Source organism: Glycine soja, chromosome 6 (assembly GCF_004193775.1).
Source record: "Glycine soja cultivar W05 chromosome 6, ASM419377v2, whole genome shotgun sequence".
Classification (NCBI taxonomy): Eukaryota; Viridiplantae; Streptophyta; class Magnoliopsida; order Fabales; family Fabaceae; genus Glycine; species Glycine soja.
The window spans coordinates 4,609,580-4,713,443 of record NC_041007.1 but is presented as its reverse complement, the minus strand read 5'-3'; the positions used below and the strand labels follow the sequence as shown (position 1 = coordinate 4,713,443).

General features: G+C 33.0%; 17 protein-coding genes, 1 long non-coding RNA gene and 2 pseudogenes across 23 annotated transcripts; 11 read left to right on the top strand and 9 right to left on the bottom strand.

Annotated features, from left to right (window-relative positions):
* The first annotated feature begins 2,514 nt into the window (after positions 1-2,514).
* On the top strand, positions 2,515-4,115 carry LOC114414918 (probable WRKY transcription factor 40). The gene is made up of 4 exons (XM_028379369.1): positions 2,515-2,611; positions 2,706-2,954; positions 3,060-3,179; positions 3,483-4,115. The coding sequence occupies exons 1-4, from the start codon at positions 2,597-2,599 to the stop codon at positions 3,888-3,890; spliced, it is 792 nt and encodes a 263-aa protein (XP_028235170.1). The 5' UTR covers positions 2,515-2,596; the 3' UTR covers positions 3,891-4,115.
* A 2,397-nt stretch (positions 4,116-6,512) lies between these two features.
* Positions 6,513-9,455, top strand: LOC114414917 (protein POLAR LOCALIZATION DURING ASYMMETRIC DIVISION AND REDISTRIBUTION-like). The gene is made up of 3 exons (XM_028379368.1): positions 6,513-6,973; positions 7,590-8,050; positions 8,611-9,455. Exons 1-3 carry the CDS (start codon positions 6,655-6,657, stop codon positions 8,947-8,949), a joined length of 1,119 nt encoding a protein of 372 aa, XP_028235169.1. The 5' UTR covers positions 6,513-6,654; the 3' UTR covers positions 8,950-9,455.
* A 2,345-nt stretch (positions 9,456-11,800) lies between these two features.
* Positions 11,801-14,051, top strand: LOC114414916 (chorismate mutase 2-like). The gene is made up of 5 exons (XM_028379367.1): positions 11,801-12,173; positions 12,613-12,699; positions 12,781-12,924; positions 13,121-13,213; positions 13,714-14,051. Exons 1-5 carry the CDS (start codon positions 11,907-11,909, stop codon positions 13,942-13,944), a joined length of 822 nt encoding a protein of 273 aa, XP_028235168.1. The 5' UTR covers positions 11,801-11,906; the 3' UTR covers positions 13,945-14,051.
* A 2,072-nt stretch (positions 14,052-16,123) lies between these two features.
* On the top strand, positions 16,124-21,657 carry LOC114414915 (DNA-directed RNA polymerases IV and V subunit 2-like). Its single transcript, XM_028379366.1, has 7 exons — positions 16,124-16,826; positions 16,921-17,133; positions 17,440-18,323; positions 18,501-18,801; positions 19,350-20,306; positions 20,476-20,747; positions 21,024-21,657. The coding sequence occupies exons 1-7, from the start codon at positions 16,338-16,340 to the stop codon at positions 21,523-21,525; spliced, it is 3,618 nt and encodes a 1,205-aa protein (XP_028235167.1). The 5' UTR covers positions 16,124-16,337; the 3' UTR covers positions 21,526-21,657.
* A 996-nt stretch (positions 21,658-22,653) lies between these two features.
* LOC114414914 lies at positions 22,654-26,566 on the bottom strand (annotated as a pseudogene).
* A 674-nt stretch (positions 26,567-27,240) lies between these two features.
* Positions 27,241-31,933, bottom strand: LOC114414913 (BTB/POZ domain-containing protein NPY1-like). Its single transcript, XM_028379364.1, has 4 exons — positions 31,727-31,933; positions 30,072-30,141; positions 28,608-29,786; positions 27,241-27,979 (listed from the first exon to the last, which is right to left on the bottom strand). The coding sequence occupies exons 1-4, from the start codon at positions 31,786-31,788 to the stop codon at positions 27,455-27,457; spliced, it is 1,836 nt and encodes a 611-aa protein (XP_028235165.1). The 5' UTR covers positions 31,789-31,933; the 3' UTR covers positions 27,241-27,454.
* A 3,545-nt stretch (positions 31,934-35,478) lies between these two features.
* On the top strand, positions 35,479-39,653 carry LOC114414912 (transmembrane 9 superfamily member 8-like). The gene is made up of 7 exons (XM_028379363.1): positions 35,479-35,768; positions 36,723-36,887; positions 37,170-37,279; positions 37,377-37,482; positions 37,564-37,676; positions 37,824-37,977; positions 38,259-39,653. The coding sequence occupies exons 1-7, from the start codon at positions 35,661-35,663 to the stop codon at positions 39,414-39,416; spliced, it is 1,914 nt and encodes a 637-aa protein (XP_028235164.1). The 5' UTR covers positions 35,479-35,660; the 3' UTR covers positions 39,417-39,653.
* A 1,860-nt stretch (positions 39,654-41,513) lies between these two features.
* Positions 41,514-42,612, top strand: LOC114414911 (early nodulin-like protein 1). Its single transcript, XM_028379362.1, has 2 exons — positions 41,514-41,781; positions 42,066-42,612. The coding sequence occupies exons 1-2, from the start codon at positions 41,607-41,609 to the stop codon at positions 42,416-42,418; spliced, it is 528 nt and encodes a 175-aa protein (XP_028235163.1). The 5' UTR covers positions 41,514-41,606; the 3' UTR covers positions 42,419-42,612.
* A 1,455-nt stretch (positions 42,613-44,067) lies between these two features.
* On the bottom strand, positions 44,068-49,955 carry LOC114414910 (nuclear nucleic acid-binding protein C1D). Its single transcript, XM_028379361.1, has 6 exons — positions 49,634-49,955; positions 49,483-49,538; positions 49,358-49,412; positions 48,836-48,916; positions 48,286-48,539; positions 44,068-44,385 (listed from the first exon to the last, which is right to left on the bottom strand). Exons 1-5 carry the CDS (start codon positions 49,836-49,838, stop codon positions 48,301-48,303), a joined length of 636 nt encoding a protein of 211 aa, XP_028235162.1. The 5' UTR covers positions 49,839-49,955; the 3' UTR covers positions 44,068-44,385; positions 48,286-48,300.
* Positions 49,956-51,917: 1,962 nt separating this feature from the next.
* On the top strand, positions 51,918-56,591 carry LOC114414909 (pentatricopeptide repeat-containing protein At4g31850, chloroplastic-like). Its single transcript, XM_028379360.1, has 3 exons — positions 51,918-55,648; positions 56,065-56,253; positions 56,354-56,591. Exon 1 carries the CDS (start codon positions 52,243-52,245, stop codon positions 55,582-55,584), a length of 3,342 nt encoding a protein of 1,113 aa, XP_028235161.1. The 5' UTR covers positions 51,918-52,242; the 3' UTR covers positions 55,585-55,648; positions 56,065-56,253; positions 56,354-56,591.
* A 1,008-nt stretch (positions 56,592-57,599) lies between these two features.
* On the bottom strand, positions 57,600-63,681 carry LOC114414908 (probable protein phosphatase 2C 60). The gene is made up of 11 exons (XM_028379358.1): positions 63,527-63,681; positions 61,602-61,724; positions 61,413-61,476; positions 60,944-61,052; positions 60,231-60,384; positions 59,949-60,074; positions 59,536-59,659; positions 59,080-59,156; positions 58,882-58,934; positions 58,364-58,418; positions 57,600-57,986 (listed from the first exon to the last, which is right to left on the bottom strand). Exons 2-11 carry the CDS (start codon positions 61,716-61,718, stop codon positions 57,828-57,830), a joined length of 1,038 nt encoding a protein of 345 aa, XP_028235159.1. The 5' UTR covers positions 61,719-61,724; positions 63,527-63,681; the 3' UTR covers positions 57,600-57,827.
* Positions 63,682-68,127: 4,446 nt separating this feature from the next.
* LOC114414907 (enhancer of rudimentary homolog) lies at positions 68,128-70,594 on the top strand. Of its 3 annotated transcripts, XR_003667287.1 has the most exons (5): positions 68,128-68,327; positions 68,605-68,698; positions 69,703-69,823; positions 70,276-70,454; positions 70,487-70,594. XR_003667287.1 is itself a non-coding variant. In XM_028379357.1 (4 exons), exons 1-4 carry the CDS (start codon positions 68,325-68,327, stop codon positions 70,364-70,366), a joined length of 309 nt encoding a protein of 102 aa, XP_028235158.1. In that variant the 5' UTR covers positions 68,128-68,324; the 3' UTR covers positions 70,367-70,594. The 3 variants fall into 3 exon arrangements, 1 of the variants encoding a protein (XP_028235158.1); XM_028379357.1 differs by having other exon boundaries at positions 70,276-70,594; XR_003667288.1 differs by lacking the exon at positions 69,703-69,823 and having other exon boundaries at positions 70,276-70,594.
* A 203-nt stretch (positions 70,595-70,797) lies between these two features.
* LOC114414906 lies at positions 70,798-72,151 on the bottom strand. Its single transcript, XM_028379356.1, has 2 exons — positions 71,988-72,151; positions 70,798-71,862 (listed from the first exon to the last, which is right to left on the bottom strand). Exon 2 carries the CDS (start codon positions 71,842-71,844, stop codon positions 71,095-71,097), a length of 750 nt encoding a protein of 249 aa, XP_028235157.1. The 5' UTR covers positions 71,845-71,862; positions 71,988-72,151; the 3' UTR covers positions 70,798-71,094.
* LOC114414176 (L10-interacting MYB domain-containing protein-like) lies at positions 72,137-73,329 on the bottom strand. Its single transcript, XM_028378499.1, has 3 exons — positions 73,288-73,329; positions 73,061-73,211; positions 72,137-72,501 (listed from the first exon to the last, which is right to left on the bottom strand). Exons 1-3 carry the CDS (start codon positions 73,327-73,329, stop codon positions 72,137-72,139), a joined length of 558 nt encoding a protein of 185 aa, XP_028234300.1.
* Positions 72,158-77,271, bottom strand: LOC114414905 (L10-interacting MYB domain-containing protein-like). Of its 4 annotated transcripts, none has more exons than XM_028379355.1 (6): positions 75,398-77,266; positions 74,845-75,182; positions 74,602-74,749; positions 73,288-73,396; positions 73,061-73,211; positions 72,158-72,501 (listed from the first exon to the last, which is right to left on the bottom strand). In XM_028379355.1, exons 1-4 carry the CDS (start codon positions 75,786-75,788, stop codon positions 73,377-73,379), a joined length of 897 nt encoding a protein of 298 aa, XP_028235156.1. In that variant the 5' UTR covers positions 75,789-77,266; the 3' UTR covers positions 72,158-72,501; positions 73,061-73,211; positions 73,288-73,376. The 4 variants fall into 4 exon arrangements, with proteins under 4 accessions (XP_028235156.1, XP_028235153.1, XP_028235154.1 ...); XM_028379352.1 differs by having other exon boundaries at positions 73,288-73,628; positions 75,398-77,260; XM_028379353.1 differs by having other exon boundaries at positions 72,158-72,493; positions 73,288-73,628; positions 75,398-77,260.
* A 3,846-nt stretch (positions 77,272-81,117) lies between these two features.
* LOC114414904 (probable steroid-binding protein 3) lies at positions 81,118-81,713 on the bottom strand. The gene has a single exon (XM_028379350.1). The coding sequence runs from the start codon at positions 81,643-81,645 to the stop codon at positions 81,280-81,282; it is 366 nt and encodes a 121-aa protein (XP_028235151.1). The 5' UTR covers positions 81,646-81,713; the 3' UTR covers positions 81,118-81,279.
* A 464-nt stretch (positions 81,714-82,177) lies between these two features.
* On the top strand, positions 82,178-84,242 carry LOC114414903. The gene is made up of 3 exons (XM_028379349.1): positions 82,178-82,498; positions 83,630-83,779; positions 83,895-84,242. The coding sequence occupies exons 1-3, from the start codon at positions 82,292-82,294 to the stop codon at positions 83,904-83,906; spliced, it is 369 nt and encodes a 122-aa protein (XP_028235150.1). The 5' UTR covers positions 82,178-82,291; the 3' UTR covers positions 83,907-84,242.
* A 682-nt stretch (positions 84,243-84,924) lies between these two features.
* Positions 84,925-87,758, bottom strand: LOC114414902 (protein TIC 55, chloroplastic-like). Its single transcript, XM_028379348.1, has 3 exons — positions 87,241-87,758; positions 86,279-86,381; positions 84,925-86,174 (listed from the first exon to the last, which is right to left on the bottom strand). The coding sequence occupies exons 1-3, from the start codon at positions 87,639-87,641 to the stop codon at positions 85,056-85,058; spliced, it is 1,623 nt and encodes a 540-aa protein (XP_028235149.1). The 5' UTR covers positions 87,642-87,758; the 3' UTR covers positions 84,925-85,055.
* A 2,938-nt stretch (positions 87,759-90,696) lies between these two features.
* Positions 90,697-100,968, top strand: LOC114414173 (annotated as a pseudogene).
* On the top strand, positions 95,763-96,523 carry LOC114414901. The gene is made up of 2 exons (XR_003667286.1): positions 95,763-95,990; positions 96,224-96,523. It is a non-coding gene; the product is annotated as an uncharacterized LOC114414901 (long non-coding RNA).
* Positions 100,969-103,864: the final 2,896 nt, after the last annotated feature.

Sequence of the window (103,864 nt, the reverse complement as noted above, 5' to 3'; positions counted from 1 at the left end):
GCCCTCCTGGAGAACTAATTATGTTGCAGATCTCATTGCTTACATAATACGTGGAAAACAGTTTTGTTAGGGGTGTTTGGTTGGACTGTTTTTTGTTTTTATTTTCACTGAAAATAGAAAATGGTAATGGAAATGTATTTGGTTGGATTTTTAAAAACATTTTGAGTGAAAATATTTTCTCAAATGAACCAAAAATTAAAAACAATAAAATCTCATTTTCAGTTAAAATCAGTAACCTCATTTTAGATAAAATGAAAACATGGTGGCAAGTAATATAATTTTAAACAAATCTAAAAATACATTTTTTTTTAAATATATTTTCAGTATTTTTATTTCTTAAAAGCAGAAGTCAAAATAGTTTTCAAAAAATGAAAACAAAAAATGAAAACAAAAAATAAAAATACAAACCAAACATACCCTTAAAAATTCAACTTTGAATTCCAAGAAAATAAACGAGTAAAAAAAAGGTCTCACATAAAACGAATAATGGACAAGTAAAGTAAAGACTTTATAAAGTAAAAATCACTTGTGAAATATACGTCATGATGCATTTAAAAAAAAAATATGACTATCAAGTTTAAATTTAATTTTATTTGTTCAGAGAATCAGAGTTTTAAAAAAATAGCTTAAAATCATGTTTTTAACCCTAACGCATTTTGATTTCTGAGTAACGATGGAAAATAATCCCTTAAAAAATAATGCCCTGAAAAAACAATAAAAAAGTGGAAATTTACTATACAATTAATAGTTAATGATGCAAATGGAATTGAAGCTGTTACTTTTGCTTATCGCAAGAATATGACAATGCGTGTATGTTTTGTGTAGAAAGAAAATGTTCTCAGTGTTGAATATCATACTTATCTCGTTTTATAGGTTTCCCTGTGTTTAACGACCAAACAGTGCTAGGTCAGACATCAAACCTGTTTGCTCTTCCATCTTCATGAAACACATCAAATGAACTATATTACATGTAACTGATCGATGATGTAAGTAAGGTGATAAAATTAGAGGGAATATATAAAAATAAAATATGGATAGAAATTATGCATAGTAAAATATTGTCAACGTACTCTTTTTTTAAATATATATATATATATATATATATATATATATATATATATATATATATATATATATATATATATATATATATTATTAGTTGAGATTATTTGAAAATTATAAAATTGTATATGTTTCATTCTTTATTTAATAAGTTCTTACAAATAATTTTATATTTTTTAACTAATAATAAAAGATATATTGAAATGAATGTAATAAAAAAAAACCTGTTTTTAACCATCATCTCAAAGCACATGGCAAATTAATTTGTATTGTACATTTTATGGATTTAGTTTATCTTGGATGTCCCTAATGTTTGTATCCTTATTATATATGGGAGGAGAAAATGTAAGAGTTTTTAAACGAGCTAAAAAATAACTTCTAACTTGATTAAATGGACTCTTGTAAAGGTTAGAAATATATGTTGTAGATATTTTTCTTATTGAGTAAAAAAAAAAGGTACTTTTTCTTACACTGTGTTTGGAATCAATGAAACATAGCAAAAAAAAATCTTAGTGAAAAGAAAATATTACTAAGTTAAATCATTCTTTTCTTTATTTTAAATTTTTGTAAGAAAGAAACATAAAAAAAAAAGTGAGAGTCAATATTTTTTGGTAAGACTATTGAGGAGTTTATATACTCCTATAACTAGCTTATAATTTTATTTTTACCAAAAAAATTATTAAATACACAAACTTATTTTAGGAGATTATTTTAATAAATTTCTTAAAATACCTTATAAAAAATAAACTAGCACCTTAGAGGAGGCTACTTCAATGTGTAAACATTTCTTTCACGCCGCAAAAGGAATTTGGCCAGTAAGCAAAATGAAACAAGCACTCACTACTGCATAGGGTGGATTGTTCTCGTTTTAGCCTAATGCCTAACGGTATCTTTCTTCAATCTTCACATATGTCTTTTATACATTGGGTTGTGAATTGTGACTCTATGAGCTGAATTAAAATTAAAGTTACAAATTTATTGTAATAATGATTGTAATTATATTTTAGTAGCTTGATTTTGTAGACCGTTGAATACAATGTGTACGGTTAAGATTCTTGATAGGGCGAGGGAAATGTAGACAAATTACAAGTAATCAATTTTCTTCCAAAGAGGGGTACGTCACTGGGAATGACATCATGCATGCTGCAATACTTTGTAGAATTAGATTGAAAATGATTGTTCTCATATTCTATTTCTAATTGTACACGTGGAGTTGAATTGGACGGTTATTACCAAGAAGAACTAAGAAGTTAGTTCAACTCTGCTCCCTTTACACGTGGTTTTTCAAGGAGAAAGAAAAATTGAAGATACTTAACGGTACTAGACAAAAATTCGAGCATCCACACCACATATGGATAAGTTGAAATTCTTCAATCCACTTTTTCTCTAGTAACTCCCTTAATTATATTCCATTCTAATAACATATATAAGGTCCCCCACCCTTTTCAATTAATTCAGAATAAGTTGAAAGATTTGTTCTACTTCTGGTAACATATTGAAGCTTGTTCAACTTCAAAGTAGCTAGCTAGCTCCCATGATGGATCAAGAGGTAAAGCTAAACTAATTAACTGGGCTTCTCCTTTGCTTTTGACTCGTTTTTTTTATATATGTAAATATGAAGAGGTAAATTTTGATTTGCTTAGGTAGAAACGCTTGAAGCGAAGCTGCAACGTGTGAAGGAGGATAATCGTACCCTTAGAGAGATGCTGGAAACTCTGAGCAGCAAATGCGAGAAGCTTCAGTCTCATCTTCAAGAGATCAATAATGAAGAACAAGAAGTGAGCACAAAATCAGACCAAAGTGGATCAGTATTATTAGCTAGAGCCGAGTTTCCCATAGCACAAAAGCCATCACAAATCTTTGTTAAAACCCACCCCAAGGACAATAGTTTGGTATGCCGTATGCCTATTAATTAATTACTTGTGATTAATGCTCAAATACTGTCAGGAGCTTCATACATTTCACACAAATTTTAATTCCATTGGGAATATATATAGATGGTAAAAGATGGTTATCAGTGCAAGAAGTATGGACAGAAGAAGGTTACCAAAGACAATCCCTCGCCTAGAGCTTATTACAAGTGCTACCTGGCTCCTAGCTGCCCCGTCAAGAAAAGGGTATGTATATTTTCATTGATTATCATTTATCATGGTTCTCATTCAGCAAAATTGTCATAGACCAAGTTTTTTCATGAGTATGATTACAAGAAAGCATGCATTGCCATTGCCAGTAGGTTTTTAATATTTGTGATTTTTTTATCGGTCAATATTAATTATTAATTTATTAATTTTTGTTAGTCAGAAAATTTGAATCACCACATTCACTAAGATAACCTTATACCTCCTTTTAATATTTGTGATTAATTTGATGAGCTAAAATAGTGGTCTAACTTAAAACCATTATATAATTACATGTTTTAGGTGCAAAGAAGCTTACAGGATAAGTCTTTCCTTGTTGCAACTTATGAAGGAAAGCACAACCATGGTGTTTTTCGTGATTTACTTAAGCCATCATCTTCTATACCAGAAACCTCAATAATGGACAATTATTTACCTATGACAGTCATGCCAAATGACAAATTAGATACTATGAACATAGACCTTTGTCTATGCAATCGAGCTCAAACAGATATAAGACGTTGTGATGATATTAAAGAACAGAACGACCGTGGCAGCAACAGCAAAATTGAAGAATATGTAAGTTCTCCAGTCAAAGATCCTGACTTCATCATGCCATTAGCTGAAGCAGTTGTCCACTCCCTCAATAGCCAGAGTTATAAGCAAGTGGGTCTTAACCTGAGTTTGGGTCTTCCAGAACCCCACCACTAGTGAATGCACCTCAACAAAAGCATGTGTTTAAAGGAATCAAAGTACTAAAGCAAATAGAGTCTGGCTAAATGCATATGAATATAGCTAGAGGTTTCAATCTTGTGAGAAAGAATTAAGAATTAAGTAAATACTACTAGTAAAAAAACATGTTTATCCTCGAGAGTCCGTCATAGTTTTGTCATTATTAAAAAACACATCAATAAATTAAGAGAGAAGGATGTAAAATTATTCTTGACATTGACTCATGTAGGACTTTTTGATTACCGAAACACTACTTGGAAGTATATAATCGTTAAGTCACAGATGATCAGCTGAAACAAGTTGTGCACACAGTATTACAATTCAGGACGTGTAAAACACGAGTATATTAGGTGCCTCAGTCCTTCCAATAGGACAAGTTTGGTGATGATGTCCAAAGCAGATTTTTTTTTTTTTTAACAAAGAAATGTACTAATTGTAGTTCGAGCAAACTCTTTCATATGAAAGCAATCGCTCATACGTGAACAAAAAAATCGATCTTAGATGTTTTGAACTTTTGAAAGACCATATGATCATTATCTGCAATTATACTAAGTTGTCCACGTAGACCAACAGCACAAGCAAAGAGCAATCATTAGTTTTGTTTGGATTTTACCAGCGCACATATTTGCACCCAACAATAAATAATAGTCACGGGAATATTAATTACTCACGGCTGGTGAATTGGGCAGAATTTTATAATAATAATTATTCTTTTTAGGTTAAATTATAATTTTGCTCTTCCCATCATTTCAAATTTCAAATTTGTATCTTTATTTCTATTTTTTATTTATAGACAAAAGTAATAAATTATGTATCATTAATTAAGATTTTATTATTTTTTAAAAATTATCAAAATTTATAAATTTTAAAAATATTTAATATATAAATATTTTTATTTTATTTTATATCATTTTGTATTTATTTAATTTTTTAAATATTTAATATTATTCTGAATGTTAAATATTTAAAAATATTTATATATTAAATATTTTTTAATTTATAAATTTTGATCATTCGAAAAAAAAATTAATAACTCTTGATTAATGATCCATAGAAAATAATATTAATGTAGTTAGCTACAAAACAAGTGTGTTAGTAGTTTATTGTTTTTTTTATGAATAAATAAAGAATCATGAGTTCAATTCTTATTAAGATATTTTTTATTTTTTATTTCATTTAATTTTTTCACATAAGCATCCAAAATTATAATTTAATCTATTTTTTAAATAGAATAAAATTAGTGTTTAAACTTTTTAAAAAAACCTAGTGTTTAACCTAAAATGAAGAGGAAAAATAAATAAATAAAAACAACTGTGTCTTAGAAAGATAAACCTTGGCTAGAGTCCTTTTTTTTGCCACTAGAGTCAAACTTCAACATATTGGTAATGCTTTAGTCCAGATCCCGGGTCAATAATCGGACCTGGCCCATTTGGAGTTCGTAGGCATTGGGCTATGACCCAATGTTCTGGTTTGCTCCAATAACCCTCACTATATATTATTCTAATAATGTAATGTTCTTCCCTAAAAAAAATAATGTAATGTTCTTTATAAATTAATAATTAATAAATTATAAAAAATATAAAACCACTACATTCCAACAGCTATGAAACACCGATAAAACCACGAATCAAGCAAATTGCCTCATAATAATTGGTTTAACATATTTTCATTCGGCTATTTTATATTTCGTTCACTTGTTTTTTTAATACAATTATGCTTTGCCATTTTGAATGTTTGTAATGGCTATGACGTCATGAAAACACGTATTGTAAAGAGGTTTATGATATTATTATTATATTTATAATATTGTTTAAAAGAGTTTATCAGCTAACACAAATAGAAATGGCATAGAAATGTTTGTTTCACAAGATAAGGGTCCTCGCTTTGATTTATTTATCAATACTATACTATACACTACATTACTGGTACTAGCTAATCAAAATCACCAATACAATATTTTTTTTTTAACGAAACCTCTAATAATACCTAAACCAACATCCTCCCCCTTTATATACAGCATACCAGGAACATCTTGGATGGTAGGTAGAATATGCACTAAAATTATTGAGCCTTCTGAATTCTGATAACCACTAATCAAGTTGTTGAATGAACAATAAACAGTACATTAAATCTAAATATTTTTTTTTGGGTGATTGTCATTAAATCTAAATATTAACTACAAATCATGGAAGTCTTTTTTTCAGAAGAGGAGCTTCTGTTAGATATTTTTTATTTATTTAATTCATATATTTTATTTTCCTTTTTTTGGTTTGCTTTGTCAACATTTTTGCATGAAACACTTTGCTCTTGATCAATCAAGTTTTTTTCTTAATGGTTTCTTACGACATCCATTCACAAGTCTGCTTAAAAAATAAGTTTATTTCATTAATTTATATTATTTTCTAAAATACTATTTTAGCTGTGTTTAACAAGATTTTAAAATCAATTTTACTTATTTGATGAACTTAAAAATTAATCTGATCAAACAAATTGTGTTTGGTTAAAAAAAAAACTTTTAATACAATAAAAGAGAAAAATAGCAGAGTATAGAATAAGATGACTAATGAACTGAATAGTGAATACTAGTATAATCATCATCTTTGTCTTGATAGTTATTAATAATTAATACGGGAATGGAATTGAAGGAGAAGAACAGAAACTCAAGTTTTCCCTCCAAAATCCAAAAATAGGCTCCTCAGAGTGACCTTCGAAGTTGAATCGATCGTTATCACCAACGAATTTAATGTCAATGAAACAGAAACACGCCTTCTTTAAATCCCCAAATCTTAATTTCTGTCCCTTCTCTCACTCCCACTCCGTCCATCGCCGTTTACGCGTCGCAGATATTCCTCTCTCAGACGAAGATCACGACGGCGACGCCGTCCGAGAAACACCGTCGACCAAATGCTTTTTGCCTCGGAGGCTCGTTGCTTCGCTGCTCGCACCGCTGAGGCCGACCAAGGGTCTCCGACTCCAGCAACGGCGCCAGAACGAGACCGGTGATTTGGAGGCGCCGTCGCCGTCGTCGCCGACGAACGAACTTAAAGGGAGCGACGAATCGAGTAAGAACCTGTGTCTATTTGCGATTTAATTTTGTTTATTGAGTAATTTAATAATCTTAACCTCAAAAGATACCTAACTGTCACTGCGTGTGCGTATAGTTTCTAGTGTCTTTATCAGGTTTGATTTCCTAATTATGGAAAGTGGTTAATATTATAGATTGTATCTTTATGGAGTGCTATGTGATTCGTGTATTGTCTCAAATGTTTCATGTGAACACAAGTATTTATGTTTATTTAAAGTTTGAAACCTGTTGTTCTCTTCCAAATAATGTTATATTATATTCAGACATCACTTATGTATATTATCAGGTTCAGCGATTACTAAGTTTGTATGTGTATGGCAATAGAATTCTTTCCATAGTTATTTATGATTTTCCTTTTACTACTGAAATTCTTTTCTGACTTTTTTGTTTTTGGAATATGAATTCTACAGATAATCAGATATACGAGAAACTAATGTTTGCTTTTCTTTTAGGGATGAAAAAGGCAAAAATGCTTTACACTTTTACTCTTTCATCGACTTGTTCCTTTCTTTCTCTCCATACTTCCACAGCTTCTCTTTTTCTTCACCCTCAGTTTTTGTAGTTAACTAAATGATTTTGTTGATGATCTGCAGCAGGACAGTTACATGAGAGTGATACATCTTTTAAGCTAGGGGTTGGTTGTGGTTTGCTATATCTGATTGCAGCAAGTAAAAATGAGCTCAGCAAGATGATTGAGCTGCAGAAAGAAATGGAAATGCTCCTTCAAAATGCGAAAGGGGAACTGCAAAGTAAAGATTCACTTCTTAAGCCATTGAAACAAAGTGACACACTTGCCCTTTCCATAACTGATATTCAAGAAGTTTCCAGCTCTAGTAGTCATCTTTCTATTCATTCGAATATACAATATGTTCAACCAGAGTCAAAAAGCGATACGGTTCCTAATCGGTTTCTGGAATATAACACTAGCGAACAAGATGAATGTGCAGAAGAGATAAATGAGCTCCGGGCAGAATTTGAAATTGAGTTGCAGCGCTTGCAGTTGTATTTGGATGGAGAAGCTGGATTTGATGATGCACAACAAGAGGGAGTCAAGGTAGATTGTTTCATAGTTTGATTCCTCCTAATTACCTTTTCCTGATGCTGATAGCAATGGACAACTTTGTTTCATTTTGATTGATGATTAATCAACCGAGGGTATCAATTTACATCAGTTAGATCTCAATTAAGTCATTTTCTTCTGTTATTTGTTTCTTTGAGGGATGTGTCAACCAACACATGGTCAGGAAACTATTACATTGTTAGTACAACTTGGTATGATTATGGGTTGCTATTCTTTTAATACTTTTGTGCAGATACTGATAGATACATGAATCTTTCAAATATCAATTTGAGAATAGTCTCTTCAATCAGTTGAAAGTCAACATCTAGATGAAGCTTCACTGAAAAGTCCTTATACTACCAAATACTGCTTCTAGAATTATGAACTTTATACGATTTTTGTGGCCCTATGCTGCATTTCCTTTTCCAGTGCTATTGATTTTAAGCTGCCCCTTTTAGATAGGTTGTTATTGAAATGATTTGACTACGCTTGTGCTACTTTTTAGCTTTTACTTCACTTTATATTCCAGAATTGCTGAAAACAGGAATTTGCAGGTAACTCTTGAGGATTCTAGTTCAAAAAGCCATAGTTCAAGTTTTGGTGAAATAATAATGGAACCTCAAGGAGCAACTTATGATGTATCTTTTGGAGTTCCTCCAATTGAATTGGAGAGAAGGTTGCATGAACTGCTTGAAGCAAGGCTGGAAGAACGGATATCAGAGCTGGAGTCTGCATTAGAATGTAAGACGCAAAAGCTTATTAAGAAAGAGATAGAGGTTACTTGGTGGAAAGACACTGCACAACTTATCTCACAACATGTTCCAGAAACTTCTCGGTTCACTTTTCCACTTGATCCTGATATTTCTTTGAAGTTGAGTCAACTTGTAGGATAGTTTTTATGAAAGAGTGATGTTGATTAAGCCATCAAAATATTGTTATCAGCAGTACAGTTTCATGACCTGTTGTTTCTTGTTCTTCAAAATTTTGGTTTAGTCCTCTGGAGTAAATAGTGGTTTGGAGGATGATTTTAAATGAGAGAACAGAAATTGAAGGGAGTCAAAATTGTTTTCCATTGTAGAGCAATACACAAGATGTGTAAAAACTGAAAATGTTGGAGTCTTTTGAGATTTATTCTTATGTTAAGATTGGAGTTGGGTGACTGTAGTAAGCTACTGCAGTGAAATTTGTTGGATGCAACAAAACTCAAGCATTTGACTCCCTGCAGCTATTTATAGACAATCGCATCTATATTAGCTTGTAAGATCCTTATCTTGTTCAAAGACAGTATAATTTTCTTTCACCATAAGCATTGGAACGCAGTTATGAAATTTGTCATTTAATTGTAAAAGTTTATTTTATATTAAAATATTCTAAGATACTTGAGGCAGTACTGTAATAAGTTTATATCTCTTTTTTGTGTGCTTATGAACCAAAAATAAGCATGCTTTATGTCTTGATTACATGTGGCAGAATTCCAGTTTCCATTAGCAAAACTTTATATTATAATATTTCTTAATATATGTGAGAAGATGAGAACAAATAATAATAATCATGAGGTTAAATCTAATAAACAGGATTATAACCCAATTAAAAAAAGGCATGTGGCAGGTATTTTACGTTCTCCTTCTCTTCGTCTATCGCTGGGTTTTTTTTTTTTTGGATCAGCACATGGTCTATTGTTGTAACTCAGTCCTACGGGAAAAGCAAACGAAACCTTCAAAACCCCCTTAGATTTAGTTTCGCTCCTTGCTTCCTTCTCTCACGTGACCGAGACTCTAGCTTCTCCTTCAATCGATCGCACTCTAGTTCTCTCCCTCTGTGGCACCTTTTTCCATCTAATTCGTGAAGACAATTTGCTCAAATGCACGTGATGGTGTAATTCTTCCCCTTGCACGTGATGGAACAGTTTTCAATCCTTATCCTTAATCACATGATTTAACTCCGGCACTGCATTCTTAGAGTCAATTTCTTCAATAGAAAGGCATATCCCTTCTTCTCGATCTCCCTTAATTGATCAAATATTACCTATACATTGCTGCAGCTTACTTCCAACTCTTTTTAGCTATTGATTTTGAGTGGGTTAAAAATAATCATTGTGTATAATTGTAGCTAGATATGCTAGAGGTTGAAACATGGTGTTGATGCTGGAGTAATTTATACAATTCATGTTGCTGTTTCCTCAATGTGAAAAATACTCCAATTCAGGCAATGATTGCTGCTCACGGTGTCAGTGACTATGGGTACCAAAGCTAGGGCAATTTTAAAATAACGATCACAGTCAGAAACCCAATGATCATGTAACGATCACGATAAAAAAAAAAAAAATAGTAACAATCACAATTAGAAAGGTTACCGAATTATTTACCTGCCAATATTTGGAAGGCTGTAGAACAGTAGAACTAGTAATAACAAGCTGCAATGATGAAAGAGAACGTGAATTCTCTAACGTGAACCAGAGTCTGTTGTGAGAACGAAATGTGACGTGAGTGGGAGAGAACGTGAGCTAGAGTCGTGCTTTGAGAACCACAACGAGATGAAGCGCGAGGAAGAAGAGGACATGAATTCTCTGATGTGAACCAGAGTCGTTCTGTGAGAACAATAACGAGATGCGGCGTGGGAAAGAACTTAGGAATTAGGTTCAAGTTGCACGAAATGGTGGAAGAAAACGTGATTGCTCTAACATGAAACGGAATGCGACGTGAGAATTGAAAGACTTTGGGAATTACTTGTTGTCACGTGCCTTTTTTAAAATGGAGTTCTAATCCTCACTGATGATTGATATTGTTTGTTTTCATGTTCACACATATAAAATAATGTTTTCACATGAGTCATTCTATATATATATATATATATATATATATATATATATATATATATATTCTTTACTTTAACCTCAGTAACCCATTTCTATTCTTTGTCCTTTTGTATTTTATAATAAAACAATGGAATCGTACTTGTTTCAATATCTCTGAACCCACATTTATAATGTAGTTTCAATATATGGTTTTAAAAGTCGTTCTTGATTGTTACCGGTACCAGTTACTCCTACATTGGAAGAATAACAATAATAAAGATCGAAGCTAATTTCATAGGATTATTGAAGATTGCTATGGTTTGAGCACGGGATTTCAGTCAGTTTTACTAGAAGATTGGGCAATAGAATTGCCCGTAAATTATCTTCTTGCTTTTCTTTTTCGTGAAAAGTACTGGAATTAGGAAATTCTCTATCAAGATTCAAGTGGAACATTTTCTCACTGGTGATGTTTTTATTTCTGATTCTCTTTTGGAATAAAATCCAGTTTTCATCCTTAAAAAAACTATCCAGCTTTTGAAAAGTACTTATAAACATTCCATGCATTGACAATCTCTGCCGACTTTTCCGTTAAAAAAATAAAATAAAATCCATAGTATATTATTATCCTGTGGCTATTAGTGAAACGTTTATATTCACGTGAAAACTGAAAAGGAGAATGGAACAAATGGAGGATATAGGAGGGTTTCTTGTTTCGTGTGGGACCCAGTCCAGACGCATTGTTGTGGTTGAAACATTACTAATAAATTATTTTCTCTTTTAATTTCTTAATCAGTAATGACCCTTAATAAAGACATAAAGCAAAATTTGACTTTTTTATTCCATGTTGATGCATACCATTAATACTACAAATCTACAATATCTTTTCATTTATGAGTGTCAAACTAATAAAGACATAATGGTATTACTTGCCGAACAAATAGTGTCAAAGATTTGGGTAGCGTTGACCGATGAATTGACCTTGGCGCTTCATACACATTATAAGAAGACATTGTTATCCTTTTTAACTGTTGTGTTGTGTAGTCCTGAAACAATAACATGATGCTTCGATTCCTAGTGCTGCTTCTTACGTTGGCAAGTTGTAGGGAGAGTAACAAAATGGCGAAAGCAGAGTATAACTATACGGTTGATTCGGCGAGAGCGTCTTTGGTTAGACAAGAGGACACCATCATTTTTGGTTTGATTGAGAGAGCCAGGTTCCCCTTAAATTCTCCAACCTACAATCAAAGTTACGCTTCCATTCCTCAATTTCGTGGCACATTGCTCGATTTTCTCGTTCGTGACACGGAGGTCATTCAAGCTAAGGTACTTTTTACTTCGCCTTCTCAATTTTCTTCATGTATTGTGTTTTTCTTGGCACTCCAATTTATCAACTGACTGTGAAATCATGTCAATGGGTGTAGTAGTACTTTACTCAGCTTTTAAGTTTCATTATCATTATTATTACTATAGGCTTGAAACTGGACTAGCTAGAATCATCCAAATTTTAAATTGTGGTTGCGGTTTTATGTAGTATATTGTAGACAAGTGAGGCTGATATGGCCACAAGTGTGGTCATGGAAATCTCAAAAACCCTAGCAGAAGCTGATGTGACTATGGAGATCTCTAAAACCTTAACCTTAAAGTTACTGCTGCAATTGTAGTTGCATATGATTTTTTAAAGTTTGGCAAAATAATTATCAATATCTAGCTATGGAGATCTACCTTTTTTTGTTTTGAATTGACGATATATGGTATGTTGCAGGCTGGAAGATACACTAACCTTGAAGAAAATCCTTTCTTCCCAGAAAATTTACCACCTTCGGTTGAGCCACATTACCCCTTCTCACAGGTAATTCGGCAAAAATTATTCCATGATTTGCCACTCTACATAGTTGGTGAGAAGAGTATTTCTTAACGTTTTTGTTTGCAGTTTTTGCATCCTTCAGCCGCTATGATCAACATAAACAATGTCATTTGGAAACTGTACATTGATGAGCTGCTTCCAATATTTGTTGCTTCTGGTGATGATGGAAACTATGCACAAACTGCTGCTACCGATCTTTCATTGTTGCAGGTAAGATTTCCTGTGCAAGTTCTTTTATGAGTATGTTAAATTGATGAAGTTATGCAGAACTATGTTTGTAATCATTTGCCACTCAAAGCAGTCTCAAATTTCATTTTGGTGAAGTCCTTTTTGTCTCACTCAATGAGATAATTAACTACAGCGATGGCCTAAACTAAAGTGACTTTATTCCATAAAATATCTGCAGGCAATCTCTAGAAGGATTCATTACGGAAAGTTTATTGCCGAGGCCAAATTCAGAGAATCTCCTAAAGGCTATGAGCCTTTAATTCGTGCTAAGGTATATATGTAATGTTTTATCTTAACAATAGTAGTGGCTAGCTAGTGAATGGAGAGAGCTTGCTAGTTAGGTATTGCTTCATCTTTTGGGATCAACAAGGAGCCAGGCTAGTGAATAACGACCTTAATTTCCCGTGAAAGATTAGACAATCGATCATTACTAAGGTTTTTTAAATTGTGATCCACAGTTTCATTCATCCCAATTTTCAATATTGCAGTAAATTGTGCAGAAAACATGGCTTATGCGATCGTATTGCGGTTGCAGAATCCTCAAAAACTTTGATTTTGTCGTAATTGCAAGCAGACCTGCTTTTTAAAACCTTGGTCATTACATTATTTTTATAAGATAACAGGTGCCGCTTGTTGAGTAATGGTACCATCTCTCAGTTTCTACGCTATGATCATATTCAAGCACTATAATACTTTTGTTGGTTTTTGACTTTATGCTATTGCACGTACATGTAAAAGTTGAAACAGTAAATTAATGTTTGGTATTTGCAGGACAAAGAAGCATTGATGAAATTATTGACAATTGAGAGCGTTGAAGAGATGGTGGTGAAGAGGGTTAAAAAGAAGGCCATGGTGTTAGGGCAGGAAGTGAGCCTTGATCGTAATGTCAAGGGAATAAAATACAAGGTTGATCCATCAGTAGTTTCTTTCTTGTACCAGAAATGGTTAATACCCCTCACAAAAAACGTTGAAGTCGAATACTTATTAAGCCGCTTAGACTGAAGTCATTTCAATGCTATCAATCTATGTAAAATATCTAAGGATTTCTGAGACTATCAATTCTAGGAAACATGAGAAAAATAAGATTTCACTTTTTAGTCATTTCTTTACTGCTTTTCTCCGTTGGTTTTTCTAGTCAGAAAAGGACCTTATTTCATATTAATGGATATTAAGTCTTTTTTATAATCACTATTATCATTAAGTAGTAGTTAATTTTAAAAACTTCTCCTATTAAATTCAATTATAATTTAACCCTTAATCGTTAATTATTTACTTATTAGTCCCCGTATAAATCACATTTCTCTCACATGAAACATTAATTCTTACCATCTAAAGAAAAGAATATGGTGTCATTGTTAATTTAAGGTAAAAGATCATTTCTTATGTGGCTGTTTATTGCTGATTTCTTATAGATGTCAGTTCAGATAATATAATATTGTATAACCTGAGAAAGCTTTACATGTGGTTGGATAAAATGTATGGTTCCCAATATATTATGCAAAGTATTGAAAATTTGATTCTTGCAAACCATTTCTTCGTTGGATAGCTGTCCATGATTACGAAACAAGGTGAGTCATGAATTTACAAATTTGAAAGGTCACAAATTAACTTCGACCCGTTCTCTAACTCACGGAGTCCAATTAATCATAAAGAAAATTAGCATGAGACGTGTAGTGAGACTATACTTATGGACTCTCCCCGTGTTATGTTACGTTTTTCAAGATATATAACAGGCTTACTCGAACAATGATTGAGGCGACAAAATTAACAAGCTTTCGATAAAGAACCTAGAAATGTGGAAGAAGAGAAAAGAAATTTAAAAATTAAAAATAATTTGTTTTAAATATTTCATCAATATTTTTTTATTTTTTCTTATTTTTTTATACATTATAAATTCTATTATATTTTTTGTTCTTTCTCTGTGTAGGTGGAGGATAGCATGAGTCTATCAAACATTTTTCTAATTTTTATAGAAAGAATAAAATAGAAAAGAAATAAAGTAATAAGTATATTTACCTATAGACGTATTAAACCAAAGTTAACAAAACTAAATACCTTAAAATGAATTTTAATAAGAGCAATTATATTTTGACAACTCATCAATAAGTTATTGGTTTAAGTGGTCCTTAATTGGTCCTTTAAAATAAGATTTTGAGTTTGAATTTTGTGGATGAAAAAAAAAACAAGATAAGGAGAAAAAAAGAACTTCACTAAAGGTGACCAGTTAAATTTTTTAACGGGGATTAATTATTAGTAAAACAAGTGGATACTTCACAATAATGCTATGGTGATCAAAAATATTTTGATGGCTCAAAATTTTAAGCATTCCACCAATAATTCTTTTTTTTTATCTTTTCTTTTCTATCACATTATATCATCAATCAAATTAATTACTTATTTTTTTCTTCATTTTTTCATCAAGGCAACAGACAACTCAAGATTGTCCAAAAAATATTTATCTTTGGATACCAATCCATGCACCCTCCTCTGGTAAATCCTTGATAATTGGTTTAGTTAAATGGGTAAATACCCATTTTGATTTATGAAAATGAAAAGTGTGAGATTGATTCTTAAAAGATGAAAGATTTAAATTTGATATTTAAATATGAAAAAAATGTGACAAATTAATCATGTCATTAACTTATATTCATTGTGACTTTTGCCTATATAGCACCTTCAAACTCAAATGTCATGAGAGTGAATGTTATGTTTGTTGCATAATCATCAAGACTAATTTATCAACGGTATTATCTTTCAACTAATTTGTTAGTCTTCAAATGGATGATTTTTTCATTTGGATACTAAATTTAATTTTTTAATCAATCATCATCTCTCACTTTTAAATACCAAAATAAAATATATCAACACGTTATTGGTCCAAATAATCTTAGACTCAATTCCCTTAACTAAAGCTTCACGTTCAAGCCTTATGGACAGTAAGTGAGAGGAAAGACTCATTAAGGATGATCAATGAGGTTCACCAAGTGGAGATTAATTTCCAACATCATTATCATGGTATAAAAAAATATCAAAATAAATATTTATCCAATTTATAAGTCACAATATAATAATAAAAAAAGGGTACGGGTCCAATTGTCCTTGGGCGAGGACACATGCGTCTTTCCGTTACGAGAAAGTATTTCACTTCACTTGGGAGTTGGGACAAGTGAGGAAGTCAAGAGTTGGTTCTTTACCCCATATACCCCTCCCTATCACGCCAGAAACATTTCATTTCTCTTCCAGCAAATCGAAACGGCTCGCGTTGTTCACAGTCACACTCTCACTCTCACTCTCTCACTCACACTCACACCATTGTATAGAAGATTAGAGAGGGAGAACCCTAAACTAAAACCCTAAAATTCCATTGCAGCAAGCAAAGGCATTGATCGATCTGCATGGGTCACGTAGGTTCCAGCAAGGACGGCACCGAGGCTGGGCCTTCCGCCGCCGCGATGGGCATCGACGACGACGAAGACATCGACCTCGGCGACGTCGATCTCGACCCGACCAACGCCGAAATCCTCGAAGAGCTCGGTGAAGACATTGTGAAATACTGGTGCAAGAAAGCGTCGATGCTCTTCTTCAACGAGTACGGTCTGATCAGCCACCAGATCAACTCCTTTAACCACTTCATCCGCACAGGCCTCCAAAAAACCTTCGAATCCTTCGGAGACCTAGTCGTAACGCCCGGGTTCGACCCTTCCAAGAAGGGAGAAAACGAACACTTCCGTTACGCCTCCGTTAAGTTCGGCAATGTGAAGCTCGATAAACCTATGTTCTGGGGCGGTGAAGGGAACGCGCAGGAGTTTAAGATGCTTCCCAGACACGCGAGAATCCAGAGGATGACCTACGCTTCCAAAGTCAAAATCCAAGTTAAAGTTCAGGTATCGGGCAAAATGGAGTGAGTAATGCTGTGTAATGTTGGTTTTTGTTTCTTTGTTGGAGTAATTGAATTTGTGATGTGTGTGGATTTTGTAGGTGTATGTTCCGAAGAAGGTACGGAGTGATAAGTTCAAGACTGGGAAAGCGGAATTCCTTGACAGGGAGGTTATGAAGGAAGACGAGAGGGAAATCATCATTGGGAGATTGCCAGTCATGGTCAAGTCTGATTTATGCTGGATGAAAGAGGCGGAGAAGGAGGATGATGAATTTGACCATGGAGGTTATTTTATCGTTAAGGGTGCAGAGAAGGTTCGTCTTATCTGTTTTTTGTATTTCAATTTGTATTCTTGTGTTTAATTTGTATAGGTTTGTAAAGGGTTTTTACAGTGTTAACTGTTAACCCATCAGAAATAACCATGTATGATGGATTTTACAATAACTACTTTTAAGGTCATGTTTAGCATAGTTTTTCTGATTGATTGACATTGTAAAAACTGACGGTGCATGGAAATTATTCTCTTAATCTTTCTTGTGTCTTCATGATATATTTATTTAATGTATATGTTTATAGTATGTTAATGATACGAGTTTGTTTTGTGTGGAAAATTGTTGCAGACTTTTATTGCACAGGAGCAACTGTATTTAAAGAGGCTATGGGTTATGAATAGTCCAGGTTGGATGATTGCCTACAAGTCACAGATGAAGAGAAACAGGATGGTTATTAAACTGGTAGGAAATTCCAGGGGTGAAGAAGTGGAGAATGGGGACATGTCTCTTGCTGTATATTTTTTGTCTGTTGAGGTTCCTGTGTGGGTACTGTTTTTCGCTCTCGGTGTCTCATCTGACAAAGAGATTGTAGATCTCATTGGTTGTGGCAATGATGATGTCAGAATTCAGAATATTCTCTTTGCATCTGTTCGGGATGCTGATGAGAAATGTGGAGCATTTCGAAGAGGTAGGCATGCAGTTCAATATTTAGAAAAATGTGTAAAAAGTGTTCAATTTCCACCTTCGGAGTCTATGCAGGAGTGCCTTGAAATGTATGTCTTCCCTGGAATTAGTGGTTTGAATAGAAAGGCGCGCTTCCTTGCATATATGGTGAAAGGTCTCTTGCTGGCTTATACTGGCCGCCGAAAATGCGACAACAGGGATGATTTTCGAAATAAGAGGCTTGAATTGGCCAGTGAGCTTCTTGACCGTGAGTTGAAAGTGCACATTGCACATGCCCGGAAGCGAATGGCAAAAGCTTTGCAGAGAGACCTTTATGGAGATAGGGATGTACGCCCAATTGAGCATTATCTCGACGCGTCCATAATTACAAATGGCTTGCAAAGGGCATTTTCAACAGGAGCGTGGTCTCATCCATACAAGAGGATGGAAAGGATCTCAGGTGTGGTTGCAAATGTTGGGCGCACTAATCCCTTACAAACCATGGCTGAGTTAAGAAGAGCGAGGCAGCAGGTCCAGTACACAGGAAAAGTTGGGGATGCTAGATATCCGTGAGTCACTATAAGATTTGTCTATTTTAGCTATTTTTTTATTATTATTGTTGTTTTCTTTCTGCTGTTGTGCAGTGAGAAGTGTGTTAGACAACTAAAATAGTTGTTAGTTCTATACAGCTATTTTTTCCTTTTCTTTTTGCTTTTATTTGTTACAACAAAAGTTTGTGGTTACAGGCATCCTTCTCACTGGGGCAAGGTTTGTTTCCTCTCTACCCCAGATGGTGAAAATTGTGGACTAGTAAAAAATTTGGCTGTCACAGGATTAGTAAGTACTGATGTATCGGCAGTATCTGAATATATACTGCCTAAATTGCTGGATTGTGGAATGGAAGAACTTGTTGATGATACTTCCACTCATCTTGGGAACAAGGACAAAGTTCTCCTAAATGGCGATTGGGTTGGAGTGTGTCCTGATTCCAGTTCATTTGTGGCAGAGCTACGAAGCAGAAGACGTAGAAATGAACTGCCTCATCAGGTTTACTTTTAATATCCCATTTTAAAGTGGTTTTGTTGGCTCTACTAGTCATATTTTAATATTGTAAAACATTCTTTTAATTTGACCCATGTAGTGGATCTCACCTTGTGGGAAAAGGCTTTTGTTATTGTTGTATGTTTTTAATTTGAGCCATAAACTGTCAAATCTAGTTAGTAGCATTTGGAAACTTTTGTCTATATTAGCTAATAATTTTATAGCTTAGTTTATGTCTTTTTGAGGACTGTGATTGCCAATGACTGACATTTTGTAAATGCTTAACCTGCTTCACATGATTGGATTAACTGTTTGGACTTCCTTTTTTCTGTGAATGATGTTATTGTTTCCTGACACCCTGCCTCTGAATCAATTTGTCGTTTTTGTGTCCCTTTGCAGGGTAGATGATATATTAACAAATGATATAGTTACTGTTTAAGCATTTGGAAACTTAAGTCTAAATTAGCTAATAATTTTATGGCTTAATTTATGTCTTTGTGAGGACTGGTGATCCTGTTTCTTTTGAACCTGGTGATAACTATTTTCCATTGTAGGTGGAAATCAAGAGAGACCAATCTCAACATGAAGTGCGCATATACTCGGATGCAGGAAGGATTCTACGTCCTCTTTTGGTGGTTGGTAATCTACTCAAGATTAAAGGATTTAAATCAGACTGTAACTCTTTCCAGTCTCTATTGGATAAAGGTGTGATTGAGCTGATTGGACCGGAAGAAGAGGAAGACTGTTGTACAGCCTGGGGTGTTGAGTATTTATTTGGAAAAGAAGGAAAACGATCTGTAAAGTACACTCATTGTGAACTTGATATGTCATTCTTATTGGGTTTAAGCTGTTCACTTGTACCATTTGCTAATCATGACCATGCGAGGAGGGTACTCTACCAGTCTCAGAAGCACTCCTCACAGGCAATTGGCTTTTCTACAACAAACCCGAACATTAGAGTTGATACTTTGTCTCACCAGTTACACTATCCCCAAAAGCCCCTTTTTCGAACAATGGCTTCAGATTGTCTTGGAAAACCAGACAATTCACTTGGTCAAAATAAAATAAGTAAAATACCTCCAAAGGCAGAATTCTATAATGGGCAGAATGCAATTGTGGCTGTTAATGTACATCTGGGATACAATCAAGAGGATTCCCTTGTGATGAACCGTGCTTCACTGCAGCGTGGTATGTTCAGGTCTGAGCACATAAGGAGTTACAAATCTGAAATCGATAATAAGGAATCTTCAGATAAGAAGCGAAAACCTGAAGACATTGTAAATTTTGCAAAGCTACAAAGTAAAATTGGCCGAGTTGATAGCCTTGATGATGATGGCTTTCCATATGTTGGTGCTAATTTGCAGAGCGGTGATATTATTATTGGGAAGGGTGCTGAATCTGGTGCAGACAATAGTGTAAAGTTAAAGCACACTGAAAGGGGTTATGTGCAAAAGGTTGTGCTGTCTTCAAATGACGAAGGGAAAAATTTTGCTGTGGTTTCATTAAGACAGGTAACTGGTGAATCCCTAAATTTTGCTTGTGCATGAACTTTTAGGAATTACTGTAACGTACATAACTTACTGTCACAAATTAGTACATTTTAATGCCCATCTACATTCACAACTGAAAGCTACCTTTAATTTGATCACTGGATAAATCTGTTATTTAATAATGTTGCAGGTTCGAAGTCCCGTTCTTGGAGACAAGTTCTCCAGTATGCATGGACAAAAGGGAGTTTTGGGATTTCTGGAGTCTCAGGAAAATTTTCCTTTCACAAGACAAGGCATTGTTCCTGATATTGTCATAAATCCACATGCATTTCCCTCACGACAAACTCCTGGGCAACTCCTAGAGGCTGCTTTAGGAAAGGGGATTGCTTGTGGTGGCATACTGAGACAAGCTACGCCTTTCTCCACACCTTCTGTTGATGCCATTACTGAACAGCTTCACAGGTACAGTTTGATCACACCATTCAGTTTACTGTGTCTTGCATTATGTGAGCCATTCTTTCAAAGAGGAACTTGCATTTCAGCTTCTACCCTTGCTTACTGTATTACTAATGTTTTTTATTTGCCTGTGTCTTCAAAGTTGTAGACGGTTTCTTGTCTTTTCTCTAGTCTCGCTTTAAAATTAAGAATTACTTTGCCTAACTTCACTTTTAAAGTTATCGTGTAACTTGTTCTTGTTTTACTGAACCCTCACCCACGTTCCTTTTGAGAATATGGCAGAGCTGGGTTTTCAAGATGGGGAAATGAGAGGGTATACAATGGAAGGACTGGTGAGATGGTTCGATCACTCATTTTTATGGGACCAACATTTTACCAACGTCTGCACCATATGTCTGAAGACAAAGTGAAATTCCGGAACACTGGTCCAGTTCACCCGTTGACCCGACAGCCTGTAGCTGACAGAAAACGATTTGGAGGTATCAAGTTCGGTGAGATGGAGCGTGATTGCCTAATAGCTCATGGTGCATCAGCCAACCTGTATGAACGCCTGTTTACACTCAGTGACTCCTCTCAGATTCATATCTGCAGCAAATGCAAAAATGTTGCAAATGTGATCTTGCGGCCTGTCTCTGGTGGCCGGAAAATACGAGGACCTTATTGCCGCCACTGTGAATCTGCGGATGACATTGTGGTGGCTCATGTCCCGTATGGAGCAAAGTTATTATGCCAGGAGCTCTTTAGCATGGGCATAAATCTTAAATTTGAAACCCAACTTTGCTAGACAAACACTAATGGTCTCTTTTGTTCATTTCTCCCTTAAATGAATTTCAGTGTAGATATTACTTTCGTTCGCCGATGTTTCTTTGAATGCCTGGCAATTAGAAGTACTGGATCTCTTTTATCTTGTTACTGATGCATGTTTCTCTATTATTTACGGGCTAGTTAGTGTATCCTTGTGAAAAGTTGAAGACAAGAAATTTAAAAATGATTATTAACATCAAAACACCCTATAGTATAGTTCTTAAAAGTTTGCGTCTCAGTGACTAATTTCAGGATAAATAGCAAGTTCACCCTTCTAACATACTGTTTTATTATAAAGTTGAGTTTTTATTCTTAGATGGAATGGCATTTTTTATACTCTTTCTTCACATATGACTTTGCAATTATTTAAGACTTGATTTTATATTTTTTTTTTATAAAAAAAACTACCAATCAATTACTTTTAAATTTTCTCTTTATCTTATTAGTTTTAAAAAAATCATATATCAAATCTATTACTTTTTTTTTTCGTTTCAAATATCAGTTAGTTATATTTTAATTTTTTTTCGTTTTTAAAATTGTTCTTTTAAATTTATTTATTTATTTAAATTAAATTTATATTTCTCTTAAAATTTAAATATTTTCCTTTTTAATTTAAAATTTACTTTCATTATAGAAAATACCCGTTCAGTATATGGAATGCTTTCTAGTTTAATTAACATAATAGAATGTATTTATTTCAAGGTTCATAAACATCATTAACGAGAAAGTCAACATGAAAATATAATTTGGTACACGTTTTTAAAAATATTCTTAGAAATTGTTTTTTTAAAAACAAAGTAGTGAAATTAGTATGTTTTACTTTATTTTTATTCCAATAAAAAGGTGAATATAATGCTTTCCCATGAGAATAAGAAAATAAAATTACTTTTTGTAACCCAATCATTAGTTATTTTTAAAAAAAATTACTTTCATTCTTTTTTATTATCATTTAAGTTTTAAAAAATATTTAAAAGAATGCTAAAATTTAACCAAATTTTTTAAATTTACCCGTTCCTAATCATATACTATTGTGATATACATTGAAACAAAAGCCACTAGTGTTCATGCCGTGGTCATTGCTTGTTATTTTGGTTTCCTTTAATCTTTGTGGGACTAATCCATCAAATTCTCTTCAAACAATTAGCAATGAACAGAAAGCCAACATTATGATTATTGTATGACAATGACACTGTCGAAACCTCAACAGAGAACCTATCTTTGTCTACCTCCAATTCACTTTTGCTGCTATTACATGGTGCATTGTTAGATAAAATAAAACCTTGCTGGTAACCGCACGTAGTTTTTTAACTAAAAAAACTATACGGCAATTTTGCAAAATAACATAAATTTTTCCTTTTCATTGCAACACATAACACATTGGCTTTATTCATTTTTTGATATCATCATAAAATAAAATAATAATTAGATTGAACTTCTTGTATGAACGTTCTCCATCTCTTCAAATGGAACAGCATAGGGTGAGTTCCAATCAGCATTAAAAATTTCCCTAAGTTGAGAGATGATGGCAGTGTTGTGTGTCCCAAGGCTGACACCTGCTGTTGTGTAGAAGTAGTCCCATACAAGATTGCTAGTTCCAATGTGTGCTCTTACATCACTAACTGCATATTTTCCATGATTCACTCTGGTAAAATCAGGGTATATGTTACCTGTTCTATTTCCACCCTTAATGGCAGGTCCTGTCATGTTGAAACCTGGAACCACATAATATTTTATCTCAACTTTCCCTGAGCATGTGTTGTATTTTGAGGAAGAGCAGAGATTGTTGGTGTAGAGGAGAGAATTCAGGTACGAATCTGTGTTACTGATGGAGTGTGACCAATATGCTACCAATATCTGCACTGTTGCATTCTTGGAAAACACCACCTGTTTGGTGGAACTTCGTTAGAAAAGGCAACACTATAATGGGAAATTTTGATAGAAATGAAATTTGAAAACTCTAACAACTTTAGATGTGTAGGACTGTAGGGTACTAGGGTGTCAGTGATAACCAGTGAGAATAGAGTATGGCACATGCCACTCAAAATGGCACCAAACAACATTGTAAAATTTCATGAATAATGATGCTGTCTTCTATTATATTTAGGATGCCTTGCCAAAAGGTAAAAAATTCAGGGAGGAGTAAAAACAAAGAGCAAATTACAGAAAGCCAGAACACTTGAAGTTACCTGTGATGTTGCAGAGGATAAGGATGACCAGTAAATTGTTTGGTCTATAAATTCTGACTGACCTAGCCAGTCCATGGTACTGATTCTAACTGTTTCTTTCTTTCCAACAGACTTGATTGTATCAATCCATGCATGCTCATCAGCCTGATATTTGCCAAATAATAGCTGCAGCCACCAAAATACTAAGATGATCCAATGAAGATTGGCAATTTAACTGGTTCAATATCAGAGTACAATCTTACAACAGGAATTTTATTTCTTTGAAAAAAAATATAAGCAAAAATATTTAGCTAATGCAATAGGGGCATGAATGAATTTCCAAGTCAGTATTTACAATTTAAATTATCACATTCATGCAGACAACAAACCAGCAGTATAAACCACTCGCCTCTATATCAGGTAAGATTGATTTTGCACTCATTGTCATGTGATAGTAGCACAACTAGAAAATTAGTTATATTGAATGTTTGTGCTGCCATAAAACTGTAAGTCAACCCAATGCTGATGTCTAGATTCAAGGACGTGTTAAAGTAAACGTTACCTCTGGGGGTGCAAATGATAGATAGCTGCCTTGGGGGTGCTTTGTTGAATAGTTACTCCCAGGAGTTTGAAATGGAACCTTAAACATATAAGGCTCAGACAGAATAGGATATCCTGCAATATGAGGTGTCTCCAGATATTGTGGGAGAGGCGACCTGTGATAAATAATTAGATACAGTAATGAATTAAAAGGTGAAAGAATTTTCTTTCCTCGTACTTAGTTTACTGTCATCTATTCTCATTTGCCAGCAGATGTAAACTTAAAAAGTTCCATGTGCTTCTGAAGTTTGCTACATCATTCACTAAGTTGGTCCTGCCTCTCATGTAATTGTCTTGTGTTTATGATCATGCTTAAAAATACATTTTATTTTAAGTTAAAACCCTGACCAACCTTTAGCCTCGCCACATAAAAACCTACAGTTAACATTATTCTAGCATTTACTCACACACACTCGTGAACCATTCTGTCTTCTCAGAACAGCAAAATTCCAGTGAAGGAAGGTAATTTGTAGAATATAAGCCTTGATAACTTTGTTAAGAAATTTCAATAATAAACAATAAAAAATGACATTAAGGTAAAAAATCACACAAGTAGCATTTAAGTGAAGCAAAACTCTTAAGTAAACATATTTCTATCGTCAGGTCCTGACTTACTTGCACCTCTCTCTATGATTAATGAAATGCGACCAGCAAGGAACCTTTCTCTCAACTTGCCAGTCTTGATCAAACACTGTTTTTGTGTAAGCTGAAGAATTAAGAGATGCTAGTGTCCATAAATTGTCAAAGTAGACCTCAACCCTTTTAGCTATTTCAGGTCAATCAGCAAAATAAATTCCCAGTTCCTTGACCTACAGCAAGGAAGTACTAAGCAATGAAACAAGTATCATGGGTTGACAGATAACAGATGTCTACAATGAACAAAAGAGGAATTATATTAACACAAAAATATCTTTGAAAAAAATAACAGGGTAACATTAATAATCTGTGGAGAGATGTATCAAGCAAGAGAATACATTGATGCTTCATAATCTATTTTTGTGGAGGCTTATTGACATAAACAAATTCAACACTGCACATGTAATAAAATTACCTGTGTAAGAGATTTCCAGTCATTGTTTGCAGATCCAATATACACATCCCTACTATCAGATATCCAAACTTTGGCATGGACAATGCCGGAGCCCCACCAATCCTCAAGTAGCAATGTCACGTTCTCAACATTAGGCCTTCCGAAAGCAAGTTTGGATGGTTCTGAGGCAAAAGTTGGATACACTCCAGAGTGGGACAGTAACCTACCTCAATATCCATTTGAAACATACAGCATAAGATTGAGATTACCTTGTCTATATAGAGTTAATTAATAAGCACAAACCTGCATCCATCATCAACAAACCCCATTTCAAAGTTAATCGATATATGATATGATTGTCAAACTGGTAGCGTTCACTATTCAATTCAAGTTTAACAACCCTTAAACATGCGCATGGTAAGCCAAATTGAAAAGCACCTGATGCTAACATTGCGGTCAGCAGCAGCATCTAATGCTTGATAAAGGGAAACACCCTGATCGGCACCAAATTCATGCATCTGATGCTGAGTGTAACCATAGTCCCCAGAGCGAGGATCGTTGGGAGAAGGTAACAGCTGCCAGTACTGAGCAATTATGTGAAGCCTCGTGGTGGAGTTTGCAGCCAGCCACCGAAGTACATCCCCTACACAACCCAGTTATGAGTCACAGAGAGGTAACAATATCATGTCCATATCAAATTATTAGATAGGTGAAGATCACCATGTATTCATTGTCCCAACCAATTTCTACTTGAACTTGACTAAGTGCCAGTCATATGGAGATTAATTGTGATCAAAATAGTCTGAGACAAGGACCACATAATTATAATTTCTCTGTCAGTGAGTGATTGATAGCACACCTATTTCTACTACTACTAGTACTAATAATAATAATTACTGCTACATACCAGTAGAGAGGGTGCCTGGAACATGGGATAAGTGGGGCATATCGGTGGGAATGGATTGCACTAACCATGCTTTACAGTGGGAAGAGGATGATGTTGATTCATGAAAACTGCTCAACAACAATACCAATATATTATAACACACAAAGACACCGTGAACACCAATCTTCGGAGTGTGTCTCATGGTTATCTATAGTGGCTGAGATAACATACGGCAAACAAAAAGGAAAACTTGTGTTAGAATTTGATTTGCTAAATTAACTTGTTTAGTGCAATAAGATACTAGCACGGTCTCTTCCTCCTGACAAATCAGATATTATATGATCTTTTTTTCCCATGAAGAGAAGGGTTAAGACAACAAAAAAAAAGTACTATCCCGGTTGACTTTGGATGTTGTTACTTTTTTTTAGAAGAGTTGGATGTTGTTACTAGCCAGGGTTATATATGTTTATACTTTATAGTATTTATCCTTAATTTTAGACTTAGTTACTAATTTGGTCCCTAAATTGTTTAAAATAACTTAATTTGATTCCTAAATTTTCAAAAGCTCCAATCAGATTCTCTAATTTTAAAAAAATGCTTTAATTAGGTCTTTTATGTTTTTTACGCAATTAGATCTTTATGTTAAATTCTGGCGGTTTTCACTTATGAATAGTGAAGAACACCACAAAAAATATACTAAAAAAAATACATTTACGTTTTGTCCTTTACTAATTATTCACATGTGAAAATAAATTTAACGTGTAAATATTTAAACAAATTTATAGTAACGATAAGAATCAAAATATTTACTTTGAAAAACAAGAACCACATATCAAAGCTTAACTTTTTTTAAAAAATAAATAAATAATTAGAATACATTAGTAGTGTGTTCCATATCATTTATAATCATTGAATTTTATGATATTTATTTTAAAAGTCATACATAAAGTGTTATTTTATTAATTAATAATAGTGTAAAAATATGTACAGTATATCAAAATTAAACTCAAACTAAAATAAAATGTTAGCATATTTATAAAAAGACCAAAAATATATTTAAACATTCAAGCTAGAAGCAATGCTACGTATCCCTAACCCAGTGAGCATTGTGTACGATGGAAGGTCTTACACTTGAGAGGAAGATAAACTACAATACTACATTACATTTTAATGCAATGCTATAACATCCTACCACTCTACACTTAAACAGCAATAATCTACTAACTTCCTAAGAGATAGAATGCCTATGGTGTCTCAAAGATAAGCCATATGATTTGGTATCTCCCTGGCCTATAGAAGTTGGGCTACTACAACTCCCTGAAGTCTCTGAGCTCCTATTCTCTCCATGCCTTTTTCTCATACTCCATAACTTGTCAAAGATTCTCCACGACCGTGATGGCAGCAACTGAATGCCACTTTTGCTGTTTTTTCTATTCTTCTTGCCTAACTCTTCATCCTTGATCCTCAAATGACTCATCTGATTCTTGAGGGGTTGACAGCTATCTCCTGCTGTTGTCACACATCCCTCATCTCGGTACAGTGGAGAGCATAAAGGGTCACGTGTGCTATTGCTGCCGGGTGTTCGAAAGCTGATAGAAGACCTGACCTGATCAAAGAAGAGAACCTGCACTACAAGTCGAAGAGGAAGGCGTTCGTTCTGTGCTGCGTGTACAGAAGCACCTGCTGTCAATTTCCGGACATCCATCAGTCCACATAGCTTCTTCCTTTCAGCTTTTGTCAAATTCAAGTGTTGCTAACAACAAAAAGAACAGAGCTAATTAGTAAACTCAATGTCATCAATTAGATAAGGCGGAACGTGCAACAGTGCAACATGAGCAATCAGAAGCATATTTTTTTAGTTTGCACTTATATATTGTCTGTTTTTTCATCATATCAGTAAATGCCTCAGAGTGAATTTGAACTCAGGAACCTCCCATTTAGGGGAAAGGTATTTCCTCATTATATATATAAAATATATATATACACACCATTAAGCAGTAACAGAATAACAGATTAGTGTGCCGGTAGAAAACTGCTGAGGAATTCTGAACATTGTAAAAATATTCATATGAGAAAGTGAAATTTAAAGGTAAATTAATAAATCACAATGACAGGACATCACAAAGGCACCAGACTGTGAAGTTAACAAAATATGCAGTCAGTTAAAATAGGAACCAATCAAATAAAACAAAACATTTTCTTCAGAGCAATAAAGATAGCAACAATACAGAAATTGAGCGTCAGTCAGTTGATGTTGATTATGGTCAGAGAGTATGCTTTATATTTACTTCTAACCCATAAGTATGAGACACACAATAATCAGAAGTTAAGAACTACACAGGAATAGTCAACAAAATCATGAAGGATAAACAAAATCCTACCTTCAAGTAGATGTCTATTGCTCTGTACAGACCATCATGATCTGGTCTAGCAAAATCTGGAATGGATTGTGACAAATCAACAAAACTAGAGAGACCAAGATTAGGATCATGTGCAATTTCTCCAAGATAACCATCCACCAACTTGCCAACATTCAATAAAGACCTACGTGCTAAAGTATATTTATCTTCTCCTCCATGTTTCTCCTCAGCAACCTCCATACCGCAGATTCCCTTTTCGTGATTCATATGATGATTTAAAATACCTTGTACCAAATGAACATCATATGTGGTAGTCTGGGGAGACCTTGCTGGAATCAGTAAATCCTTGACACAAGCTTCATGCAATTTGAGGCTAATGCTCTTCATCAATTCCTCTCTTGATGACTCATTTACTCCGACTAATATGGCCACTCTCAATAGCTTCAGCAAGAAACTACACGAACAACTGATGCCATTATCATATGGCAGTAAACAGACAATTGTTTCTACCACAGATTTGGTCCTTGAGGTGTTGGCATCAGAAACCAATGTATCAACCGAATCAGGTATCCATCTTAATGCGTAGGTTTTTAGTGCCTCCCCAATAACAACACCATCCATTCTCCCCTTTGATCTCACAGCAACCATTACTCGTTTGTAAAGATCAATGTCCAGCTCACATATGTCTTCAACCCACCAATCCTTAGGAACAGACTCAATTTTCTCTAGAAATGTCATCTTGTCCTCTACAATTTTATCAGGTTCGGTTAATTTCCTATTACAAGTGTAAGACCAAGTGATGTATGCTGGGTCCACACTAGTTTTAGAAGCTATGGAATCTATGCATCTTCCAACGATCTTTAGATCCTCGGACCATGGCAGAAGAGATTTAGAAGTTTGGAGAACAATTATAGAATCCTTCCAGCGACGAAAGATACTCGAGTTAAGAAACACCTCAATCTTTGAAACCAGGTTTCCTCTGTCAACATCCTCAGTCATCTCAAGGAACTCAGCTGCACAACGAGCAGCTACAACATTGTAAGCATTAAGAGTAACAGTCATTCCATAACAGAATTTTGCACATATTTCAAAGGTCTTTGGTCCTCCAGGGAAATCATCCAAGTAAATATCATCAGAATTCTCTTCATTAGCTTTTGATACCAGTTTTTGTAGTCGGTTGCTCTTTGACAGTAGAGGAAACTGCAACTCTTAAAAGCTCAACATTAGTAAACAACAAAAGAGGAAGCTAAAAGCAAGTTGTGTCACCTAAAAACCATAAATTAGAAGGGGGGAAAGTGCACACTAGACGCACATAATAGGATGCAAACTTGATCCATCATGCTAAAAACACTAAATCTTTGATTGTATAAGCTAGTATTATTGAATGATGAATATTCCCAAAATGACTACCACCTAAATTGAATACAATAATATGAATTTGTGTACTCTACAGGACACAAGTTAAAATGTCAAAAAAGTATGTACCTTGTGAAGGTAAAACTTAATATCACCAACATTAACGGCAACATCTGTAGCCAATTCAGATGAGACATACCTGCATGAGAATTCAACTTGGTATGATAAGCTTATAAAGGGAAGATTTTTATAGGGCAAACTAAATAAATGCGTGTCTGTGTGTGTGTGGGGGGGCGTGCGTGTGTGATTAACCACATGCAATGTTTGTAAGCTTCATGCCAAGTGCCAACTTATGAGTGAACAAGTGATTAAAATTATGCAAGGAAATCAGGTTTTTTGGCCAAAATATTTCAATTAGGATACATGCTATCCATCCCATTCTTACACACTGTTTTCATCTTAGCAGCAATCAAAGAGCTCCCAAGGCCAAAACCTGATTGCATGCCTGAAGCGAAAAATAATCATTTTTTACATATTATACTGACACAACCAAAGTTTGCATGTTTGGGTAGCTTATTTTGAAGAAATAATTGTTTTGCATTCCAACCTCCTAAGAGAACTTTGGACAAAAAAAACTATTTCCCTGAAAACAATCTCTAGGAAGAAAAACAATTGTCCTTCACATCCTCATAGGAAGAAACCTCAACTTGCAGAGAAGAGAAATAAATGCAAAACAATTTAATCCCAGATAATAATTAATTGGATGCACTTCCAAATTAGCATTGATTAACCAAAGTTGTCTCCTAGTTGCACACAAACATATACCACATGCATTAAAGGTGACATTTCATTGTCAAGCATGCTTTAGAACAGGCAGAAAAAGGCACCAAACCAGGTTAAGTCACCTCTTTAAAACATTCCATCCTCAAGTGAAACTCTTTAACCTTATTATCATCGGGGAATGAGTCCTTTTTGCATGAATTCCACCCTTGTAAATTTTCTCAGGGTCCACTAGGACCTTATTTAAGATTTTTTGCAACTACCTTTTATTGTTTTTCACACGAGAATGTCCACATCCACGTACACAAGGCAACAAAACAATAATGAGTGTCCCACCCCAGTAACATCGCATACAAAAACTAGTGAGGTAAAGAAAACAGATACGGTAAGTATATTAATATTGTTTTATTAAAAACAAAAAAGAGGCTTGTCTCCAATCATAATTGAAGATGATGGGTACTCAACATCACTTTACCATAGTTGGACCACAAGCTCGTGAAACATATCACAGTTCAAAGGATGGACCACGATCTCTTTCTCCCTCCCACACCCTTTTTAGTTCCCAGCAACAAAATTAGAATGTTAACATTATTTCTTGTATGAGAAAATTAGTCTACACACTCACAATGTTAACAACAAATTTGTTGACTTTTACAATAATTACCTTAAAAGTCATATCATATCAACCATGATTTCTGATTGGTTGATTGTGTAATTTTTATTTTTTTACATTAATATAGAAATTATTAACTCTTGTAACAATGGAGTGTGTGAACAAAATCTTGGTTTTAATTAGAAGTCAACAAGTTTCTTGAGTTATAGTGGCTGACTAAACTTAAATGCATGTATGATGAAGTGACAGTGATATTAAAGTTGAATGGTGAAGAGGGGTGCAAAATGCATGCAGGATCTAATCTAATCAACAATGAAAGGAAAACAAAGCAAAGAAAGAGAGAAGGTGTGAGGCTGTGAGATGAATATGATGACTAATTAATGGCACTGACCTGATAGAGTTTCCATCAGCTTGAAGAGCATTAGGCTTGGAACCCAACTTCATAAACTTCATTGCTATTTTTGCTCTCTCTTTCAAAGCAAAACCAAACCAAAAGTGTTTGAGACAAATACAGTGCACAAATGAACTTGAAAAAAAATTGAAATCTCAAGTCAAGTTTGCATTGCAGGAAATAAGGTAAAAAAAGAAAGAGAAAAGAGAGGCAGACAGGGTGGCAACTGGCTCATCCTCAGGTGTGGTTGGACCCTTTTGTCCCTGCTTTTATTCTTTTTATCTGCTTTATCCTTAGTACAATCCATCCTTTGTCTCTTTACATTGGAGGATGATGCTATCTGTGTCGTCACACGTGCTGTTTTCCAATTCTCTGCTGACGTAATAACGTAATTCTTTCTTCCACCTTCTCTTGACTCTATTATGTTACACTTGCAATCACAACAACCAGCCCCAGCCAAAAATAACATGCTTCTCCAACACTTCAACAATAATGCAAAAACAGTATATTTCATAAGATTAATAAAAAAAATTACATTAAACTACTCTTAATTAATAGTAGTATTTTATATACTAAAATTATATTTTCTAGTATCCAATTATTCTGTGTTCCCTTCAAAAAAATATATTTTGTGTAATATCTCTTTGGGCCGAAAAACTTTCTTATAAAATGGGGTATCATTATCATGACTTACATCGTATGTAAGAAAATTGTTTCCTGCATCTATTTCGGAAAATTACATTCTCAAAAGACCTTTTTGAAATGCAATTTTAGATTAAATGTTCTGGAAGCTTAAAAGATATGAAGGGAGCAAATGTCATATATAATAGTTTTTTTCTTTCTAAAGCAAAATTTGTGATGTTTTTTCAAGGATCAAGTCTCTCTTTTTTTTAGAGCGAATGAATTTTTATCAGTTAAATGTTGAGTTGGCTAATGGCAAATATTCTTAATATTATTACTATATTATAGTTATTGTCGCATCATTACCTAAATGTTTTTTTCTTTGTAATCATATAAAATTTTGATTTTAGTTTTTGAAAATATATGTTTGATTTAATCCATGTAAAATGTCACTATCATCTCTAGTTTTAAGGCCACCCCCTTCCTTTTCTTTTCACTATTTTACGGACATAATTAAATATTTAGTTTGTAATTAAAAATGTTGTCACATATTTCAATACAAATCCAACAAATAAGAATAAAATAAACTTAAAAAAACAAGAGTCTTGATCCTTGAAAAAACCATTTTTACGTCCAACTTAATTTTATAAAAAATTCTCAAACATGCTCCATTATATTTTTTTTTTGTCTTATTACATGCCTTCTCTACTGTCTACTATACCATGCTTTTTAAGTATTGTGGCTATTAGTAATAAACAACTTATTTCATTATAACATGAAAATTTTGCCATATTAGTTTTACCCTTTTTTGACGACTTTTAGGATTTTTTAAGACTTTTTAAGTACTAATAATTACCCATGTAACATTACTTATGAAGGCAGTAAGATAAGAGAAATTGGTGATGGGAACACAAAGAATGAATAGACATATAGGAAAAAAAATGAAACGAGATGCAATAATAAGAGAATGGAACATAGTAAACAATGGGTGGGGCACCAAAGATGATGTTGGTGAGGAGTAACAAGAGTAAAAAAAAAATCGATGTTAACTAATTTCTGAATCAGTGTGAATATTTTTTTGTGTGTGCTTATATTTTAGTTTGAATGGAGTAAGTTGTATGATTAATTTATATATATATATATATAAAATAGTAACAATAAGATTTGAATCTATAAAACTTTATATAAGACTACTACTAAATTTCTTTGTCACTAAGCCAATGGCTTGCATAAGTGATAACAATGCTTTGTATCACAATTAACAAGCTCACTATTTAAAAAAGTCTCTTAATTAATATTAAAGGTTAAAATAGTTCACTTCAGGAACAATACTATACAACACTATACAAGAAGAAGAAAAAAGGAGCAAAAATGTAATGAATTTCAAATAACAAATCGTATGAAAGTAGTTTTACAAAAAAAGACAAATTATATACCATAATGTTACATTAAGGACATGTTTGGAACCACATCATTTTCACATTAATGCATAAGTTATGGTATATAGCTTATGTTTTGACACGCATTCTTCACTTTGAAAAGGTGATTTCAAACACCCACTAACTAACTCATAAGATTTGTATTAATAAATTCTGTTCCATTAAACATTCTCCTTCTTAAAATAATAAGGAATCAAACAGAAAAAAAAAATATTTTTAGAGATTGAAATTTGACTTTTTTAAGATATGCAAAGGGGAATAAAAAAGCAATTATAAACTGACCAGAATTCTTTAATATTGCAAGACACGTTTACTCAGTTTTAAAAGATTAATAATATTTTGAATGTTAAAATCAAAATCTAAATATTTAGAAAAATGAAAATAATCAATAAATATAAAATAAAAAACTTTAATTTTTAAAATAAGAAATGAAAATATTTAAAAACTCACAAATTTAATTTCGAGAAAATAAAATATACACGGGGTGTAAAATATTTTTTAAACTATCATCAAATTATTGACTTTTTATGATAACTAAATTAAAAGTGATATTAATAATGATTTATAATTTATAATTTATAATTTGATATAATATAAAATTATTTTACCAGACCGATCATTAAACTCATCAAAATTTTAGATGTAAAACTTCATTTTCAAAAGTGACAATCCACCCTCAGCACTCGAGCATTTTTAAAACTTGACGATAAGTATATAATACTACTTTAAGTTAACGATCCACTTTAAGAAAGTAATTTCATTTAATCATGTCATCCTTCTGTTCTGCTTAAGAAGAAATCAAACTAATCCCCTCCCCCCTTTTTTTTTCTTCCGTTTGATTCTAATGATCTCGTCATTATTTTATTTTTTTTACTGAATGATCTCGTCATTATTTTTTTTACTGAATGATCTCGTCATTATTCACATACTTAATTTTGATATCAAAATTATAACACAACCAAGTCGCATTTTTTTTAAAAAAAGTCGCATTAAAATTATTCACCACATTGCTCGCCGTTACATCCCGAAGGAAAAATAAAAATCCATTAAAATCAAGTTAGTGCATATTTAGATAAACATTTATGAAATTGATTTTGAATAAATGGGTGATTTCAATGTTTGGAATTGTCTTTGGAGAAAATAAATTCATGTCTTTGCAGAAGTTACTGAAGGTATTTTCCGTGCTACTCGCTACTTGATATGAAAAATCTTCAAATAGTCATGTGTTAGTATGATTGCTCTCACGTCAGAGAAATAATTTTAAATAATTTTTTTATTAGATACACTACAACAATAAAATAAATTTTAATGTATAAAATAAAAAAATATTATTTCAAAAATAAAAGCATTTTTGACATCTCTTTACTTTAATCTTTTGATGCTTGCCTCTTTACTTTAATCCAAATATACACATGTTTGATAAAATTAAAACTCAAATTTAATAAACAAAAACATGAAACCAAACACGGTCTCAGATAATGAAATTTTAGAAAATTATACTGCAATTGAAAATTCAAATCTCAATAGTCATTATAAAAGTTAAGGAGACATCAGACATGAATGATCTGACTGTCAAACAATTATTAAGTCATTAATTTTCTTGCAATTTCTCAGATCTGATTTGTAGTCTTTACGTATAAATGAAGAAGCCAGCTTAATTAATTCCTTCCTAATTCCCATTATGCCCTCGAGTCCCAAAAAAAATCAAAACGCTTTGGGTGATACATAAACAGAAGGCAGTAACTGTACCAAATTGTAATAACCGGAGAAAAATCAAGCACCGAGTCCTCTTCTCTCTGTGGTCGCCGCGACTACGCTTCTTCGAAACTCGAGGCGCGTGAAAAAAGACCTTCTGGATCTGGATCTCGAACGCCATGGCGTTTTGGAGATCTCTCGTAGCGTTCTCTGCGGCTCTTCTGCTTCTCATCCATGGCGCTCACTGCTTCTACCTCCCCGGCGTCGCTCCACAGGACTTCCTGAAGGTATAACCCTTGAATTTCACCCTAACACGTTCATTGATTATTTTCTCGTTTCTCGATCCGTGTTTGAATCTGAAGAAGTGAGATCTGAGTTGGATTGGAATGGATCGATACTAGGTTTCTTTTTTCATTATTAAGTTGTTTCTACTTTGTTTAAACTCGATAGAGGAGCTGGAAATGGTGGGTTATATGGAATGTTGAGTTTTAGTTTTATTAGATCTCTTCGACGAAGAAACGTTCACTTCGTGAGGCCGAAAGAGTTGATGCCTTTTTCGTATTTTGTTGTTTGTTTATTTCTGTTTGTGTATCTATTGCTTCCTGAGAGATTGCGAAGTCAAACTTTTGATTTATATTACTTGTTTTGCCTTTTATCGGTTGCAGTTTGGTTAACATTGCATTGTTTATTTTTATGGATGAATCAATCTTATGATGGATGCTTTAATTCCCTAGAGCTAACTAGAAATAGTTGTTGATGTATATTTATGTGGAAACTTTAAAAAATGTTAGAGAATTGGACTCCTTTGTAGAGGTGTGTGTAGCTGCAGTACCTTTTATTGCACTTATTTGTATTGAGAAATTGATGTAGTTGGTTAAAGCTTTACAGAAAAGAAAAAAAAAATACTAACTTTTGTCTCTTGGATTTTTTCTTCTGTCTTTCTAGTATATGAACTGTTAGTTGTTTCTAATTATAAAGGATATGTCATCAGATTATTTTGCGCAGTTGAAATTCTTGCATACTATCAGTTTGCAATCTTGTTAGCAAGTAGCAACTACAATGACACTTATAAACGATGGAAAAATCTATTTGACTACTGTTGTGCATCCCCTTCTAAAGAATTGTCTGTGCCTGTCTTTTTGTCCTGCTTGTAAGCTGGACAAAATGAGGAATATTCTGAATTCATTATGGATCTACTTCGTAAGTCCTTAACTGACTTTTTACTTATTTCTTTGCTGCAGGGAGATCAATTGCAAGTGAAAGTAAATAAATTAACATCAACAAAGACCCAGCTTCCATATTCATATTATTCACTTCCCTACTGTGCCCCATCAAAAATACAGGATAGTGCAGAAAATCTTGGGGAAGTACTTCGTGGTGACCGCATTGAGAATTCTCTCTATGTGGTCAGTCTTACTTGTTTACTCTTGTCAGTTTAATTTTTGTGGCAATGACAAGAAAGGAATTCTTGATGATATATTTTCAGTTTAGGAACAATTAACTGCTGAATTTGCTAACCATGTTCAAATATTAGTTAATGAGTGATAATTTATTGACTTAATTAACTATGTGAGTGGTTAACTGGTTATTTTGTTTCCAAGCTTTTTATTCCATTCTTTTTAAACTTTTGAGTTCCCTTAATTTTGTCATGGTTATGAACTGATTTCTGACTCAGTGATATTTTGCAGTTTAAAATGCGCGAGCCACAAATGTGCAATATTCTGTGTAATCTTAAACTTGATGCTAAAACTGCTAAGGAGTTCAAAGAGAAGATCAGTGATGAGTATCGGGTGAACATGTATGTTATGCCAATAATTGATCTATCATTTTCAACAGTATTCTAGTACAATCATGGTAGGCTTGTATCTTATAATAGCTCTACCTTTCATGCACAGGATCCTAGATAACCTTCCTCTAGTTTTTCCCTTGAAACGGACTGATCAGGATTCAACTGTCTATCAGCTTGGTTTCCTTGTTGGACTCAAAGGGCAGTATAGTGGGGTATGGTCTTTATTGTATAGCACTATGGCTATTGTTATGAATGCCAATTAGTATTTTTGCTTATTTTGTCTGAATACGCAGAGCAAGGAGGAGAAATATTTTATTTACAACCATTTGGCATTTACTGTCAAGTACCATAAAGACATGCTAACTGAATCTGCTAGAATTGTGGGCTTTGAGGTTACGCCATTCAGGTCATTATTTTTGTTTTGTCATATTAATTTATTCCATTGAATTTTCCACAAATTGTAGGAATCTCATGCATTGGGTTACCCTTTTAATTGGTTCATCTTTTTGTGATATTTAGTAGTGATTTTTCAAATCTGAATGTTGATCTGCAGTGTTAAACATGAATACGAAGGTAAATTTGATGTAAGAACGACTCGTTTGACAACCTGTGACCCTCATGCTAAGCACACAGTTGTCAACTCCAACAGTCCCCAAGAGGTTGAAGAGGGCAAGGAAATTATCTTCACATATGATGTTGAATTCCAGGTGAGTTTATGGAGATGATAAATTGTACTTCATACTTTGGAATGGTTATTGGCATATGAGCCAAGAAGTTAAGGCATATGGTTTGAGCAGAGAACCTGGTTTATGGCTAGGGAGATGAGATAAAACATTAAAAATCCTCCTGCACTAATGGGCATGTTTATATATTTTTTTTGTATCAGAGAACTAACATCCTCATCTTTTTTTTTTGTTGTTATGATAAAATGTGATTATGGGCTGTATTTCTTATTATCTGCTATTTTGCCTTTGTCTGGTACCTTCAGGAGAGTGACGTGAAGTGGGCTTCAAGATGGGATGCTTATTTGCTAATGAATGATGATCAAATCCACTGGTTCTCTATTGTTAACTCATTAATGATTGTTCTCTTCCTTTCTGGCATGGTGGCAATGATTATGCTGAGGACACTGTACCGTGACATTGCAAAGTACAATGAGCTTGAGACCCAAGAAGAAGCCCAAGAGGAGACTGGTTGGAAGCTTGTCCATGGTGATGTATTTAGGCCCCCCAACAACTCAGATTTGCTGTGTGTTTATGTTGGAACTGGTGTTCAGTTTTTTGGCATGATACTTGTAACCATGATATTTGCTGTCCTTGGGTTCCTTTCTCCTTCAAACCGAGGTGGGCTGATGACAGCCATGCTCTTGCTTTGGGTTTTCATGGGAATCTTTGCTGGGTACTCATCAACTCGCTTGTACAAAATGTTCAAAGGGTCGGAGTGGAAAAGAGTTGCCCTCAGGACTGCAACCATGTTCCCTGCAGTTGTCTCTGCCATTTTCTTTGTTTTAAATGCTCTCATATGGGGCCAAAAATCATCAGGAGCTGTGCCATTTGGCACAATGTTTGCTCTGATCTTTTTATGGTTTGGGATCTCGGTTCCACTTGTTTTTGTGGGTAGCTATGTTGGATTCAAGAAGCCTGCAATTGAGAATCCTGTGAAAACGAACAAGATCCCAAGACAGATCCCGGAGCAGGCATGGTACATGAACCCAGTGTTCTCAGTTCTGATTGGTGGAATACTCCCATTTGGAGCTGTTTTCATTGAGCTTTTCTTCATCCTCACCTCAATCTGGTTGAATCAGTTTTACTACATCTTCGGATTCCTCTTTTTGGTCTTCATCATCCTCATTGTCACTTGTGCTGAAATAACCGTTGTGCTCTGCTACTTCCAGCTGTGCAGTGAGGATTACTTGTGGTGGTGGCGGTCGTACCTTACCTCTGGTTCCTCTGCACTGTACCTCTTTCTTTATGCAACTTTCTACTTCTTCACCAAGCTTGAAATCACAAAGTTGGTATCTGCGATATTTTACTTTGGGTACATGCTTATAGCGTCTTATGCATTTTTTGTGGTAACCGGTACCATTGGATTTTATGCATGCTTTTGGTTCACTAGGCTCATCTACTCCTCGGTCAAAATTGATTAGATATAGCAGTCAGCGATTTGGGCCAATCTACTATATACTTCTTAAAGGTTGAAGAAAGTTTGTGTAAGGATTTTGATATTAAGGTACTAGCATGTTCAAATGTAACCTATTCTATACAATTTTGAACCGTGACGACAGTTTATTCTTTTGTTTCAGTATCATTTTATTTTAATTGTCTTTGTTGAAGTAGGATTCTCGTTTGAATACGGAGATTTTAGGTTGGTTCTACTCTGCCAATTCAGTCGTTTCCTCTGGAAGATGTTATATTATTAGAGCCGTTATCTCAATACAAATCAAATTTCATAAACGTTGAAGCTATGTTTGAGGAATGAAAGTGAACATGTGATGATGAAATTATTAGAACCCGTTCCAGTATCCCTATCTAAATCTTATCCTATTCTTCTTGGGAGTGCTTACTATGAATTACTCTCCCACACTCGGCAACTTAGTGTTACCAAGAAATCAAATCTGGATCAAGATTGTTATAATGGCAGGAGAGAGTTCTCATTCTCCGAAATTCAGCGAAATAAAAAATCAATTATTTTCAATTATATTTTTTTTTGCTTGTGTCCTAATCACCTAAGAAACAATTTTCTAAATTCTTAAGATAGTATCATTTTTATCTTGAAATAAAATTATAATGGAATGTCTATATAGAAGTACACAGAATTGTGTTAATTGACTTTTATAAAATAAGTATTTATTTTAAAATGCAAATAAAATAAATAACGAGACACAAGAATCCTGTATATATTTTTAAGTGTAATATTTTTTTTCTTCTAGAAACAAGTATTCTTCTCATGACCGAAAATCATGAGAATAATCCTTCCTCGATGTGTAAAGATCAATTTTTAATTATAGTATAAGAATTTCTTAATGTGATGAATAAATAATTAAGCTATTATATTAAATATAAGTGGTTAATTATTTTTTGAACTCAACTTACATCCGAAGCTTTCTATTTTTTATTAGGATATAACAAACGTACAAAAAAAAAGGAATTCATGATGACAGTTAGTAAGATTTGGTACTTGCTAGGGTGATAAGGTATTTTTGATATCTATGTACATAGATATAAATTCAAACTCATTACTTGTTTGAATTAAATAGAATATGCTTCTGTTTTTTAATGCAGTTTTTAAATTAACATGACACTAATAATACTTTAAAAATAAGATTAATTATAAAAATTATTAAAACAAAAAATATAAATAGCAATTACACAACTCAATAAAAAAAATCAAAATATCTCTTAACTATATAATTATATATTTATTTTTTATATATGTAAAAGTGCAGAATAAGTGAATTCGATATTAGAAGCACATATTCATATTTTTTTTTAGTATGTTGAATGGGAAATCGATGAGCATTGAAAAATGTAAACTCCCTAAAATAAATACATACTTAGAGCTTGTTTATTCTATCCTAATCTCATTTTTCACTGCATGTTTAACATCATTTCCTACTTAGAAATAGTATTTTGACTAGAAATATTACTTTACATGAGCCAACTTGATGGGTGGAGAAAAGAAAATACATATCCTCTCCCTGATCAAATGGTGATTCAAACACATTTCGTAACCTAAACTTGTCTAATGTGAAAAATCTTTGCAAATAATATCTATGATAAAAAAAAGGGGGGGAGGGGGTGGACCATTTCATTTTCAACAGAGTGTGTGGTGTTTTACCCTTTCCATTTTACACTTCCCAAACACAAATTTTCTAACCCAAATTATTTAATGTTAAAAATCTTTACAGATAACATTTATGGTGAAAACAAAAGGAACCACTTCAACACTTTCCATTTTTTAGATTAAATTGACATAGTGGACGGTTTCTTTTGAGTTTGCAACTTTGCATTTGTCTCTTGCAGTGTCAGTTTCAGGATTGAGTGCATTCCAAGTTCCATTTATCATCGTCCATTAATACAAGGTTTTTTTTTTTTTTTTTTACCGTTGTTTTAGCCGTTACAAATGACACAGGGTCCACCACACCAGTATCCAGAACATTCAGTAGCCGCCCCCACATGCTGTGCTGTCTTCTGAGTCTTAACGGCTAGTTTCTCTTCTTCATCACACCATAAATACAACACTCCAAACACCCCAGTAATGCAAACCCACCCACCATTTTGTGCTTCTTTCTGTGTGCAAGAAAGGTAAAAGCTTTCACACACCAAGAAAAGTAGCCATGGCTGCTTGCTCAAGAACTTCTCTTTTGCTCCTTTTCTTTCTCTTTGGATTCTCCGCAGCTAAGGAACTATTGGTTGGAGGCAAAATAGATGCTTGGAAGATTCCATCTTCTGAATCAGATTCCCTCAATCAATGGGCTGAAAGGTCTCGTTTCAGAGTCGGCGATCATCTTGGTAACTTCCCAATTTCAATTCCAAAACTTAACAACCTTTTTTAAATGTGTTGTTTACTTGAATTTTTGGTTAAATTTAAATCTTAATCCTTTTATAATATGATGTTGTTCAAGGTATCTTTATAATTGGCAAAAATTGTCCTTTCTTGCAATATAGAAAGACGAAATTTACTGATCTTACAAAATAAGAGAACCAAAGTTATGTTTAAAAAAATGTAAGGACTAATAAGTAGTAACACATTTTGTTATTATCTTTGATCAGTAACACCTTTCTTTATTTGGCAGTGTGGAAATATGAGAATGGGAAGGACTCAGTGTTGGAAGTAACAAGGGAAGATTATGCCAATTGCAGCACATCCAAGCCCATCAAAGAGTACAATGATGGAAACACAAAGGTGAAGCTAGAGCATGCTGGTCCATTCTACTTCATAAGTGGAGCAAAGGGGCACTGTGAGAAGGGACAAAAGTTGATTGTGGTGGTTATGTCTCCAAGGCACATTATTTCTCCAGCACCTTCTCCAACAGAGTTCCACTTTGAGGGTCCCGCTGTAGCTCCTACTAGCAGTGCCACAACGTTTCAAGTTGGCCTACTCACTGCTCTTGGAGTTTTGGCCATGTATGTGGTTTTTCTCAAGTAAATGAGACTCACCTTTGCGTTTTGGGGGGTCTATTATTAGGTTTGTATGTGGGTTTTCTCATGTGAATGAGAGTTACCCCCATCTCATGGTGAAGTTCTCATGATTTGTGGACCTTATTCTTTTTGTAGTGAATATATAATATTTTTTCAAAAAAAATATATAAATCAAAGTATGAGAAAGCCCCTTCCTTTTCATTTTCGGAGCTAAAAAAACGAAAATAACATCCACAATTGCCTTGTTAAAAAGGCTGCTCATAAGTTTTTTTCAACGAGTGAAAAAATCTAAGATGAGTAAAATGAATTATTCAGCTCTTTTTTCTTCTACATTTCTTTTTATAACTTCGTCTAATTAATTAATTGATAGACAGCAGCACTTTTCCCAACGGAATCATTCTGCCATTAGAAAGTGAGTTAGAGTAACGAGTTATCTCTCTCTGGGTTTTCAACAGCATCAAGAAGATAAGGGAAAATAGTAGTCTTATTGTGTTTTGTTTAAGATTTTATTGTGTTTTCCCCCTAAAAAAGTACTGAATATGTTAAAATTTAAATTCCTACATTCAAAACCCCTTTTTATTAAAAAAATGTTGTATTTTAAAAAAAAATCGATTCACTATCATGCTTCACGAATTTGAAGACATTCATTTTGAAAAAATAAGGATTTTATTTCATAAATAAAATTGAGTAGTCAAATAAAACTTGTACTTAAATTTGTTTCATAAACTTTTAGTAGAAACCTACCGTAGGTGCAATTCTTAAGAACTTAAATAGGTCCCTGTAATCGTTTCACAATTACCCCAACAATTATCACCATAAAGAATTGATTCTTAAGTTTAAGAACTTTGTAAGCAACTCTCATTGAAGATACTGTAAGAGTTTAATAAAACTTATTCAGAAACATTTATCAGATAAGAAAATTATTTTTTTTCTTAAAAAGTAAAACTAACTTAAGCATAAGTTAAAACCATCTTCTAAAAAAGTTACATGAAAGAACTTATCATACAATGTTTATTTTAGGGTAAATTATAAATGTAATTCCCTATGAATTTTAATTGTACAATTTTAATTTCTTAGTTTTATAAATCAATGATTTTAATCTTTCTATTAGATTATTAACAAATAATTCTAATTAATTGAGTTATTAAATTAATTATAAATCAAGTAAAATCATTAATTACAAAAAAAATTAATAAAAAATTATTAATCTTAATTCTCCACAATGCTATATGATCCAACTCTCACCTCCTTTGTCGCACACGACTCCACCAACTGCAACATCACATTAGGATTAATTGTCTTTTATTAATTTTTAATGATTAATAAATTTTATTTTATTTATAATTAATTTAATATATCTAATAATCATAATTATTAATAATAATCTACCAGACCGACCAAAATCATCAATTTATAAACTAAGAAAACCAAATATTACACTTAAAAATCAAGGAACCAAAATCATGAATTTTTAAAAAAATTAGAAATATCAAAATTATAATTTAACCTTGATTTTACCTCATGAAAAATTCATTTCAATTTTTTTTTCTTATTTTCTTTTCCTAAAAGTACTTTTAGAAAAATTTATCCAAATATACCCTATACTTATAAACTTAACAATCTTCTTATTCTTACTTTAGAAAAAAAGTCTCGGGATTAATTGAGCCATATACATTGTTGAACTGCAAATCAAAACTTAAAACAAAAAAATAAAAACATAGTTAATCACAAGCATTTCTCGATTGAAAACTTCGATATTAACCGGATAGCTGTTAAGCAAAACTGAAATTTTGGATACTAGAAAAACATGTCAGCATCTTTAAGGCATCCAGTTGCCAACTAAAATGGATAAAACAGTATTGAGTTTTTGTGTCGCCAAGAAAAGAATAGAAGCCATCCCCAAAAGCATGGCAAAGCAATAATGCTATGGTGATATTCCCTTCTATGGACACAGCTCCATCTTGTTCACGCACGCTGAAAATAAAATTCCAAAAGAATAAAATCTCAGACAGATAAAAGGAATGAACAATAAAATCTCAGACTTTCATGTTGCGGTCTAAGAGTGGAATCTCAGGTTCCTGGCTTTCACTTGGATTCTCTTCCGTTTGAGCAGATTTATGAGCATACAAGGAAAGCCTACAAATTATATTAAATTGATTTCATCCAATATTATATTAGGAGCACAAACCAACTTGTTCAAGCTTTTCCCCAAAAGGCCAATCCACTTTAGGCATGCATCCCATGATCACAATGAAGAAAGAGTCAGAGATATTTTCACATTATTTAAAAATTATACAGATAAACTTCCCTGGAAATCTACGGCAAGTAACGTGTAAATTTCTCTTTAATTTCAATTTTCCCAATGAGTTGTTATTTATCACCTAGAGAAGAGCGGCTGAATGGATGAATTGCAAAAAACTTCCCTTAGCAGCAGATTCACTTATTGATTTTTGCATTAAAAGCCCTATGATCAAATTAAGATGTAGATAACACATAAGTCACAAATTAGGTTCAAACTTTTTAGTCTAAACGCTAACCCTAACCCTAAATCAATTATGTTCAAACTTTCCATTTCCTAATAAGAAACTAATATATTTATATGTAGTCTACCACAGAATGAGCTCCAACAGGAGAGTTGGCGACTGAATGTTTTAATGGATTGCTCGAGTGAAAAAGCACTCAGCAGGCTAGATATATTTATATTGATTCAAAAGACAATTATATTTAAGAAAAATAAAGAGCAGTAAATATAATTCCTTAACTGATACCTGGATATGAACAACCATGTATGCTAGAGCTTAAATACCAATTATACAACCCATTTCAAACACTTTCCCTCAAGCTAGAACACATAAATTAAATGCTCCAAGCTTAGAACAAATATAGTGAATTTGTGGACCCCTTAGAGATTTTCTCAAGATGTCTGTCATGCGCTGCCACAAATCAGCGGCCCTGTCAGGTACATGGTTTTCACGCACTTGAAAGGGCCACTGATTTGCAGTGGCATGTGTGGAGGTTTCTGCCTCAAAAAATTTAGGGTTTTGTCTTGCCAGTCTGAACAGAGCAGTGGATGGTGCTAGAAACATGACCGGAAGAGAGAAAGCAGAGTGGGATCAAACCTGCTCTGATAGTTGAAGATTGAATATTTTGATGAAATACTCGAGTGAAAAAGCACTCAGCAGGCCATATTTATACTGATTTAAGAGAAAATTACATTTGAGAGTAATAAAGAGCAGTAAATATAATTTTCTAATTGATGCATGAATCTGAACAATCATATATGTATCCTAGACTTTAAATGCCACCTAAAATACCGTTTCCAACAAGGAGGAATGGAGAACTTAAAAGTGACTGATTGACTCGATTTAATTCAAAACAGGCTAGAGGATGAAGTGTCTTTGTATATAAAGCCAAAGAAACATTCCATCTTCAGTCATATATTAATCCCGAATAGTGGCATGTAGCAACTAACCCCAAAACAGTATAGTGGTATACTGCATAGTGGGATGATGACTGCCATTTTGAAAAATTTTATACAGTTTATATAATTCATACTAAATACACAAATGTTAAAAACATTTAAAAGATACTCAAAAATCTTGAGATGTTCATAATTAACAATAAAAAGTTATAGGTCTTAGGCTCTTGAGCAAACATCCAAGTAAATAGTAACAAAGGATGCCCCATGGCTAAACAAAGAGATGGAGAAAAAAAGACTGATTGAGTTGGGGTTTTGGGAGATTGATGAACAAAAATAAACAAATGAAACAAAGAGAACAAGAGAAAAAAAAAAGAACTTGGAGTAGAGAGACAAAAACAGAGGAAACAAATTTAAAAAAACAGAGATTGGTGAGAACAATGAGGAAAAGATTACAAGAGAAAACTGCAGAAAACAAAAAAGTAAAAGCAAAAACTGAGAATGAGAGCAAGAGAGAAGTAAAAAAAAAAGCTGCTAGATGGGTTGCTGGAGATAGATAAAATTTCTTGGTTGGAAGTCCAGCAAAACATGATTCAATTTATGAGGAAAATGATCATGGAAAATCAAGCTTCAATGGTTAAGTTCTAGCAACATGACACCAAAATATGCTTCCATCAGCAGTAAAGAGGTATGTGACTCCATTTGGGTAACCAGACTGATGGACAGAAAATAGGTTTCATAGTTGACACTATGTTTTATTCTCTTTACTTCAAACTTTTAATTGGTGCTCTGCCCATAAGACGAGTACTCTATCTCAGCTATTTTTATCCATTTATATTTCTGAGTCAACAATATGTCTGTCATGCCACAAAATATAAACAAAAGGTCCAGCTCACAACTTGTATGCCAATTAATTTTTGTTCACTTTAACATAATTTATTGTATTCATTCCCTACTGTGTCACTAAGCAACACATAAAGATAGCAATCCACTCTCTTCAATGTTCAGATTGGAAAAACCATTATTGAAGGAAAAGGCAAAAGTATCATTCTTTTCACCTTGTATTTTCTAGTCTCAAACTTTGTTTATGTTCACTGAAGTGGAAGTTAGCAACTTTTCAAATTACCAATGTTTTCAATCCCAGACAATGACACATAGCAGCCAACCCCTAAAACGCTATAGTGGGATGACCGCTATTCTGAAACTTTTTATACAGCTTATATAATATATACTGTATACATATAAATTCTCAAAAATTATATAAATTACTCAAAAGCTATGACATTTAAGAGGGCGCAGGTCTTGTCGGGAGCTGAAGACATGTAGGCAGCAGGTCTCATCGCTGGAGAGAGAAGAAATTTAGATAAGGGAGTTTAGAGAAAAATCCCTAAAATATTCACAGAAAAAGCCCTAGGGGTTTTTTCGCAGGCGGCAGCAGGTCAAAGAATCCCTAAAATACGCCCCAGAGAAACCCTAAGCTCTAAGGAGGGATTTTTTGGAATCTTAATGGTGCAGTGCTATGCTACCATGATCCACACTATATCCAAAGGGAAAGTGGCTGTAACATTGTAGCGGCTAGGGCCACTCCACAGTCCACACCACGACGGCACTATTGCATCACTATCACTATCACTATCACATGTTGTTGAAAAGCCAGCAACTTACTAGTATGTCAGAGTAATGATGCTATTCCCACAACACTTCCCCATGACAGTTATTCACAGCTGATTTTTTTGTGTCTCTCTCCATCACATCACCCATCTTAACCCACACTTCTTTTTTATATCCTCCTTGTTGTAAAAGATGTTGTGAGATATTTGTGGGAATAGAATTATTCTTTGACAATAGTTGGTTTTACATTAAGAGGCAGTATGATCATCTAGCCGCCATGTTTTTCCATTGTAGATGACCATAAGTACTAAGCTCCTACAGTGCAAGCTGAGCTGGTAATGGTATGACACAATGAATTCAATTTCTAAAATGAAAATTGCACACGTTTCATGTGCAATACCATACAGTCAACAGTTAAATTCAATCACGATTTACATGTATTACAACTAATAAGTTATCCAACAACTCTCTGAATGGCAAGAATTTTGAAATTGATATTACCAATTCTTTTATTAAATTAAAAAGGCTTACTGATGACAACTTACGGTTACACTAAACAGATAGGCAGCACATGTTGAAAATCAGATCGATCTTGAAAGACAAATATTCAGTGTCAACTATTTAATAATTAAATAAAAGTTCGCTGTAAAAGTAGTCAAATTCAGATAAGAGAAAATTCCTAAAATGTTTTTTTTTTCTTTTTCAAATTTCATTCTAATGCAGATAAGAGAAAATTCCTAAATTATAGATCACATCCGCACCACAGTTACTATAGCAAAAGACATATATCATGGGAGTTGGGATATTAAACTCAAAGTAAACAAGAACATCATGAGAAACTCTACCAAATTTCAGGAAAATCAGGGCAAAGGCAGTTCATCATCATCATTATCCAAAATGTCAACTTGTAACGGTCCCTTAATACCGCCACTGTTATCACCCAGAAGCTCCCGGGCTGCTTTCTGAAGAAACTCCTTGGCAGCCGCTTGAACAGATGGTTTTTCGGACGATTGATACTTCCTCTTTTGACCTGCTTGACCCAGACGGTTTGTCTTTGGTCTCTCCCCTCTACTAATGTTCCTCATATTTTCCCTCTGCTCTGCACAAAATAAACCACTTCTCTTTATATACACGAGATAAAATTGGAAGAGACACAATAGATGACCCTTGAAAGGAATAAAATAAGGACAAAACTAAGATACAATTCCTTAGGTACTTTTAGTGTTATTTTCTAATCAGAATTGGAATTTCACATCGTTAACCTATACCATCTTTAACATAAACCTTTATTATGCAAATTACCAAGGTGAAACTCTAATTCTAATTGGAGAACAACACCAAAAACACCTAAATAACCGCACCCAAGTTTTGTTCATAAAATAATTCACCACTCACCTGTTGTTAGGTCAGGCAGAGAGTGTTCTATGAAGCGTGTAGCTGCCTGATAATTCAAGGTAGTAGAAGGTCGCAATGGAGCTTCACAAACAAAACGAAAAAACACTTCAATGCAGATAATTCAAACTTAAAAACACATTTCCTAATACCCATCATGTTCAATTTTTAACACGAGCATTCAACAAATGTACTTCCTTTATCCGTAATTATAAGACACTTTCAACTAATTCAAGCCATTTAAGAAAAGTAATTAATTTAGTTAATCACATTAAATTTATCAATTATTTATACTATCATTCTAAAATTACCATTTTCTTATCTCTCAAACCACTTAATTGTTTCTCAATAATGTTTGGAGAGAAAATAATTATATAAGGATATGTACGGAAAAAATAATTAATACATTTGAAATTAGAAATTAGAAAAGGGTCTATAAAAAAGAACAAACAATTTTATGAAAAACATCTTATAATTAGTATAAAAAAACATAAAAACATTTTGAGAAAAGAAGGAAGCCTGTACCTTTACTCAAATCAAGCAAACGTTCCAGTTTGTCCTCGTACAAGCTTACCCTATCCTGGGAACACGAAAATCAAACACTTTTAGAGATTATTAAGGTTAGAAAAGTAGAATTATCAGACACTCACAAGCTCTGATTTGATGGGATGATCATCTGGGTGGACCCCGGTACACCTTAGGTTCACTGAAGAGAATGAAAGAACAAAAGGGTAAGTAAGGCGAAACTCAAACTCAAAATTAAAACAGTGATTACAAAAACAGATGCGTTTTTGAGATTACATGCAAGAAGGGTAGATGTGACTTTGGCGAGGATGAAGAGGGAATGAGCCCGTTGAAGAGGGGGCATTTGGGAGAGGGTTTGAGGGTCGGAGAGAGACAAAAACTCGTTAAAGTGCGTTCGGAGTTGTTGAAGGTTGGAGAGAGTGGTGTTGACTGAATCCATAACCGGTTCGGGAACTGCACCGCTCTCACTTCCTTTCACCATTTTCAAATTCAGAGGTTGGAGAGAAAGGGATACCACAGCCACAATTACAAAAGAGTGGAAGAATACAGAGACTGGTTGGGTTCGCCCAGCAGCCACTCCTTAGTTCGTCTTTTAACCTCAAACCGCGAAATTAATACTATAATCTTAAGAAAAATAAATTTTTTATTATGATAACAATATAATAAGGTTTAAAATCTAAAATAGTAGCAGTAAAAGAAAAATCCAAAATAATAATAAAAATAAGCATTGCAAAAAAAAAAAATAGGCAAAATATTAAATTATTATTATAATATAAAATAATTTTATAAAATAAAAAAACCTTGATTATATAATTATTGTTTAATTATATTTTAATTTTTAATTTGATTTATGTGGATTCTTTAACATAAAACAACTATACTCAATTTGTCACATTTGTTAATTATCTAACAAAAAATGATACTTCTTTTTATTGATCATGTAAACTATTATGTTTTCTTTAATTGATTGTTTAAAAATCAGTATAAAAAGAATTGTTAAGAGATCGATTTAAAAATTAAAAGATGAAATTAAAATTTTTAATAATTAAAAAATTAAATTAAAATTTAAAATATATTTAAGAGATAAATTATATAATTAAAACATAAAATAAGATATATTGGAGTACCTAGAAACTTGAATAAGTATCTTATAATGCTTCTGCGGTCTATCTTCTTAGGAAACAAAACACCAATTTTAATGTTTCCTTCGCATACCTCAAAATTCTTTTGGCAGTCGTTAGATGAGACTTCTTTGGATTATTCATGAACCTACTAATTAAACCAACCGCAAAGGAGAGGTTAGATATAGGAGTCAACTAGTTGCTTATACATGATTGGATTCACTCCTTCTGTAGTATTTGCAAGATTGCAATATACCATACTAAATCTAATCTTTTCAATATAGCAGTAGCATACTTGTGCTGGTGAAGTAGAATTCCTTAAAGGTAGTTACAAATTCTAACAAAGGAAATAAGCTAGAGTATCAATATCTGTTATCTCAAATTCTTGTATCACTTGTGTCTTAAAGAACTCAATACCCTTTAAACCACTATCTATTGTTCGTAGATCATCTACCTATAAACAAAAATTAAAATCACACTTGTCTCCTTCTTCACATAAACATCATATTCAACTGAACATTTCTTGAATCCACTATTAATTAGAAATGTGTCAATTCTTTTATTCCATGGAAGCTTGCTTTAGGCCATACAATGTCTTCTTAAGCTTGTACACTTTGTCTTCCATTTCAAAATAAAGTAATTATGAAAAAATTATCTAATTTCAAATAAGGTATTTTATAAATGAAATAAACTTAATTGTTTTATTCAAATATAAAATTTAAAAATGAATAAATTTTGTTATTTTATCAAAATAAGAAATTTTAAAAATAAAAATAATATTCAATCAAGAAATTAAAAAAAATTGAAGGAATTTCAATTGAAATTCTTAAAGTTTAACTTTTTTTGTAATTCTAAAATTTTTCATCCAAATACCACGTAAAAGGAATTCGGTTCAATAAAAAAAATTCCTAAGCGTAGCTGGCATTGATAACCCAGTCATCATTATCATTTGTTGTGCAAACAGTAGAGAAAAATCATTTCTTAAAAAAAATAAAAGTAGAGAACAATCAAAACCAAATTTAATCAATATTCATAAGGTTTTGTGAGCCAAATACTAATGTGGCTCAAGGATCAAAATTGTACAATTAAAACACTACTTTAGAGACTAAAGGTAAAACTAGTACATGCAACTTGATTAATATCATTTAATTAGCATAGTTTACTAAAAAAAATAGCAAAGTTAATCAATTAAATTATTGAGATTCAGAGTTTGCCTTTTAAAAAACCATTAATAAAAAAATCATTTTTAAATATTTTTTTAAAGGAACAATAAAGTTAGAATTTATAACTTTGTAGATACTAACACCTCATTGCTTAAAAAAAAAAAAAAAAAGACAGCCTCATCATCCCTGGGGCGGAACCAGTGGTTCACTCACTTTGGAAAACATTTTAATGTGGTGATTAGCATTTATCTAATAAACACAGACATTTTATCTGATATATAAAGTTTCACTGATATTTCTATCCTCACCTGTCACCTTCACAATCACAAAGGTAAACCTTACCCGGAACATGCTGATATTTTGGTGGCAAAAATATCCAAAACTGAAATTTGATGGAATACTTACGAACAGCAGAGCTAATTATGCGCTTTGGCTGTGTCTCTGATTAACGATTGCTATCTGCTCTGCTCTGCTCACTTTGCATACCTGATTCCGGTGACAGGTTCATACAGTTTTGGTTAGCTATCATCTAATCTTCAATGTGCTTGTTCTGAATTTCAGTCTCTCCTTTCGTTGATTATTATTAGATTTTTGCGTTTCCATGGCTGTCTTAGTGCTCTGTTCTTCAACCATATGTAGTAGCAGTTTGTCCTCTTGTTGTGCTTTTAGTGGCACCAATGTTTATGTTATGAGCAATAATGGGTTCTTTGGAGAGACCCCATTTGTCAAAATGAAATCTTTTCCAAATGGGTCTTCGGTAATTTGGAAGAAACATGGAAAGAGACAATTGGGTCTTCGTGTGTTTGAGACCAGATGTGCCCATGAGGTAGTTGTGGTGAATGGTAAGAGCAAAAGTAGTGTGTCTTCTGAAGAAGTTATTGGCGCTCTCAAGTCTATTTCGGATCCAAATTCTGCTCTTTCGTACTTTAAGATGGTTTCCCAGTTGCCCAATATTGTGCATACCCCTGAAACATGCAATTACATGCTTGAGTTCTTGAGGGTTCATGGGAGGGTTGAGGATATGGCTTTTGTCTTTGATTTGATGCAGAAGCAAGTAATTAACCGGAATCCAAATACATACCTGACTATTTTTAAGGCTCTTTCGATTAAAGGTGGGATTCGACAAGCACCATTTGCACTTGGAAAGATGAGGCAAGCTGGGTTTGTCTTGAATGCATATTCATATAATGGATTGATTTATTTCCTGCTCCAACCTGGCTTTTGTAAAGAGGCTTTGAAGGTTTACAAAAGAATGATCTCGGAAGGGTTGAAGCCTAGCATGAAGACCTACTCAGCATTGATGGTAGCATTGGGGAGGAGAAGGGACACTGGAACCATTATGGATTTATTGGAAGAGATGGAAACTTTGGGCTTGAGGCCAAATATCTACACATATACCATATGCATTAGAGTGCTTGGGAGGGCGGGGAGAATTGATGATGCATATGGGATTTTAAAGACAATGGAGGATGAAGGATGTGGGCCTGATGTTGTCACTTATACAGTTCTAATTGATGCGCTTTGTGCTGCAGGGAAACTAGATAAGGCCAAGGAATTATATACAAAGATGAGAGCTAGCAGTCACAAACCAGATCTGGTAACTTACATTACTTTAATGAGCAAGTTTGGTAACTACGGTGACTTGGAAACAGTGAAAAGATTCTGGAGTGAGATGGAGGCTGATGGTTATGCTCCTGACGTGGTTACCTACACTATACTAGTTGAGGCTTTATGCAAATCTGGAAAAGTTGATCAGGCATTTGATATGTTAGATGTGATGAGAGTGAGAGGAATTGTTCCAAATCTCCATACTTACAACACGTTGATCTCTGGACTTTTGAACTTGAGAAGATTAGATGAGGCATTAGAGCTTTTCAATAATATGGAATCTTTGGGTGTTGCACCTACTGCTTATTCATACGTTCTTTTCATTGACTATTATGGAAAGTTGGGGGATCCTGAAAAAGCTCTTGACACCTTTGAAAAGATGAAAAAGAGAGGCATTATGCCAAGTATAGCAGCATGTAATGCATCTTTATATAGTCTTGCTGAAATGGGTAGGATCAGAGAAGCAAAAGATATATTCAATGATATTCACAATTGTGGGCTTTCACCGGACTCAGTAACCTATAACATGATGATGAAGTGCTACAGCAAAGCAGGGCAAATAGACAAAGCCACAAAACTTTTGACTGAGATGTTAAGCGAAGGGTGTGAACCAGATATAATTGTAGTTAATTCTTTAATTGACACACTTTACAAGGCTGGCCGAGTTGATGAGGCATGGCAAATGTTTGGGAGACTGAAGGATTTGAAGCTAGCTCCTACAGTTGTGACATACAACATTTTAATTACTGGTTTAGGGAAAGAGGGAAAACTCTTAAAGGCCCTTGATTTGTTTGGGAGTATGAAAGAGTCTGGATGCCCTCCAAACACGGTGACTTTTAACGCACTCCTCGATTGTCTTTGCAAGAATGATGCAGTTGATTTGGCCTTGAAAATGTTCTGTAGAATGACAATTATGAACTGTAGTCCTGATGTTCTGACGTATAACACTATCATCTATGGCTTGATTAAAGAAGGTAGAGCTGGTTATGCATTCTGGTTTTACCATCAAATGAAGAAATTTCTCTCCCCTGATCATGTAACTTTGTACACCCTCCTTCCTGGTGTTGTAAAGGATGGAAGGGTTGAGGATGCGATCAAGATTGTCATGGAATTTGTACATCAGTCAGGTTTACAGACAAGCAATCAAGTCTGGGGAGAATTAATGGAATGTATTTTGATTGAAGCAGAAATAGAAGAGGCCATTTCATTTGCTGAAGGATTGGTATGCAATTCTATTTGCCAGGATGATAATTTGATATTACCTCTTATTAGAGTCCTGTGTAAGCAGAAGAAGGCTTTAGATGCTAAAAAATTGTTTGATAAATTCACCAAAAGTTTGGGAACTCACCCAACCCCAGAATCATATAACTGCTTGATGGATGGGCTTCTTGGATGTAATATCACTGAAGCAGCTTTGAAACTTTTCGTTGAGATGAAGAATGCAGGTTGTTGTCCAAATATTTTTACCTACAACTTGTTGCTTGATGCTCATGGCAAATCTAAGAGGATTGATGAACTTTTTGAACTGTACAATGAGATGCTTTGTAGGGGATGCAAGCCCAATATTATAACCCATAATATTATCATCTCGGCCCTTGTGAAATCTAATAGCATAAACAAGGCATTAGATTTATATTATGAAATCATAAGTGGTGATTTCTCTCCCACTCCTTGTACATACGGCCCTCTTATAGGCGGCCTTTTAAAGGCTGGAAGATCAGAGGAAGCAATGAAGATTTTTGAGGAGATGCCAGACTATCAATGCAAGCCCAATTGTGCTATTTATAATATTCTCATCAATGGATTTGGGAAAGCAGGCAACGTCAATATTGCTTGTGATTTGTTCAAAAGGATGATTAAAGAAGGGATAAGGCCAGACTTGAAGTCTTATACCATTCTTGTAGAATGTCTGTTCATGACTGGTAGAGTTGATGATGCTGTGCACTACTTTGAGGAACTAAAGTTAACTGGCCTCGATCCTGATACTGTTTCTTACAATCTTATGATCAATGGCCTCGGAAAATCACGTAGGTTGGAGGAAGCTCTTTCTCTTTTTAGTGAAATGAAGAATAGGGGAATTTCTCCTGAACTTTATACTTACAATGCATTGATTCTTCATTTTGGAAATGCTGGAATGGTGGACCAAGCCGGAAAGATGTTCGAGGAACTGCAATTTATGGGTCTTGAACCAAATGTCTTCACTTATAATGCTCTCATCCGTGGGCATAGTAAGTCAGGAAACAAAGATCGAGCCTTTTCTGTCTTCAAGAAGATGATGATTGTGGGGTGTAGCCCCAATGCAGGAACATTTGCTCAATTGCCTAATAAATGTTGATTTTATTGAGTTATCTCACGGGGACCTTTTCTTATGTTCCCGATCCCAAAATGGAGGCATGAAGGTAACTGATGATGTTTTACTAAGAATGAGTTTATGTAAACGTAATTTGATTTTACATGATATTTTATTTGGAGCTTAATAGGTATGTAATATAACTGTAAAAAAAATTACGCTGTCATTAATAAGAAATCTTTATTAATATGACTTTTAAGATAATTATTATAAAAATATAGTATCATGTGCATAGCGGTTTGTGATTAGATAATAGCATTGTTAGTGCATATATGATTTTATTTTTATTTGAGCTTAATATGCATTGTTAGTGTAAAAGTTTTTACAATGTCAAATAACTAAAAATCATCTTAGATATGACTTTTTAAGTCAGTTACAGTGTGAAAGACTTTCATATTATCAGTATATGTATTATTTATTCATTTTATTTTATTAACCCCTTTTTTATCATTGTTGTTTCTCTAGGGTCACTTTGTCTTGGAAATGGTCTTGGAGATTGGAATTGCATACCAGTCTTTCAGTTAATGATTGATTGGTATGCAAATTATTTGTATCATTCTGGAAATTCCTGCTGATTAATGCTGACAATTGTGTATAAAAAAAGTCTCCTTGTACTTGCAATAACTTTTGAGGACCAATTTTGTATATTAGATTGTGAGTATTTCGGCCTATAAATATATTCATGTTTCCTATACTAAATTATATGCTTGGGATTACTTAAGCTCATACAATTTTTCTTTTTTCTGAATTGCAGGCATATGTAGTTGAGGCTTTCGGGGCTGATGATAGAGAGTTGGAAGTGTATGTTGCTGGGAAAAGAGGGAAATAAGGGAATTGAGATGTGTTCACATCACATCAATCTGTAAACCAATGATGAAATGTATAAATACATAATGCTACCTTACAATTTGTATAAAAACCTTTCAATTTTTAGAGCCCACTGGTGCCAAATCGAAGATATTTAAATCGTCAAACTGTTTCAAATCGTCAAAGTAATTCAACAAATTGAATACTGAATAAACTGAGAACATAAAAGTTGTCCTTTTATTCAGTTTGAATTGATTTTCAGATCTTATGTTCAACATTGAATTGAATCAAACCGAATTGTTAGCATATTAAGTTTATATTACTTTTTGTATTTTTTAAAATAAACTTTAGATTATGTTGACTTACGATGAAATTTAATACTTTGAACAATATTTTTTTGTTTATGTATTTTAACTTTTGATTTATTAAGTGTTGTTTCAAAATTGAAAAATAAGTCACTTGAATGTTTTTGGGGCTAATATCACTCTAGTTAATGGCATTTCATTTGTTTGTTGATCAACAAATAAAAGTTGGTCCTCAAAAATAAACTAAATAAAAATCGAAATAATAATAATCCAAATCACATAAAGATGCTTAAATAAGAATTTTTGTTCTCCCTCTTAATAGTGATTATATCATTTAAGTTCAGTAAGCATTTAGTTTCTCTTTCAATTAAGAGATAAATCATAAATGATTTATTGTATAACCGAAATCTGCACAGCTTTACCAAGAAAACAATGTATAAAACTCTAGCCCGTAAAAACCGAGAATAACTACCCTCATTTTCCTTCAATTAAGATCTCATTTATTTCACAGATCGATTGGAAGCGTGTCATTGTATGCCAGAGATCACATGTACTCAATGGATGACTCATGTGGACCCAATCCTCCTTAGCTGGACACTAGAAGAGCATCATAGACACGTGTCACTGTGTGAACGAATGCCAATAATAGTCTCTTTTTTATATACTTGTCAATGATTAATCACAGAAAGTATATTGAAAGCAGTGTATCAAAAGGAAATATTTGTCTATGTCAAGAAGACATCACCCATTTTAGGTTATGTTTCTCTTTAGCTTAAACCCGAGCTAGTAGCATTCTTGCATATTGTTGATTATAACTACAATTACTGATATTTGGAGCCGCATTGAATATACAGAACAGACTTTTTAGAGTGAAAAGTAGACACGAGAGAGAAGAAACGGGAGAAAAACTGGTACTATTCTTTACGGTAATTGGAATAGCAGTTGTGTATAATGTGGGATGAAAGGAAGATGACCATGCGGACGCATTCTAATCACTGTTGCACACTAAACACACACATATATATTATATATATATATATGATACAATATTTGAACTGTCACTGAGGAATAATGCTAACTCTCACTTCTCTCTAGTTTTGTTTCAGGTTCAGCTTGTCAGTTTGAAGAGGACTCTTCTGCTGGTACACTGGACTGAGCAGGTCTTTTGAACTGCACCACAATCATGGTCATGTTGTCACATCCTTCACCACTGGCAGTTGATGGTGCCAAACACCGATCAAGTACTCTTTCACACACGGCAGAAAGTTTTGTTTCCTACCACAGATAATATAATCACTTCATAGACAATTCGGGCACAACACACATTTTCTGATTTGATCGGAAATAGAGATGATTGAGTATAGTAAAAGACAATGGCTATTGTAGAGAAGTGCATTAAGTGAGAAAGAGCAACACAGTGTGACTCTGTCCACCATAAGAAACATGATATATTACTCAGTAGCATCCTTTAGTAATGCTCCCAAACTACTACAAGCATAAATGGCACAGTTCTTATCCGTCAAAGTACTAAGTAATGCATTAAAAAATATCATCAATAACCATAATTTGGGAACACAAGTATGACAGCTACTTCTTAATTGAGTTAAATACATTACCATCTCCTTAGAAAAGGGTGACAGCTAAGAACTCACCGAGTGCAATTGTTCATGAACAAAATCAACCAGTTGTTGACTTGACATGCAATCCCTGACAATAATGAGAAACAAATTATTATTTTCAAAAGGGCCATCTGAAGGAGAATATGCAAGCAAATTACAATTTTCAGAATCACACTCGGTGTCAACAATCTTTTGGTAGATGGCATTGGCATGCTAAGGCCTCAATTTACATCCATCTAAGAAAAGTAAATGAAGGCATTTGTTTGATGGAAACTGAAAATAGGGCAGCTCTGTGTAATTTCTGAAACTAGGTGTTTGTATCAGTGTGTAATTTTAAAAGGAGATTGGTTTAATTTACTCATTTATAGGCATAAAACTTGTAACTTATCCCGCCCACAGAAGACTGGCATAAACATTATCTACCTAGTGTGCCTAGAATGAAAAACCATTGGCGTTATTACATTTTAAATCTTTAATAATGTAAATGACATCATCCAAATACATTATAACATTCAGAATCAAACAGAGACGTGGAAGCATAAGTAGAATACCATATGCCATCACAAGCTAACACCACAAACTCATCTTCGTCACAAAGCTCAACCTATAATAAAATATCAAGTCAACAAATAATTTATCAGTTATAACAGTTGAATAGGTTAAAGTAGTTGTTAGCCCAACAGATGCATTTTATTATGGATCCTATCACTGAAGCAGCTAGCTGAATTGAATTAAAGTAACCAACTTACAGTGTTGATGTCTGGATTGGCAGTTACAATTTGTTTTTCAGCAGAAAGAAACTTATTCTGTTTAAATTCCATGTCACCTGCAGTAAATTGAAACATATTAAAGAATTTAAACTTTATAATCCATTCCGTTCCACCCCACCCCACCCCACCCCTCTAAATCCCAAAAGGAATCTGCCTCTTCACAAAGAAATCAGCACAATGAACAGAAAGATATACAAATTTGAAATCTTCAATAGTTCAATTATACGAGCATACCAATTTTCTTCTCTTGTAAAGAACCAAAATAAAACATACAAAATACAACAAGTAGAAAGTTGTTCATGTGTGATTTTATATTCATCAAGTACATAAATTCATGGATCCTCCTCAGCAAAAGATGCAGGAGCCCAGCCCAGGCTGTTCGCTCACATTATAAATGAAAAAAAAAAAGTTTAAATATTCGTTTAAAAACGTTACCAATAGCTCTTGCAAGATTTAAACTTCCATTGACTCGTCCTACGTGAATGAAACCACCAGCTTTTAAGATTCTTTCCTTCTCAATCTCAAGATCAGGTTTGTGGTCTCTAGACAAATTGTATGCCTGTAGAAAACAGACATAGTAAAACAATGTAAGTTATCTACAGGATTTGCAACTAATAGAGACTGAAAATATTTAGTCTACAAAAAAGAGACAATCCATACTCTATGCCTTCAAAAGTCCCCCCCCCCCCCCCAACACCTTTGACAGCCAAATTAAGAGACAGACATTTCCCAATGTACACAGTGTTTAGACATATGAAGCACCATTTTATGTTCATTTGTACTCAAGTATATATTTGTGGACAATAGGCATACTTAATGTTCCAAGAATTTCCATTCTATAAGTTTACCTGGCCCTTCCTGGATATCACACAACGCGAATCACCAGCATTTGCAACAACAAGTTGGTTGTTTCTAATAACTGCAACACAGGCAGTGCTTCCTGAAGTTGGTCCAGCAAAATCAGAATGAGGCCCCTGATTGCAACAAGTAAATTCAAATTAGGGAGATACAGAAAAAAGCTTATTTCTACTTAAAGCAATACACCATGCACCAAATTACCAAGCATATCCAATGAAGCAGTGAACTGAAGAGAATTATTTAAGATATCCTTCTTCAAATGTCATACCTACCTCCTCAAAAGCCCAATCATCAACATGGCAATTCCCATCACTGCTTCGTGGAGACCAAATCAACCCTTCTATCATCCCAGTAAACTTGTTTATCTTATCCCCCAATATTGATAATTCCCTCCATCCCCTTTGACCACGCATCATTTCATCCATTCTGCATTATATTGAAAATACCAGTTTATAACTTTTTATAATTGGATTTTTGTTTTAGGGTGTGAGGTGAGATGTATATGTAATCAATGTAGTTACTTTTTATTCTTTCTCAATTAGACCAGGAAAGAGAAGATATTTAGTACCATACTTCATGTGCGCTCCACAAGATGTAAGCTTTAGGGGATGCAGTAAATTAATGAATATGAAACACAATAATCGGGCAACAAATAAGTGGGCTACAACTTGTCATGAAAAAAGATAATTCTCCATACTCTTCCAATTATTTAAGTGCATAAAACATATCTAAGAAACTTTGAGAGACAGCAAGAGACCGTTGTCAACTACACTTCTTTGTGTATTAAAGATAAAAAAATGATTGATGATAAAATCTACAAAACTGAGATCTTAGCTGATGATCCAAATTGAAGGTCTTAAATAGTACAAAAATTCAACTCCTCACAAGCATGAAACACTGAAACCAGTTTATCATTTAATTGCAGAATTCAGGCAGAGGAACTGCCGTTAAGTACAATAGAAGCGGTCATCTTTTTACATCTAACCTCAAAAAGGCTTTCTGAAGGGAGGCTCCTATATCTCCAGTTAAGTATGTCTCACTTTTGAACAACTGTTGATGAAGAAACTTGGCACAAAACTTTGCAACCACCTTACCTGAAATTTTGGGATTATGTGAGCATCCATAACACAGCATTGATTTCAAACTATACATAATTTATGCAGTATATTCCTCTTGTTCTGTTGGGGAATATTTTGTAGCTCAAGTCAAAATATATGGCTTTCATGGTAAAATCCCAAGTAGTAGAGGGAGCATAAGCATAAATGGACCTTGACTTTTGTACCAGAAAAATGCTCTACTTATTAGAAGGAGGAAGTAGGACTAGGAGTGTGAGATGCTCTCCAAAAGAGAGACAAAATGGAAAAAAGTAAAATAAATCATCCTAGCATGGTAAAAACAACATGTGTAATTGCATTCTGCCATCAATCCAAGTAGTTAAACTTTTCAAACCTTACCTCCATGGCCATCATAGACACCAAAAAATGAAGTGGACTCATCCAGATCAGTATATGCAGCATGCTAACAAAAGAGAAGAGAACAAAAAATCAACAGCATATTAACAATATATTCACTTTAAAATTCTGGATTTATAAGAAAAAAACAATTGATTTATAAAACTAGCAGTTTTTACTATGATTACTCACAGCATCTTCCATTGTTGCACGCCACCCTTGCATGGATGATAAACCATATCTAAGACAGTCATTTTCACCATCTTCAGAAAACTTTTCAGTTTTTGGAGTGCTGAGATATATTCCCATTCCTATCTGAATTAAAACAAGCACACAATAACTTTAATTTTTTAAAGCAGGGAAATAAAAGAAGACTTAAACCAAAAGAAATAATAGATAGCAAAAATAAGTATGTCATTGATAATATTCCTATACTGCAAATGCTGCATAAATAAAGAATAGTAATACAAGAAGCAAACAAATAAATCTACCTGTTTTTAAGAAACAAACGCAAATATAAAGTGCAGACTTCATACCAAATGGATATTCCATGTAATAAACACAGCAAATAAAAAAATAGAAGTAATTGCATTGAAAGCACACACACACACAAAAACAGTGTGTTGGAACGGATATTAGCATCCAATGTTTTGAAAACCAAAAGTTTGGGTTCTAATACAATGCCGTCAAAGGCACTAATAAAAGACACTGAGGCATTGTATTTCCTTTATCCACTGGGATAACCTTTTTAGTTGGGTTAGTTTGGGTTTTTTGGAGGGCAGCACCACTGGTGCATTGTATTTCCTTTATCCAGTATCCCTTGTACTGTTTTTGTCTATAATAATACATATATATTTTTGCCTTCCAAAAAAAAAAAAAAAGACACTGAGGCACTAGAAGTGGTCAGCACCACTTGGAAAATGCCTCTGTATTAACATTAAATAATCCCTGAAGGAATAACAACCTAATTTGCCAACTGTGATGCCAAACGGGGTAAAATAGTCAAAATGTTAGAAGAATAACTAATCGTTGAACTTTGGGACCCTTGGCAGTATGCAGCGTAAGGCTCTATATTTTGGCAGGATGCTTTCTGCCTTTAACTACCTGGTTGAACAAGCTTCTAGCTGGTCTGGTCTAGTTTGAAGTTTCTAATTTATTGCTTTCATCACAGTGCCACAGATAACATAACTAAAGCAACTTAATTATGAGAAGTTAAGTGAAAATGTTCAAGATAGCAAAGAAACTGGAAGGGAGAGAAATGCATGGAAAAACTTTGGTAATGCTGCATTCCAATTATAGTTTGGAAAAACGATGTTGATGGGGAAATGCTTTTCAAGTCTGAAACTGGAAAGAAGACTCCAGCTACCAAAAGAGCCATCTAAACTTACACTTTTGTCTTCCTTCAGTCAAAAGATTCAAGAAAACTAGCATTGATACTGATACAGGAGAAATGAAAAATATATGTGTCTAGAATTCATGATCAGTGGCTTATTATTATTCAATGAAGTTACATTTCTGATTATTGCTCTTAAATGTAATTTAACCTGAAACGATTATAAATTGAGATGCTGCTGAATGCCTCTTCACTCGAGCACTTTTCCAGAAATTTCATTATTCAACTGTAGGAAGGAACTAATTGTTTGCAATAAAAAAAATGAAAAGTGTCATGAAAGTTCAATTAAGAGAAGCATGACTTTAGAGAAATTGGACGACAAACAGAAGACCCGGATTTGACTTTTGAGGAGGGATACATGAGCCGACAACTAAAGAGAGTAAAAGGTAAACAATAAGAAACAAACGAAAATTAAAAAAAAAAAAAAGAAGATGATTAAGATTAGTGGATTCAAGCATGGGGCAACAAGCCAACAACTTTACAGAAGAAAAATAGCGTAATTATATGTTGATTCGGCAAAGGAATTTGTGATTAAATCCAGGAGTTATTAGAATCTGGGAAGCAATCATAACCAAAATGATAATAATGACAAGAAAATGCGAAAAAGAAACAAGATAGCAGCAGAATCAAACAATAATGAATGAAAATGAAAGCAGTAAAACGAATTCTTATTCCTTTCTTAGAAAAAGAAGAAGAAGAGATAGATAGATAGATATATAGATACCCGAGAGGGAACTGGATTGATTGATTGATGAGAGAATAGAAGAGTTTGATTTGAGGGTCTGGAAATTTCAGTCTCTCGGGGTGACTGTTCATAGACTAACGTAGTAACACCTCTCTCTCTTGATTCTTGTTTGTTCTCATCTCTTTCTTGTTGTTTCTCTTGCTTTCACCTTTATTATGGAAATAAATAAATACTAGTTTCTCAAATAATAAATTAATAATTCAGAGGATTTTACTTATGAATCAATCGTAGCGTTGAAGCCTATCCCTGCCCTGGATTTCACACCAGCCTTCCGATTCGATCTGATCTTTTTTCTTAAACAATCAAATTCATTATTCCTATATGACGTCATTCCTTATCTAATAATGTAGTATTGTACCAATATTCTCAAATTCTCTTGTATTAGTATTTTAATATCACAATATGCAATAAATGTTATTATATGAAATTAATTATTTATAATAAATCTATATTTTTAAATATATATGAATTATATTATAATTTTAAAAAATATCGTATAAATTACATTTTAAATTTGTAATAAACAATTCAAATTATTTTTAACTATTAATCATTTTTATGAAAATATTTAATTTAATTTAAATATATAAATAAAAGAAGATAAATTAAAAATTATAATCCGTTAAGAAAACTAAATACACAAGTAAAAACAAAAGCAGGATTGACTCAAGTAAAATTATTTACTATTAGTTTTATAAAGTAAAAGAGTCAAAAATATTTTTTTTAAAAAAAAAAACTCAATCGATAGCTCTTTTGTTTAAAAGTGTAAAAAAAATCTCAAAATTTTTTTGTAAGCATAACTGATTATTGGGTTGTTCCTGAATAATTGTAATGTAGTTTAAAATAATTAAGAGACTTTTTTTAACTAGTAACAAAAATAATGTGTAAAATGTATGGTGTTGAATTGAAAGAGTGGAATAATAAGAATCTTACTTTCCACGTCAAGATTATACTAATAATTTATAATGTAGAAAAATTAATAATTTGTATACTAATAATATATAAAAGTTTTCACACTCATATTTAATGTACCATAAGTTAATAATTTTATATTAATTATCTTTAAAAGTTAATAACTTTATATTAATTATCTTAAAAGTTATATTAAGTACTAATAATTACTTTTTATTGATTGAAAGTGAACAACTTGTTTACAGTACATCCATTAAATTCATACAAATAAAAAATTTAAACAATTTTTTACAGTTAATGGAAAAAAAACATCGAGTAATTTATATTTTTAAGAATGTATTTATTTTTATTTAATATTTTAATTAAATTGTGAGATAATCAAGAAAAAAATGTTAGGAGAGGATATAGAAAGATATCATCCTATTACCAAACAATATAGTGTAAGAAGATAGTTTCTTTACAGGGTAAAATATTTAAAGGTTTTTAAAGTTACATTTAAAATAATTTCTAATTATCCAATATTGTAAAAAGGAAAAAAAAGTATTTTTGATCTTTCTATATCCACGAAATTTTACACTCAACTCACAACGTGACTCGTCTTTGCATCCAAATTAAAGGCAGCCAAGTTACACGTACCCTCCTGTTATACTTTTTGCTCTGTTTAGGTATTGCGTCAATAATAATGGTGAAGATTTTTTCTTTTTCTTTTTCCTTAGGTTTTAATAACAGACAGTGATAACGAGTTAACGACTATACATGTCTGCCTAGCTAAGAATCAATAGTTGGGAAGTTAGCAAATGGAACGAAAAAATGAAACAAATGTCGCAACCTCAGCTTATACTGATCCGGCACAAACGTTTATGTGAACCTCGGATTTTTTAATACTCTACTGTCTTGCGTGGATGCATTTAATCAAATTAAGGTATCTTGTCAATAAATCAATGATCCAAATAACATAGAATTTCATCTCTTTAAATAAAGTATTGAATTTCTTTAAAAAAATATTAAATTTAAGTATTATAGATAAAAAAAATAGATGAAAGAAATTTTTTTTATTAAAAATGATCAATCAAATTTTTTTTATAAAAATTAGTTATCAATAAAATTAATAAATATTTCTAACAATAATATAATAAAAAACATATCTTGACAAATTTGTATTGATTCAACTATGCGGCCATTGAATAACATGAAGTTCAACTATAGTTAAATAACTTCTCGAATAAAAGTATTTGTGAATCGGTTTAGGTCGATTTTGACTAAATTTAGGATCCAACCCAATAAAATTTGATTGGTTGATATTGTTTGGTTCGATTTTCACATTTTTTTTATCCAACTCAACTCATTCACAAACGGTTTGATTTGGTTTAGGTCAACATAATGTCTATTTAAATTTGATTTTTTTTCTTAGAATTGTTATTTTTATATAATGATTCATCCAAATATACAATACAATTAACACGATATTATCAAATATCGAAAAGTAGTAAAATTGGTTTATTTAATACCATCAAACATAATATTCTAAAATAAACTAATACAAATTAAAACAAAATATTTTTCAACGAGATTTATTATAATAGTCTGAATCACAACTATTTCATACAAATTAATTTCTTGTAATAAGTTTTATTGCAATTAGATTTGCTAAAACAAATTAACCAAATATGATTTATTAATATTATAAATATGACAAAAAAAAATGAAACAAATAACAATTATATATCAATCGAGTGGTGTCTTAATCATGAATATTAAGCCACTTATCAAACTTTTATCTATATGTTGATGGACCTCGACTTTATCTCAAAGTCAAGTTAATGTTACTAGTGTAATTGTTTAAGATGCACTTACATCGATTACAAAAAATTATCCCTAAAATATAATAACCCAATTGAATGTGATTGAATGTATAACTTAACACTTGACTTGGACATCCTCATATTACATTTTCTCTCTTGAATGGTTATGGGTTACGCCTCCTATATGATGGTATATAATACATTTAAATTACAAAAATATTTTGTAAAAGTTACAATTGCTGTAAAAAGTATTACGCTCAAGCAACATTGTATTGAGACCAACCACTTGATCAAATTTGCAAAACCCACCTATTTAAGTTATCCAACTACTTCACCCAATTTATTTGAAATCTGATTTTTTGAAAGCTAACGACTATCACTTGGTACTTGAGTTTTGCGGAGAGGAACCCTAAAACAATTTAATTTGAGAAAAAAAAACATAGTTTATGAAAAAAATGACAAATAAAATAAATTTACTTAATTTAAAAAAAACAAAAGGAATTTATTTTACTTAAAAAATAAGATCACACCTAGTTTAAATAAGTTAATTAAAAATACAATTAAATACAAAGTGATATATTATAATTGCTTTCATGCTTTGTGCCACCACTTTATCGGGAATCTTCACCTTTTTCCCGCAACAGTTTTGAATTTTGATTGTGTGGGCAAGTTCAAGCAACTGGAAGATAACTAAATTAACCTTATCTAACGTGTAGGAAGCCCTTTTTTTCTGGCTCGAGAGAACACATAGTCAAATTAATAAATTACTTTAAATGATCAATCCACTTCTATAATTAGTAAGGTAAGGTTTTTTTAAGTTTAAAGAATTTTGACAAAAGGGTATAAGATCTACCTTGTAATTTGAACCAGGATATTCTTTTGTTGTAATAATAATAAAAGGTTAAAAATATTCACATCACATGCCATTAATTGCAAGTTGCAAGGCCAACGTACAATACTACACTCCCATTTCGCGTAAGTTGTGTTAAACGCGTAAGACATGGGGATTAGAAAAATCACTATTATACATTGAATCAAATCTTACGTACGGAAGAAATTAAATATCTTAATGCACATAATCTTTATAAAAATCTCTAAGCTCATGCTCAACCCTTTTTCGTTATAATAAAAGATGCTCTATCTGGCTGTGTTGGTTGCTCAACATGTTGACCTGTCTCTTAAGGCCATATTCGTGGCCGTCAACCATCGTATAAGATACGTATCACCTAATATAGTGTGTATGATACATTGTTACCATGATACATAAATTATATATGATATCCCACTACGTGTAGAAGATTTCGTTTTTTTTTCTTTTCCAATTTTCTCATAGGTGTTAACGTTGATTTTTTTTTTTTACGGTTTCTTTTGGGCAAAAATAATATGTACCGGTTCAATTAATTCTCATTTCTCAATAATGCAGATGCTGTTGTTGAAAATCACCGGTTTTTTTTATTTTTAAAATAAATATCACAAGTTCTTATTCGCGGATATGATTATCATTTTTTTTTCATTGTATATAATTGTCATATTTATAAACTACACGACTGAGAGAGTGGGAATCTTCTACTTCTTGATGCTACATGAGATTTTCTTTGGCATCTCACGGGAGACATTTGTGAAGGAACACTATTTTATTCATTTATGTATACATTTTAGTGGAAAAATTGTGCACCGAGCTATAAGGACTCTTAGAGCAATCTAATGCATGGATTTTTTTAAAAGAGTTCCTATTTTTTTATATAGATCTTAAAATGTCCTATCGAATTTAAGAACTTCAATAAGATTTTATTTCAATATTAAAGTTTTCAATTTATTTTTTCGGGTCCTATAATTAAACTCCAAAATGTAATAGCTTATGATTTTGGTAGGAAAAGAAACTATTATTGAAAAAGGAAAAGTAGCAGGTGAAGAGTCCACGTGGCAGTACTGGAGTGGGTGTTGGGGAATTGGAGCGTGGTACCTTGCGTAGTTGCGACGAAGGGAGTTGATCAAAATCGTAATCCTCACTCTCACTCAGTTCTTGTTGCGATCTTCTTGCTTTGCTTCCGTAACTAACCAACATGGTGCCACTTCTTCAACCAACTAATTTCTTTCTTTGCTTTCCGACACAATCATTATTTTTCATGTTACTTAAGTTTTCGATTTTTCCATCATGTCTAAGTCTTATCATTACTTCTTTTTAATTTCCATCATATTCCGTGAAAATCTTCAAATTATTCACTGATTATTCCGTGTTTCCATTCCATGCTCTTATGATTATATATTTCTATATATTTTTCTCTTATTTACATTTACCGAATGTAATTTTATATATTGTGTATTTTGTTTGCAAATATGTAGGCAAATCGCCACACAATTATTCTGATGCAGGCCTCTCCGAACCGAGCAACTAGGACATTTATGGATTTTGAATCAATTACTCAGGCCATGGGTGGTATATACCTTAGCTTGCTCAATTTTTTTGCAATTTTTTTTTTCAAAATGAACTCCAAAACATGCGTATAAGACTTGAAGTATAAATACTTTGTGCAACCTTACTTGCTACTCAGTTTTTTTTTTATTGGCAAATATTAATTGTTAATTTTTGTTAGCAGGAAGAATAGAATTGGTGATTTTTCTTTCCTTTTCTTATATCTTAACTATCCAACCAACCTTATTTGCTATTTTACCTTAAGCCTAAGAAAATAATTGATTATTTCTCAGAGAATCTAATCCAAACACATGACAGGTCCAAATGCTCAACGTTTTAAAATTTGTAAATTCTCTTTTGTTGGAAATCACTGGTCCAAACGAAAGTGCTTACTAGCCTTGCAAATTTGGCTTCATGTAGTGTACACATTCTTGTTAGCAGGAAATAAGCACCAATTGAAGTTTCTTGACATAATGTACATCAATATAAAATTACAATGTTAGATTGGAGAAGGAGCACGGTCCTGGTAATCTGAATAATTATGATTAAAATGCATTGAAAATAGAGGATAACACACTAATAGTGGAGAGCAAAATTCTGCAGATTAGTAGTTCATAAGCTGATATAAACCATCAAACAGCAGTTGAACTGTTGGAAGTAGTCGTATTAGCAAGAAGCTGAATCCACAACTCAAACCTGTGACTGTGACATCTGGGTCTCATGTTGTTAACAATTCAATATGTTAAGGCAGTTGAAGTAGTTATATTAAAAAGAGGCTGATTCCACAACTCAAACTGGGTCTCATGATAACAATTCAACCATTATGTCAAGTCAAGGTATTGCCGTATAGCTTGTTTGTGCGTGGGTGCATGCATGAAGGGGTATGCCACTGTGGCAAACCTGAAAAAAAATGGATATGAATAGATGGTTGACTTATACTGGTGATTTTGTTACTCTTTGTCATTGCCAATGGTTTTACATGGATCACTTGTTAGATTAGTAGAAACTTCAATCTTGTGTTTATGCAGGCATATGTGCATTGTATGAAAGGAAATTGAAAGAGTTAAATCCGGCCATCAGAAATCTCTCTTATGATATTGTGGATCTCTACAACTTCATAGATGGTCTTGCTGACATGAGTGCTCTAGTGTATCTCTCTCTCTCTCAAGTCATGATTCTTGAGCAATAACCATGCATTATACCCTGACAGATTAGTTAGTACTTATCTGTATTTATGATTTTGAGACTTTATAGAAAAAAAGGAAAAATAGAAAAAGTGAGAGAATATACCGATTGCTTTGTACATTTTACAATTCTAGTCAAGGTTTTACTGCTCAGTAGTAAATTGCTCATTTCACCTAGCTTTGATCCTGAGCTAGAAGCTTAATCTGTTAAAGGTTGTGTTCCTTGTGACATTCAGATTGAAATGCATGAGTTCTAAGAAAAGTAAAATGAATTATGATTGAAGAGCTTAGTAATCTCCTCCACCCCCTCCCCTCTCCCCTCTTCTCTTATAATACCTAAACTCAAGTATATGTTTTTTTGTGTCTATGTGTTTGCCGTGACAGTGACTACCATGGCTGTTTGGTTTCTGCTTGCAGTTATGATCATTCAAGTCATGCTTACGTGCCACATGATCGACAGTGGATTAAGCAACGAACATTTCAACATTTGAAGAAACTGGCACGTTGATTGAGATGTGGTATCCTTCAATAATCCAATTGCAAGCGATTTATTGTAAAGATAATCAATAAGTGTAGAACATGTTTATATGATGTTATTATGCGGGCTATGCTCTAGTCTCTATGTTTTTTTTAGCATGACAATTGTACTTGCTCTTGAATTGGACAAATGGAAGATATGCCTTCTAAATTGTACTCAGTTACATCTATGGCTGCCACAAGTTACTTTCAAAACCAATCTTGATTCTTGAACTTAAATATGGTATAAAGAAATAAATAAAGTAATTTTAAATGATACAGAAAGAATCATTTTTCATTTAATATAGAGATGCACATCTTATCGATTAAAATAGGTACTGTTATTAACTTAAACGCTACTAAGCAATATAACAAAGTTGCATCCACACAAATAAATATGAAGGCCAAGTTCCACCGAAGAAATTGAAGTCAAGAAGCGTTCAAATTTAATCAACCAAACTTTGTAGTTTGCGGCCTAAGCGTGATACAACAAAAAAGCATAGTCACTATCGCATACTAGAAGAATTTTTGCCACTGATTAACAGAGTAGTTATTAACTTAGAGCCCTCAAGAAAAAAAATTCAATGTTAGTAATTTAGTATATGGCTTAAGCTTTATGTTGCACTGTACACAGCCACACTACGATGTGGGTTGTTTCTAAGATTTTCCTAGTGATGAAAAGTAAAATCTGGACAAGGAAAAGTTCAAAAACTTCATAAGCTATATACAGTTTGAGTCATGTGACTTTTCCTGACGTAGCTTTCTAAGCAACCACTTCTTTCGCAAAGAGATATCCAAAGCTAAAAATATATTTGCCTTTCTCTCATCTTCCAACAGATCACACGCATCCATTACTAACTCATCATCTACGTCCGGCATAGCTCGAAGTGCACTTAAAGCATCGTCAAATGATGTATCGTTGTTCTCTTTATCATTCATCAGTGCCTTAACAGCACTAGCCATCTCAGACAAAGCTTCTTTCATTCCCAGCTTCTTTTTGGGAGGTCTGGAGTCTTGTGACATCATATTAGGCCTTTTTCTGAAATGCTGTGTCATTTTAGTGTTGCCACTCAATTCCAAATTCCCACACGTTCCATTTGTAACCATTTCGTCGTGGCTTTGTTCATCTTGAGATAATATTTGAGCGTCGCCAGTCACATCCAAATTACCAGATGTCATATCCATATCCATTTCCCTCGGCCTTTCTGTATTTTGGTTTGATGTTGCATTGCTACTAGTCACATCTAAGTTTCCTGATGTTGCACTGCTACTAGTCACACCCAAATTCGCAAATGATCCATCCGTATCCATTTCCCTTGTCCTGCCCGGATTCTGGTCTGATATGTCAACACTGCTAATATTAAGCAAATTTTCATTTGCTTCATCCATATCCATTTCTATAGTAAAATCATTTGCTTCCATCAAGTGAAGCTGCTCCAGATCACTCACTCTTACATCTGGTACTTCCATTAATTTGTTTCCGAAAATCTTGCATAAATCACAGAAACATACAAACAATTGTTTTTATATGAGATGGCATCTGGGTGATCCCGCAAATATCATTCAGAAATAAGTTGCAATCATAAAGATTTGGAAGAAATAGTAGTAGCAACCTATTCCACCATAGGCCCCTATGCAAGCAGACACATCTGATCAAGAAAATGAGATACTTGGAGTGGGGAGGATCAGGAGTATTAGAGAACTAACAGAAGTAAAAAATATAGATAACTGCAAGATAGAAGATATCAAACAAAGAAGTCTGTCAAATGAGAGAGGACCAAACCTTGATGTATGCATCCCATACATCATCCTCAGCATTTATCGTTTGTAGGGTTTCATTCCATGCAAATTCACTGTGACTCAGAATATTGCTGATGTCATCATGTTTTTTCATTAAGCAGAAATATTGATCCATTAGAACCTGCTTATCAGATTGGAGTCCCCATCTAGCGTTAAATGCTTGGACCATGTGCATCCAAGCTTCCTCATTGAATAAATTTTCAATCCTATTTCCTCTATTAACTTGCTCAATCATAATGTCAACAAAATAGCATTCCATTGATTCTGTCCACTCTATTGTAGAACCAGCATCGTAAACATTTGAACAAATGCCATTCTTCTGTTCACCTTCAAATTAGAAATATCCATAAGAATTCGCAAAAAATGGCAATGCAATTGACCATATTGGACATTTCACAAGGTTAGCAGTAACAATGTGATAAACAAGATATATTCAATATCTAGCATTGCTCGCCTTCCTATAAAGTGTAATAGTGTGTTTTGGAATGTGTTAGAACTTAGAATGGGATACAACAAGACATGGGGTTCTATTCTATTAATATTTGGTTCATTTGAGGGGAGGGGCAGGATATGAGGCTAAAGAAAATGATACATTCCATGTTCACAGGACAGAATCAATGGACATACCATTGGCCAGGAACAAAAGAAAAGAGCTAAGGAAGGAAGGAAGGAATACATGGTTGCCAGTGGAGGTTAAAGAAAATAATACGACACTCGTTTATTGCTTCAATATTTAAAATTTAGGTTTAATTTGTGAAATGCCCTAAAGGGTAATAATAAATACAATCATGCCACATTTATTATTACCCTTTACAATGTTGCATAACTACCGGCCTGTGTTATCCAAGATAATGCCTTAGTGTTGCAAGTAATGTGAAAAACAAACCTGTTATATACATTGGTAATTCACTACTGTGATCTTCATTATGTGCTAAATGGACGTATCTTGTATCAGAACTTTCTGCTGCAAATATAACACTCCATTTCCAATAGTCTGGCAACGTTTTAACTCTAAGTGGTGGAGCTTCAGGGTGTGCCTGCATAAATTATACGTTAACTTAATTATAGAACAATGAGTCAAAAGACACATGATCAGAGTGGAAAATAGGTCACCTTTGTATAAGCATCCCAAACATGATCCTCTGCATCAATCATTTCTATTGTATCATCCCATGAAAACCCACCCTGCTGAAGAAGATGGTCTACATCATTGAACTGTTTCCTGAAATGTTTGTAACGATTCTTCAGAACATCTTTGTCGTATTGAGATTTGAATCATTCATTGAAAGTTGTAATCATGTCATTCCAAGCTTGGGAAATGAATGTCTGCCCAAGTCTATTTCCATGTTTGACCTGCTCCAATAACAAGTCAATGAGGCATCGGTCCATTGGGGGTGTCCAATATGTTCTAGTACGATCAGTGCCACTTGGGTTGCGACTTCCTTTTGCTTCACCTTCAGAAAGATACACGACCACAGAGGTAACTTCTCAGTTCTCCAAAAATCTTAAGGCCTAAAATATGAATTATGTAACAATGAAAGGAAGGGCAGAAAGGACATTGGACAAGGAAGAGGGTGAAGAGCACGTGATGGAAGAAGCAAGGGAATTAAGGAGAGGGGCCGGCCCAAAATACCAAATTCCAAATTGAAGGATTTCTATTGGCATAAGGAGTAGTATTTATATTAGGCAGTTATAGCAGAGTGGGTGTGGAAGAATTATCGTGTGATCCCCTTCTCTATCTGGATCTTCCTTCTTTCTAGCATTCTGTTCCTTTGTGGCGCGGTTACTGTTTTTTTTTTTTCTTTTGGTGGCTGTAAACCGTGGTTTCTTATTTAACTATCTCTTGCATTTGTGTTCCTCTGCTACTAAATTCCTCCCATTCTTGCCTTCATTAATTTCCTCCATTACAAATTACAACATAATCAAGAAATGGCAAGTGCAAACACAATCTACCCATGCTAGTTATGTAGGTCGTTCAAACATTTACACTTCTCATAATTAGATTCATAAATATAAGTTTCTAAGTAGTTAAAAAATTATAATATATACATAACAAACATGCCCTAGGTATTCCCATGCAATAAACACGTGAAGTGACAATTGTAACAAGGGGATCTGAAATTCCCCTGGGAGTTGAGAATTTAAAACCCTCATGTTCCAAACGCATTCTTATAGTCTTTGACTCTTTTAGCACAAAAAGATTCAGGAAATATTTATAAGGAGGATGAAGGAAGATATTTCATTTATTCAATATTTCTGTGTTCAGTTATGGCTCCATACAAGTATAATATATTGGTTGATTTTCCATGAGTTAGTCATGAGCATTATAGAACAAATTGTTAATTTTCATAAAAAAGAAGAAGAAAGAAGCAAGATAATAACATAATAAATTGAACAGGCTGATAAAAGCTTTTCATTGCTACTCACCAGCCTTTGTTTCTGATATGACATCTTCATGATTTTTCTCCTGTTGCAAATTACTGATCTCATTTTCAGCCATGTTTCTGAATATTAATTCTAAATCACAATAGTTTGGCAAAGTTTTTGATCTATATGTTCCTGCGTGCAGATGTGCCTACAAGAATTTTAAGTCAGTCAGAGCCAGGAATCTTGTACATTATATACTCCTCAATCACTTCACACACCCAGTCTTCTTGATCACATAAATACCTTGACATAAGCATTCCAGACATCATCATCAGCCAAAAGCATTAGCTGTTGTTCATCCCACAAAAAGCCTTGTTTTATAAGATTTGTTATATCACAGTAATGTTTCAACCGTTTCTTGAACCGATTCTTTAAAACCCTTCTACCATGTTGACATCCAAACTTAGCATTAAAGATGGCTAGCATATCTGTCCACGCATTTTTATTGAATCCATTATCCACTTGATTTCCCCTACCCAACTGATCCAGCAAAAACTCTATAAAAAACTGCTCCATAGAAGCAGTCCAATCTGTCCTGGCACGCTCACTACTCGGTACAGCAATGCTTCCCATTCCATCATCTACAAGTCACAGAATACATAATTAACATTAGTTCCCATCACTATTGTACAATTAGTTAGTTTACTTGCACATGATGCACTAATCACCAGAAAAAACAATGCTTCTGATAGGTTGACAATGTGAACTTTTTACTTGACTCTAAAAATTAATCTCTATTGTAATTTAGTTTCAACTGCAATGCACATTATATGCATAAGGTGAAAGCAATACTCACCCAAGTGTTGTCCTTGCACTTGATCATCAAGGTTTACATCATGACTAGATAAACTATATCTTCCATCAGCAACAGTGTGGCCATATATAACACACAAATCATCAAAATTCAGCACTGGCTTAGTTCTGTAGCATCTAGCATCAGGGTGAGATTTCAAATAAGCATCGCAAACAGAATCATCGTCAGCAGCAGCCACAACCATTTGACGGGAAGCATCCCAGGAAAAACCAAAGTGAGAAAGAAGGCTCTTGACATCATTGAACTGCTTCCACAGATTGGTGTAGCGTGTTTTCAAGACATCTTTGTCGTACTGAGAACCAAAGTCAGCATTGAACGAGGTAAGCATGTCTGTCATTTTTTTGGGAAGGGGGGTCTGTGAACAATACCTCATGCTGCCTTCTCATTTTCTCAATTCATTTTTTTTTTTTTTGTTTTCAGGGTTGGAAGAAGAGGTGAGTGAGGGTATTATTATTATTGCTACAATTTATCTTATTTTAATGTATAATTATCACAATGTCTTGTCTCCATATCCATTCTTGGAATTATTCTTTTGATATTGGGCATGTCTCCATATCCATTCTTTGTCAATGTATCTCGTGTTATAAACTTTACGCCATATGTTGATGGTGAGCCTGGATTAAATTGATGATGCCATTTGATAACAATTTCTCCAATGAGCATGCTTCCTTTTGATACCTACTCTAACCTTGCTTAATCTTTTCTATTTTGGCCAGGCTGATGACTATTAAATTTCTCATGTTTGTCTCACCTATATGTGTGCATTTGTTCAGTTTAATTTTAGAAGTTCTTCCTACCTACAACTTTATACTTCTCCTTCCCTTCCAGGTGGTGAACAAATGGTTTGCTCTTCAAACAATGTCTGACATTTCTGGTAATGTTGAGAATGTGCGGAAACTGTTAAGTCACTCAACATTTGATCTGCGCAATTTAATGCTGTTAAATTGGTTCATTTGCTTAGTTATAACTCAATTTGATCAGGTTTGTGATGGTTGTCCTTACATCTTAATTTCTTTTGAAAATTCATTTAGGCCTAAATGGACTTGATTGTATTCTATTACTAGAACTACAGTGTAACCTGTGACAAGGATGAACTTACTTATTTTGTTTTTAGTAGAGTTAGTGATTGTTATCTAGGAACAATGATGTCATGATTTAGTTGTAGTATGATATAATTGCAACTATATTTTTTATATTAATATTATCACCAATAAATAAATTGAATTTACCTGGTCAGCTACTATTTCATTATGTAGTTCTATGTAGTATATACACACAAGTTATTCAGTTATTTATTCGGGCAGTTGCTATGATGCAACGCACATCATCTTTTGTTCCAAATGTGAATTTAGTTGTATTAATCTACTGTGAACTATAGTATAAACTACTTCATGTGTTTTTTGCTCACAGCAGCAGACCGAGGCTTTACAAAGACTTAGTGGATCCCTCCAAGTAACTTAAACATGCTCTTGAACTATAATTATGTGTCCATTCATTTTTTAAACTTGATTTGCTTTAGCCCTTAAAATGTAATTAAAGAGGATTTTGTAATTTTAAATGATATACTCTTATTTTTAAGCATCAACTGGATACACCAAGCTTCTTATCTCCCTCCCTCTTTTTTATTCATTTTGAAACTTTCTTTCTTGATCCAATCAAGGCATAAAGTTCAATTTATACGTATGTTTTCTTGTAACTTCATTTAATTTAAATCAAATCTAACATGATGTTTTAGCTCAAGTTTATTTTCGTATATAGAAATATATCAATAGTTTATTTTCGTGTATAGAAATATATCTACATTACTGTAGTAAAAAATCAAATAGAAATAAAAAATAAATTTTATTACATCAAACTTCTATTATAAAGTGTCGTTATTGAAAGTTTGCAAATAAAAATTCGACTATTTAATATCTACTTGGTAGAATTGATATCAGGTGTGAAAAAAAAATTCAAATTAAATTTGATCAACATATTTAAATTAAAATGTAATATTTTTTTATGATATCTATAATTTGATATATTCAAAATTTATTAAATAATGTGTAATTGTATACGAAAGAAACAATAATTTAAAATAAAATTCATATTTTATTTAATTAAAAACATATTATCTTATTCAATATATTCTTTAGCAAATAAATTAACCTATTTTATTTTTTATTTAGTTGTATTTCTTAAATCAATTTTTATAATGAATAACTGCACCAAAAAAATGCTAAAATGAAAAAACATAAATAATATATAATATTAGTCATATTATATATATGTATTTAATAGAGTGGTTGTATGCGATTGAAAAAAACGAAGTGGATGTATGCAAATAGGAATATGATATTTATGATAAAAAAACAAAAATAGATAAAAATAACATTAATTTAGTAACTTACTGAAAGAAATAATATATAATTATTACAAGATGGTTTAATAAAAAAATTTAATTTAAGCATACTATTAAATTCAATATTATTTAATTATTTTAACATCTGTTAATAATAGAAAAGTTATTTAAAATTTATATTATTTATTATACTTAAATTTAACATCAAGGAATTTAAATTTGTTAGTTAAATCATGTGTTGTTGCTAGCTAGAAAAAAGCATTTGAGGTACTTCTTTAGTTTTTGGTAAAAATTCTTGTAAAATTATAACTCAAGCGAAAAAATATTATCATCTAATTCAAATACAAAAAATTATTTGTTCTCCCTAGATATTTTTCATGACCATCATTTATATATTTTTTAAAAATAATTATATAAAAATATAACATTTATCAAAGATGTTTTTATCAACTCATTTATTATATGACATTGTCAAACGTTCCAAATTAATCTTACAATTGTTATTCAATATATTTATCATAAATAATTTTTACTTTATAGTTGATTCTTTTATAAACAACATAAAAACAACATATATCTAACAACTAACACCTAATTAAGTTTAACAATAACATATCATGCGTTCAAATTACTGCCAACTATAAGTCTATTAATTTATCTTAGATTGGAAAATTAGAATCTAAGTATAATTCTATTACTTTAAAAAAAAAAACCCAAATATAACACAGCGCAGCGAAACAACAGTAGATACGCATAGGCAAGTTATTAACATCCGCTATCCGTGGATACGCACAGGCTAGTTATTAAAAAAAAACTGTATTTGATAATACATAAATACATTTACAATTGTCTATATTCATAATGGTCTTAAGCCCAAATTAGCTAAGAATTCTGTCGCATGAAATCCACATATCTAATGGGAATAAAGCGTTTTTTAATTGCATATATTTTATTAAGATTAGTGCGGAGTTTTAATTATTAAATAATTTTTTTATTTAAATTTAATCTCAATTTTTTATTATTACAATCTTGTCATAACATATCAGTGAGAAAACAATTATCTAGTTGAATGAACAAATTAGGTTATCTAAGACCGCCTCAAGAGAAAGACTACTAAAACTCAAGTTTTAGGACTGCTGATAAAAAAGATTTATTATTAATTTTTATAAAACAAAAAAGTCATATATATTAACAAAAAAGTCCAACATATATCTTTCTTATTTCAAGTAAAAAAATCTAAAAAAATTACTTTAAGCATACTCATTATTGGACCAAATCAAAAGTTATGTGATGTTTTTTTATGAAAAAGTTAATTATTGAATTATTAAAAGCCTTGTTTTTATTGGCTCGTTAGTCACCACTTAAAAAGACTTTCTTTTATAAAATTTTAGACGCCCATCCCTTTAATAAAAAAATATAAAGATAAACCAAATTTATTATTTTTCCGAAAAAAACACACTCAAAATCATTAGTTTCAAATAGATCAATAAGATATGTTTGGTTGAGTTTAAAACAAAAAAACAAGTTGAGTGGAAGCGTAAAAACATATTTGAAATCTTTACAACTCAAAATGGTTGTTCATTATTCACTCTAAGAAATATATGCTTTTTTTTTTTTTACAGCAAGAAATATATATTTTGTAATCAATAGTTGTAGGTTTGGAGTCCATGATAGAATTCAATGGAATAAATTAGATATTATTTTTTAACAAATTGTTTGGTGCATCTATAAGATATATTTATTTTATCTTATTACTTATCATAACTTGTTGGATCAACATTTTTTATTTTTATTTATTCAAGTTGGATTAAGAACTAATAAGAAATAACTGAATATAACTAATTTGACACGTCTAACATACACACATAAATGGGGGTTAGAATTTCCCCTCTTCATAAAAAATAAAATAAAATAAACGGGGGTTAGATTAGGAAAGAACTGGATATCTCCACACACCTAACATATGGAGTTACATGAACATATAGAGGCACACCTAAAAGAGTTGGATTAAAAAATAATTAAATATTGATTTTAGCTGAAAAGTTAATTCGAATTTCATAGGTAAAAAAATAGCTTATTAAATTATAATTATTTGGTAAAATTAACTATTAAAATAACTAAAAAATATAAAATAATTAAAAATAATAATATGATTTATTTAAAAATGATAAGTAAATTTTTTGATAAATATTTCATATATATATATATATATATATATATATATATATATATATATAATTAAAAGCTAAAAATTAACGTTTTAAAAATATTACTTCAAATAGTATTTAAAAAACACTAAAAACTAATAATAAAAAAAACTTTCCAGCTAATAAAAAAATATTAAAAATTAACTAAAATATCTTATTTAACATATTTCACTTACATGCATAATACTCACAATTGGATATATAAATTTGAGATGCATACATACAACTTAACAAGATATCTTCCCAGAGTTGGATTAGAAAATAATTAGATATATAGATAATAGATTCCTCTCCCGGGGGTGAGAATCCCATTCCCATCAACACACATAATTAATTGACATATAAATTAAAATATATTATCATTTTTTAAAAATTAAATTAAATAAATAATATTAAAAAATTATAGATTAATAAAATATATTATAATAAAAAAGTTATATAAATAATCTAAAAGTCATATAGTTTCTCTTAAAAAACTGATTTTAACTGATAAGATATGTAAGTACTTGTAATAATAATAATATCAGTCAAGTTCAAGATGTGCAAATAGTTAAATCTGTTTGAAAATTTTAAACAGACCTATAACAGTGTGTGTAATATACGCAGACATGAAAATACTGTGGGCGTGCTTTAAGATTGAATGGTATGGTTGGAATAGTGCTTCACATTGATTCATTGCCCCATCATGACGAGGTAATTAAACTGATAAATGTTTTTGCTTATTTGTCTACATGGTGAAAACCCTGCTAATGTTCCAGGATCAATTTTTTTTTCGTCAGCCATAATCACTTGCACATGCAACAATAGTTACACACTATAGCAGCTCATCTTTCAATGATATGCAGCATGGATATTATTTTTGGTTTCTCACGTGTGTCCTCCTTCTTCTTCGAAGACAATCATATTATTCGAGACACTAAATGTGAATATTTGTCCTAACAGATGTTTAAACTATGTTGTAAGAAACTAGCTCATTCCACCAGAATCGATCTGTTGGTATATGCAGCATGGATATGAGTTGCCCTTGGCCCTTGATCTTGACTTTGATTTATTCATCTATTTCAGGGATTTATATATTTAGAAGAACAATTTTTTCTTAACTTGTCCTTGATAGGGGCTTGTACTCAATTAAGATAAGATACCCAAATTCGAAATGCAACGAAAATCCCTTTCTTAAGTAAACTAAAACAATGTTTAAATATAATCAATTAGAGGAGCGAGATGAGATGCAAGAATCCTCTATCAAGAATTTGGACAGAGGAATTTTATTATTAGTTATTAGGGTGAGATGATGTCATATGATAGATAGAATACAATTAATTGAGAAGACGAGCAACGACAGGGTACTTAGCTTGGAATTTGTTCTCCCAGTCGTTGAGAACGCCGATCTCCTTGTCGGAGAGGCCGTCGAGGGAGGGGGAGATGTCTTCGTCGTTCTTGCTCATCTTGGCGAGGGCCCTGCTGGCGTCTTTGCCGGCGAACATGGCGTAGGGGCCGCCGGGGCCGTAGAAGGATTTTCCGGAGGTAACGTCGTAGACTCGGCCTTTCACCGCCACGTAGATCGGCTTCGATGGGTCAGTGCCGTTGTATTGGCTCAGCTGCTGGGCTGTCAGCTCCATTGTATTTCGCAGAGGAGATGATCGATCGCACATACCAATGGATTCTTTCACCTTTCTTTCCATAACTTATCCTTATTCTTCCACCCCACCTTCACCTATTCCTCTCGCTCTCTCCAATCATTCCTTTTTTTTTTTGGGTAAATTATTATTATCTCCTCTATTTAAAATTATTTAATTTAATTTACCAACAAACATATTTTTTTAAAAAAATTATTTTTATCCTTATACTTACAAGATATTAGTTAAGCAACTTAAAAATTAAAATAGAAATATTTTTATTAAAAGATAAAAAAAAATTATGTTGTTTATGATTATTTTTGTATTTCTTATAATTTTTATAATAATTTTTTTAATTTTAACTTCTTAACCATTTTTAAAAAAATACTAATTCGTAACACCCATAAAATAATTATTGGTAACAAATTCTATTTCTATAATTTTTTGTTATTGGAATATCTTGTTTTCAAGAAAAAAAATGGGCAGATTTTTTTTCTCCCTCCGTTTTGGTTTTTGGAAAAATCAAAAGAGAACAATATACACGTTTACATGGAGCAGTGGGTCCAGTCCAAGCAATATTAAATATTTTTGTAGTAATAATAATAATATGCTTATGGAGAGTGTTTTCCTTATACGGCAAGAACAAAAATCATTCATTGATTAATCTTCCATCGCTATTGTGATTATAGTAGAGAATGCAACGAAAGAGAAAATGAGTAGGTGTGTATCTTGTGGTAGCGGGTCTGCGCTGATTCACAATAAGAATTTGTTGATATCACCAATTCAAATCCCAATTCATAATGCATTAAAGGTGAGGGGCAACAATAGAAGTTGTGGCTTGCGTGTTCAGGTTTCTATGGTGGACTCTTCCTCCGCTGATTTCACCAGACGCATCGAACGAGCTTGGTCAATTTCTAAGGTTCAATCTCTCTATCTCTCTCTCTATCGGGACTCTATCCCCAATTTCTATGATGCTTTGGGGTTTTCTATTTTCATAAATTTACTTCCTTTTTTAGAAATTTGAATATCATATGCGCGTTCACTTTATTTTAAATGTTCGAATTATATTAATTGATCTTATAGATGCCATGTTCCGTTGAAACACTGAATTATGTGCGTTGCTATGGTAGTTTTTTTTTTATTCGTCAGAAGATAGGTTACCAAGGGGTTTACAACAACTCATTCGCACCTGGTCAACCAGCCGAGTTAGACCTTCTTTGTGTTAAGGTAGTTAGTTGTTTATCAAGCCTTATGGCTATGCCTATGCTGATCAATTATCCTTTCAAGGTTCCCGTTTTAATGTGTTTGTGGAAAGTTTTGACCGATTATAGTCATTGGGTTGTCACTTGTCCATGGTTGTTTACATGATTTTCCACTTTAAATTAGTCTGTACTGTGTAGTTTGCATCTTGTATGACTTTGAATCCTTTCTAGGGACAGCTTTAAGTGAGTTTAATTTTTATACAGTCACTGGGTAACAGTCTTTACATTATCAACCAATTAAATAATACCCAGATATGATTTTTAAAGTAGCTATTATTAATCGAAATAGTAGATTGCGTGATTTTTAGCTCTTGGAAAAGGAGAAAAGGGAGACCAAGAAGGATGTTGGAGGACATCATCAAGGAAGATCTTAGAATTAATAATATTTCTGAAACTTTGGTTTTTGACCTTGTCGAATGACATCATGTGATCCATGTAGCCAACCTCACCTAGTGGTATAAGGCTTTGTTGTTGTATTAATCTCAATAATACGACAATTCAAGATTAGTTGAGAGTCTTTCAATTCCAATCAAATTCAATGCTAAATAGAACATATTTATTAAAGGACATCATTATTAACACTGGGATTATTAGGTTGTTCTTGCATAATCATTGCAATGGAAAGGAATAGGAGAGAGATTTTGTACGGAAAGACAATTTTTGGTAGTATACCAAATTTAAAATTTATCTTACTCCTGCTGTGTAGGAGAGTACCTCATAGAGTGGTCTAACTTAAACATTCATTTTGATATTTCTAAGCTGGTCTCATATATTTATGATGCTTACAGCAACCAAGGCCAATCGTGTGTTCGTCTTGCGACTCAAAAGGGCATATTGAATGTAAATGGTGTGCGGGTACTGGTTTTTTTATTCTTGGTGATAACATGCTTTGTGAAGTCCCATCCAGAAACACTACCTGCATTATTTGCACTGGAAAGGTATATCTCTGTGGCAAAAGATTAATGCGAACTCTCTTCACCTGTATACTCTTGGCATAACAGTTTACAAGGGACTTATTTTGGTCTTTAATTTAATAATTTGTTAATTATTCAGGGATCAATGTGATGTTCTGATTGTCAAGGAACAGGCTTTCGTGCAAAGTGGTTGGGAGAACCTCCTTCTTCCTAGTACCAAAGCTACTACTCAAATGGTAGAGCATCATGGATTGGAAGCGGTGAAAAATGTAGTTATATTATTATACAGTACCTCGTTTTACATGTGTCTGACAGATGCAAACAACCTCTAGCTTGCAGATTAATTTTGCATTGATCAGTATTGTCTTGTTATTCAGTTTTTAACATTGACAATTTGGCATGTTATTAGAAGCAGTATATAATCATCAACTTGTATAAATGCCATTGTTTTACTAAATGAAATATGTAGGAGTTTTGAAACCATCAAGATACAGGTTATTCTGTTTCAACACGTAAAAGCTTAAGTCCCCTAACAGAGCGCATTAAATGAAGTCATTCATGATCGGTTTGAATTTTAAGGGGACTGTTCGGTTGAGGTTAATTTTGTGAAAAAATAATCATAGACTCCACCTGTAATATAACAATCTTGTGCGCTAATTGTTTTTTCTCTCTTGTCTTTCTAACATTATCAATGTATGAATCCCTCTTGACCAATTTGCAGCCCAAAATGCTGCAAATTCATGTTAAGAAAAAATCTGGAATAATAATATATCGATGGTTTTCTGCCAAAGCATATTCCCCCCCGTCGGATCTCTTCGGTAAATTTATCAATAGGAAGAACATTTATCTTCTTTTCCTTGTCTGGTTTGAATAACAGAGAACGATAAGATAATTAGTCATGTTAGATGACATCCAACTGTTAGCGTGTTTAAACGTCTCGGACAAACGTGATTTAGCATTATTTTTGCCTTGTTTAGGTACCGTAAACTAAAATCAAGTTTACCATTAAAGCACAATACTACTATAAGTTTGTACCAAAAAAACCAATACTAGAAGTGAAAATTATAACTTGTGCTCATTTTGAAAGTTAATACGAAATTTTATCACAAACATGTTTTTGAAGTAAAATCTTTCAAATATAAATCACTTTACCTTAAATTTAATTTTAATTTTGCAAAATCAAAATTACTCAAAAACTTTATAAGTGTTATGCCAGACACAACCACTCTGTAATAACTCATTTAGTCGTAAGACAAACTGTTTAGTATTCATTTGAACAACTATTTTTACAACTAGTCACTCACAATCTCCTATGTGTCCTAATAAAATTTGTTGTATTCATCGCAATGGCGATTGAGCAAGCATAGACTCCAACGGAGCACAGAGCTGCAGATGCCAAGAGAAGGGCTTTCCATTGTCTCCCAGATACCAGAATTGCCAGAGCAACTAATGCAACTGCCACAGCTGAAAGGGCATTTTTCCAAGCTTCGAAAGCTTTGACAACGGTTCTACATCCTTTGCAATGAATCACATGCCTAAAATATCTGTTGGCGAAATTTGGGGCATGCATTGTACCAATGCCCCCCTTGGTAGGTGAAGAAGCTGATTGTCCCGCGACGAGTCCCGCAGGAGCATGTTCAACCACAGCAGGCTCTTTAGGCAAAGAGATAGTGCTGTGACCAAAATGATATGGCATTCCATGCCCCGCTTTGTCCATCCACTTCCTGTATTCAGCAACCCATGTGTCTGATGATTTCAGATTCAGGTATAGTTCCTTTGTTGAAACCTTTTCTTTCAGAAGAATTTCATTTTGTGATGACAAGAATCCCATGTCTTGCTCAAACACCTTGCTTGCATTCTGGTGGAGGTACCACTTAGGAAACACTTTTGCTAGTGGTGATCTTTTTGTTCCTCCAAATCTCACTATTAGCATGGATTTCCCTTGCCCGGTTGGTCTGCAAAGGAACAGACCACTGAAGTAGTTTATTTCACCATTCTTATCAACAATTTCCCTGTTGTTTTGTAGAACACAAGGAGCCTCAAACCGCAAGAAGTTAGGCATGGATCCGTCTTTCTCTCTGCCCCACCAACCTGCAAACCCTCTATGGGTTCGTTCGGTCACCTCAAAACTCAGCGGCTGAGCATCCTCCCTTTTTGCAGTCCAATCTGTTCTGTCATGTGAGATTGGGATATGAGCAGGATCCATCAGGTTCTCCAGAAGAATAGAGTGATCATAAGGGAGTTCATGAATTGTCGAAATATCTTGAAACTCCGGCCTTGCGAAGTTCTCAAACCAAGGTAGTTTACTAACATTTGGAGGTGTCTTGAGGGACATCCACACCCAAATAACACCTTGAGAGTCCCTCACTTCATATGTTTTAACACAAGCTGCCTGAGGGATTTTGGCATCAGCTGGAAGCTGTTGAAAACAGAAAAAGAATCGTCAACATCACGGCCTTAATCTGGAAGCAACTCCATTAGAATTTTGGTTTAGCGGAGGATAACTGTAGCTGTGTAACCAACCTGGGGTATCTTCACACATTTGCCCTCCCCTTCAAATTGCCATCCATGGTACAAACACTCAAGCCTTCCATCAATCAACTGCCCCTCGGATAATTTTGCTAACCTGAATTGTACAAAAGGATAAGGTCCAGCACTTGATAAACATGACAACCATCAACCAGTCAAGCAACAATATTGAGAAAAGCTACGCACCTAGCTTTATTATGCTATTTGCAATCACTGAAAGCATAAAACTTATACTACAATACAGTACTGTAAGTGTGTTTTTGATATTTTTTCTCTAATTACAATTTAAGTTTCACTTTGATATTTTACATAATAAAAAATAACTAATTCTTATTAGAGAACAACAATAAAAGCACTTGAGAAACTTCGTGTATGTTTTACCGTGACAAACATGACAAACATCAACCAGTGAAGCTACAAAATTCACTAATTGAGAAAAGCTAAGCACGTAATTATGCTATTTGCATTTAGTCAAAAGAGAACACTTAAATCAGTTTCTTTAGGTACTTTGGTACAGTCCTCCATTGGAATTGGAATTTCACTTCAATAATCCGCTTAATAAAAATTTGCACGATTGAAGTAAAATTCTAATTCTGATTGAACAACTTTAAACACACATATGTAACTACATCCGAGTAATGTCGTCAAATTTAATGGTTATTTATCGAAGCAAAACTCTAACTCTGATCTCCAAAAACACATAAGTAACTGTATCTAAGTACTGTCCACAAATTGCATGATGAATTCCCGGTGTGATCAAAGATGACACAATGAAAATAAACAAACTGAGGAGATGTAACTAGAAGATTGGTTGGGTGGTTAAGAAAGAAGAGAATGAGAGAAAGGTGGCGAATTTGATCCTTCTTCTAATAAAAACTAACAATTAACGTATGCCGATAAAAAAATTATAAAATAAAAAACTCGACCCTCAACTAGAATGATAAGCAGTGAGTGACCTGTGGGGGCAGCGATCTTCGTAACAGCGAAACTGGCCATTGCCATCTTTGAACAAGACGAGCTGTTTATCAAACACTCTAAGACCCAAAGGTGCATCTTCGGGCACATTCAGAGTGAGATACAAAGGGTACCATTCCTGTGTCCAGTCATAGTCTCCTTTTCTCTCGTCCTCGCTGGCGGGGCCCACAAGAACCGCGTGATCTGCTTCTCCATCAGCTAAAGGTGCAGCCTTGATGTCGGCAGTGGCGCCACACATGGCGTGCTTCGATCTTAGTGATGATGGTTTGAATGAATATTGGGAGCAGAGAGTCCAACGTAGTAGTGCTTGGTTTGGCGGAGCTGAAACTCGCAGAGAGAGGGGAGTTCGAGGGGGAGACAGAAACGGATTCACCAACGCCATGTTAGACAACAAAAGTGAAGAGCGAAGAAGGTAGCACAAACACAAACTAAAACGAGCAAGAAACAGAGGACAAGAGAGACTTGCACGTTTCGTGTGTCGTTCCTGGCCATATAATAATGGTCAATATTACTGTACTCACTATTTATGGACATGTAATTAAAATGATAAATACTGTGGATGAGATCTGTAACATTGATTTCATTTATTATTCGAAAAACTCATCAACTATGTAGATTCGTAAAATGAGATATTCCTTAAATATTTATTGATTACAAATTTTTTATTGTTTAAATATTATTAATTACTAGTACATGTTTAGGATTCACCTAATGATGGAATTTGGCTAGTATGCGAAAATTTAAATTTGATCTTCATTTTGTAAAAAATAAATAAATTATAATTATTCAATATTTAAGAAGTGGTCGTAAATCGTAATACACCTTTACATGTATTAAGGTAAAGACAATATATATTCAAATATCATAGAAAATTGCAACATAAACTGCTTGAATAGAAGTTATAGATCCTTCTTCTCTTTGGTAGAAGTGATTCTTTCTTGTAAAGAACCCATTTCAAGACTAAGAGTGGGTTAATAACCCAAGGCAGAAGGCATTCGACCCAATAAGGCAAATACTTCAGATCTGCTTGGACGAAGAGAAAGATATTCATACCTGTACATACTAAGATTGGTTCAACTTCTTTTTCTTAGAAGAAAACAAAATTGGAAGAAAGTTAGGTTAAACACTGCCAACACACATGACTTACACGTTTTGACCTTCAAACTTCTTCTTTTTAAAGAATAAATAAATAAATAAATGGCAAGAATTGCTAACCGTAGTTTAAAAATATTTTATCTATTATATCATATCAAATAAATTAAGGGGGTGTATTGGATTAAGATTTCAAAGGATTTTAAAAGACTTTTTTATGATTAAAAAGTCTTGTGGTATTCAATTAAGACTTTTATAAAATATAAACAAATCTTGTGGTATTCCATTAAGATAATAAAGATTTTTTTTTCAGGGCAACAAAATCTGTTGGTATTCAATTGAGATTTCTTACCACTTTTAAAATGTCTTTTGGTATTCAAAAGTAAATAGATTTTGATGGATTCTTTTGTGGAATGAATTTTGAGAGACTTTTTAGTTAGAAATACACATAAAATACTCATCCAACAATCTCACCCAAACCCTTGAGACTTTTCATAATCTTCCAAAGACTTTTTCTTCTCCTGCCGAACAAGACACAAACCACTACCAGGTTCATTCTCTTACAACTTTTCAATCAATTTTACCTATTTTTTTAATGGCAATCGATAGTCAATATTGTTCATACTATATGTATATTACGCAAATCAAAAGAAAAGGATGTTGTATATGCTTCAAGATTTCGTATTCATATTGTTTTCGACGTCCAGGCAATGAATATGCATCAAAAGAATGGCAATTGATATGCATCAAGATTTCATATTACTTTTTTTTAGTACTGTATATGCAAATCAAAATAAAAAACTCTTTTTTTTTCTGTTTCTTCAACTTGTTTTTTTACAACGTCCATTATTATTATTATTATTTTCTTGTGTTATTATTAAAATGTTAATTATTAATGTGTTATTATTATTTTTTTGACAGCGTGTTATTATTATTATTATTGTGTTAATAATTTTTTAATTGTTATTGTGTTGGCATGTGCAGCACTTCATAATTTTCTTCGCAAAGAATGTCGTTCTGATGAATTTCCCGTGGAACCTACTGACGAGTCTTCATCTTCATCTTCAGTGTTACCAAATTACGAAGACAATGATCATGAACCCATTGTTCAAACACAAGAGCAGGAACGAGAAGATGTTAATATATGGAAGACTAATATAGGTTCAGATATGTGGAGAAATGCTAATAATTAGGCGAACATGAAGTGAGAATCACTTTGTTATTATTTTTTTAGGCAATAATGACTTTGTTATTAAAAGGTTTAAAATTTCTATCGTTTTTATTTTCTTTATTCAAACATTATAATTTATTTATTATCTTTTTCATTCACTTTTGTAACTTCCGTTATTTTTTTGTTTAAAATGTATTAATCTTTCAAAATCTTAAAAATCCATAAAGTACTTTGAAATCTTAAAAATCTGTGTTAGAAATCCATTAAAATCTTGGGTTAAGAATCTTGATTGTAAAAAGTCTTTTAAAAAAAATCTTTTAAAATCCCACAAAATCAATACAATTCCACATAATCTTTTAAAATCTTCAAGATTGTTTTTGTCAAAATATTCTCTCAAAATCCCAATCCAATACACCCCTAAGTTCTTCCTCTAAAAAAAAATCTTTGGCACGAGTTAATGTTAAGTGGCAATTCTTTTTTTTTTTTGTACAGGGTTATACGGTAGTTCTTAGGACATATTCATTACTATTAATTATTTTTTAATCAATTAGGTAATTAAGTCTTCTAAATAAGATCGGAAGAAGTAATAATTATTTAAAAAACTCTATCAATTATAATTTTTTGATGATTATTTCTTGCTTAATATAATATTTTTATACTAATAATATATAAAAATTAAACTTAATTTGTATATAAACATTTAATACCTTATTTATCACGTAATACTTATGATTATTTCTGAAAAAAATGAAAAAAAATATAACTTGATAAAACGAAATTTGTTTAAAATTTACATTGACTTAGAATATAAATAAAACTCATACTAAATAATTATTTAAATTATTTAAGAAATACTACCTTTGTCTCAGATATAAAAAAAATACATTTTTCTTATCTAAAATAGTATATAAAAATTTCAACTAATTTATCTTATTTAATGTTATTATCTCTAAAATATATTTTATTTAATTGATGTTTTAATTTTAATAACTATTTTTTATTCCTAACAAATACCAAGTGTTGCACATAAAAATAAAAACCAAATTTAAATAAAGAATAAATTAAAAAATATTTTTTTAATTAAAATTAGTAAATGCGATTAATTCATTTTATATGATTTTTTTTCTTATATTTGAAATTTGAAAAAAAAGAGAGGAAGTACGAAATAACTGAAATTAGAAAAACCAATGGCGGGTATGGCTGTCCAGCGAAGTTGTGATTAGGGTTTTGACTGGGTTTCCGATCATCAAACGGGGCGAGGAGGATGAAGATAGTGGTGGAAAGGTGCATGCACGGTGACCTGGACAATGTGTACAGAACCCTTCAACAGTTGGAGAAATTCGAAAACACGAAAATCGACCTCCTCCTCTGCTGAGGCGATTTCCAAGCCGTGAGGAACGAGCATGACTTGAAGAGCTTGAACGTCCCTCTCAAATTCCGCTCCACGAACTCCTTCTGGAAGTACTGTTCCGGCGCCGAGGTCGCCCCCTACCCACCATCTTCATTGGCGGCAACCACGAAGCTTCCAATTATCTCTGGGAACTGTCAGTTCACACTCTGATAACTCTTTCCATGCTTTTAAAATATTTAGGGTTTAGGATTTTGGGTCTAGGTTGAGGTTTCGCTGCGTTTATTTATATTGTGGGAAATTATGGACAAATGCGGCTTATGCAGCCAAAATTACTGTTGCAGACTGTTTTTTTTTTAAAAAAACATTGGCCGTTGCAATGTGATTTAGGGTTTTGATAAGTGTTTGATTATGTGTTTGTTGTAGGTACTATGGAGGATGGGCTGCTCCTAATATATACTTCTTGAGAGCTGCTGGGGTGGTGAGGTTTGGGAATTTTCGAATTGGTGGCCTCTCTGGGATTTATAAATCTTTCGACTATAAATTAGGTTGTTTTTTTTGTTTGTGAATCGTGGGTTTCTGAATTTTGTTGAATCTGAATGGGGTTTTTGTTTGATGTAGGACACTTTGAGAGGCCTCCCTATGATCATAATACCATTAAGTCTGTGTATCATGTTTGCGAATATGATGTTCGCAAACTGATGCAAGTCAAGGAGCTAATTGATGTTTTTCTTTCGCATGATTGGCCCGTGAGAATCACTGATCATGGGGATTGGAGGGAGCTTGTTTGACGCAAGCCTTATTTTTTGCAAGAGGTGAGATTTGTTATAGTTATAATTTTTAAGTTATTGAAATTGCAAGGTTTTTGTGATAATCATTCTGTGTGTTGTGTATGCTGGATGTTAATTTGCTTTTTTTTGTTTGAGGGAAATGTGAAGCCATCATAATCATTTCTAGAGCAGTCATATAGATATTGGTTTTTAATTACACTTTATATCACAACACAGTTTCTTATTTCTGTACCTGATATATTTTTGCCAGATAGAGGAAAAAAGACTAGGTAGTAAACCTGCTGCTGAACTTCTAGAAAAATTGAAACCACATTATTGGTTTTCAGCTCACTTACACTGCAAATTTGCTACTCTTGTTCAACATGGGGAAGGAGGTCCACTGACAAAATTTCTTGTACTGGATAAATGTATTGCTGGGTGTGATTTCTTACAGGTATAGGCATTGCACTCTAATTTTCAGGGTTAATCCTCATGATAGTTGTTTGAGTTAGTGATTACAATCATGGCATGTTCTGTGCCTTTAGATTGTGGAAATTGAATCAGATGCAGGACCTTATGAGATTCAGTGCGATGAAGAATGGTTAGCAATAACACGGAAGTTCAACCATATATTCCCTTTGACTTACAAAGGTGCAGACTTCAGGTGTGTATATGCATGTGAAAGCACCTTAATTAACATTTAGGATTTGAGTTGTCAAATAAAATCTTTTTTGTCCTTCCCTTTCCTCTTCCCCTTCAAATAATAATAATAATGCTATATGCACTTGCTGACAGAGGGATAAATCTTGAGATGGAAGATTGTCTTGAATGGGTTAGAAGCAGGCTACAAGAGAGGGGGTGCAAACCTTTTGAATTTGTTAGATCAGCTCCATGTTATGACCCTTCATGATCCAATTTTGGTGGTGCTTTTGCTGGTATTTCTATTTCTTTTGTTTTCCATTACAAAGTATACATTGTAAATCACTAATTAAAATTTGTCCAGCTTGTTCTCTGGATAAAGATATTCTAATCATGATCACATAAGTCTTTGGGCTAATTTGTAGCTGTCTAATCTTCTGTGTACTTTGTGTGAGCTCCCATGCATGTACATCTTATATGCATGTTATGATTAGGCAGTGTTGATTATTGTGTTTTCCCATAACTTGTACATATGTCAATTAAAAAAGTTTGATTTTTGTATTTTGTGTTGTAGTAATACAGTAAATGCACCCTATTTCAAACAATAAAATATTCCTTTCAATTGAATGTCAAATTGTCAATCACTTCCTAAATCCTAAATTAGTCACAATTTAAAGTCGCTTCTATGATGGGAACGTCTACCCCTTTTACTAATTGATTTTTCTGACCTTTCTAATAGTATAGTTTTAGCTTGTAGGAAAGAAAAAAAAATAGAAGACAGTTCTCATATAATGATGTTAGCCATGATTTCATTGTGCAATGCCCATGCTGTCATGTCCTAGTTTAAAACGTAATTCTATAAGCGTTAATTATTTAATTTTCATCTCTTCTATTTTTTTGCAGTGAATCCTCAAAATCCTCAGACAGAATCTTTTTTGCGGCTTCTGGAACTTCCATATCTTCTTGATAGGAATCCTGAAGCAAAGGACTTGTCACCTTATCCTTCTCCTTCAATTTAAAAAGGTTAAGTTTAGCCCTTTTAATGGTCATAGATGGAAAGCCAGTCCATTTTTTACATAAAATGGAACAGGTTGGGGAGAAATCTGGAGAATACTTTGGGGACATTGATAACTGCTAAATAATTGTATTTTGATAGTAGAAAATTAGTCAAATATTGGCCTGAAATTAATTATTTAGCAGTTATTTGTGATTAAAAGTTAGAAAATTAATTAAATTGAATTTTTGGTTGCAGATATAAAAATTGGAGGTGTAACAAGCAAAAAGGGCAGAAAAATTGAAGAAAAGAAGAAAATTTGAAGCCTCAGCCCAATACGCGCGCTCAGCGCGCGTCACGGGCTAAGCGGGCCAGGAAGTACACGCGCTAAGCGCGCCTACGAAGGTCCAAAGCCCACTTCAGCAGTTATAAATAGAGAGCCAGTCCAAGGGACAGAAACACCGTCACAGAACCCCCTCTCCTAGGGGTTTCATTTACTTCCTTTCTTTCACCCCCTTCTCATTGTAAACCCTCACGACTCATGACTATGAGTGGCTAAACCCCCTAGCTAGGGCCTGACAGACCTAAAAAGTCAATGATGTATGAAGCATTTCAAGAGTTATCAATAAAAAGAGGAGTTCCTTCCAGGTTCTTTTATTTATTGTTCTTTCTTTTTCATCCTGTATCTCGGACCTTATTTTCTGTTAGGGTTTAGTCCACTCGGGAGAGAAAAGGAAGAAATTATCGGGTTATCATTTAGAGGGTTTTCCTTCTAGGTTCTTTTATCTGCTTTTCTTTCTTATTTATTCTGCATCTCGGACTTTATTTTCTGTTAGTCTTTAGTTCACTCGTGAGAAGGTAAAGCCTAATTAGGGATAAGGAATGAATGCGTGAATCGATTTTAAGGGTGAGGCCACTCAGGAGAGGGTAACGCTTAATAGAACAATAAAAGAAAGAAATCATAGGGCTCACATTGACCCAATGTCCATGCTTTAGCAAACATCTAGAATGTAATCTTAATGCATCTTAGTTATTAAGTCTTCGCAAAGGGTATTTGGAAGATAGGTAATTAAGGTAGGTTTGTTATCATGAGGCATCAGGGGCAAGTAGATGAATAGATGTGGGACAAAATTAGTTCACTGGTATTGATAACAGACAAATCCTGAATCCATATATCTAGGCTGATTAGACTTGTTAGGTTTTAGCAATTTTAATATATAAATTTTATTCCTTATTTTATTGTTGGCTTTTCTTAGAAGTAGTTATTCCTTATTTTACTATTGGGTTTTCTTAGAAGTAGTTATTCTTATCTTTATCATATCTCAATTTAAATATTTTATCTTCTATTTTGATCTTTCAATCTTTTATCTTCTAATTTTATCTTTAAATATCTTATCTTTTCTTTTATCTTCTAATTTAATCTTTAAATATCTTATCTTTTCTTTACCTAATCTTCTATCTTTCTTTATCTTTTATTTTAAATTCTTATCTCTTGCTTTTAAATTGGGTTTGCATTAATATAAGTACAAACAAACAAAGTCCATGTGGATTCGACACTCGGACTTCCGAGAACTTTATTACTTGTGACGATTTGGTACACTTGTCAACGAGTTAACAAACATTAAATCATTTTGGCATACGAGTGAACTTCGTGGTCAACATTTTTTATCACTTCATCCTTCAAATTGCTCTCTCTCTCATAGTTGATTTCTTCTTTTAATTTGAGCTATCTCTTGATGTTGTGGTGTTATGAAATTACAGTTTCATGATAAGATAGAAGTATGTCATGCCTATAGTGAAAATTTGATATCTAACTTTGCTCTGAATAAATTGGAGGTTTGGAGATTATTTTAGTATTCTTGTGGAGAAGACCCTAGTGGGCTGGCAGCTTTTCTTATTATAATCACAGTCCTTGATCTACTAATATAAGCTAATATCGCTACACTGTGTCCCAGCTTGCACTTTTGTTTTTTTTAATGATAATAATTATAACAAAACAGAAATAAAAGATACATGTGGAATTAAAGCCCATAGCTATGGGCTGGGCCCCTATGTTAATTGGTCTGTCTTAGCTTAGTGCTGTCCTTAACTGATGTCGCCCTTTGTAGTGCTTTTATTAAAGAGCGAATCAATGCCAAAGGGGAAGTTTTTTGGTATTGCTTGCTCACCTCCGTTGTGACATTTATTTCTCCTGTCAACTTAAGGACGGCTTCTTAGTATGTCTTTTGATAGGATACCAAAAGTCAAGGACATAGCACCAGAAACAGAAGGCATAACAGCCACCAGTGAGGAACTAAGGGTGCAGAAAGCAGAAAAGTCCAAAAGGAAAGTCACAAGGCCATCATATATGAAGGATTACGCTTAAGGGCAGTTTAGACAATTAGAAAGCAGCATCAGCACGATCTGGCTTGGTTGATGTTTGTCTCCCTAGGACAGACAAGCATAACAAATTCTATTAGTAGAATATTCCTGTAGGCAAAATGGTATAATTCTGTTATCAAGAAAATGCTATAAATATCTATGTAAATAATCAATCAAGCATGGAAAAATATATTGTCTTTTACTCTTGAATTCCCTTCTTCCTTATACTTCTGGAGGTCCTGGCCCTCGAAGCCGGTCTTTATGCTCTGCCTAACATCTTTCCCCTGGCTTCCTTCATTCATAGGCTTCTATCAACACAAGTTGGATGACTTATCTTGCTAATTTGCCTAAACCGGGTCCTTTGAAAGATTTATTTACTTTTCAATGCTCATTTTATTTATGTAGAATATATAGCTTGCTTAACTACACTGTTGGCAACCAATAACCATACACATGGCTAAAAACGTTTTAACTGGTTTGCAATTGTGATTGCAAATTTTTTGTTAATAGCATTACTCTCGTATTGTCAGTATATATTTGATCTTTTTCATTATGATGACTTGCAGCACTATTTCGTATATATTTCTAGGCACTGCTTATGTTAGCGAGGACATTCCCATTGATGATGTGGCTGAGGATGATGATGAAGAGCTCCCAAAAGTTGATAACGTTGAAACTGAGACTTCAAATTTGTGAATCGTTGTTGCAAATTAACATACTGAATTGGTAATGATCTGCAGCTAACATTTTATGCCTAGTGCTTACAAACGAGTGACTCATGATGGGCATTCCCTAGATTTTGGATTTTCTTACCCTCTAATGTTGTAGTTAAGTTTCATGTATATCAACTAACCATTTTTTTAAAATAAAAAAGAAAAGTTCATAGCAATTAGAGTTGTAGATTTCCAATCTCCATCATCAAATATCTGATGTTTCTAATCTCAGTTCATGCCGCCCACACACAAAAGAAAAGGTGGCGAACGATTGTGCCACCTGCATGTCATTATTAGCTAATTTGAATGAGAGGAGATTCTCCTTAAATTAAAATGAGTTTTCTATTAGTTAATTTATAAAAATTCTCTCATATAATTTTTCTAAAAGATGAAAGAACATCTACAATTTAATTAATTGTTAGATAATGAAAAAACTTATTTCATTTTTTTCTTATTTTTTTCTCCTATAAGTATTTAAAGAGAAGTTTATTCAAACAAGTTCTTGCGGTTAATTAGTGCAGAATGTTCTCACCTCACCTAGTAGTATTTGGAAAGTGTAGGGGTGACGGATCGACATTGAATATCAAAGTATAATTATATATTTAGAATTTTGTACTTTATCTCCGTATTTTTATATATTCTGAATTGAGGAGATGCAAATATATCTCCTAACTTTTATAAAAGTATAAGTATATTTCTAAAATTTTGTCTCCATATTTTTATTTAATTTGAATTGAGGAGGTGCAAATGAAAAGTGAGATGAAAAAAAAACACATAAATACAAATGAAACGAAAAGTTCAACTTGTTAGGAATTAGATGCGGATATCCATATTTATTCAATCATCATCCATATCTTTTGGTCGCTAGGTCTCCAATCAAAATAGCTGACTGCCAATCAAATGACGTTAAAACTCAACTTCCATCCCACTTTAAGTTATTCTCTGGGAAAAGTTAAATGAGAATAGGATAGGCTATATTGAAAATATGACAAGGTATAGTCACTATTATGATGAATGGTTGTACAATAATAAAAATAATAGATAGTCTGTAAAAAAAGTAGTAATAATTATTTATCTGTGTTTAAAATGGGTTTGCCCAGGTTTTCCACTCAATTTAGCCGTTTAACGTCACTCTCTCCCTTCTAATGGTTTTAATTTATTTTGCTTGCTCTGCTGTGCCGTGTCTTAGTAACTACAGCCATAAATGTGGCACACATGAACATAAATCGTGATGCAGCATACACGCCACACGTTCACAGTAAATAAGTACTCTCTTCGTTTCAGATTACACGTCTACAAAGGTGATAAACATCTTAAGAAAAACCATAACTAACCCTGCTTTTGATAGATCATGGACGTAGAACTAACACATACTACTTACACTAAACTAATTATCGGAATAATATGGTTTTTCTTCAACCAAAACATCATCATTCAAATAATTCGAGTATAATTGTAAAATAATTAAATCATTTCAGTGATATATTAACAAATACTATGGTAACATTTTCTTTAAAAAACTTTCATTCTTAAATTTTAATGATTACTTAGAAATTATTTGTTAGCATTTTTTTTAATAAAAGGTATTTTAAAACAAATAACTACTGTCAAAAGACAGATGGATAAATTAAAACCGAGAAATTATTTAACAATACACTCCAGATAAACGTAAGAGTGTGAGCGCACTATCAACATTCTGGTTATGAGAAATTTTAGAAACACTCGCTGACAAATTCTTTTGAAGATATTACTTTTTATTAAATGAAATTTATGAACAATTACAATATTTTAGGCTCATATCATATTAAACCTTTTCCTGATTTTTTATTTTTAATAAATTCTAATCAATAAAAAAAATGTATTTCTAGCCTCCTTTTCTAGTAAAACTTAGAACACGAGGTAAGAAGGAAAAGTGAAGGATACGACAAAGTTCTGTAAATAATAGCATGCCTAATCTGATTTTTTATTTATTTTTCATTGATCCATCAGGAGCTTTTTTATTCATGTAGTTGACAAAGCGTTTAATCAAATACAAAATGACTTTAAAGTTGATCGGGGGTAATGACTAATGAGAGCACCAAATCAATTCTTTAGCATTTCACTAATTTTAGCACCTTTAATTAGTAACCCGGTACAGAAGCACAACACTTGTTCCTATAACTGAATAAGAGTTACCTGGAAGCAACTTTAAATGCCTGGTGAGAGAAGTCATCTAGTAATTGGTAATGGGGAAGTGCATAACCAAACCCTCTATCTACCTACTGACTTCACCCAACCACATTAATGTAGTTTTAAATATGTACGTTTTCCTGGTTACTTCTACTCCTTTTATGATATGTATGTATCATTATCAAGTGGAAGACTCAACACACTGAAAACACTGTCCCAAAACCACTAAAAAAGTTTGGTTCTATGGAGACAAGAACAGGAACTCTTTCCATAACAGTTTGTTCTCTTGTTATGTTTTCTTTTGTTTCCCTTGTAAAGGGTAGCCTCTCTTTCAACTTCTATGCAGCTTCATGTCCATCAGCAGAGTCTATCATAAGAAACATAGTCAGCTCATCCTCTTCTACTGATCCTACTATTCCTGGAAAGCTTCTTCGCTTGGTTTTCCATGATTGCTTTGTGGAGGTTAGCGTTCAACTTCTTCATGAAATGTGCTTTTCTTCTGCTTGTAATGTACTTAATTTAGCTACCAATATATTATAATGCACCCCTTTTTTGGAGATCACATTTTCTGTTTACTTTGTTTTATTATAACCTTTTCCTAAGTAACTTGTCTCCCAATTAAACATTCAACAAATACAAAACCAATTGTGTAATGGAAAATTCAAATGTGATTGAAGTGAAGATGACCAAAGAGGTTGCATGCATTTGCAATTGTTGCTTACAGTGAGTTTGCATGTATTTACAATTCTTTGTAGCTTGCAGTGAATTATTTCCTTGATGAAATGGATCACTTTATTATATGCAGGGATGTGATGCTTCTTTGATGCTACAAGGGAACAATACAGAACAAAGTGATCCAGGAAATAGGTCTGTTGGAGGATTTACAGTTATAGATTCAGCAAAAAGGATCCTTGAGAAATTCTGCCCTGGAACTGTTTCTTGTGCAGACATAATAGCTCTAGCCGCTAGAGATGCTGTTGAAATAGTAAGTTCTACCTCAATGCATGGCTGATATTGTTCAATGGTATATATAGACATGACATCTCTTTTGGTACGGTTATTAACTGAAGGGCACGTGAGAACAGGCTGGTGGACCAAGGACTATGATTCCTACAGGTAGGAGAGACGGGATGGTTTCAGTTGCTTCAAATGTCAGACCTAACATTGTGGACACCAGTTTTTCAATGGATGAGATGGTTAAACTCTTTGCTTCTAAAGGACTGTCCTTACTTGATCTTGTCATCCTTTCAGGTGCATATTCTGTGTCCAAAGCACAAATAGTTGTTACATGTAACTTTCAAGAGAATGGTTTTATCTAAAGCAAATTACACTGACACGCCTGTAATTTCTTGAGATCGTGCACAATACCTATGTCTTTTTAACCTTTACAGTAACCCCTTTACAATAGTACATAGTGTAATAATGTGCTTATTGGATATCAAAGAATATGATTGTAATGTATTTCTAACAATTAAGGAGATCAGTTACCATGAGAGTTAAAAAGGTAGGATTATGGTGTGCAATCTCACGAGGTGTAAATGTAATTTGCTTTATTAGTGTTTGGTTTGCTTATTTTAACAATCACCTTTCCTTTGATTTTTAGCCTCCTAATACTATGAGTTGAGATCTATACTATTCACATTCCACAATTTACTAGAGCTTTGAGCATTTGGTGTTCTATAAACATTTTTGGACTGTTTATCTTTTCTAAATTTTGGATATATTCAAACCAAGGTGTTTGAAATTAGTATCTGATAATGTAATTTATTGTCAACCATTACACATGTTAACCTTTCACACTGTTTGCTTTGATATCATGCTAGTACATACTTATTTAGTATTTTTTAAGCTTTTCAGGAGCTCATACCATAGGGACAGCACATTGCAGCTCATTCAGGGATCGTTTTCAAGAAGATTCAAAGGGAAAGCTTAGGCTCATTGACAAAACCCTTAACAGTGACTATGCTAATGAGCTAATAAAACAGTGTCCAGCAGGTGTCCAACCATCTGTAACAGTGAACAATGATCCTGAAACATCTATGGCCTTTGACAACATGTACTACCAAAATCTTCTGGCCCACAAAGGGCTATTCCAATCAGATTCTGTTTTGATAAGCAATGATAGCACAAGGAAGTTAGTGGTGGATTTTGCAAATGATCAAGAGCTTTTTTTTGAAAATTGGGATCAGTCTTTCTTGAAGCTCACTAGTGTTGGAGTAAAAACTGGTGATAAGGGTGAAATTCGAATTTCTTGTGCATCGACTAATGCATAAGGAAAAAAATATGGTGTCATCCTAAGTAACAATAATGTTTCTAAATGATTTTATTTGTCGTGTTCTACTTCTTTCTCCATTCTTTGTGTCCTCTGATTCTGTTTTTCAGAAACTGTCTAGTTTGACTAAAATTAACATGTTATGACATACTTATTATATTTTATTAACTTTCTTTTAAAGAGGATTTCAGACAGTTGAATCCTAATTGAATTAATCATGTAACATTATAATCGGAGGAAAAGGTTACAACGAGTTCCCCTTCACTACAGCATGGTGCAATATACAAAGGTGGAAAGCATCTCGCCTTTTGTAGTTGGGAGAAATTATTGTGGAAACATAGTATGTTCAACTTGGATGCATTAAGTCAAAAAGTTTTAGTGCAGTCAAAATACGCTAGATTTACACAAAAATATTTCGGTGCTCTTTTTATCTTTCTTAACTATCCTTCTTGCATCAATTCTAGGAGAAAAATGAGGATTCGGAGATGAAGATACACTGTTATAACAATGTTATTTATAGTCTAAGTAACCAACCATTAGGGTAGCTGGCATAAATTATTAACAGAGGCAGCGTCTCCTATAGAAGCTTGTAAACACTCAATTTTGTCTATCTTTTATTTTAATCAGAATTCTCAATTGAAGAAAAACCAAATTGCCGCCTTTGATCCCATCAGACAAAATCTAATTGAAAAGAATTAGGCTACTTGAACCCACTTCACACAAATAAATGGCTATAAATACTGAAACGAAAAGTAGAATTAGGGGTTCAAAAATAATATTTGAAAAATAAAAAGAGAGAGCTTGTGAGTTGAAGCAGTAACAAATAGAGCAGTCCAGCAAGAAGAATGGAAATAGAAACTGAAAAAGTGATTGATGTCAGGAATGAGTGAGTGAATTATTAGCATCATTTCATTGTACACATCGCATTTCCATCATATATTGTAATACCCGTTCGCCGGCAAAATATGTAACAAGTGATGATAAAAAAATTATTTGTTTGTAAAACAGTTATGCACCAAAAACATTAACAAATGTGAAATATAGTTAGAACATACTGTAGAAGATATTTAACCCAAAGTCCTGAACCTGAGGCAATTAAGAAGATACAGTATTGATTGGTTTCAAGTTTACAAGAATATATTCTGTTGCTATTTTTATTTAATTTTTCCTAAAGTAATTGAAAAATATAGGAGAATTTATTCGGTAGAAATAAGCGTTACTCTAGTTTTTCCCCCCTAAGAAGAAAAAGTGTAATTGAATAGCTGTTTGGGAGTTTCAGAAAAATCAGATTGGCTGAGTCTAACCATGTGTTACGCAACCAGGTATCACTCTTGGATATAGCTTGCTAGCTATAAAAAGTTACGAGAAAATGAACTTATACTCTAACAACATGTTGATTTCAACCTACGTTGGAAAAAGAAATATTTTTCTATAATGAACCGAAATTTTTTTCCCCCAAAATAAGTTAAACTCGTACTATTTTATTTTTCTTTTTTAATCTTGTGCTCTTCATTTTCTACAACCTTTTCTGCCTACGGTCCTTTGAACCATGTCAACGGCAAGGGATTCGCCTGATTCACAGAAGAGCTTATTTGAAAACATTTTGGACAGTGACAAAAAAATAAAATAAAAACATCTTGGACACTGAAAAACGGAAGATAAAGACACAAACAGTCATTATTGATCTTGATCATAGGCGTAGACATTATTAAATAGGAAAAATACAACAACAACAAAAATGAATGAAAGGCACACGGAAGATAATCCTGATTAAAGCTACTATAACCAAACGAAACCAAGCTTCTTAACAGATTTTTATATTAATTAATATTCTGTGACCGAATTTCACATCCGGCTTTTCATTCACTTCAGATTAAAAACCAAAAGCTGTAATAATAAAGCTATATTCTGAACAAGAAGACAGTGGAGGTAGAATAAAATAGTAATCACCGTAGCATCTCTCAATGTTATCGCCCAATAGAATACAAGTATCTTAACACGACGCAAAAGGTACGTTCTATTTGCTGTACCATTCTCAAAATTAACAACCTTTGTTTTATCAATAATTTGGACTTTGGAGGAATCAGGAATCATAATAAAACCAAATCGCCCGCTCCATTGTATTTCTATTGATCAATACAGAACCACAATTTTCTTCAATCAAATTTTGATACTATTTATTAGCTGGTCTAGTCGGTTTTTTTTTTACTCAGAAGGGATATCTTTTTCAGTATTTTTCTTATGGAGTCGGTTTGAATTACTTACCGGACGGGGTAAGTCGTAATTATTACTTCTGAGTTTAAAGTTATACAATTTTACTTTTTTTCAATAGTAAATAATTTTATGATTTTAGTATAATTTTTTTTTACAACTTCAAAGTTGTAATTCTTTTTTTTCTTTTACGACTTTTAAGCTTTTTTTTTTCTTTCTTAGTATTATGACTTCAAAGTTGTACTATTTTTTTAGTAAAAGTTTTAAAAAAAATTACAGTAATTTTTTATTTTATTTTGTTTTCAAATTTTTTTAAATTGTAAAAAAAATTATTTGTTTAATTTACTTGTTATTAATTTTATTTAATTTACTTGTTATTAATTTTATTTAATATAATTTTTTATTATTTAAAATATATTATATTTTTAAATATTGTTTTATTTAAAATTTAGATATCAAGAAGGTTAATTACTACTCTACATAATGAGATTAAAATTTTAGGAGTTTAGTTAATAAAAAAAGAAATTAAAGTTGTAACAAGTGTCATCACTTCTAACTAAAAAATCTAATTAATTCAAAATCAACCCATATGAAAAATATAAAAAAAATATCTCTTTTGTGTAAAAAAGCCGGTCTAGTCACACTCCATTGCACATTTCTTTTTATATAAAAAAAATAGTACTGTATTATGTAAGATATTAATCTTTTTTTGGTCCATCAATAAGATAGTGTACTAGTCTCACAAAATATTACTAGTAGTAATTTTTAACATAATTTAGAATAAATAATGAAATTTGTTTTAAAAATATGAAGTGATGATAAATTGGTTCCTAAAAAATAAAAAACCTAAATTTAGTCTTTAAAT

Coding starts and splice junctions, on each gene's coding strand:
- LOC114414904 (XM_028379350.1), bottom strand. CDS start 81,645: ATGGAAAGAAAGGTGAAAGAATCCATTGGTATGTGCGATCGATCATCT.
- LOC114414917 (XM_028379368.1), top strand. CDS start 6,655: ATGTCAATGAAACAGAAACACGCCTTCTTTAAATCCCCAAATCTTAAT. Junction 6,974..7,589: donor TAAAGGGAGCGACGAATCGA/GTAAGAACCTGT, acceptor GATGATCTGCAG/CAGGACAGTTACATGAGAGT. Junction 8,051..8,610: donor CACAACAAGAGGGAGTCAAG/GTAGATTGTTTC, acceptor AGGAATTTGCAG/GTAACTCTTGAGGATTCTAG.
- LOC114414906 (XM_028379356.1), bottom strand. CDS start 71,844: ATGGAAGTACCAGATGTAAGAGTGAGTGATCTGGAGCAGCTTCACTTG.
- LOC114414905 (XM_028379352.1), bottom strand. CDS start 75,788: ATGAGGTATTGTTCACAGACCCCCCTTCCCAAAAAAATGACAGACATG. Junction 75,183..75,397: donor AGTGCAAGGACAACACTTGG/GTGAGTATTGCT, acceptor TGTGACTTGTAG/ATGATGGAATGGGAAGCATT. Junction 73,629..74,601: donor CATATCAGAAACAAAGGCTG/GTGAGTAGCAAT, acceptor ATCTTTCTGAAG/GTGAAGCAAAAGGAAGTCGC.
- LOC114414908 (XM_028379358.1), bottom strand. CDS start 61,718: ATGGGAATATATCTCAGCACTCCAAAAACTGAAAAGTTTTCTGAAGAT. Junction 59,157..59,535: donor AAATCTTGCAAGAGCTATTG/GTAACGTTTTTA, acceptor AATTTACTGCAG/GTGACATGGAATTTAAACAG. Junction 58,419..58,881: donor TTAGCTTGTGATGGCATATG/GTATTCTACTTA, acceptor CATTATTGTCAG/GGATTGCATGTCAAGTCAAC.
- LOC114414176 (XM_028378499.1), bottom strand. CDS start 73,329: ATGATTGATGCAGAGGATCATGTTTGGGATGCTTATACAAAG. Junction 73,212..73,287: donor TTTGGGATGCTTATACAAAG/GTGACCTATTTT, acceptor TAATTTATGCAG/GCACACCCTGAAGCTCCACC. Junction 72,502..73,060: donor ATTACCAATGTATATAACAG/GTTTGTTTTTCA, acceptor TCTAATTTGAAG/GTGAACAGAAGAATGGCATT.
- LOC114414913 (XM_028379364.1), bottom strand. CDS start 31,788: ATGAAGTTTATGAAGTTGGGTTCCAAGCCTAATGCTCTTCAAGCTGAT. Junction 30,142..31,726: donor GCTGATGGAAACTCTATCAG/GTCAGTGCCATT, acceptor ATTCTCATGCAG/GTATGTCTCATCTGAATTGG. Junction 27,980..28,607: donor CAATAGACATCTACTTGAAG/GTAGGATTTTGT, acceptor TTTTGTTGTTAG/CAACACTTGAATTTGACAAA.
- LOC114414902 (XM_028379348.1), bottom strand. CDS start 87,641: ATGGCGTTGGTGAATCCGTTTCTGTCTCCCCCTCGAACTCCCCTCTCT. Junction 86,382..87,240: donor GAAGATCGCTGCCCCCACAG/GTCACTCACTGC, acceptor TGTACAATTCAG/GTTAGCAAAATTATCCGAGG. Junction 86,175..86,278: donor AATGTGTGAAGATACCCCAG/GTTGGTTACACA, acceptor TGTTTTCAACAG/CTTCCAGCTGATGCCAAAAT.
- LOC114414907 (XM_028379357.1), top strand. Junction 68,699..69,702: donor AATTACTCAGGCCATGGGTG/GTATATACCTTA, acceptor GTGTTTATGCAG/GCATATGTGCATTGTATGAA. Junction 69,824..70,275: donor GCTGACATGAGTGCTCTAGT/GTATCTCTCTCT, acceptor TTCTGCTTGCAG/TTATGATCATTCAAGTCATG.
- LOC114414912 (XM_028379363.1), top strand. CDS start 35,661: ATGGCGTTTTGGAGATCTCTCGTAGCGTTCTCTGCGGCTCTTCTGCTT. Junction 35,769..36,722: donor CTCCACAGGACTTCCTGAAG/GTATAACCCTTG, acceptor TCTTTGCTGCAG/GGAGATCAATTGCAAGTGAA. Junction 36,888..37,169: donor TTGAGAATTCTCTCTATGTG/GTCAGTCTTACT, acceptor GATATTTTGCAG/TTTAAAATGCGCGAGCCACA.
- LOC114414903 (XM_028379349.1), top strand. CDS start 82,292: ATGAGTAGGTGTGTATCTTGTGGTAGCGGGTCTGCGCTGATTCACAAT. Junction 82,499..83,629: donor GAGCTTGGTCAATTTCTAAG/GTTCAATCTCTC, acceptor TGATGCTTACAG/CAACCAAGGCCAATCGTGTG.
- LOC114414910 (XM_028379361.1), bottom strand. CDS start 49,838: ATGGTGAAAGGAAGTGAGAGCGGTGCAGTTCCCGAACCGGTTATGGAT. Junction 49,539..49,633: donor CACATCTACCCTTCTTGCAT/GTAATCTCAAAA, acceptor CATTCTCTTCAG/TGAACCTAAGGTGTACCGGG. Junction 48,540..48,835: donor TCTGCCTGACCTAACAACAG/GTGAGTGGTGAA, acceptor TATTTTGTGCAG/AGCAGAGGGAAAATATGAGG.
- LOC114414909 (XM_028379360.1), top strand. CDS start 52,243: ATGGCTGTCTTAGTGCTCTGTTCTTCAACCATATGTAGTAGCAGTTTG.
- LOC114414918 (XM_028379369.1), top strand. Junction 2,955..3,059: donor ACCCCAAGGACAATAGTTTG/GTATGCCGTATG, acceptor GAATATATATAG/ATGGTAAAAGATGGTTATCA. Junction 3,180..3,482: donor GCTGCCCCGTCAAGAAAAGG/GTATGTATATTT, acceptor TACATGTTTTAG/GTGCAAAGAAGCTTACAGGA.
- LOC114414915 (XM_028379366.1), top strand. CDS start 16,338: ATGGGTCACGTAGGTTCCAGCAAGGACGGCACCGAGGCTGGGCCTTCC. Junction 17,134..17,439: donor TCGTTAAGGGTGCAGAGAAG/GTTCGTCTTATC, acceptor AAATTGTTGCAG/ACTTTTATTGCACAGGAGCA. Junction 20,748..21,023: donor ATTACTGAACAGCTTCACAG/GTACAGTTTGAT, acceptor AGAATATGGCAG/AGCTGGGTTTTCAAGATGGG.
- LOC114414911 (XM_028379362.1), top strand. CDS start 41,607: ATGGCTGCTTGCTCAAGAACTTCTCTTTTGCTCCTTTTCTTTCTCTTT. Junction 41,782..42,065: donor CAGAGTCGGCGATCATCTTG/GTAACTTCCCAA, acceptor TTTATTTGGCAG/TGTGGAAATATGAGAATGGG.
- LOC114414916 (XM_028379367.1), top strand. CDS start 11,907: ATGATGCTTCGATTCCTAGTGCTGCTTCTTACGTTGGCAAGTTGTAGG. Junction 12,925..13,120: donor CCGATCTTTCATTGTTGCAG/GTAAGATTTCCT, acceptor AAATATCTGCAG/GCAATCTCTAGAAGGATTCA. Junction 13,214..13,713: donor AGCCTTTAATTCGTGCTAAG/GTATATATGTAA, acceptor TGGTATTTGCAG/GACAAAGAAGCATTGATGAA.